The 121,896-nt window shown below is 48.4% G+C and overlaps 1 protein-coding gene and 1 long non-coding RNA gene across 2 annotated transcripts; one reads left to right on the top strand and one right to left on the bottom strand.

Moving 5' to 3' along the window:
• The first annotated feature begins 291 nt into the window (after positions 1 to 291).
• On the top strand, positions 292 to 76,459 carry LOC308529251. Its single transcript, XR_013996755.1, has 5 exons — positions 292 to 498; positions 2,423 to 2,725; positions 75,438 to 75,508; positions 75,670 to 75,864; positions 76,057 to 76,459. It is a non-coding gene; the product is annotated as an uncharacterized lncRNA (long non-coding RNA).
• A 32,510-nt stretch (positions 76,460 to 108,969) lies between these two features.
• On the bottom strand, positions 108,970 to 112,864 carry ZNF503 (zinc finger protein 503; the record flags this gene model as incomplete). Its single annotated transcript, XM_081105204.1, has 2 exons — positions 108,970 to 111,822; positions 112,562 to 112,864. The coding sequence occupies 2 exons, from the start codon at positions 112,862 to 112,864 to the stop codon at positions 110,188 to 110,190; spliced, it is 1,938 nt and encodes a 645-aa protein (XP_080961330.1). The 3' UTR covers positions 108,970 to 110,187.
• Between the last annotated feature and the right edge of the window lie 9,032 nt (positions 112,865 to 121,896).

Here is a 121,896-nt window from a genome sequence, read left to right as displayed (position 1 = left end):
CCCGTTCCCATTGGTTCAGATTGAGGTCCTCTCCCTCGAGGCAAAGCTGCTCACGTCCTGACAGGTTCACAATTGCCACCCTGAGGGGAAAATCCAAGTTGAAATGGAGGGAAGCTTTGGGAGAGGTATGGAGACCCAGGTCCTCGAGCCACCAAGACATTGGGACGCCCCCTAAATGTGTGGACATGCGATACTAGCTGCTGCTGCTTACATCACACTTGCTGTGTGCCAGCCGCTTCTTGTAACTTCACAGGAACTCACTTCATTCTCCTATTTATCCCCAGGTTACAGGTGAGGAGTGGAAGCACAGAGAGATGAAGCAACCTGCCTGAAGTCGCACAGTTTATAAAATGGAAGCGTTGGGATTTGAACTCAGATCCTCTGATTCCTGGGCTTACAGTTCTTACCCACTGAAGTATCCTACAGAAAGTGCCTATTGAGACGGCTGCTTTTCCTGTAATGTCGCATTTCATTCTCAGACTTGCTCCACCAAGCCAGGTAGGGTTTGGCGGTGCCAGAAAACTCCAAAAGACCAGACTGAACCCAGAGAGAGGTTAATTCCTATTTGATGTAGATACAACCTGGGGGTGGTAAGGAGGCTCATTCATTGACTAGCACTGGATCACACGGGCACGCTTCAGCCTAGAGGGAGTCTTGATTCCAGAGGGTCATGTGCTCAAGGAAAAACCAGTTCTGTCATGAGACTGCAAGGGCAGAATGGATCCGGGGAGCATTTGGTTCCATGGCTGCACTTTACAGATAAGGACACTGAGGCTCAGGGAGGTGAATGCCCTGCTGGAGGTCACAGCCAGGAGCTGGAGCCTGGGCCTCTGTCCCCGGGCTATTTGGAGCAGGTGGGCTCCCAAACACACTCTACCAATTTCCTGGGGGGCAGGGGGACTTAGGAGGTCTGTGCATATGTACACAAGCCTTCCCCGAGGTCCCAGGTCCTGCCAGCTACACCCTCCTGTGCCTCAAGCCCTGGCAGCCTCTCTGGGCCCAGATCCGTCATCCCGTCATCCTGGCCCCGGCCCTGCCCGGGGCCTGACTCCATCCATCCCACTAATGCCCGCATCGACTGTGCTCGGGCACATTCCTGAGGCGGCCTCCGAGCGCTGAATAATTCAGGCCTGTGTAATGGGATAATGAATTCACTGGCAACCCAGTGTGGTCTCAGGACTTACATTTCAAGAAATACTGACTCCCCGGGCCGCTCAGCAGGCTGGGAACGCACACAAACCAAAACGCGTGCTTCTGCCCACCTGGTGGGGTCCAGGGCTGTTGAGTGGAGATGTGGAGACCCCACTTTGTTCTCCATGGTTCTTCCTTTTTTCCAAGATTTACTTAAATTGTCAATTCTATTGGGGTGACGTTGGTTAAGAACCTTATGTAGGTTTCAGGCGTGCCGTTCTGTAATACTTCACCTGTCTATGACGTTGTGTGTGCACCGGCCCAAGTCCAGTCTCCTGCTCTCAGGGGGTCAGCTGGCCCCCAGCTGGGACGACTTTCTGATGCAGCTCGCACCCCTTTCCTCTCCTGCACCCTCACCTCCCGCGTCCTCAGAGCCTCCCCAGTCCACCATCTGACTAGGAATCCCCGATGCAGGCTCTGATTCTGGGGAACCCACCCGAGACCTGTATTTCCTGGTCCAAGCCTCCCTTTCTGAGGACCCCCCCGGAGCGCTAAGGGGGCTCAGAGCCAGGGCTCCTCAGCCCCGGCTCTGCTGTGTGGACTGTGAGGCAATCACGTCGCTTCCCTGGGCCTCTGTCCCCCCCCCCTCCCCACATGCGGTTGGGTTGGGGGAAGGCCCTCAGGTTCCTTCCAGCTGGAAGGCCTGTGATGGGCCTGAGGTACCAGAAAGCCTTCTCCTGCCTGCCTAGCCCCACGGGTGTGCGTGTGGATCCTACCAGCGGGGCACCACCTGTTCTGTGGAGGCTTTTTTAAATGTAAAGGCATCTGATACAGGCATCTGAGGTGGAAATGAGTTTCCTGTTGGGCAGTCATGCCGCAGGGCAGAATCTGCCCAGGTGGGAGCCTTGAATCCCCTACAGTGGGACCCACCACCTGAAGGGGGTTTATTATGAATATAATCCTCACCTGAGGATATTTTTCCATGATTTTTCCCCCATTGATTTTTAGAGAAAGTGGAAGGGAGAGAGGAAGTGGGTAGAGAAAGGAGGGAGGGGGAAAGAGAGGGAGAGAAACGTTGATGTGAGAGAGACAGAGATTGGTTGCCTCCCACATGCACCCGACACGGGCAGGGGAACAAGCCTGCAGCCCAGGTAGGTGCCCTTGACTGGGAATCGAACCTGAGACCGTTTGGTGCTGGGACCGATGCTCTACCACTGAGCCACACCGACCAGGGCTCCCTTCTTCCTCTTTTGTTAACCCTCACCAAGGATATTTTTCCATTGATTTTTAGGGAGAGTGGAAGACAGAGGGAACGACAGAGAGAAGCATCTATGTGAGAGAAACACATCGATTGCTTGCCTCCTGCAGGAGCCCTGACCAGGGCCTGGCTGGGGAGGAGCCTGCAACCGAGTTACATGCCCTTGACCAGAGTCGAACCTGGAACCCTTTGGTCTGCAGGCCGACGCTGTATCCACTGAGCCAAACCAGCTAGGGCCGTTCTTCTTTTGAACGTGGTACATGACATCTGGAGCTGCAGCAGCTATCTCTCCACCACGAGGAAACAGCAGGAGATGTAAATAACAAACTAAGCATGGTGAGTACACACATAGAAAGAAGCTGGTTTTCAATAGCATTTCTGAATCACTGCACAAAACCTAAAACCTCCTACTCCTACTTAAGTGTCTGTATTGCTCAAGCAAGTCTTGGTTGACTTTTCTGTTATTTGCAGCCCAAAGCATTCGAAACAAATCAACAGTCTTTATCTAATGGAATCATTTTTTTCCTTTCTTTATTGATTAAGGTATTACATATGTGTCCTATTTCCCTTGACAGGAAAGCGGCCTCCACAGACTCAGCATAACTAGAAATGCACATCTCCTTATGAACAGGGTGGGATGGGGTGGGGTGTGGGTGAGGAGAAGATTCTGTCTATCTATCTATCTATCTATCTATCTATCTATCTATCTAAATTAATTAAATTTATTGGGGTGACTGGTTAATAAAATTATGTAGGTTTCAGGGGTACAGTTCTGTAATACATTATCTGTGTGTTGTATTGTGTGTTCACCAAGCCAAGTCTCCTTCCATCACTATTTACCCTCTCCTACCTCGCCACCCCCTTTCCCTGTTGCCCATGCTGTTCCTAAAGACTCATGAGAAGGCAGAGAGTTGGCTAGCTGGGGGAGTGACTGCTGCAGACCCTGGGACTGAGCCCCCACTTCAGGGGGTTATCCTCCGTGTGGAACCTTCTCTGAGGGCCTCTTTTTTGCTCAGGTTAGTGGGGAAGGCAGGGTCGGAAAAGGCCTCAGACAAAGGGGGCAAAGACGGGTCTCTGTCAGGAACGCAAAGCACCTGAGCTTCTCCACCCTTTGGAGGTGATGGGCAGGAGGAGCCCCTAGGGGTGACCGTGGGCAGAGTCTGGGTCTCCAGGGCCTGGCCCAGAGTCTCAGCTGAGGGAGTGAGCCCGGGGCCCCAGCAGCCCTGGGGGGTGAGGCCTGAAGGGGAGGGGGGTTCCAGCCTGGGCTAGGAGGGGCAGGAGGGAGGTGGCTCCACTCCCTGGCACCTGCCCTGTTCACGGGGCTAAAGCCTTGTGCCTCGGGGTTCAGACAGGCAGACATGCTGTCCCCAGGGAGCCTCCGCCATCCCCCAGGCCAGGTGTCCCCCGACCCAGCTAGTGGGTGGTTTTCGCACATGTCCATGAATTCTTAGGCATTCCTCTCATCAGGAGGTGGGGTCCGTGTCTCCTCACCTTGAACCTGGGTGGGCCTCTGGGAACAGAATGGCGTGAAAGGAATAGCCTGTGATTGCTGAGGCTGATTAGAAAAGGCCAAGTCGTTCCTCCCAGATTCTCTCCTGGGACCTCGCTCTGGGAGCTCAGCCGCCCTGTAGGAAGGACATCTCCCCTGAGGCCGCCACGTGCAGAGACCACATGGAGCGAGATGCCCGAAGGGCCCACTCCTCCAGGCGCATCTGTCTGAGTCCTCCCAGCCCCGATGGCAGGCGTGTGGTGAGGAAGCCTTTGAGATGAGCACACCCCCAGCCACCGAATGCCTGCCATGCATGGCCGCCCCCGAGAGAGAACTGCCTGGACTCCTGGCACCCTCTAGGCTCAGGAGCAGAAGAAATGATCATGTATGAGTTCCTAGGGCTGCCTAGTAACAAGTGACCACAAACTGGGCAAAACAACAAACCTAGCCTCTCGCAGCTCTGGAAGCTACAGTGTGAAATCAAGGTGCTGGCTTTTTCTGCGGGCTCCGGGGGCTCCGAGAGCATCTGTCCGGTGCCTCTCTCCTCCCTTCCTGTAGCAACGCTTGGTGATCCTCGGCTTGTAGGTGCATCATCCCAATTGCTGACTCCATTTTTGCATGTGTTCTCCCTGGGTTTCTGTGTTCAAATGTCCTTCTTCTTGTAAGGACACCAGTCATGTTTGATTAGGGGCCCACCCTACTCCAGTATGACCTCATCTTAACGAATTACATCTGCAATGGCCCTATTTCTCAATAGTACTGAAGTATTGAGGGTTCAACATCTCATTTGAGGGGACATAACTTAACCCAAAACGTATCGTTCCCATTTTAGCCACTGTGTTGGAGTGATTTGTTATGCAGCAATAGCTACTCAGAACACTAGAACCAAGGGATGGCTAGGGGAGCAGCTAAGACATGAGTGGAAATGTAAGGAGATAGAAACATTTACCAGAACATCCCTCCAGGAGGCTACTGTATGTGGTTGGAGTAATTGATTTTCTAAGTAGGTTGGGTTTGGGGTAGGGGCTAGGTCCTTCCCTGAAAAGATGTATGTTGCAATCATAACATGTGCTCAAATAACAGAGAGCTTCCCTAATGCTTCTGATGCAGGAAAAGAGCTTGGGTTTTTGCTTAGTAAGGTGTTTCCCCCCTTAAATAAATGTTGGATATTTACCTAACGAGAGAATCAACTTAATTATGGGAGTGGTTTTGGTCTCCACATAGCTCATCATGGACGTGCTGACCAACGCCTGCCCCTTCGGAGCTTACTGATTCACTGTGGGGTTCCTGGCTTCTCCAGAGACCACAAGTAACCCCGAGGGCAGGGCAGGCTCTGATTTGTTCTCACCCAAGTCCCCAGCACAGTTATTGGCATATGGTAGGTGGTCATAGTTATTTTCTGAAAACATGGACGTTGGAAAAGGGATTTGAAATAGATATGACTAAAGGTTTATAAATAAATCAGCTAAAAAAAATCATATAATGATGCTACAAAAATATTTTTTAAGCTCTCTGCAGTTAATGGAAGAGCCTATGGGAACACAAGTGAATTACAGGAGGCCAGGAGCAAATGGGAAAATCTAGTCCAGGGAAGTAAATGATTACTGAAACTACTGCACGTCCTGAGGACCCCCACGTGATTGGGCAGCCTACAGCTCCACAACATGAGCCTCTGTGGCACAAGAAAGAAGCAAGGCATTGTAAAAATGACCAGGCAGATTTGAAAAAAGAACCAAACAGAGATTCTAGAAATGTAAATATATCACATATGAAATGAAAAATTCAATGGAACAGTTAAATAGAGCAGACACAGCTGGAGCGGGAATTTGTAAACTGGAAGATAGATTTGAAAGAATTACACAAAATCCAGCACAGAAAGAAAAATGAAAAATATGAAAAAGAGGTATAGAGAATGGAATGAAAAGGTCTAATATATTTCTAATCAGATTTTTGGAAAATGATTATGGGAATAATGGGAGAGAGACAATATTCAAAGAGATAAGTAGCTGAGAATGTCCCATGATTATTAAAAAACATGAATCTTCAAATTTGAGAATTCCATCATGGGGATGTAAAGTACAGTATAGGAAATATAGTAAATAATACTGTACTAACTATATGGTGCCAGGTGGGTACTAGAATTCAGGGGGGGGGGGGCGGGGGCTGTCACCTTGTAAGTTATATAAATGTCTAACCACTAACACCTAAAACTAATATAATAAAATATTGAATGCCAACTGTAATTAAAAAATTTAAAAAAGAATTCCAATGAATCTCAAACAAGATAAATAAAAAGAAGTCTATACATAGATTCATTATATTCAAACTGAAGAATACCAATGACAAGGAGATGATTTTAAAAGTAACAGAAAGAAAAATTATTGTTTTTGCAACTTCTATAATTATAAGAAATTAGACTAATGACTACAAGAGTAGCAATGAAAAACAGAATAATAATAATTTTAAAGGGATTTTGAAAAGTCACACCAACTAAGGACTATACCCCAGTTCCTAATAAGACTGCAATAATTTCTTAAAAGATAAATATCCATTAACTTATGAATGAATAAAAATGTGGTATATCCATACAATAGCGTATTACTTGCCATAAAAAGGGATAAAATTTTGACATGCTACAACATGGATAAACATTGAAAACATTATGCTAAGCAAAAGAAGCCAGACAAAAGGCCACAAATTATATGATTTCATTTATATGAAACTAGAGGCCCAGTGCATGAAATTCATACACTTGCGGGGGTGGGGGATCCCTCAGCCTGGCTGTGCCCTCTCACAGTCCCGGAGCCTTCAGGGGCTGTCCATCGATTGGACATCCTTTGCGCTGACGCATAGGTGGGAGAGGCTCTGGCTACTACCGCTGCATTTGCCAGCCATAAGCCTGGCTTCTGGCTGAGTGGTGCTCCCCCTGTGGGAGCGCACTGACCACCAGGGGGCAGCTCATGCATTGAACAGGATTGGGCTGAAACCGACTCTCTGACATCCCTCAAGGGGTCCCAGATTGCGAGAGGGTGCAGGCCAGGCTGAGGGACCCCACCGGTGCACGAATGAGGCTGGGGAGGGATGTGGGAGGTTGGCCAGCCAGGGAGGGGCTGTGGGAGGGCTCCAGGGTGTGTCTGGCCCAGCTCGCTCAGTCCCAATTGGCCGGACCCCAGCAGCAAGCTAACCTACCAGTCAGAGTGTCTGCCCCCGGTGGTCAGTGCATGTCATAGTGAGCGGTTGAGCAGCCTTAGCATATAATTAGCATATTATGCTTTAATTGGTTAAAGGACTACTGGATGACCAGACACTTAGCATATTAGGCTTTTATTATATAGGATGTGCAGAATAGGCAAATCCATAGAGACAGAAGGTAGATTCATGGCTGCCAGAGGCTGGGGTGAGGGAGGGGGAATGTAGAATGTGGAGTGACAGCTAATGGGCATGCAGTTTCTTTTTGGGGTGATGAGATGTTCTGGAATTAGATAGCGGTGGTGTTGGTAAAATGTTATGAGTATGCTAAAACCACTGCATTGTACACTTTCAAAGGATGAATTTTATGATATGTGAATTATATTTCAATAAAAATGCAAAAAAAGGAATAAGGGTGAAAATAAAAGATTTTTATTTATGCCAAAATCGAGAGAATTTTATAAACAACTGACCCCTCATTAAAGGAATTTCTGAAGAATGAACTTGAGAAGAAAAATGACCTCAGAAAGAAAGTCTGAGACCCAAGAAGGGTAAACTTATTTATTTATTAACATATATCTTTATTGATTTCAGAGAGGAAGAAGTGCGAGAGATAGGAACATCAATGATGAGAGATAATCATTGATCAGTGTGCAGGTTGATGCTCAACCACTGAGCAATGCTGGCAGGGCATGATGGGTAAATTTAAACAACACACTGTCTAAAACAATGTCTACCCCATGGGGTTAAATAAGAGATGGAGCTAAAAGGCTGGTCCTTAACTAAATGGAATTAAAGCTTTCAAAGTACTTTGCATTGTTCAGGAGAAGGGTAAGATATTGATTAACTTTAGACTATGTTAAGTTAGGTAATCATTTCAAAATGCTGAATCACCAATAAAAGAATAAGAAATAGAATGCCTATCTTCCACACTAATAGATGGAGTAAAAAACTGCAATGAGTAAAACACCTCAATCAATTCAAAACACTGCAACAAAGAGGACAAAAAGAAACCCTTAGGAAGCAGAACAAACTTAAACGCAAAATAAGATCATAGAAATAAAACCAAATATATACTTAAGCTCTATAAATATAAAGAAACTGAACTCTCCAGTTAACAGATTGGATTAAAACAAGAATGGCCAAATGCCATTAACATAAAGCACATCTAAAATATGAAGACAGACAAAAAGTAAAACAGTGAAAGAATACAAGAAAAATGTTAACCAACAGAAAATTGGCACAATTATATTAATAGCAGACAAAATAGACTTTAAGAAAAATAGGTTAATATATGAAATTTAAATTCCTCAGGAGAAAATAGTTCTAAATTTATGGATACTTTGTAATATAAGTCCCTTATCAGATACATGATTTGCAAATACTTTCTCACATTCTGTAGGTTGTCTTTTTACTTTATTGATAGTGTCCTTAGAAGACAAAAGTTTTCAATTTTGATGAAGTTCATTTTATCTATTTTTTCTTTTACTGATCATGCTTTTGGAGTCATATCTAAGAATACTTTGCCAAATTCAAGATCATGAAGGTTTACCCCTATATTTTCCTCTGAGAGTTTTATAGTTTTAGCTCTTAAATTTGGGTCTTTGATCCACTTTGAGTTAATTTTTGTGTATGGTGTGAGGTAAGAGTTCAATTTTATTTTTTGCATGTAGATAACCAGTTGTCCTCATATCACTTGTTGAAAAGACTATTCTTTCTCCATTGTATGGTCTTGACACCCTTATTTAAAATTAGTTGACCATAAATATATAGGTATTTCTGGACTCTCAATTCTGGTGCATTGATCTATATATCTATTTTTTTGTGTGTGCTAGTACCACACTATTCTGATTACTGTTGCTTTGTAACAGGGTTTTAAATTATTATTTATTTTTAGAGAGAGGGGAAGGGAGAAGGAGAGAGAGAGAGAGAGAGAGAGAGAGAGAGAGAGAGAGAGAGAGAGACATCGATGTGAAAGTAAAAGATTGATAGGATGCTTCCTGCATGCCCCCTACTGGGGATCAAGCCACCAAACTAAGCATGGAGCCTGAAACATGGGCTTTGGTTTGACCCAGAATTGAACCAGAAACCTTTCGGTGCATGGGATGATGCCCAAGAAACTGAACCACACCACCCAATTTCAGATTGAACAGCAGGTGTTGAAATCAGGAAGTGTGAGTCTTCCTACTCTCTTCTTTTTCAAGATTGTTTTGGGTATTCCTGGTCTCTTGTCAATTTCTACGAAGAAATCAACTGGGATTCTGACAGTGGTTGCATTGAATCTTGCATCACTTTTCTGGGTTAGAACAGCTCCAATCAGCCTGTCCACCAGAGTAGAACCAAAGGACAACCTTCCTGCCTAAGCTGGTCTGGTGTGGCCTCCTGTGTGTGTCCTCAAGAGGCCACATCAGCTTGGGTATCCCTGGGACTGACTGTGGGTGGTAAGAATGCCGATGGCTAAAACAGGAACCCAAGGCTTTGAGACCCTTCCAAGGTTGTCGCCATGACTGTAGTAATGGATGATCTTAGGTTGGGTGCCCCATGAAGCAGACCTTGAGATAAGGATTTTTTTTAAATTAAATCTTTATTCAGATTATTACAGTTGTTCCTCTTTTTTCCCCCCATAGCTCCCCTTCACCCAGTCCCCCCCCCTCTGCCCTCACCCCCCACCCACTGTCCTCATCCATAGGTGCATGATTTTTGTCCAGTCTCTTCCCGCATCCCCAACACCCCTTTCCCCCCAAAGAATAGTCAGTCCAATCCCTTTCTATGCCCCTGATTCTATTATAATCACCAGTTTATTCTGTTCACCAGATTATTTATTCACTTGATTTTCAGATTCACTTGTTGATAGATGTGTATTTATTGTTCATAATTTGTATCTTTACCTTTTTCTTCTTCTTCCTCTTCTTAAAGGATACCTTTCAGCATTTCATATAATACTGGTTTGGTGGTGATGAACTCCTTTAGCTTTTCCTTATCTGTGAAGCTCTTTATCTGACCTTCAATTCTGAATGATAGCTTTGCTGGATAAAGTAATCTTGGTTGTAGGTTCTTGGTATTCATCACTTTGAATATTTCTTGCCATTCCCTTCTGGCCTGCATGGTTTCTGTTGAGAAATCAGCTGACAGTTGTATGGGTACTCCCTTGTAGGTAACTGAGTTTCTTTCTCTTGCTGCTTTTAAGATTCTCTCTTTGTCTTTTGCTCTTGGCATTTTAATTATGATGTGTCTTGGTGTGGTCCTCTTTGGATTCCTTTTGTTTGGGGTTCTCTGCACTTCCTGGACTTGTAAGTCTATTTCTTTCACCAGGTATGGGAAGTTTTCTGTCATTATTTCTTCAAATAGGTTTTCAATATCTTGCTCTCTCTCTTCTTCTGGCACCCCTATAATTCTGATGTTGGTACGCTTGAAGCTGTCCCAGAGGCTCCTTACACTATCTTCATATTTTTGGATTCTTTTTTCATTTTGCTTTTCCGGTTGGGTGTTTTTTGCTTCTTTGTATTTCAAATCTTTGACTTGATTCTTGCGCTCCTCTAGTCTGCTGTTGGAACTCTGCATAATATCCTTTATTTCAGTCAGTGTATGCTTAGTTTCTAGTTGGTCCTTTTTCATAACCTCGAGGGTCTCACTAGTTTTCTTGAGGGTCTCACTACATTTATCGGCGGTTTCTAGAAAGTTCTTGAAGACCTTAAAAGTGTGGTTTTGAACTCTATATCCAGTTGTTTGCTTTCCTCCATTTCTGTCATTTGTGACCTGTTTCTTTGTCTCCGCATTTTTTATGCTTCCCTGTGTTGGTAGAGTGGCTTTGTGTGCTAGGTGTCCAATAGGGCCCAGTGGCTCAGCCTCCCCAGTTATCTGAGGTGGACACTCTTGGTGCACCCCTTTGTGGGCTTTGTGCACAGTCTTGTTGTAGTTAAGCCTTGATTGTTGTAGGATCACTGGGAGGAATTGACCTCCAGGCCAATTGGCTGTGAGATTCAGCTGTGTCTATGGTGGGAGAACTTCTGTGCTGAAGACACCCTTATGAGGCAAGACTTGCTTCAGTGGGGCTTTGGTGCTCACTGAGTCTGCCCCCTGAGTGTGTCCCTTATGGATCTGAGGAGTTGTAATTGGATGGTCCCACTCTGACCACTGGGTACACTGGCTCTTAGATCTAAGGAGGTACTAATTTAGCCTCTGCCTGAGGCTACCCAGCAGGAGCTACGAAGAGATCTGCAGATTCCCCTTCCTTGTTTAGGGTTTGGAGGTGCCCAACTGAGGCCCAGCTGTGAAGCAATGCAAGCTGCTGTGGGGCCTTGGGCCTTCTCTTGGAAGTTCTGGGTCTGTCTGGCCCAGCTGTAATTTGTTAGGTAATTTTCAGATTGCAAAGGGCCAGGGCATTCAAATACAAAAGCCTCTGCAGCAGCTTGGGTGGGGCGGGGTCTCAGGGGATCAACAGGGCGGAGCAAGCAGCTATGGCTGATCCTCAGCCCTGCCCTAAGAGTCCCCGAGTCTCAGTGTCCCGGTAATCTCTGCAAGCACCTTTGAGAGAAAGCCACCCTCAAGTTCCGAGTTCTGCCTGCTGCCAGACAGTCCAGTTTCTCCCTGTATGAGTCTGGGTCCCCAGAGACTCACCCGGAACTGGAGTTCAGAGGAGTCGAGGGCTTGTGACTCCCTCCCGATTCAAAAAGACAGCCGTGTCCTCAGTTGCCAGCCTTTGCCACTTGCACCTCCGTACCTCTGCACTTCTGCACCTCCTCTGAGTCTCAGTGTGCTTTTCTCTTTCCTTCTAGTTGTAGAATTTCCACTCAGCCAGCCTTCCTGTGGTTCTGGATGATGTCCGTTTTGTCTTTTAGTTGTATTTTTGAATTTGTTGTGGGAGGCAGCAATTTCCTGTGTTTACCTATGCCGCCATCTTGATTTCTCCGAGATAAGGATTTGAATAAAGTAGTTATGTGGGGGGTGATTTTAGGAGGTACTGGAAGGAGAGTGGGGAAATGGACCAGGTTGGGGAGAGACGCCAGGAGAGTGAGCCTAAATGAGCAGGTTATTGCTGTGGGCATCTGGAGCTCAGTCCCATTGGGGACCTCTGGGAGAGGGAATAGAACCTTGGCACTACTGAGATTTTTTATTAGATAATTATTGGTTGGGGGGTGTCTGTCCTGAGCATTGTAGGATGTTTAGCACCATCCTAGCCTCTACCCACCAGATGCCAGTAGCAACCATCCAACCAAAATGTCTGGACATTGCCAAATATCTCATTAAGGGCAAGAATGTACCCAGTTGAGAACAGCTAGGTAGAACGGGTCTCAGAATTGTCCTGTCCAAGAGGGGAAGGAGCTGGGGTATTTACACACCAACCCCCACTCATCTGGATTTCAGGGATGCTCTGGGGGACATCAGTCCCTGGTACCCCTGGCCTGTGCTGAGGGTCCACCATGATTCCAGGCCACAAAAAGCTCCCAGGCAGTGTTGCAGGTGCTCATAGTAAGAAACCACCAGCATGGGTGGAAATAATGAGAGGATGTGGGCACACACAGTGCAGCTCCGTGGATCATGCTGTGTGCGGCTTTGGGGACCCTAATCCCTCCCAGATCTGTAGCTCAGCTTGGAGTCCCTGTTCCTGGGGCTTTGCAGCTTCCAGTGTGTATACAGTGTTGAAACTAACCCACTCTGGAGCAGGGTTTTGGCCCCTCAGCCTGATTCCCGGTTCTTAGCTCAGTCACAGGTCTGGCTCAGCTCCTGAAAGATGAGGAAAGATGGCCTGTGAAGAATTTTAAATTGAACAGCCCTGAAGTGATCTTGTTTTCAGAGGTAGAAGGCATTGGGCAGGGGTTGGGGGCGGGGGGCGGAGATGGACTGACAGAATCCACCTCCTCTCCCCATCTCAGCTCCACAAAATGAGTCTCAGCTCCTTGCAGGGTCTACTGAACATGAGGATCTGCAGCCTCTAAGGATGCTCTCCTTATATTTTTATAAAATGTTTTTATTTATTTTGGAGAGAGAGAGGGAGGGAGAGAGAGGGGGGGGGGAGAGAGAGAGAGGAAGAGAGATCGATCCACGTGCCTCCTGCATGTCCCCTACTGGGGATTGAGTCAGCAACCTAACCGGGAATCAAACCTGTGACCTTAACGTGTGTGGAGGATGCTCAACCAACCGAGCCACACCGGCCGGGGCTGGGGGCTCTCCTTTCTGAGTGTGCTGTGTGGCTGTGGGCAAGCGTGCCTCTTCCCTGGGCCTCAGTCTCCTTTCTGTGAAAAGTGGGGTGCGGTGGGGTGGACCAGGTGACCTTGAAATGTCCTTCCATCTTGAGTGACTGCCGAGAGCTCAGAGAGGCCGTGAGGAGTCACCAGGCAGCCTGGGCCTGGGGGCAGACGGAAAATGTGACTTCGTGACAGCTCAGCCCCCAGTGGCGCTGCTGGCCTCTGATCTCTGAGCATTTCCACTGCGCGCCTGACACCGGCCGGTCACAGCCCAGCGCGGCCCCTCGCTCACTCAGGAACATCTGCTACAGCATTTACCACGTTAATAGATTAGCTTTGAGAATCGGGCAGGTGCTTTCCACCCAAGCCAGAAAACATCAAAATCAGATTGCTCTCCAAGCCTTTCCGCACAGGCAATCGAGTTAGAATGACTCATACGGTCTAACAGATAATAAAACACACATAACATTTGCTTTAAGGTACAGGCGGGGGTATTTTGTCCCGCGCTTAGGAGAAACAAAAACTCACTCTATTTGGGAATAGGGTAATTGAATACAGATGGGAGGAGGTAAATGAAAGAATTTAGCAAATATCTCAGTGGAATAGCTAATGGGAATGAGACAGAATAGGAAATTAAAAATTATTCGAAGCAGATGGACCATTCTTTGAGTTTTTAAAAATTTATTAGGGCCGCAAAAAAATGTGTCTGTTTATTTTCTATGGCCATGAAATTAATGACTTGGTGAGTTTTGCTTGTGCAATTTTATGACTGCCATGTCATCTGTCATAATTTGGGGGCTGTTTGATATGGATTTATGAATCTCCCCTACCTCCACCCCTCCCTGATTTATTGGTGTGGGTCACATGTGAATTAGGCTGTCCCGCATCGAGGCTGCAACACCAATGGCAGCCTAACCCTGCAGGCCCTGGGCGGGGTGGGGTGGGGGCTTCAGGGATTCTTGGCCCAGAGGTGAGTGGACAAGCTGTGGAGGGTCACCCCAGGGCTGTGGGAAAGAGCAGGCTTGACCTGGCTGAACTTCCCCTGTGAGGATGACCCCAGCCAGCACGGGGGAGGAGGAGGTATTGGGGAAGGTTCTGGAAACCTGCTGGAGGCAGGAAGCCAGCCCAGGCTGCTTGAGCTTGGCTGGGAGTGGGGTGAGGGCTGTTGCTGCAGCCTCAACCCGCCTAAGGGCCACCTGGCTCCCTGTCCCTGCAGCCCCCATAGCTGGGCTCACCTGCCCACAGACCTGAAGCTCAGGGGAGGAGAAAAATATTCGCTTTGTTGGGAATCTGTTGGTGCCTGGCCAGGTGCTGGGGGCTTAGATGCACTCTCTAGATCAGCCGTGGGCAAACTACGATCCACGGGCCGGATCCGGCCCGTTTGAAATGAATAAAACTAAAAAAAAAAAAAAAAGACCATACCCTTTTATGTAATGATGTTTACTTTGAATTTATATTAGTTCACACAAACACTCCATCCATGCTTTTGTTCCGGCCCTCCGGTCCAGTTTAAGAACCCATTGTAGCCCTCGAGTCAAAAAGTTTGCCCACCCCTGCTCTAGATGGTGGTTAAAATGGGACTTTATAACCACAGACCTGAGTCTGAGTTTTGCTCTGATTCTAACCAGCTGTGTGGCTTTGGGCTGGTCACTGCTCTCTCTGAACCTGTTTTTTCCTCTGTAAAGTAGGAATAGAAATATCTAATGTTAGGAAAGTTTTGAGGGTCCAAGGAGATCCCCTCACCCATGGCAAAGTGCTAGCTAGTAAAGGGTAACATTATTATTCTTAATTAGAGGCCTGGTGCATGAAATTTGTGTACAGGTAGGGTTCCTATGCCAGGCCAGTGATTAAGGCTGATCTGTAGGGCAACCAGTGGGGCAATCGGGAGGCCCCCGCTGGCACCTGCCTTGGTCGGCCTGGGACCTGCAGGCTGCAGGCAGCTCCTGCATTAAGCATCTGTCCCCTGGTGGTCAGTGTGCATCATAGCGACTGGTTGTTCCACCGTTTGGTCGATTTGCATATTAGGCTTTTATTATATAGGATAATCGTCCTGTCAGCATCTTGAGGTAGATATTATTAGCCATCTGACAGAGGGGACACTGAGGCTCAGAGAAGTTAAGTGAGTTGCCTAAGGGCAGACAGGTAAAGGGATGGAGCTGGGTTTTCCACAAAGACTTGCTCTTTCCTTCATAACTCAGGCCCAGTGTATTCTGGATTGGGAAAGGCCCGGCCCCTGGAGGCACAGTTCAGGCTACACTCATGAGCCTGTTCTCTGGTTCTTTGGCCTGGGGGTCCCCCACGAACTCAGTCCTGGTGACCAGTCTCTTTCGATGCTCTGGCTCCCTAGAGGGACAGAGAGCCTCTTATGAACCCCACTATTGGGGCTAGCTGGGTACCCATCTAGGACCAGGCCTGTCTCAATCCCCTTCCCACCCTGACCCACTCCCAGAGGACTCTGGAGGCAGGGCTGGCAATGCTGCTCAAGGCCCCCTCAGGCCGGGAGTTCTCTGATGGATAATCCCTGCCTTGGCCAAATGCCGTGGTCTATGAGGTTTGGCCTCAGAACAGGCTATGGGTGGTTCTGAGTCCCATCTGAGCGCTTCTCCTTAGCCACATCTGTTCCCAGGAGTCCAGGCCCCTCATGCCTCTCTCAGCACTTCCAAATTAGTCACAGTAATAACTCACATTGCCCTAACCAGTTTGGCTCAATGGATAGAGCATTGGCTCGCAGACTGAAGGGTCCTGGGTTCGATTCTGGTCAAGGGCACCAAAAAAAAAACAAAAAAAAAAACCACACACACACACACACAAATAACTGACTTACTGAGCACCTGTGAAGGGCCAGGTCCTGTGCAAGGTGACTTGTTCATGCAATCAGCCATCGATTCTTCCACTAGTTAAATATTTGTTGAGTGCCTTCTGTGTGCCTGGCACTGTCCCAACACTGGGGGGTAGAACAGGGAACAAAACACACATGGTTGCCCTAGCAGCTAGGGCCTAGCTGGTTTGGCTCAGTGGATAGAGTGTCGGCCCGAGGACTGAAGGGTCCCGGGTTTAATTCTGGTGAAGGGCACGTATCTTGGTTACAGGTTCCCTGGCCCTGGTTGGGGTGCATGCGGGAGGCAACCAATCGATGTGTCTCTCTCACATCGATGTTTCTCTCTGTCCCTCCCTCTCCCTCTCCCTTCCACTCTCTCTAAAACTCAATGGAAAAATATCCTCAAGTGAAGATTAACAAAAAAACCGAACCAAACCAAACCAAACCAAACCAAACCAAACCAAACCAAACCAAACCAACAAAAACTCACACCTGGTCCCTGCCCTCAGGGAACCTACAGGCCAGTGGGAGGACAGGCAGTCATAAACACATTGCTCTCTACCCTGCTAGGTGGTGTTAAGGGCTCTGAAGAAAATGAAGGCGCGCAAAGGCTAGAGAGGCAGGGAGGTGGTGGTGGTGGGTCTGTTTTACGCAGACGGACAGAGGAAGGCCTCTCTGAGCGAGACCCACCCGAGGGAAGCAGCCATCTGTCTGGGTATCCAGGAAAGGGTTTCCAGGGACAGTGCAGGGCTCCCAGGTGGGAGGGTGGTCGGAGAGGTCAAGGAGCAGCAAGAAGGCTGGGCAGAGTCAATGAGGAGCGGGTTTTAAGTACTTTATCTGGTTTAACCCGCCCACCGTGCCCCCAGGTGGGTTGTTAATCGCCCTTTTACTGACGAGGATATGGAGGCGCAGCGGGAGGCTCAGCGGTCAGGCCAGTTGACCAAGTCACACAGCAGAGGAAGGTTCCCCGCCTGCATCTATGGGGTCCCTCTCTGCCACTCTACTTCTGCAGGTAGTACAACTGGGTGACCAGCCGAGGGGGCCCAGGGTCCCGGAGTGGCGCGAGGGCCGGCGGTGTCTGGAGTGTGCAGCCTGCATGCAGGCCGGGCTTGCTCCTGTGGTTGGGGGGCCAGTGGCAGCCCCAGTCCCCCAGGATTCTTTAAGGCTGGAGTGCTGGGCACCGACAGGGCAAGATGAACGAAAGCTCTGGGCTTAGTACCCGTCCGAGTTTCCTGAATGGTTTTCGTCCAGATGGTCTCTGGGAGGATAAGGTTTAAGAAGGCTGATTCCCTGGGAAGGGAGGACGGGAAGGCAAAGGGCTCCTGGTGGGCCTCCCACAGTGGAAACATCTCTTGTTTTTGCATAAAGGAAACTACTGCTTTGCAAGGTGTGACTGCCCAGGCTTAGCGACCTGTGTGATTTGCAGGCCTCAGGAGTGGGGTGGAGGGACCGGAAAGGGGTGGTGTCCTGGGAGGAGGACAGAGGGAGCAGCTCCCATCCCTCGGGGCAGGGAGCCTGCAGCCCCTACAGTGTCATCCAGCCTCCTCAGTCCCCTGGATTTCTCCATCCCCAGCTTCCTCACCTCTGACTGACTTAAGGATTCCTGCTGATCCCATGCACTCACAGCCTCGTGCCTCGGGGCCTCTGCTCATGCTGGGCCTGGGCTTGGAAGGCTGCCATTCATTATTCTGTGGCAGGGTGGCCAGCGAGGGGGCACTGTGTGTGCGTGTGTGTGTGTGTGTGTGTGTGAGTGTGTGTAGAGTAAATGATACATTAACTCCTATCATTGAGGAAAGCTGCTATAAAAGTTGCAGAGGCCTGGGAAAGGATCGAGACTCCAACTCGTTTTGTGTACGATTTGAAGGTATTAATTTTTAGAATGTGTCTGTGATAAAGGCCCAGTGGCAATGTTCTGAATTTGGTTGTGGTGGTGGCTGTACATATCAGTGATTATACCAAAACCCACTGAATTGCACATTTTAAATGCGTGAATTGTGTGATTTGTGAATTATCTATAATAATAAAAGCATAATATGCTAATTAGACCAGACAACTGAACAACCTTCCAGATATCATTCCAGACGAAGCCGAGGTGGTGGGGGCTGAGGCAGAAGCGGTTAGGGGTGATCAGGTAGGCAGGCGAGAAGTTAGGGGCAATCAGGCAGGCAGGCAGGCAAGTGGTTAGGGGTAATCAAGCAGGCAGGCAGAGGTGGTTAGGGGTGATCAGGCAGGTGAGCGGTTAGGAGCCAGCAGTCCTCGATTGTGAGAGGGATGTCCGATTGGGCCTAAACTGGCAGTCGGACATCCCCTGAGGGATCCCAGATTGTGAGAGGGTGCAGGCCGGGCTGAGGGACCCCCTCCACTCCCCCTTCCCCCTGTGTATGAATTTCATGCACCAGGCCTCTAGTATCACAATAAAGTAGTTATGAAAACAACTACAAAAAGACTCAGTAGCAGGGATGGCTATTGAGGTCCCTGAGATAAAACCACCATGGACAGGCAGGGGACAAGTGTGTTGGCTGGTAGAAAGGGGGTGGCTCTGGGTAGGGGGGGAAGGGAGCAGAAACCAAAACCTGCCTTGGACTAGTCACCTTGGTTTGTGTCCTAGGATTTGTGTGTTGTGAACTTGTTTTTAGAGAGAGAGGAAAGCAGAGAGAGGAACCTCAACCATTTGCCTCCTGTATGTACCCCAACCAGGGATTGAACCCACAATCTAAGTATGTGCCCTGACTGAGACTTGAACCCATAATCTTTTGGAGTACAGGAAGATGCTCAGCCACCCTGCCAGGACATTAAAAAATATTTTTAGAAAATTTCAAACAGATAAGGATACTAAAGGACTCTTTAAGAAAATGTTGAACAGGAATTTTCAAATATCCAAATGGAAAGAGAATAGTACAATGAGCCCTTGTGTACTACCCATTATCTAACTTCAACAATGACCAACTCGCCCTGACCGGGTTGGCTCAGTGGATAGAGTGTCGGCCTGCAGACTGAAAGGTCCCAGGTTCGATTCCGGCCAAGGGCATGTCTCTTGGTTGCAGGCACATCCCCAATAGGAGGTGTGTAAGAGGCAGCTGATCGATGTTTCTCTCTCATTGATGTTTCTAACTCTCTATCCCTCTCTCTTCCTCTCTGTGAAAAATCAATAAAATATATTTTTTTAAAAAAACAACAATGACCAACTCATGGGCATTATTTTTCATTGACATTCCCATTCCCTTCAGCCTTTTCTGAAGCAAATCCATATCTCATCATTTCATCTGAAAACATCACTACACCTAAAAGAATTAATAAGAATTCCTTAAGATCATGAAATATCTAGTCATTATCCACATTTCCAAATGTTTCATTAATGTCATATTTTTAAAAAATGTATTGTCTGTGTCAGGATCTAAATAAGGCCCATGCATTGTGATTAGTTGCTATATCTCTAAGTCTTTATCTATTCATAAGTTCCTTCCCTATTTTTTTTTCTTGAAGTTAATTTTTTTTCTTTTTCTTTCTTTTTTAAATTTTATTTTATTTTCTTGTTTAAAGTATTACAAATAGTAGTACATATGTCTCCATTTTTTCCCCCATTGACCTTCCCCCAGCATCCCCTATCCCCTACCCCCGCAGTGTCTTGTGGCCATTGGTTGTGCTTATATGCATGCATACAAGTCCTTCAATTGATCTCTTACCCCTCTCCAACATTCCCCAGCCTTCCCGCTGTAATTTGATAGTCTGTTCGATGCTTTTTTGCCTCTGTATCTATCTTTTGGTTCATTAGGTTATAATGGTCTTTATTATCCATAAATGAGTGAGATCATGTGGTGTTTTTCTTTCACTGCCTGGCTTATTTCACTTAGCATATGCTCTCTAGTTCCAACCATGCTGTCAAATGGTAAGAATTCCTTCTTTTTTATAGGAGTATAGTATTCCATTGTGTAGATGTACCATAGTTTTCTAATCCACTCATCTGCTGATGGGCATTCAGGCTGTTTCCAAATCTTAGCTATGGTGAATTGTGCCACTATGAACATATGAAGTTAATTTTTTAAAAAACCTGGATTATTGTTAAGAAGATTTTCCCACAGCCTAAATTTTCTAATTGTATGTTTAGCAAGCTTCTGGACTCTGAATTTCCTATAATTTGGAAGTGGTATTTAGAGGTTTGATTAGTTTCAGGTTTTTTTGTTTATTTGTTTGTTTTTTGGGAGGGGTTTGTTTGTTTCTGTTTTTGGCAAGGCTGCCTTAGTGATAGGGGCGTATCTTCCATCAGGAGACACATAATGTCTGGTTGTTTCTATTTTTGTGATATTAGGGACCATCAATATCTAATGCCCAGATCCACGAATTCATATGGGGCTGTAAAAAACTATCATTTGTTTTTCTTGCTTGCATAGAGAAACTTCTGGACTATTTGGTTACCCAGTGGTACAGTTCATATAGGAAAAGGCAGGAGAAGGCTGGATTCATCTTTTTATTTACCCGTCTTCAAAAGAACACGTTAGTTTACTATAACCCTCCTGGGTTTGTCGTTTTGTTTGCTTTTAGTATCATATGAGATTATAGATTTAAACACATTTGATAGATTTCAATCCATTGCAGTTAGTTTTTGTATTGATGCCCAGCTTGTCCTCTCTTTGACCAGTGGGAGCACTTGCTGGCACTACCCTAGTGGTCTTTGCAAGGTCCTTGCTAGATGTTATGACAAGGCTCACATTGTACTCTTCCTGCCTTAGACCCGGGATCGGCCACTTCCTGTGGGTGAATAAATCTAGGTCCATTTGAGGGAGGGACGTCCTCTCTCACATCGTTATACCACTTTGTCCTGGCACTGCATGACCCGAAGAGGTCAACCCTGTCCCATTGCTGTGGACAGAGCAAGTGGCAAAGGTCTCAGCATAAATGATACTTCCTCAAGAAAACCCTCCCTGCTCAGCAGACCATATCAGCAGCTCCTTGTTACTTTTCCTGCTTTACTAGTTTTTCTTTAAACAGTCAGCAGTCTTAATTGCAAGCAACAGAAACTGCTCTAAATGAAAAAGGGGTTGATTTTAAAAAAGTATTTATTAGAAGATTGGTTTGACTACATTGACAGATAGCTAAAGATAGAGAGTTTATTTTTCTCTTACCAGAATATAAGGTAATAGGCAGTCAAGGCAGAGGAGGCTGTCAGATGACTCGGCTTCTTAAAGTTGTCCAAGGGCCCAGGTTCCTTCTGTGTTGTTGCTCTGCATCCTCCAGGACAGTGCTGTCCAATATAACTGCTGGTGATGATGGTAATGTTCCCTATGTGTGATGTTCAATACAGTGGCCACTAGGCACGTGTGTCTATTGAGCACTTGGAATGCTGTTAGAGTGACTGAGGAACTGAATTTTTTACTTTATTTTATTTTGATTAATTTAAGTGGGCACACATGGCTAATAGCTTTGATGTTGGATGGCATATCTCTAGAGTGTTGCCCTTATCTGCTTGGTTAAAATAGACTCCACAAATCCACCTTGTATATTTTGGAAAGGGGAGCAGAAAGGGGAGGGCAAGCAGCTTCCTTCTGAGGACACACATCACTTCCTCTCACACTCCATTGGTTGCAATTTAGAAGGCGATGCCTAGCTGCAAGAGAGTCTGGGAACGAAGTCTCTAGTTGAAGAGCAGTATGTCCAGCTGACACTCAGCAGTTGCTGCAGCTAATGCTGCTGCTGATCCTGTATCTTGTTTATCATGTGTCCCAGTATTGAGTGCTCTGGGACACAACTGAGGCGTTCATATTGCCACTCCATATCTTAAAGCAAAATCTCGAGTTCCACAACTAACTGTACACTCATTTCGTTATTTAATCCTTAAAAAAATCTAGGAGGAAAGAAGGAACTGTCACTATTCCCCCTCCAATCTTGGCTTCCATCTTCACATCACCTTCTCCTTTGTGTGTATGTGTCTTCTCCTCTTCTTGTCTGTCTCAAATCTCCCTCTGCCTCTCTCTTATAAGGACAGCTGTCATTGGCCTTAGGGTCTATCCGGATAATACAGGATAAGCTACTCCACTCAAGAACCTTTACTTACATCTTTGGCCATACAAGGAAATACTCCCATGTTCTGGGATTAGGACACAGACATATCCTTTGGAGTCTCCATTCATCCCACTACAACTCAATTCACACACCTGGTAAGTGGGCTCCAGGGTTGCACAATTTCAGGGACACAGTGTTTAACGCAGCAGCCCAGCTGGTGACAGCAGAGCCAGAACTTGAATCCAGGCCAGCCTGATTCGAGAGCCCAGTTTCCATCTAGAATTTAAGCTGTAAAGGTCTGACCGTTAGAGCAGTTCAAGGTTGGAGAGCCATGGTCAGCCTGTATCAACACTGAAGGCTGGGTTGAAGCTTACATCGCCCATGAAACTGCTCGGCTCCACCATCACAGGCTTTCTTCGGGGTCTCTTTCCCCCCTGACTAGGTCCTCCCACGCCCTGGTGGGGTGTGCTATGCCTATAAAGGAGAATGCTTCCTCACATCTGAGAAGTGCCTTGATGAAACAATTTCACAGAATATGAAATTGAGGACATTTTTTAAATTATTATTTTTAGAATTGGCGCCACTGTTCTTGATTTAAAAAGCAGAGGAGTTGAGTTCCTTTGTTACTTGTCAAGGAAAATAGTACTCAGATTAAGTTGATTTCTGTATCTGACCCTTGCTTGGTTTCTTTTTGGGGTCAATGGCCTTTGATAGGAAAAAATAACCATGCTCCTTCAGCCTGAGGAAGTGGAGAGACAACAGGAGGCTTGAGCAGCCCAAGGCAGGAAGAAGCCAGCCAGGGCAGAGGGCTGCGGAGAAGGCAGCTACCCAAAGGCCTTGCTTGCCTTCATGGGGAGGCTGGGCCTGGGCTCTCAGAGGCTAGGTGCCAGGCCGGGAAGGTTCACCTCACTGATGAAGGCTGCTCTTCCCCAAATCCAGGCACTCATGCCCTCAAGAACACTCATGTTCATGCACTGCAAAGCTGCTTGCATTTTCTTACTCAAAACCTACATAGACACACACTTGTGTTCACATGCATGTGTATGTGCGTGCACTCACATAAACTCATACATAATTGATAGCACTTATTAGGCACTTGCTATGTACTGGTCCCATTTGATCAAGTGCTTTTTATGAATTAATTCCATTCAATCCTTACCACAATACTATTTCCCCATTTAATAGGTGTAGAAACTGAGGCACAGAGAGCCTAACTTGCCCAAGTTGGATTTGAACCCTGTCCATCTGGGTTAGTCTACTGCTTTGCCCAGGCCCATGTCTACTCTGATGTGACACATGCACACTCACACACATGCTGACACGCACAAGCTTGCACATGTATACGGAGACCCTGAGTGCACATGTGGACAAACACCTGAGTGCACATGTGGACAAACACACCTGTGCACCCACAGGTTCTGCCCCTCACAGTACTGCAGTCCGGTGTGTGTGCAAATGTATTCGGACACACACACTCGCCCACTGACCTTCACGTGCACTCCAGTTGCCCCTCCCGCCTCCCTGCCCCTCCCAGGGATAGGTTTTCTGCTGAAGCCAATGACTGAGGCCAAGCCTGGCCGGGTGCCAGGGTCAGGATGGGGGCAGGGTGGCCACTGACAGGGTGATGGAAAGCAGGAAAGTCACAAATAAGCAAACAGCCCCGCCTGGACACAGCCTCGCCGAGCATTTCCTGAATGTCCAGGGACATGTTTATTTTTTGACGACTGTCCAGAGCCAACCCCAAGTCTTTTTCTTCCCGAATGGCCGTCTTGATGGAGCCGTGGCGCTGTGGGTCTGGCTCACTCAGGGCTGATGTTTACAAATGTCCCTCTTCTCTAACTGAGGCTGGGAGGCCCCTGCAGGGTGGGCCCAGTTTACTTCTCAGCCCAATACCTCCAACCCTGGGTGCCTTGCTGCGGCTTTCTGACCTCTGACCCCACACTCTCCAGCCCACTCCAGCCTCCCTGCCTGCCTTTGCGGAGCTGTCCTCTGTCTGAGATGCCCAATTCTGTTCTCCTGGTAAATCCTACTCTCCTTGGACCTCACCAATGACACCTCCTCCAGGAAGAAGCCTAAGATCTTTCAAAGTGCAAGGAATCGCTTCCTTTTGGCACTTAATTTTTTTTTTTAATTTTAATTGCAAAATACACATAAAATTTACATATATATATATATATATATATATATATATATATATATATATAATCGACTTCAGAGAGGAAAGGAGGGGGAGAGAGAGATAGAAACATCAACGATGAGAGAGAATCACCGATCAGCTGCCTCCCGCGTGTCTCCTAATTCAGGGGATTGAGCCTGAAACTGAGACATGTGACCTGACCCAGAATTGAACCCTGACCTTCTGGTTAATAGGTCAACGCTCAACCACTGAGCCACATCAGCCGGGCTAAAATTTACCATCTTAATCTTAACCATTTTAAAGTATACAGTATAGTAGTATTAGGTACATTCACATTTTTGTGCAACTACCATAGAAATCTTTTCATCTTGCAAAACTGAAATTCTGTACCCATTAAACAATACTTTCCTATTCCCCCTTCCACCAGCTCCTGGCAATCACCTTTTTACCTTCTGTTTCTATGAATTTGAGTCTGCTAGGTACTGCATGTAAGTGGAATCATACAGTATTTGCCTTTTTGTGAATGGCTTATTTCACTTAGCACAATGTCTTCAATGTTCATCTGTGTTGTAACATGTGTCAGATTCTTTCCCCCTTTTTTCAGTTGGTCAGTATTTTTTTTCTTTTTTAAGGCTGAATAATATTCCATTGCATGTATAGACCACATTTATTTATTCATTCATCCATCAGTGGACACTTGGGTTGTTTCCACCTTTTGGTTATTAACTATTGGATAATGATGCTATGAACATGAGTATACAAATATCTCTTTGGCACTTTGTTTTTTTTACTTTTTCTATTTTATTGATTTGAGAGAGAGGAAGGAGGAGAGAGGGAGAGAGAGAGAGAGAGAGAGAGAGAGAGAGAGAGAAACATTGATTTGTTGTTCCACTTATTTATTCATTCATTGGTTGATTCTTGTATGTGCCCTGACTGGGGATAAAACCCTTAATCTTGGCGTATCAGGACCATGCTCTAACCAACTGAGCTATCTGGCCAGGGCAGCACTTTATTTTTTTAAACAAACTTGTTTATCTATTCATTTGTTGATGGGCATTTGGGTTGTTTCCAGTTCTGGCTATTACAAATAAAGCTGCTACCAACATTTGTCTACAAGTCTTCATATGGACCTATGCTTTCATTCCTCTTTCGCAAATATCTGGGAGTGGGTTGGATCGTATGTTAGGTATATGTTTACCTTTCTAAAGAGACTGTCAAACTGTTGTCCAAAGTAATTGCACCATTTTATATTCTTAGCAGCAGTGTGTCTAGTTCATCTATATTCTCAGTAATACTTGGTATGGTCAGAGTTTTTACTTTGAACTATTTACTCTAATAAGTGTGTAATGGCATCTCATTGTGGTTTTAATTTGTATATCCGTATTGACTGTTATTTGCCTTTGTATATCTACTTTGGGAAAATGTCTGTTTACATCTTTTGCCCTTAAGTTCCATCCATGTTGGTGTAAATGGCAGGATTTTCTTCTTTATCATGGCTAAATAATATTCCATTGTGTGTGTGTAGATATTATATTATATTACATTATATTATATATTAGACTGCTTGTGTTGTTCTACAGTTCACTAAAATTATAAGATATTTTAATTGGATTTTTGTTTTATTATTGATTTTTTAGAGTTCTTTATATATTCTTGATACAAGTCCTCTCTCAAATACGTGATTTGCACATGTTTCTCCCAATGTATGACTTGTCTTTTCATTTTCTTCACAATATTTTCTGAAGAGTATAAAAATTTAATTTGGTAAAGTCCAATTTGTACTTTTTCCTTTATCTATCATGCTTTTGATGTCATATCTAAGAAAATTTTGCCTAATTCAAGGTCAAAAAGATTTCTAGAAATATTATAGCTTTAGGTTTTACATGTAAAGTCTATAACTCATTTTGATTTAAAATTTTTGCATATGGTATGAGATATGGGTTGAACTTCCTCTTTTACTATACACATCCAATTGTTTCAGCATCATTTTGTTGAAAAAACTATCCTTTCTCCACTGAATTGTTTTTGCATTTTTGTGAAAATTAATTGTCCATACATGTGTGTTTCCTTCTGTTGTATTGGTCTATTTATCTATCTGGATGCTGGTACCACACCATCTTATTAACTGTATGTAGCTTTATAATAGGCCTTGAAGTCTGGTAGTGCTGGACCGCCAGCTTTGCTGTTTTTATGCTAAGTCTTTTGTATTTCCATCTGAATCTTAGAATCAGCTTGTCAATTTCTACAAAAAAGGCTACTAGGATTTTACTAGGATTGCTTTAATGCTGTGCTTCAATTTGAGGAACCTTCTAGCCATCTTCTGACCCATGAACATTGTATATCTCTCCATTTATTTAGGTCTTCTTTACTTTTTCTCAGTAATGGTGCAGAGTTTTCAGGGTACTAGTGTTACACATCTTTTGTCAGATTTATCCCTAAATAAGTTCATATTTTTTATGGTATTGTGAAGGATTTTTAATCTAATTTTTAAAATTGATTTTAGAAAGAGAGGAAGGGAGATAGATAGATAGATAGATAGATAGATAGATAGATAGATAATTGCAATGAACTTAGGGGTGGGGGGTGCATTTGGGAGCAACAGTGTATATTCATTCATTCATTCATTCATTCATTCATTCATAAAATACTTAGTGGGCAATGGCCTCTGCTAGGTTCTAGAGATGCAGGGGGATCTCTGCTTAAAATCTAGAGGGGGAAACAGATACTAAGCAAATAAATAGATTATCAAATTGATGGTTCTGGCAATAAAGAAAAAAACAGCATTTGTGTGATATAATTAAGGTTCATGAGGCGAGATAAAGGGAGACCCCTCTGAAAAGGAAACACTGAAATGAGACCTAGGAGCAGAGTAGAATGTTCCAGGTGGGGTAAGGCAGGCACAAGGGTCAGGGAGCAGGCAGTAGCCTGGCCTCTTCAAGGAGCCGCTGTGGCTGGAGCGAGGCGTGTGAGCTGGAGTGAGCAGGGAAGAGGAGCCTGGGACAGAGGCAGGGCTGGGAACATGCAGAGCCAATGGCCTGGTAAGATGCCCACAGAATGTATCGCCCGGACTAGGACACCTTTGGGACTGAAAGGGATGCTCCCAATAATAATGTTGGGATAACAGGTCACCCTGCTCGGAGGTCAAGGTAAAGAGTTCAAGTCTCATTCTCAAGGACCTGAGAAGCCATTAGGGTCTTGAGGAAAGGGAGATGGGACCGGATTTGCACCTGGAGGCCTGAGAGGGCCATAGCACGCAGAAACCTCCCAGCATCCTGCCCATCCTCATGGGGGCTACTCTTTGAGGAAGTTTTGGGAAATATTAGAAACCGAAGCGAGAGAAGCAACCAGGAGCCCATAGGTGGCGAGCAGAGCCCCGCAGGGTGGGTGGTGAGCGGGACACTGTTGCTGCGCGGCAGCCACCCGGTGGGCTTGTCTGACTATGACACCTGTCTCATGCCTGCTTCCCACAAATGCCCTTCCCAGCAAGTGAACAGGAAGGAGACCGTGATGAGAACTGTCCCATGCATGCCAGGGACTGATCTGGGGGGATGGCCCATCCTAGATCCATAGCCTAGTCCGTGGCCGGCAAACTGCGGCTCTCGAGCCACATGCGGCTCTTTGGCCCCTTGAGTGTGGCTCTTCCTAAGCCTTAGGAGTACCCTAATTAATAACAATGTACCTACCTATATAAGTTTAAAAAATTTGGCTCTCAAAAGAAATTTCAATCGTTGTACTGTTGACATTTGGCTCTGTTGACTGATGAGTTTGCCGACCACTGGTCTAGATCCATCTGACTGTCAAAGATTTTACAAAGCAGGAGTGTGAGATGTGTGAAAAGGGGAGAAGGCTCCTATTTTGGTGTTACTGGTCTCCACCTTCCTGTGGGCGTTACCCCCTCATTTCACTCGCTCAGTACGTTGTCCCAAGCAGAGGCCACAGCTGGCTCTGGAGCTCACACGTAGGGGAGTGACCATGGTGTCAGCCCTCCCAACTCACACTTAGATCCACAGAATACAAACTCCCGCCACCAGGGAGCTTGGGGTGGACAAAACCCAGAGAAGATAGCAGCTTAGGAAGGAACCAAATTTCCAAACTCCCCACAGCTGCCTGCGCACAGATCCAGGAAGCCCGTCTTCCTCCAGGAGGGACCGTCTCCTGCATGAGAATAAGAGATGGTTAAGGGGATGGACTGGGGTGGCCAGCACTGTCCATTATGTAGCCAAGAGCCATCCTCTCTCCTTCCCTGTTAATAATGTGATCTGTGCAATCAGCACCTGGAGAATCCGAATCTTTGGGAAGCTGAGACCTTGGGCCATCTTCCAGGCCCAGGAGATAAATCATGTTTGGCTTAAATGAGTCATGGAAACTCATTCCCTTGGTCAGTGATTGGCTTAGCTAGGGAAGAAGGTGGGAGATAAGAGGTCCGGTTCTGGCTGATGAGATGCAAACGGAAGTCTGCTGGGGAGGGCTCTTTGTTCCAAATTAAAACACACACAGGCACACACACACACATACATACACATACACACATACACACATACACACACATACACACATACACACACACATAACACACACACACACACACACGACTGGAGAATTCCTTTTCTCTCTTCTCTCTAATCCCTTTTCCCCTCCCTGGACTAACAGCGTGATGCTTAGTGGTACAGCAGCCACTTTGTCACCAGAATGCAAGGAGCTCGAATTTAAGGATGACGGTGTGGGAAGATGGAAAGAGCCTGGGCTCATGAAGTCGTTCTTGAGTTGCACTGCCTCTGGCCTTTTCGTTATGTGCGTCAAATGACCTGTACTTGTTTCAGCTGCTGCAGCCAGGCATTCTATGATGTGCTGCCAAAGTCTGGCCTTGGCTCCCACCCCCACGATGCAGCTGAGGCTTCCAGATTGGGGAACCCCCGCCCCCATCCTTAGAGGAGGAATTAAATGGCACAAAGAAATGAGGAGCTCCCAAGACCCTAAAGCCCAGCTCTGCCCCTTTCACCTCGCTGGGTCTTGGTTTCCATCTGCACAATGGGGGCATTGAAGAGGCCTTGGCTCACAGAGTTGTTGGGAAGGTAATGAGATAATAAATGGGATACTGAGCAATAAACCAATCAATCCAGGAAATCACTGGACGTAAAGTAGCTGTTCAATACAAGTGAGCCCCTTCCTTCTCTGGGAGTTACCCCTCCAACCCTGGCTGTCAAGTCACACACATCCATCCTGCATGTCACCCTATGGCCAGGAGAAGATTTTGCATTATGGAACCTTGAGTTTTAAATGAAGTGTCAAATGTAATTTGGCAACACTAAGAATTAAGTATGTGGTTGCCCTTAGAAAAGCCAGGGAGCTGGGTTTTCATTGTGAAATTGTTGTCGGCCCACAGGGGAGGTGAAGAAGAGGCAGATACCTTGCCTGGTCAGCACATTTCTCACCCCAGACCTCAGAAGTGGGGCTCCTTGAAGAGCGACCAAGGGGTGGCGCTGAGGGGCAGAGAAGAAACTATTTCTAGGAGTGTCCCCCCATCACTGCGGCCCCTTCCTGGCCACCTCCGCCCTCCATGGCTGTGCACTCCATCTGTCAGCTGCAGACACACATGTGGCTGCTGTCAGTCCTTCCCCTTTAAGGGAAGGGAAGCATTTCCTGAAAGGGTGATGGGGGAAGAGGGAGACGGGCAGCCAGAAGGGAGGCCACATTTGTCTCGATGACAAACCAAGGACAAAAGCTCAGCCTGGAGCATTTCAGGAGGGAGCCGCCAGCCCCCTCCTGAGGTTGGGGAGAACTATCCTCCCCTGGCCTCAGGGGCCTGGGGCATGTTTTGAGTGGGGGGGGGGTGTCAGGGGGGTATCAGTGTGTAGGGAGTGAGCAGCTGTGCGTGGACATCCAGGACCCACCCAAGTCAACAGCCTCCATCCCACACCAGGCCTCCCCTCTCCAAGGAGTCTGGGTTTAATTTTCTGGTCAGTGAGAAAAGGAGGAGGAAGAGGACGAGGAGGAGGAGAAGAAAGGAGCCAGTTGAAGTTCTAATGCAGTCGGCTGGGATCTGTCACTCAGCACACAGCCCGCTGACGACTCGGGCAGCCCCAGCTGTAAGCAGCCCATGATTTATGGACACCGAGTGAACTCCTGCGGCAGAAACCAGCCTTGAGATCAGAGCAGCAATAGGGCCCTTTTTTTGGCAGGAGACAGGGCCTGCATTTTTCTCATTCATGCCAAACTGCTTTGCACGGCAATTAGCTCTGTCCTCATTTAGTCTCCAGTCCCAAAGGGTAATGAAAGTCATATATCATCTTCAAGACTGCTAATTACTGAGCTCGCTTTCAGGTAGGCTTTGTAACTGTGAGAAGGGCCTGTCGGCCCAATATTTATTACTCTTCCAATAAGTAAGCAAGGGGGGGCGGGGGCGAGGGGGGAAGAAGGGAGGGGAGGAAAGAAGGGGGAAAAACAACTTTCTGGAGAGACCGCCCAACCCCAGCCCCAGCCCCGGGATCTCTGACATACCTTCTGCAAATGTGCTCATCAGAGGGAAACATCTTTATTCCACGGAGCCATTTTTCATGCCCCGGCAGAGCGGCCTGGGAAAGTGGAGAGTGGTGAGGAGAGGCCTGTGAGGGGGGCGGGCTGGGATCTGCTCTGGAGGGGGGCAGGGGACTGAGGGGGACAGAGGGGAGGAGAGCACAGGAGGAGAGCAGAACAGGAAAGGAAGGCAGAATCCCCCAGCCCCACCCGGGTCCAGAACATCCCACCCCTCATTCTTGGGCTGCTGGTGGCTGGTGAAGGGATGGTCAGGCGGGCCCAGGGTTGGCTGTGTCTGTCACTTCAGGGCATGGGGTGTGTCAGGATAGAGCTAGAAAAGTTTCATCTGAGCGTTTTGCTCTCTTTGGTCGTCCTGCCTCTAAGTGGACCTACTGTCAGGATTATAATCGACACCAGCAGGTTTCCATGGGTGTGGTTGACGAAGGGGGAGGTAGGCCCTTATTTCCATTCAAATGAACTTTAAAAATGTAACAACTTTTTAGAAGAACTGGGCATAAACATTAGCCAGGGTCACACATGGTTATTTTTATTTATTTTTTAACTTCCACCCCTTTATTTTATTTTATTATTTTTTTCCATCACCATTTATCCCCCATATACCCTCTTCCACCTCCTCTCTCCCCATGCAGTCACCCCACTGTCCAACTTACGGTTATTTTAAATAGAGATTACAATTAAAGCAAGAGCTAAAAATTACAAATATTTAATTGCTGTTAGATATCATACTCAGCGTGTGACCAATTATTTATTGAGGGCAAATGTTACAAGTCAGGTTTTTTGCTGGTTCGTTTGTTTCCTAAAGAGCTGCTTATTGAACATTCACCAGCACCCGCTGGGGCAGTCCCATGGCAAGAGGGTTGCTCACAGTCACCTCCTGGTGACTTCTTTCCACCCGAGGGAGGTGTGGAGAGCACTGGGAAGGGAGTTTGGAGACCTGAGTTCTAGACTTGGCTTTGCTGCCGAGGGATCCGGACTTGAACTCTGTCCTCATTTGCATCAGGTGGCCATTTGCATCAGGTGGCCCACAATTAGGTACAAAATTATTTTCGTAAAGAGTCGAGAGCCACAAAATGAAGCTTCATTGAAATGAATTAAGTTTTTGCTCACAAACATAAGGCAGCTCCACCATCTGTGTATAGAATGGGCTAGGGTTGTGGGTATCTGTGCAAAACACATGTGGCTACAGGCACTGCACAGGGCGCGGAGGACACTCCTGCTGGCCCTGGAATTCCCCACCGTTTTTGCAGCTGGACAGACAGGGCTGGAAGGCCCCCTCTCCCCACCTCTGTGCCCTTCGGCGAGTGGCTTAGCTTCTCTGTGCCTCAGTTTCCTCCTCTGTGTCTGTTCTTAGGGTGCTGTGAGGATTGAATGAGCGTGCACATTGGATGCTGGGCACTGACTTGTTACGTAGGAAGTGCCCGATACGCCCTCGGAGTTGCTGCCATGTTTTCCCTGCATCGTTTCTTTCCTCTGGGAGAAAGGTGCCCCGCGCCTAACTCCCAGCTGCCAGGACCCCAGCACAGGGGCGGGGCTGAGACAGACGGGCTGTCCTCTCCTCCTCCTCCTCCTCCCCCTCCTCCTCCTCCTCTTCCTCCTCCTCCTCCTCCTCCTCCTCCTGGGGTGGAGCCTCCCAACCCCAACAGCTGTGCAAAGCTTTTCGTGTTCCTTAAGCTCCCATCACTGGGGAGGAGGAGGGACCCTGGAATGTCGTGCTCCCAGGTGAGGAGGCTCAGCTGCCGGGGTGTGCTCTGGACTCTGTGGGCGGGTCAGCTGGGAGGACACCAAACAGGCTCTGGGACTCTCCAGTCCACTAACCCTGAGCCGGTCTGCCTTCCGCCCACGTGGTTCAGAAGCCCTTCTGCACGGCCTGCTCCTGTTTCTTACACGAGGGGGCCTGATCCTCGGCTTGGGCACCTGGTGGTGACAGTCTGTGGGGTGGATGCCACCTGCCTGCTTCCTCCCACGCCCCTGCGCCCTGGCCCCGGCCCTGGCTCTGGGAGGTTCTGCTTCTCTCCTGTCACGCCTCTCCCTGCTCTGGGTGACTCCCCCCACAGTCTCTGAACACATGCACAGGATGTTCTTCCCCACATCTTTCGGCTGTCCCTGTCCCCTGATCCTGAGGGGTGGATCCACCCGCTTGGATGCAAGCCCCCCCCCCCCCATTCTCTCTCCTGACCCTCTGTCTGACCTCTCCAGCCCACCCTGCAACCACCTTCCATTCCTCTCCATTCTGGGCTTGTTTCTGCTTACTTTTTCAACTTCCTACCATCCCATCCCCACTTACCAGGGCCTGGCCTGGTGACCACTTTCTGGACCTTGGACTTAAGGCTTCCTGAGAGTAGGCTGAACACACTGAGGTTAAGCAGGGCAACAATGAGTGGAGCCAGGGCCTCTATCAAAGTCAGGACTCAGGGCTCTGAGACTCATTGTGGTGATGGCATCCTCCCCACCCAGCTTCTCCTCACAGCAGAATCATGGTTGCCAGAGCTGTGGCCTCACATCCGAGCCCATGGAGGACGACGGATATCTGTCCCGGGTCTAGTTTTAAAATCCTGGGAAGGACTTGATTGTCCAAGGTTAGGACACATGCTAAACTCTGGACACCTCACTGTGCTGAGCAGATGGGGTCCAGGGAGGGGTCAGACCTGGTGTTGCAGAAAAAGGGAGATGCCATGCTGAGCAAGGACGTGTCACTGCACTGCAGGTGGAGACCGTCTCCTGACAGTCTAGCACCTGCAACCGGTGCAAGCAAGGCCGCGGGGGCACTTGGTTCAAATGCACACGCTGCTGCCCCCTTGGAGACTTATCTCAAGAGAGCCACAGCCATGCTTGGAGCGAGAGGGTCATCTTTTTATTTTTTATTTCTTCCCATGAACCAGGAGTGATTATTGCAGCGATTTGGCCAAGGTTCCAATGGGTGGCTCCAGCTGCGGTTGGGCTCCCAGCCCAGGAATGGGCAGGTGAGAAGAGGAGAGAGGAGAGAGAGTGTGCCTTCACCGGGGCCTCAGTTGCAAGATGCTGTTGGGAGCAAGGCTGCAGGAGAGGCCTGTGCCATTGGGCCCCACATTCAGGGGCTTTATCATAGAAAACCTCTGGACCTGCCAGTTGCCAAACAGTGGCATCGACGAATCTGTCTCCTTCCCAAAGGCCCAGGGGGCAGGGGCAGCCAAAAGCTGAACCGTGCCTTCCATGTATGGGCCCTCCCTGCCTCGCCAGTCACTGACCATGGGCACTCAGACACGCCAGTCCCTGGACCCCCTTGGCCTGCAGAGCCCCGGCCTGCTCCATGCACCCTGCAGGTGAGCCTCGGTACAGCTTAGGTACAGGAGTGACTTAAGGCCTACGATAATGTGGAACACTTGCCCACAAGAAACTGGGTCAGAATAAAGAGGGGGAAATTCACTTACATTTTGAATTCATGGGTGGAGGTCTAAGTGAGAGTCACAGAGCAAAAAGTATTTTCCCCTAAACTCTGCTGCTCTAGGGCCCTCAAAAGAGGGCCTGGGCGGAGGGCCCTGTGGGCTGGGTCTTCCCTGCGGACGCGGCTTCCAGACCCTTCACACTTATTGCTATCTGGGGGGACAGAGTGGATTTCTGAGGCCAGGAGAGGGGGACAAGGACTGTTTAAACGAGGGTGAAGGTGTGGGTTTCAAGTTTGGATAAAAACTGACTGGAGAGAGGGCCACGTTGGGGAGAGAGGTCACTGCACAACAGGGAGAAATAACGGAGCCACCAGTGGGTCCCGGCCCTACGCTTGTCCCACACCCACAGGCCTCTTGCCCTTACTGTTCAGGCTGCACAGCAAACCATCCCAAACCACTTCCCTGTGCCACAGATCCTGAGGGTCAGGATGTGGACAGGGCTCAGTGAGAATGGTGTGTCTGATCTCAGCTGCGTCACTCAGAGGCTGGGGATCATCCGGAAAAGTCTTCATTCACATGTTTGGTGGTCGTTGCTGGCTGTCAGCTGGAGCTTGGTTGGGCGGTGGGTCAGAAACCTCCGTGGCCCCTCCACGTGAACTCTCTGCGTGGCAATACTGGGCTTTCTCACAGCGCGCCGCTGGAGTCTAAGGACAGGCATCCCCAGAGCTGACAGAGCGGTGTGGCCTTGTCTTTCTTTCTTAACATATATTTTTGTTGATTTTTAGAGAGAGGGAGAGAGAGATAGAAACATCGTTGATAGAGAAACAATGATCAGCTGCCCACTGGGGATCAGCTGCCAACCCTGGCATGTGCTCTGACCAGGAATGGAACCAGTGACCTCTTGGGACATGGGTCAATACTCAACCACTGAACCACACTGGCCAGGCTGTGTGGCCTCTTCTAACCTAGCCTTGGAAGTCAGGGAGTGTCACTGCCTCCTTCCCTTCATGGGAGCAGTCACAGGCCAGCTCAGATTGAAGGGGGAATGAATTAGCTTCTTCTTCTTCATGAGGAGAGGGAAGGCTATATTGTAAGGAGTGTGTGGGATGTGAGATGTTGCTGTCGCCATCATTGAAAGTACAGTTGGCCCTTGAAAGACATGGGGGTTAAGGGTGCCAACCCCTTGCGCAGTTGAAAATCTATGTATAACTTTAGACTTCCCTAAAATTTAACTACTAATAGCCTACTGTTGACTAGAAGCCTTATCAATAGCATAAAGTCTATGAACACATATTTTGTATGTTATATGTATTATATACATATTCTTACAATAAAGTAAGTTAGAGAAAAGAAAATCTTATTAAGAAAATCATAAAGCTCTAGCTGGTTTGGCTCAGTGGATAGAGCGTTGGCCTGCGAACTAAAGGGCCCCAGGTTCGATTCTGGTCAAGGGCACATGCCTGGGTTGCCAGCTCAATCCTCATTAGGGGGCATGCAGGAGGCAGCTGATCAATGATTCTCTCTCATCATTGATGTTTCTATTTCTCTCTCCCTCTACTTTCCTCTCTGAAATCAATAAAAATATATTTTAAAAAAGAAAATCATAAGGAAGAGAAAATACATAGACAGTACTGCATGTATTTATTGAGAATAATCTGTGTATAAGTGCAAACCCATGCTGTTCAAGGGCCAGCTATACCCTTGAACCAGTCACATCTCTGGAAAATCTACCTGCCACACTCCTAAATTTAGGAAGATGAGGTCCAGTAGCAAACAGGGAGCTTCACACCCACTTCACAGAGGGAACAACTGAGGCTATAAAAGTCATTTAATTTAAAAAGCGCCCTAGTCCCCGGATGGGTAGATCAGTTGGTTAGAACAGTCACCCCCAGTATGCCAAGTTGGGGGTTCAATCCGCAGTCAGGGCACATACAAGAATCAACCAATGAATGCATAAATAAGTGGGACAACAAACCCCTCTCTCTCTCTCAAAAGAATAAATGAAAAATTTAAAAAGGGTCCTAAAAGCCCAGTGTCCACTCAATTTAGGGATTTTTCCCTGTAGTATCCCATGGGGCTAATTATCTGCCTCTGCTTGAATACCTGCAGTCATGTAGAGATCATTCCCTCACAAAGGGGCCCATCCCAGTTGCTGCACAGTTGGAATTGTCAGAAAGTTCTAAGATTGTGATGAAAGCTGCTTCTCTCTCCTCCTCACTGGCTGTGGTTCTGCCCCTGGTGAACGAGAACTGGACCAGGAACACTAACTGCGAGTCTGGCCTGTGTCTGGGGCTTTCACAGCTCTTTTACTGAGAACAAGCAAGTGCCAACCTGCTCAGTACGGATGGAGATGTCACTTCTCTACCCTGAGGTCTTTCCCCTGCTCCTCAATGACCAGGTTGCCCTACTGCTCATCACCTTTGCCTGGTACAATTCCTCAGAATTCTTAAAACATCATTTGAACTTGATACTCTAGCCTAACAATGCAACATGGCTCTTTTTTTCCTTTAAAGCAGCCACCTCATACGTGGTTGGCTCATCTTAAGCTTGCAGTCAACTAAGCACCTGCAATCATTTTTCACTTTAACTGCTACTGTGCCTGGTCTCTCCCATGCCGTTCTTGTCCAGAAACCCTCTCATCAGACCAGGATTAAAATAAGAATGAATATCCAGAGGCCACTGTTGGCCACGAAGGACTTCTAAGATCAAGGGTTATCTGAAGAATGGACCGGTGGCCTTGTCCCTGGTGGACCAGGGTCAGCTTGAGCTCTGGCTTTCTGGCTGGCAGGAGGGAAGACCAAACGGGTTCATTCAAAGGCTGAGAGAACTGCCACTCAATGTGTGCCTGTACCCTTCTTGCTTGGGGGTGGGGAAAAACCATAGGGATAGGAAAGTGCCATGTCTGACATACTCAGGAATGCAAGTCACTTGGGCCTGGTCTGGGAATGGACTGCCTGGCCTGAGGGGTGAGGTCACAGGGAGTGCTGTCAGGCAGAAGAGGATCAGCAAAGGCTCGCTGCAGCCCTCCTTGTTATGGGTCTCAGTGGATTCTTACTTATGTACATACATGTAAAAAAAGAAAAAACATTTATTGATCTTAGGTACACCCCCCTAAATTGACATGTCCCCTTAGCACCAGGATGAGGTCTCTCTGGGTTGCAAGTGACATAAACAAAGCTAAAACTAGTTTAAGCAAGAAAAAGAATGAATTGGTTTACCTGTTGCTAAGGCCAAGGATAGAATGGGCTTCAGGTTTGACCAGTTCCGGGAACCTGAAGAAGTCGTCAGACTTGTCATCCATTGCTCTGGTTGGCCTCATTTGCTCCTGGAAGTTGTTTTCTTTCAGGCAGTGGCAGCCATGTCACTAGAAGCCCTGGGGTCCTAGCCTTACAGTTCTCAATCTAAAAGAAATGGAGAGTGTCTCTTGTTCAGAATCAACATATAAAATCCCAGGGAAGGACTCTGATTGGTCTGATATGGGTCACATGCCTATCCCTGGACTAATCTTTATAGGCAGAAAGATGGGATAGAATGATTAACCAGGCCTGGGTCATGTGTCTTTTCCAGTGGCCAGCTACCTCACAGGCGTCCAAGGGCATGGAGTGCGACCAGGCCTCAGGGAACAGGAATGGACAAGTCAGGAATTGAACTGTCCTCCCCAGTCCCAAACATAACATTACTTTCAGGAGCCCAAGGCCACCTATGGCTGAGTTTAAGGAAGAGGGAATTCCATCGGTGGCAGGGATAGGTATTCATTACTGGACCAATCAATCAGCTGTGGCAAAGGGCAGGTTTCTGTATTACAAACATGGCCTCTGAGCAGGCCTGGAGCAGGCCCGGTAGCAGCAGTTTCTTAGAGAAGGGGGCGTGGGTGGGGCAGGCATCTCAGAACAAGATGACGTGCTAATTCTAGGGGACCCAGAGGAGAGCAAAGCATGGTACTGTCCCTGTCCTCAAGTAGCTTCGAGTCTAGCTGGGCAGGCGAGCTGCTCATCTGGGCCAGGGGTTACAGGATCTCGGAGGAGGGCAAGGTCATTGTGGGCCAGGACAAGCAGAGCAAACCTCCTGGAGGGAGTGGGCATGGAGCTGGCCTTTCCAGGTGGGCAGGAAGGAAAGGAAAAGATACTCGAGAGCATGGGGCAGATATTGCCCCAGCAGATGCTCTCTTCTTGCACCTGATCGCCTCACCTGAAACAAGATGCAAATGCCTTTAAAGTCTCATGTCCACGATGGGGCCTTTTCTCAGAGCATGAGCCCTACACAGTAGGTTTCTACATGGCTCCCTCTCTCCTCCCTCCGGTTTCTGCCAGATCCTCATACCCTTGGTCCTCGGATGCCCAGGGAAGTGATCCCTCCCGCTCGGCTGCTCACCATCTCTGGACATGTATGTGGAGGTTGTAGGGAATTTTTCACGACTTTTTGGAAAGTCAATGAATGTCTTCTCCCTCCACAAGCCAAGAAAGAAAAAAACAAAACCAATAGAAACTCCAAGAATAAAAAGAGGGGAAAAAACCCTTTGTATCTGGAGACAGTAAAAAGACCTGTAAGCTCTGAGGTAAGGGCTGCTGCTCAGAAGAAATAGAGGTCCAGGAAAACCCTGGACTTGCCCAAGTTCTCCTGGCAGAACTAGAACCTGGCTTCTCACCGCAGGCCCAGTGCTCTTTCATTACCCTTGCGGGTCAGGGGGAGTGGGCCTGGCAGGGGTGCGTGTGGGGGGTGGGGCATGGCCCAGCTTCCCCAGGCCGAGGAGAGGCTCACCCCAGCAGGGCCAAACCAAGTTCTCTGGGAGCCCTGGAGGACCCAGAGGGTGGCCAGAGGTCACCGCACCTCCTGGGGTCTGGGGGATGGTCCATCCCAGGCGGTTTATCTGGGCAGAGTCCATTTCCTGTTGGAGGAAAAGATCTTTGTGTTTCTCTGCTGTTTTTTCCCTTTCACACAGATCAGAAATCAGATCCCGTCAGATAAGCCCAGTTGAAAAGAAAGAGGCAGAGGCTGGCCCAGAGAGAAGGTCCCTCCCCAAAGTCACACAGGAAGAGAGGCCTTACCCAGAGAGGAAGGAGAAAGGGGTTCGCCTGGGCCTCCCTCCAACTGTTACTATTTCCAAACGAGGTCACACAGGCCGGGACTGCATTATTTTTTGCATCTGGTTAAAAGCGACCCCTTTTAAAATATAAACGTAAAGACTTCCCGGGCCTCCCTTTGGTGCAGCATCCTCGCTGCTTCTGGGAGCGGCGACCTGAGCAGAATGGAAGTGGCCCCCACCTCGCCTGACCTCAGAGCTGCACGGGGCAGGGGAGGGAGGGCCGGGCCGGGAGGAGGGGGACGGGAGAGGGAGGGGAGGAGGGGACAGGGAAGGAGAGAAGCGGGGCGAGAGTGGAGAGGAGGGGTGGCCAAGCCGGGGGAGAAAGAAAGAGGAAAACCCCCGGAGGGCGCCCAGTGCGAGCGGGAGGGGCGGGGGCGGGCGCGGGCGCGGCGAGGGGGCCAGGGCAAGGTGACCGCGGGTGTCAGCGAGGGGCCGATTGTCAAGGCTCTATCTGCGCGATGATGGATGCGGGCCCGGGCTTCTCTGTCAGCCTGTCACGGCGCAGGAATGTTTAATGTTCTCATTATTGGTTACGCTGTTGTGTATATTTCTCTGTCAGCACCGCGGACCCAGCTGAACTGGCAGAGCACTTCAAAGGCCTGCGGGTCATTCATCATCCCCGTGACGCTCCGGCAAATGCTCAGCTTCAGCTCCGCGCCAGGGATTTGTTATGACTTGCGAGCCGGCTGACAGACAGGCCGGCCGGGAGGGGACGGGGCGAGGCGCGCAGCCCGTTTGGGTGTTTTGTCACCGGGGCGAGCGGCAGCGCCCAGCACCCTGCGCCGCGGCTCCCGGGGCGGGCGGGGCGGGCGGGCCAGGGAGCCCCAGGGGCCGGGCCGGGCTCCGGGGGAGGCAGCGGCGCGCCCCGGTTGGGGTCCCAGGGCACCCCCCCCCCCCCAACTCTCCCGCGAGCCCCGCCGGCGCCCTCTCCCTCCTCTGGGCTGGCGGTGGTCGCTTGCAAAGTTGTGCTGAAAACCTAGAGGTTGGGGGGGGGGGGGGGGTTGGCGGGGGGGGGGAGCGAAACTTGCAGCCGTCCAGGGCCCGGGAGGGGCGGCCGCCCGGTGGAGGGGAGAGCGGAGAATATCGGAGCTTTGTTTCCTTTCCCAGGCCGTGACATGATTAATCGTTTTCTTCTGATCTAATTTTGGAACATGAAAAACAGCACATTTGTCTTGAAGAAAAATGATGTGCCGAACTGCGCAGATGGAAATTTCGAGCAATGAGAAAGATTAAAGTGAAACCCCACTCCTTAGACCTAATCATGAGTTGTAGATTATTCTGTCGGCCCAGCCAGATGGTAGCTCTGATTCCACAGCCCCTTCTTATATTAATGAATACTAGACTGTTATATTTGACTTAGGTAAGTGAAATGTCTATCAGAGCTAATGGACTGCCAGCCAGCATAACACATGTTGTACCGCTAAGGGTCCTTGCTGCATTTTTCATGTTTTATACTAATGTAGAACATTTTGTTTCCTACTGTTTTTCATCATTGTCACTGTTTGCTAAATATTTTCACATGGAAGGGGGGAGGGAGACGAAGTCAGGAGGAAAAGGAGCCCCCCTCCAAACTTGTGTCCAAAGCTAATTTCCTCCCGTTGGACTTGGCTATAACTCCACAAGTAAAACAGTCACCCCGAGCAATGCGTACAGGAACTCAATAGTAACGTGATTAAGTTCCTAGTCAACAAGACTACACTCGACTGTATGTTAACAAACCTAATTATAGCCCCGTGGTGATAAATGGGGCCGGAGCCCTTGTTGCACATCTCTGAGGTCATGTCTAGAAGAGCAGCTTGACCTTCTCGTCCCAGGGGACAGTTCTGTCCTGGAGTGGGGTCCCAGGCTCAGCTCAGCCGAGGGGCTGTTCCGCCCTGACCCAGTTGTTCAGCCCCTGGGGAGGATGGGCAGGTGCCAGGAAACATTTCAGAGCAGATGGTCCGAGGTAGGAGCAACTGGACATTAGGCTTTTCTGGGTGAGGTTGGGAGGGCGGTGGACCTATCCGTGTCGTGAGAGGAGAGTGTTCGGTTCCTAGCTCATTGGTTCCACGCAGACCTCAGAACCTGGGGGTTCATCTTCTCTGGGCCCAGTAGCTTTGTTTCCTGTCTCCCCTTTCTTCCAAAGGTCTTGTCTGTGCACTGGTGAGACCCCAAAAGAGCTTGCTGTTCAAGAGGAAATCCTGAGTTACTTGCTTGTGAAGGACACAAACCGGGCTGGGGATGGCGCCCTGGAGACAGAGAGTCAGTTGTGGAGGTGGAACCTGAATCCTGTTTGGGGACGGACATGATAGAAGCAGTTGAAGGACATCTTCAAAGGAAAGAGAAAAAAGGAGATAAATACATAAAGAGGGGGGATCTAGACATGAAAACACATGGAGAAAGAGAGAAAGAGAGGGGAGACACACAGAGACAAGGAAATGTAGATACCAGCCGAGTAGAGGGCCCGGGAACTCAGAGGAACTCTTCTTGCTCCAGCCAAAGTGAGCTTCCTCAAAAGCAAATTCGATCCCTGCTTAAGATTCTGTCTTGACTGTGATTCCTGAAGGAGTCAAGTCAGTTCAGTGTCTTGGCTGGGAATAGATGAATGACCCTTTTCCATCTACCCCCAGCTTTCCTCTCTGGCCTCATCTCTCACCTGTCCTCAACTACAGTAACATCTAGGCTCGCAGAGAGCTGTATGTATCCTTCCAGCCCTCCTGGGTGGAGAGATATAGGCACTTCCCTACCCATCACAGTACCTGTTGATACCTGGTGCGCAGTGGAACAGAATATAGTGTGATTTCCCCCCAAGACAATAGGAAATTTACAGCCACCTTAAGAAAGGTGGTAGATGGTGCTTGTCAACTCATCATAAATAAAAACTAAAGAACATGGCCAGTGGTCACAATTCATGCTCAGTCACTGAGAAACCAACACAACTAGATTGCATGTTTGAGATTTATATGGTAGAAATGCCACTCGCAATACCTGGAGGGAAATCCCCAACCCGATGCTATCCTGCCACTCTACCTCCAGCAAACAAAATGACAAGAGATTTTAAAAAAGGTCACAGACCCTGGCTGGGGTGGCTCAGTTGGTTGAACATCATCCTGTGCACTGAAAGGTCACCAGTTCGATTCCCAGTCATGGCATATGCCCGGGTTGTGGGTTCAATCCCCGGTTGGGGTGCATATGGGAGGTAGCTAATCAATGTTTCTCTTTCACATTGATGTTTCTCTCTCTCACCCTCTCTCTTTAAAATCAATGTAAAAACACATTTTTAAAAAGGCACAGGAAAAATTTACATCTATAAATTCCAAATAGGACCAAAAACAAAGGAGGCAACCCACTGGAGAAAGGGGGGAAAGGAGCAAGTACTGCCATGATCCTGACTCCCCTCCACAGCCACATGCACAGCTCACTTCCCAGTGAGCAAATCTTGATGTCTGCGTTTATAAAAGAAGCTCAAATATTCTTGCAAGACTTAAATACTGTTAAGTTGTGGTAAAGGATGTAATAGGTGAAATGGCAAAGGTTTTCAAAGATTTTGTGTGGTGTCTGGGAAAATAAATCCTTAAGAAAAAAGTAGCCCTAGCCAGTTTGGCTCAATGGATAGATCGCTGGCCTGCGTACTGAAGGGTCCCAGGCTTGATTCTGGTCAAGGGCACATGCTTGGGTTGTGGGTTCGACCCCCAGTAGGGGGCCTGCAGGAGGCAGCCGATCAATGATTCTCTCTCATCATTGATGTTCTCTCTCTCTCTCTCTCTCTCTCTCTCTCTCTCTCTCTCTCTCTCTCTCTCCCTCTCTCCCTCTCTCCCTCTCTCCCTCTCTCTCTTTCTCTCCTTTCCTCTCTGAAATCAATAAAAATATATATTTTTTAAAAAGTAGAATTTGTGGCCAAAACCGGTTTGGCTCAGTGGATAGAGCGTCGGCCTGCGGACTGAAAGGTCCCAGGTTCGATTCCGGTCAAGGGCATGTACCTGGGTTGCGGGCACATCCCCAGTAGGAGATGTGCAGGAGGCGGCTGATCGATGTTTCTCTCTCATCGATGTTTCTAACTCTCTATCTCTCTCCCTTCCTCTCTGTAAAAAGTCAATAAAATATATTTTTTAAAAAAAAAAGTAGAATTTGTGGTGGGAGGTAGAGAATCAAGCCTTATTTAATTCATTTACTTTAAGATGCACAAATACACCTCAAACTTCATGAAGCAGAAGAGAAAAAAGGTGCAAGACCCACGTAACATCTTGTAAAGCCATGGTGAAACCAATATAGCATTATTCCAAAATTAGATTTGGCCAACAAAGGCACAATAAATATATTCAATTTAACTAGCCTCTTATTCTGTGTGTGGATGTATGTCCACGCACACACACATCTCCTTTCATGTATCAGAACTAAGAGGTTTGGGTTTGTTGTTTGTTTGTTTTTCAGCTCTTATTTTTGTTTATTTTAGAATTCATCCAGGTCATTTTTAAGAATTTGAATTTGGTCCCTCCTAAGTAGTTCAGTCTAACTGTTCCAGGAGACTACACTGAATCTCAGTTAACTTGAATTTCCTAAGAGGTTTTCTTATGGATAAAACTTATTGAACAAAAATCATAGTAAAATAGTAAACTCTTGGTCTTACTAACATTAATATTAAGGTACCAATTAAGGCAAGTTTTTAGTCAGAAGGGGGTGGCTTTTTAGCTTCTAAATATCCTGAGACCTAGAATTAAAGGATATTGAACAAGGGAAGTAAGTGTTAAGGGAAATAGCTGAACATTTTTGGTGAAAACAGATCTATAAAATAAAGGTCCTTTTATTCAAAGAAATCAGATGCTTTCCCCATTCAGTATTGTGATCAAACATATTATCATGTAGGTCATTCTCCTACTATAGTTCTAGTCCTGATAATATGCCTGGCCGACCCTCCAACTCTTCACCACAGCTGGCATGTGGCCCAAGTTTTCATTTCTTAGCAGCACCAAATTGTTTCACAATCCATAAGCCTTTTATTTCCTTTTCTTGCCTTATTTCACTGGATAGAACTTCCAGGACTGTGTTGAACAAGAGTGGTGAGAGCAGACATTCTTGTCTTGTCAACTTAAGGGGGAAAGGATTATATTTTTCTACCATTAACTATAATGTTAGTTATAGATTTTTTTTGGACAGTGTAGCTTATTAAATAGAGACAGTTATCCTCTGCTATTTTTCTAAGACATTTTATCATGAATGGGTGTGGAAGGTGTTGAATTTTGTCATAGCTTTTTCTGCATCAATTGATGTGATCATGTGAGATATAAGATAAAAAGATGATACTTTATAGTGACTAAAGGCTCAATCAACCAAGAGGATTGAATGATTTTAAATTCATATGCATGTGATAACATAGCCTCAAAATATACAAAGCAAAAGTTGACAGATCTAAAAGGAGAAATAGATGCTTCCCAATCATAAGGAATTATGTGTTTAAAAATAGCTCCCTTGTCCTGGCTGGTGTGGCTCAGTTGGTTGGAGCTTCATCCAGTGCACCAGAAGGTCACTGGTTTAATTCCTGGTCAGAGCACATACCTAGGCTGTGGCTGGGGTATATGGGAGGCAACTGATCAATGTATCTGTCTCACAGAGATCTCTCTCTCTCTCTCTCTCCCCTTCCCTTCCTCTTGTTGCCTTAGTTATCTATACACATCTTTTATTTTCTTTTAGTCTCATATGAAATAGTACTTTTACCACTACTCATATCATGCAAAAACTTTAGACTATTTTAAATTTCATTTACTACCTCCAATTTTTATTCTATTATTTTCATATGTTTTAATTCTACCTATATTTTAAATATATATTTTATTGATTTTTTACAGAGAGGAAGAGAGAGGGATAGAGAGTTAGAAACATCGATGAGAGAGACGCATCGATCAGCTGCTTCCTGCACACCTCCTACTGGGGATGTGCCCACAACCAAGGTATATGCACTTGACCGGAATCGAACGGGACCTTTCAGTCTGCAGGCCGACACTCTATCCATTGAGCCAAACTGGTTAGGGCAAATTCTACCTATATTTTAAACATCACATGATATTATAACATTTTGTAGAAACAACATTCGTTTTTCATTTGTCACAGTTTATTTCATTTTGGGTTTTCCCCATATCCTGGTTGATTAAAAAATTTACATGTAGTAAACTTCATTCTTTGTTGTGCACCATTTGATGGATTTTGCCAAATGCAAAGAGTCATATATCCACCACCAAAGTCTTGATATAGAACAGTCTATCACCCCAAAAATTCCTTTGTGATGTCCTCCAACTACAACCCCTAGAAATCTATGTAACCTTCTGGGTCTGACTACTTTAACATACAATGTGCATTTAAGTTTTTCACATGTTGTTGTTCGAATTAACAGTTTGTTCCTTTTGATTGCTGAGTACTCAGTTTCATGATTGTGCTATACTTTGTTTACCCGTTTGGTAGCTGAAAAACATCTGGGTTACTTTCAGTTTCGAGTGATTATAAATAAAGCTCCTATACACATTCATTTATAATAAGCATAAGTTTTTGTTTCTCTTGGGTAAACATCTAGGAGAAGGATTGCTAGGTCATATGGTATATGTGTATTTAGTTTTTTAAGAGACTGATCAATTGTTTTCCAAAGTGGGTCAACCATTTTGCAACTCCGCCAGCAATATTTGAGGCTTTCCACTACTTCACATCCTCATCAGCACTCGGTATTGTCAGTCAGGCTTTTAAATTCTAGTCCTTTTAACTGCTATGTAGTAGCATCTCATGGTGGTTGCAATGTGCTTGTCCATGACCGAGTATGCTGAGCATCATTTCATGTGCCTATTAACCATTCACATATCTTCTTCGGTGAAGCATGTGTTCAGAACTTTGGGCATTTTGAAAATTGAGTTGCTTGCTTTTCTATTGCTGAATTTTGAGAGTTATTTATATATTCTGTGTACAAGTCTTTGTCAGAAATATGATTTGCAAATATTTTCTTTCAGTCCATGGTTTGATTTTGAATTCTTTTAATAGTGCCTCTTATAAAGCAAGATTTACAAATTCTAATAAAGTTCAATTATTATTCTTTTTTCCTTTTCTGGATCATACTTTTGTGGACTGTGCTTTTAGTATCTAGAAACTTTTTTGCCTAACATACAGTCATGTGGATTTTCTCTTGCGTTTCTACTGGAAGTTTTGCAGTTCACCTTATACATTTAGGTTTATGATCCATTTTGAGTTAATTTTTTAAAAACATTTTGTTTTATTGACCTATAATTCACATACCATAAAATTCATCCTTTAATATGAAGATCATGTATCATCAAAATATACACTTGAAACCTATATAATCTTATAAACCAATGTCACCCCAATAAATTTAATTAAAAATAAAGTAAATGAATAAAATGACCCCCAAAAGTGTAGAATTCAGTGATTTTTAGTATATTCACAAGGTTGTGAAACCATCACCAGTATGTAATTTCAGAGTATTTCATCATCTGAAAAATAAACCCTGGACCCATTAGCAGTCACTAATGGTTTTCTCTTTCCCCATCCCTAGGCAACCACTAATCTGCTTTTTGTATCTGTAGATTCTTTCACTTGGCATAATGCTTCAAGGTTTATCCATTTTGTAGCATGTATTAGTACTTCATTCCTTCTTATGAATGAATAATATTCCATTGTAGGGATATATACATTTTATTTTTCTATTCATCATTTGATGGGTTTGGGGGTTTGTTTTCACTTTTTGGCTATTATGAATATTTACATGCAAGTGTTTGTGTGGACTTACACTTTTCAATTATCTTGGGTATATACCTAGGAGTATTTGAGTTAATTTTTGTATACCGGTGAGCTATACGTGAGACTCTTTCTTTTTTTTTAACATATGGACATCTAATTTTTCCAGCACCATTAATTGAAATAACTATATTATATGGTCAATGTAATTCCTATTAAAATACCAATGGCATATTTCACAGATCTGGAATAAATATTTTTGGGAACCAAAAAAGACCCCAAATAGCTTCAAAAATCTTGGGAAAGAAGAACAAAGTTGGAGGTATCACAATATCTGATATCAAACTATACTAACAGGCCACTGTAATCCAAACAGCCTGGTACTGGCATAGGAACCGGCATATAGATCAATGGAACAGAACAGAGAGCCCAGAAATCAACCCATGCCTATATGGTTAATTAATATTTGACAAAGGAGGCAGGTTCATACAATGGGGTAAAGACAGTCTCTTCAATAAATGATGTTGGGAAAATTAGACAAGTACATGCAAAAAAATGAAACTAGACCACCAACTTACACCATAAACAAGAATAAACTCAAAATGGACAAAAGACTTAAATGTAAGTTGCTAAACCATAAAAATCCTAGAAGAAAACATAGGCAACAAAATCTCAGACATCTCTTGTAGCAATATTTTTGCCAATGTGTCTCATAGGGCCAGGGAAACAAAGGAAAAATAAACAAATGGGACTACATTAAACGAAAAAGCTTCTGCACAGCAAAAGAAACCATCAACAAAATGAAAAGGCAACTCATTGTACGGGAGAACATATTTGTCAGTGATACATCTGATAAGGGGTTAATTTCTAAAACATATAAGGAACTTATACAACTCAACACCAGAAGGACAAACAATCCAATTTAAAAAATTGACAAAGGCCCTAATCTGTTTGGCTCAGTGGATAGAGCGTCGGCCTGCGGACTGAAGGGTCTCAGGTTTGATTCCGGTCAAGGGCATGTACCTTGGTTGTGGGCACATCCCCAGTAGGGGGTGTGCAGGAGGCAGCTGATGGATGTTTCTCTCTCATCGATGTTTCTAGCTCTCTATCCCTTTCCCTTCCTCTGTGTAAAGAAATCAATAAAATATTACAAAAAAATTGACAAAGGACCTAAATAGACTCTTCTCCAGAGAGGACATACAGATGGGCAGTAGACATATTAAAATGCTTATGGTCACTAATCATAAATTAAAACCATAATGAGGTATCACATCATACCTGCCAGAATGGCTACCATCAATAAATCAACAAACAAGTGCTGGCGAGGATGTGGAGAAAAGGGAACCCTAGTACATAGCTGGTGAGAATGCAGACTGGAGCAGCCACTGTGGAAAACAGTATGGAGTTTCCTAAAAAAATTAAATTTGGCCCTAACTGGTTTGACTTAGTGGATAGAGTGTCAGCCTGCGGACTGAGGGGTCCCAGGTTCAATTCCGGTCAAGGGCATGTACCTTGGTTGCGGGCACATACCCAGTAGGGAGTGTGCAAGAGGCAGCTGATGGATGTTTCTCTCTCATCGATGTTTCTAACTCTCTATCCCTCTCCCTTTCTCTCTGTAAAAAATAAATAAAATATATATTTTTAAAAAATTTATATAAAAAAAATTAAATTTGCCCAGCCACCCGTGGCTCAGTGTTGAGCGTTGACCTATGAACCTGGAGGTCACAGTTAGATTCCCAGTTGGTTGCGGGCTCGATCCCCAGTTTCTAACTCTCTCTCCTTCTCCCTTCCTCTTTGGAATCAATAAAAATATATTTTTAAAAATTAATTTTTATCCAGTGATCCCACTTCTGGGAATATATCCTAAGAATCTCAAAACACCAATTCAAAAGAATATATGTACCCCTATGTTCATAGTAGCATTATTTACAATAGCCAAGATCTGGAAATAGCCCAAGTGCCCATCAGTAGATGAGTGGGTAAAAAAGCTGTGGTACATTTACACCAGGGGTCCTCAAACTATGGCTCGCGGGCCACATGCAAATACAAATATTGTATTTGTTCCCGTTATGTTTTTTTACTTCAAAATAAGATAGGTGCAGTGTGCGTAGGAATTTGTTCATAGTTTTTTTTTTAAAACTGTAGTCCAGCCCTCCAACAGTCTGAGGGACAGTGAACTGGCCCCCTGTTTAAAAAGTTTGAGGACCCCTGATTTACACAATGAAATACTATGTGGCCATAAAAAGGAAGGAAATCTGCCCTAGCTGGTTTGGCGCAGTGGTTGGAGCATCGGCCCCAGGTTCGATTCTGGTCAAAGGCAAATCATATCTTGGTTGCAGGTTCAATCCCTGGCCCTGGTCAGGGCATGTGCAGGAGGCAACCAACTGATGTATCTCTCTCACATCAATGTTTCTCTCTCTCTATCTCCCCCCCTCCCTTCCACTCTCTCTATCTCTAAAAATCAATGGAAAAAATATATCTTCAGGTGAGAAATGACAAAAAAAAAAAAAAAGAAGAAAATTTTACCTTTTGTGACAGCGTGGATGGACCTAGAGAGCATTATGCTAAGTAAAATAAGCCAGCCAGAGAAAAACAAATACCATATGACTTCACATATATGTGGATTCTAATGAACAAAATAAACTCATGGACAAAATAGAAACAGAGGTATGGACACATGAAACAGACTGACAGCTGTCAGAAGGGCGGAGGATCTGGATGAAAGACGGTGAAGGGATTCGCCAAAGAACGTAAATGCGTAGCCATAGACACAGACATTGTGGTGAAGGCCATAGGGAAGCTGGATGGGGACTGGGTGAAGGTGGGCAAGGGGGGGAAATGAGGACATCCGTAATATTGTTGACAATAAAAAAAAAGAGGAGAAAAGAAATAGCTCTCCCATTGAATTGCCTTTGATCTTTGTTAAAAATTCGTTTAGTCCATTTTTAGATTCTGCTTTATTTAATTGATGTATGTATCTATCTTTCTGTTAATATCAACATTTTTGTTTACTGTAACTTTATAGTGAGTCTTGAAATTACGTAGTTTAAGTCCTACCACATTGTTTTTCCTTTTTAAATTGCTTTGGTTATTCTGGGTCCTTTGCCTTTCTCATAATCACTTTAGAATCAGCTTGTCAGTAGTGATTTCTAAAAGTATACTGAGATTTTGACTGGAATTGCATTGAATCTATAGATCAATGGATGTGTCAGGGGAGTGGGGGAGATTGTCATCTTATCAATTTGATTCTTTCAATCCATAAACATGGATTATCTTTCCATTCATTTGGGTTTTCTTTGATTTTTTTTCGTCCGTATTATGTAGTTTTCAACACACAGATCCTGCACATATGTGTTAGATTTATAACTAAGTCTTTAATTTTGGGGATGCTATTATAAATGTTATTCTTTTTAAAACTTTGAATGTAATGTTCATTGCTGATATACAGAAACACAATAAATTTGTGTATATTAACTTTATATACTGTGGCCTTGTTAAATTCACTTATTAGTTCTAGGAGCTTTTATTTATTTTTTGGTAGCTTCTATATAGACAACATATTAATTTCATTTTTACACACATTTTGGTACTTCCTATTGCTCTTCATTCCTTCCTGAATATCTCTGATTTCATCTGGAATAATTTTCCTTCTGCCTGCAGGACTTTCTCCAATTTTTTTAAGATGTGGGCCTATTGGTTAAATATTTTAATTTTTCTTTGTCTGAAAATAACTGTTTCTATTTGTTTTTAAATAATATTTTTGTAAGATATATCATTCTAAGTTGGCAATTATTGTCTTTCAAAACTTGAAAGATATCCTCCATTGTTCTGGTATCCCTCATTTCTATAGAGAGGTCAGTCATTGTTGTTGTTACTATTTTGAAGGTAATATTTCTTTTTCTCTGTTTTTTAAGGTTTCTCTTTGCCTTTGTCTTTCAGCAGTTCTGCCAAAGATGTGGATGTGATTTTCTTTGTATTTATCCTGTCTAGGCATCTCAGCAATTCTTGAACATGTGGCTTGGTGTTTTTCGTTTATTTTGGAAAAGTCTTAGTCAATCATCTTTTCAGATATTGCTTTTGTTCTATTTTCTCCTCCTCTTCTGGTACTCCAATTATACGTCTTTTATGCCTTTTCACTGTGTTCCATGTCTTTACTGTATTTCCCATTTTTTTCTCTCTTTGCTCCAGTCTGTATGTTTCCTACTGACCTATGAGTAGATAGGTGTCTAGTCTTCTTTTCAACTGTGTCTGCTTTTCTGTCAAACCCACCTATACAGTTATTAATTGAACATGTTATATGTTTTCAGTTTCAAAATTTCTATTTGATATTTTTTTTAAATTAAATCTTTATTGTTCCGATTATTACATTTGTTCCTCTTTTTTCCCCCCCATAACTCCTCTCCTCCCAGTTCCCGCCCCACCCTCCGCCCTCACTCCCCACCCACTGTCCTCATCCATAGGTGCACGATTTTTGTCCAGTCTCTTCCTGCATCTCCCACACCCCTTTCCCCCCCAAGAATAGTCAGTCCATTCCCTTTCTATGTCCCTGATTCTATTATAATCACCAGTTCATTCTGTTCATAGGATTATTTATTCACTTGATTCTTAGATTCACTTGTTGATAGATGCATATTTGTTGTTCATAATTTGTATCTTTACCTTTTTCTTCCTCTTCCTCTTCTTAAAGGATACCTTTCAGCATTTCATATAATCCTGGTTTGGTGGTGATGAACTCCTTTAGCTTTTCCTTATCTGTGAAGCTCTTTATCTGACCTTCAATTCTGAATGATAGCTTTGCTGGATAAAGTAATCTTGGTTGTAGGTTCTTGGTATTCATCACTTTGAATATTTCTTGCCACTCCCTTCTGGCCTGCAAAGTTTCTGTTGAGAAATCAGCTGACAGTCGTATGGGTATTCCCTTGTAGGTAACTGAGTTTCTTTCTCTTGCTGCTTTTAAGATTCTCTCTTTGTCTTTTGCTCTTGGCATTTTAATTATGATGTGTCTTGGTGTGGTCCTCTTTGGATTCCTTTTGTTTGGGATTCTCCGCGCTTCTTGGACCTGTAAGTCCATTTCTTTCACCAGGTGAGGGAAGTTTTCTGTCATTATTTCTTCAAATAGGTTTTCAATATCTTGCTCTCTCTCATCTTCTGGCACCCCTAAAATTCTGATGTTGGTACACTTGAAGCTGTCCCAGAGGCTCCTTACACTATCCTCGCATTTTTGGATTCTTTTTTCATTTTGCTTTTCCAGTTGGGTGTTTTTTGCTTCCTCGCATTTCAAATCATTGACTTGATTCTTGCGCTCCTCTGGTCTGCTGTCGGGAGTCTGTATAATATTCGTTATTTCAGTCCGTGCATGCTTAATTTCTAGTTGGTTCCCCAATATAAGATCGAGGGTCTCATTAGTTTTCTTGTAGATCTCATTAAGTTTATCGGCGGCTTCTAAACAGTTCTTGAGAGACCTTAAAAGTGTGGTTCTGAACTCTATATCTTCCATTGACAATTTTGTCCTGTTTCTTTGTCTCCGCATTTTGTTATGCTTCCTTGGTGCACCCCCTAGTGGTCTTTGTGCGCAATCTTATAGCTAAACCTTGATTGTTGTAGCTAATACCAGGGAGGGTTTGACCTCCAGGCCAAGTGGCTATGAGAATCAGCTGTGTCTGCAGTGAGAGAACTTCTGTCCTCTAGGGAGGTGCTAATCTAGCCTTTGCCTGAGGCTATCCGGCAAATGCCTCTGTGCAGGGCTTGGGCGGGGCGGGTCGCACAGGATCAATAGGGTGGGCCGGAGAGAGCAGTTATGGCGGCTCTCAGTCCTGTCCCCAGGGGCTCTGCCTCTCTGAGTCCCAGCACCCGCTGCAAACCTCGGAGAGAAAGCTGCACTCGCTCTGACCGAAGTCAGACAGTCCCGCTTCTCCCGTTTGAGTCTGGGTCCCTAAAGACTCTCCCATATCTGGAGCTCAGAGTCTGCGACTCCCTCCCGATTGAAAACGCCAACCGCGCCCTCCGCCGCCAGCCCGCTCTGCGCACTTCGCACCTCAGAATTTGACTTCAGTACTGTGCCTCCTCTGAGTGTCCGTATGCGTTTCTCTTTCCTCCTAGTTGTAGGACTTCCACTCAGCCAGCGTTCCTGTGGTTCTGGGTGATGTCCCTTCCGTTTTTTGGTTTCACTTTTGAAGTAGTTGTTCAAAGCAGCAAACTCCGGCGTTAACCTATGCCGCCATCTTGGTTCTCTCCTCTATTTGATATTTTTGATAGATTCTAGTTCTCCACGAAAATTCTCTACTTGTCATTTATTTTCTTAAATTATTGATGACAGTTATTTTTAAATTATATATGGTAATTCTCATATATGACTCACCTGTCAGTCTGTTTTTATAATTTGGTCTTTCTTTGGTTTTGGTCACTTGTCTTGTCTCTTGGTAAGTCTGGTAACTTTTGATTAAATGATGGCCATTGTGGATAAAAACATTATAGTAGAAATTTGCTTGAATGTTATCTTCCTTCAGAGAGGGGTCAAGGTCAGATCATTTTAATCTAATCTTGGATTGAGCTGGTTTAAATCTGGGCTTCAGCTTTTTAGATGGCTCATTTATTTACATGTTCTAGAAATAAAGTTAGCCCTTACTTTTAAGCTTTAAATTGTCAGTGTCCCAACTGAAAGCTGGGTATTTTCCCTATGTTTCCTCTGCTTATGACAGCCCAGAATTCTTTTGTTTGTTTTTGTTTAAATCCTTAGTCCCAGGAGACTGCTGAGTATCTACTCAGCTTCTGGCCCCTCAACTGTTTTCCTACAAATCTGAAAATGCTTGTAGGAGAAAAATGTGGCCTCACATGAATGTACTTCTTTTCTCTTGCTGATCTTGGCCTCTCAAGTCTTCAGTGCTCTGGTAACTTTGTGCTCAAACTTGCTTTCCTAGTTGTTTTTGGTGAAGTTGGTCTAATACAAATTAACCCACTTATCCAGAAGCAAAATGAAGAGAGTGGACTTTGGAGCCAAACTTCCAGGATTCAAATCTCAACTCCATCATTTACTTGCTCTGTGATCATGAACAAGGTATTAACTTTTTTGAGCTTCACTTTTCTTTTCTTTTTTAAAAATATTTTTATTGATTTCAGAGAGGAAGAGAGATGGAGAGAGAGAGAAACATCAACGATGAGAGAGAATCATTGAGCAACTGCCTCCAGCATACCCTCTACTGGGGATCAAGCCCACAACCCGGGCATGGGCCCTGACCGGGAATTGAACTGTGACTTCCTGGTTCATAGGTCAACACTCAAACACTGAGCCATGCTGGCCAGGTGAGCCTCACTTTCCAAATCTTTAAAATGGTGATAATAATAATAGCGACCTTAGAAGTTTATTGTGATGATTTTACAAGTACATATAAAATATACTTTAAACTATATATACTTTTAAAGTATACTTTTATATTTTTATATTTTAAAAGTATATATATAAAATATATATACTTTTAAAATATATATACTTTTAAAATATATATACTGGCCAATGTGGCTCAGTTGATTGGGTGTTGTCGTTGTCCCATGCACCAAAAAGTTGCTCATTCGATTCCCAGTCAGGGCACATGCCGAGGTACCCTGGTAGGGGCCGTGCAGGAGGCAGCCAATTGATGTTTCATTCTTACATTGATGTTTCTCTCTCTCCCTTTCCCTTCTTTTCTCTCCAAAAATAAAATAAAATGAAATAAAAAACAAAGTGCAGGGCCCTGCCACCAGAGTTTCTGATTCAGTTATTCTGATGCAGGGCCCAAGATTATATGTTATCTTTAAAAGTATATTACATGTACTTTTATATATATATATATCACCTTAGAAAAGTGCCTGGAATCCAAAATATGCTATATTGCTATTTTTCTATAATTACTTTTACTTGACTTGGCCTTCTTTTCAATTAGTATTGTTTTTCATTGTGTATGTCATTCACATATCCTTAATAGACTCCACTGGCTAATAGATGAAGCCCAAACTCTATATCTGTAGTTCTCAGCCTTGGTGGAATATTAGAATAATGTATGATATTTAAAAAACATTGAGGCCCAAGTTGAACCAGGCCAATTGACATCAGGATTTTTGAGGTAGGATACAGATATCAATCAGTATTTTTGATCAGTATTTAGATTGAAAAGTCCTGCTTTACTTCCTAGTTTTCAAGGTCTAGCCCCAACCAATCTTTCTAACACCATTTCCCTGCTTCCCAACATAAGCACCCCCTTGTAGCAAGCCAATCTACTCAAGGCCCAGACATCTACCTGGATAATGTCCTATGTGAGGCACAAGGCTTAGAGGCTGACGGTTTCTCTCCTCCCCTCCCTTCCGTGGTGGTGGGGTGGTGTACCTTTGTTCTTGTGTTTTCCCTCATGGCCTCCCTTCTTTTACTTAACTTGGATCTGTTTCATGGCGAATTTTGCCATTGTTTTGGTGTTCTTTATACTCCTCCTTTCCAAACCCTCCTTTCATCTTTGTCCAAGACTAAGGCAGCCCCTATTCTTGCCTAAAAGCACATTATTTATCTAGTTTCCTGGCCTTGTCAACTGGTAGCATGGCACAGTAGCTAGATCCCAACGACAGGGCTCGAGAAACATGTCCTGTCCTCAGGAACCAACGTTGACCAACATCATGCTCATTTCTGCCTCCACTCCTTTCCTTGTGCTCTCCTCTACCTAGAATATCTACTCCTTCCCCTTTCTCTGCCAATTTTAAATCTATCCAGTCTCCAAGTTTCGCTTGTTCCATGAAGCCTACTCAACATCTCCAGTGTACACTGTTTTTCTTCTTCCTTCACAGTCTTCCTGCTTATCTTGTCTATTCCATACAATTTTACCTCCAATAGAAGACCTGGGAACATAGTAGGAATTTAATACTTAGTACTTGCTTATTAGACTCCCATGAAATTGGCAGAAAGAAGCCTTAGTTCAAAATTCCCAAAACTGATTCCTTCCTGACGCTATCAACCCATGCTCAAAATAATAAGAACATGGGTTGATAAGGATAAGGTCAAGAATTGCATTTGTTTTTTACTGCAACATAACAAATGGCCACAACCATAGCAGCTTAAAACAACACCCACTGATTATCTCACAGTTCTGGACGTCATTAAGTCCAGGTGAGTTGGCCCATTTCTCTGCTCAGGATTGCACAAGCTCAACATGAAAATGTTGGCCAGGCTGAGATCTTATTGGAGCTTATGGGGAAGAATTCACTTTCAAGTTCATCAGGTTGTTGGCCATTTCAGTTCCTGGTAGCTGTAGGAGTAAATTCTCTTTTTCTTGCTGGCTTTTGGCTGGGAGCCACTCTTTGGTCTTCATCCATCTCAGAAACAAAGACCCTCCCTTATGTTGAATTCCCCTTATACTTTGAATCTCTCTGGCTTGTTCTGCCACCAGCTGGAGAATACTTACCGCTTTCGAAAGGCTCACCAAGATGATCTCTGTTTCTTAAGGTCAACTAATTTGATGGCATCTACAAAAGCCCTTCACAGCGGTACCTGGATTAGTGTTTGACTACATAACCAGGGGATGGGCATCTTGGAAGGTTGTTTTTAGAGTTCTGCTTACCACAGGGGTGATGGAGCAGAAAGCCAGACAACCAGTAAGAAAGGGACCACTTCTTAGATCCAATGAATCAATGTTTTGCAGAGTGACACGTACTTAGGGATCAGCTAGTCCAGCCCTCTTTTCTTTCCCCCTCATGGAGACACTAAGTCCCAGAGAGAGAAAGGAAATTCATAATTCAACTTCCACAAATCCACCCTAGGCCACTGCAGTAAATGCTTATGGAGAATATAGAGATAAATAAATCTGGGCCAGCGTCTGCTATAAGGATTTTATTACCCCCATGACCAAGACCCAGGAAATCTAGTTTTCCTTCAAAAAATAGCCAACGTAACCCGTGAGGACTCTAGAATTCTGTGCTAGAAAGGGACCTCAGAGATCAAATATCCCAGTGTGTCCCAAGGGTAGAGCCAATGACTTTAGGTGGCATGTAGACCAACATTTTTTATTGTGATCATAATGCATTTATTTTATTTAAAAAAATTTAATCCTTATCTGAGGATATGTTTTATTTATGTTAGAGAGAGGAAGGGAGAGAGAGAGAGAGAGAGAGAGAGAGAGAGAGAGAGGGAGGAGAGAGAGAGAGAGAGAGAGAGAGAGAGAGAGAGAGAGGAGAGAGAGAGAGAGAGAGAGAGAGAGAGAGAGAGAGAGAGAGAGAGAAACATTGAGGTGAGAGAGAAACATCGATTGATTGGTTGCCTCCCGTACATGTCTCAACTGGGGACTGAACCAGCAGCCTAGGTATGTGCCCTGACCTGGAATCGAACCCACAACCTTTCTGTGTAAGGGATGATGCTCCAACCAACTGAGCCACCCAGCCAGGGCTTAATGTGTTTATTTTAACATTACCTCCTACTTATGGCAAATGACACTATTTCCCCTGCATTATAATGATGAGGAGTTTCCTCCCTCTTTCCCTCTCTCCCTTCCTCTCTTCACCTCGCTCTTATGGATCACTTACCATGTGGAAACAATAGAATATGACACTTAAGGGTTTTGGGCTCTGGAAATAGAGAAACTTGGCTTCGCCCACGTACTAGTACCTCACTTAAACTCTATGAGTCTCACTTTCTCATTAGTTAGGTAAAGATAAATGTATTATTTAAGTGAGATAATGTGTGTAAAATGCTTAGCACAGGGCCTGTCACATTGTAAGGATTTAATAGATGTTAGCTTTCATTAAAAATGAGCTCTATTCTGGTTCACAGGGAAGAGGGATTTCTGCTAAAGGGAACCAGGCCTGGTTTTCCTTGATCTCTCTGTGGAGTAGGGAGTGATTCTGCGGCCCTCTCCTCCTCCCCTCTTTTGAGTGAGTTTTGAGAGCCTAGAGAGGTGCTTGAGGTGTGATACTTTCTAGGGAGAGAGAGAAAATGGATACAGAGAATAAAGGAGAATAAATAACACAGGGTGGCACCACAGGAATGTTTCTGTGGGAATTATCCATTCTTTGGAGAAACAACAAACATGGATTGAGCACCAGCTCTGTGCTCTGCTTGGTGGGTCTCTTTAGGGCAGCGGTTCTCAACCTGTGGTCGCGACCCCTTTGGGGGTCGAATGACCCTTTCACAGGGGTCGCCTAAGACCATCCTGCATATCAGATATTTACATTATGATTCATAACCATAGCAACATTACAGTTATGAAGTAGCAACGAAAATAATTTTATGGTTGGGTTACAACACGAGGAACTGTATTTAAAGGGCCAGAAGGTTGAGAACTACTGCTTTAGGGGGAACTTAATTTTAAAAAAATTTTTTTGTGGGGGGCACTTTAGTGCCCCTGCTTCTGTCCCTACACCAAGCCTTTCCCCAAGTCACTGTCATCCTTCCCTCCCATGAATTTGCCTCCCTCTCTTTATTCAAAAAGTTGGCAAAATATCTCCTTCCTCTAAGAAAGCTTTTTGGTCTGTTTGGGGGAGGATGCCTCTCACATGTACTAAACAATTATTTAAGGTGGCCCTGTCAGAGGAGAGGATGTGGCTAAAGACAGGGACTTTGAAGGCCAAAGTCACCAGGTGATTTGGCAGTAGGTGAGAAAGGAGTAAATCACTCTGCATGGTATCTGACCCATAGTAGGTGCATAGAGGTAGGAACAATAAATATTACTTTCAGAAAGTCTCTTAAACTGATAAAGAGAATATCTCTATACAATTTATTTGGCATTTTAATGGAATAGAAAGTATGATACACAAATTGGCAGTTTGGTTGCTGGAAAGCATGTAGATGGTATCTCAATTTTGAAAAAATACGACATGTACCCATAAGAAAAATCTGTAAAGATATAGTCAAAAACATTAACAGTGTTTGAGTAATGTTGGATTATGAGTGATTTTATGTCTTTTTTGTTTTAATATATCCAACCCTGTGATAGAACAGACTGTCTTTATTACTGCCTTTCTCTTCACCCAAAGTTTTTTTTTTTTTAAAAAGGCTTTAATTACTGATATAAAGTAAAACAATTACTTGTTGGTTGGCTGAGAATTGCTAGAAATTAAAATAGTTTGGAAATTATTTAGTAAATTCTAATTACTTAGCAAAAGTAATTAAAATATTTATAAGCGAACACCCATAAAACACCACCAAGCAAATACATTACTCAATAAATGGTTTAATTAGTGTTTCATTACTAGAAATTAATCTCAGTAACCAAACATTACTACAAATTACATGTAGGATGGACAACTTATTTTACTGCTATTAATGATTTCAATTATGAAGTTTGTGCAAGTCTAATTCCTTCCCGCCTCTCCCGCACCCACCCAGGCGCGTTCCCACACACTGGGCCTGAGTTAGAATATTTGGGGGCTAGGCTGACGCCTTCCACATTGATGTAAATCCAAGATTAACACTTTCCCTCGGCTTATTTCTCAGTTGTCTTGCTGAAATACTGGCCCTGGGTGCCTCTTCATCAGCTAGAATCAGACTCCAGGGGCCGGTGGGCTTCTTACCACAGATATACTCTCCTCTGGAGTCTCCTCAATCACTTGGCTGCAAGGTTCTCTTCCTTCCCCAGGCCTGTGCCAGGGCCTTCCAGGCACTGGCTTCCAGAACTGGCTCAGCTCTCTCACTAGGTGGGCAGGGGCTGGGCCAGACTACAGCTAAGTCCTAAAAGGGCATCTTCCTGCGAGACAGACTAACGAGTCCTTCCTCCAGGTGCAGCCACACGCCAGGGCGGCCGCCTGCTCCCACCGTGTTCCCTGCTCAGCTTCACTGAGGAACAGACTCTGAGACTGAAGATTTGCTCCCAGGAGCGTCACTGAGGAGTATTCCCAGGAATGCCCCTGAAAGGGAGTGAGGGGAGCAGGATTGCACAGGGGGAGAAGTTGACCAGCCCCGTGGGAAGATCTGAAGCTGGGGTGATCCTCCAAAAGTTTCCTGGATTGAAGCAAGGAGTGAGGTAGGCCTTTGTCATTTCAAATGACCAGGCCGTTAGTGCAGGCATCACTTTGAGGAATGACGTGCTTCTCTTTGGCTGAGGACAATGCCTGGAGAGGGACTCAGCTGCCAGCCATTAGCAGCCAGCACCCCCAGCAGCTGGAGGAATGAGGGCTTGGCTCTGAAGGAGAAATATGGGCAGCGACACCAGCATCCACCACAGCTCCCCTGCGCCATGTACAACTTGGGGGTGGCCTAAGGCCCTGAGTTGAATGGGTGAGTTGTCCCATTGTTTCTACTGGGGCTGGAAGGAGTCTTAACTTCGGGAGTTAGGGTGAACCCCCTGCTAAGGGTCTGATTGGGGACTGATGCCTAGCCAGGGGTGGGCAAACTTTTTGACTCGAGGGCCACAATGGGTTCTTAAACTGGACCGGAGGGCCGGAACAAAAGTATGGATGGAGTGTTCGTGTGAACTAATATAAATTCAAAGTAAACATCATTACATAAAAGGGTACGGTCTTTTTTTTTTCAATAGTTTTATTCATTTCAAACGGGCCGGATCCGGCCCGCGGGCCGTAGTTTGCCCACGGTTGGCCCTAGACTGTAAGCTCGATGAGGGCAAGTCCATGTCTTATGGTATCTCCAGAACGTAGCACAGTTCATGGCTCAATAAATATTTGCTGATTAAATCTGGAGTGCTAAAGATAGTTGTCCACATGCATTAATGTAACCTGAGAGATGAAGCAAAATACAGATTGCCCATGGGGCATCATACACATGGATGCCACATACTACAGAGAAACTGAGGCTGTAAACAGCTGTCTGCACCACGTCCAAACTCCTGTTTCCTGTTTGACCTTGTCTCCGTCCTGCCCAGCCTTTGCCCCCATCCAGGCCTGTTTCCAGACTCCTCACTTCCCAGGACTGTGCTCTGCTTATTTCCCCTCCATCCTGGGCATGTGTCCTTCCCCCTCTCCAGGACCACTGCTGCATCCACAAAACCCACCCAAAGGCCCTCCACGGAGCCCTGGCCAGAGACTCCGGTCATACTGGACTAACCTCTTTCTAGGTTTCTACTATAGATTCTTCAGGGCAGAGACTATTTTAGAAATCCCAGGCCCGGTTCCATGCCTGATAAAGAACAAGGGGGTTGGGAAAAGGCTGGAAGAGCAGCCAAGCCCTGGAAGAAAACCCAGGATGCCCGCCCAGCCCTGCCACACTGCCCCAGTTGGTGCTGGGCAGTATGTGCAGTGGCCTGGATGGTGTCTGCTGGCCTTTCAGGCAGGTACACTGTGAGGGGTGCCACAGGCTGGCTTCTGCTGGTGGTGGCAGGACAGAGAGGGAGGGAGGAAGATGGAAAGTTCACATTTATCACATCTGGGATTTTGCCTGATTTGTCCTTAATCAGTCTACAGCTAATTAGCTGCCTTCCCCCAGCTCGGCAGAATACAATTAATCACTGCTGGAGAAAGCCAGTGTCAGCTGGGTTTTCCACTTAGGAAAAATCCTGGCTTCTTGGGTGGGTCCTTCTTGCCTGGCACACTAAGAGGGTCAGGGATGCATGAGGATCCTCTGGGGTAGCTGGGAAGGGGTCCTGGGGTCCTGTGCCACCTGGAGAGATTATAGCAGGAAGAGTGTGGCATCTTCCTCTTTGCTTTAACATTCTAATTTTGTTCCCGGTGATATCTTGCCTGGGGCTAAGATATCCCCAGACAAGATATCACCAGACTCCCTTGCAGCTAGAGAGACATATGACACAGCAAAGACCAATGGGGCATAGCTGAAACCTTCTGGGGGCTATTAGGAAGGTTTTTCCTTTCCTGATAAAAGGCATTGCTGCTCCTTGTCCCCCCCCTGCCCCTTTTCCTGCCTTGAATGAAGACTTGAAGGTTAAAGCTGCAGTGGCCATCAGTCTGCATGAAGAAAAGACCAGGAAAAAATTGTAGTGACTCCAGCCAGGAGCTGGTAAACCAGTGCTAATAACTATAATATCTGCAGATTTCTGTCAGGTGAAAATAATAAGTCTCTATTTGTTTAGTCCATTTGTTGGTTGGTATTCTGTTAACTGCAGCTAAATACATTTCTAATACAGAGATGCCAGCCTGACTGCAGAGATGCCCATGATACCCAGAGTAATCCAGACATTCCTGGTCTCAGTGGGCATGAGTGAGGTTTTAGTCCCCAAATGCCACTAGCTTTCACCCCTCCAATCCTTCATTCTTTAAAGTCTCATTCTCCATCCCTTTTTAGTTATGTCATTAAGAATGTACCTGAGTGTGACATCTATATCTACACTAATAAAAGAGAAAAATGGTAATTGGCGTATGGCGATACCGTTTTCATTGGCTAATCAGGGCTATATGCAAATTAACTGCCAACTAAGATTGGCAGTTAACTGCCAACAAGATGGCGGCTAATTTGCATATGTAGGCACAATGCAGGGAGGCGAAAGGGAAAGCAGGAAGAAGCCCCCTGCCACTGACAGTGATCTGAAACCCAGGGGGGAGCTAAGAGCTTGGGGGCAGGGCAAAGGCGGCCCTGGGGCCGCCTTTGCCCTGCCCCCCAGCCATGATCGGAGAATCAGGCGCCTTTGCCGCCCTGGCCAGTGATAGCAGGAAGTAGGGGTGGAGCCAGCGATGGGAGCTGGGCACGGTCAAAGCTGGCAGTCCCAGGAGCTAGGGGTCCCTTGCCTGGGCCTAAAGCGAAGCCCACGATCGCGGGGCCACTGCCACTGCGGGTCCCCGCTGCCTGGGCCGGACGCCCAGGCCAGAGGCGTCCTGCAGGGGCAGGGGCGGAGCCTGCAACCGTGGGGAGCTGGGGGTCCCCTGCCCATGCCTGACACCTCTGCCGGAGGCCTCAGGCCTGGTCAAGGGGCCGATCCGGTGATTGGTGATCGGAGGGTGATGAGGGTCAACTCCTCTGGCCGAGGCATCAGGCCTGGGTGGGGGGCGGAGCCGGGGATTGGGGGGATATGATGGTCCCCTTGCCCAGGCCTGAAGCCTGGGTCAGAGGCGTCTGGCTTGGGCGGGGGGGTGGAGCAAGCGATCAGGGGGAGATGGGGGTCCCCTCCCCAGGCATGATTCTTAGGCCAGAGGCCTCAGGCCTGGGCGGGGGCCAGAGCCAGTGATCGGGGGGAGATGGGGGTCCCCTGTCCAAGCCTGACACCTCTGGCGGAGGCGTCAGGCCTGGGCAAGGGGCCGATCAGGCGATTGGAGGGTGATGGGGGTCAACGCCTGAGGGCTCCCAGTATGTGAGAGGGGGCAGGCTGGGCTGAGGGACACTCTCCCCCACCCCCCCACACCCAGTGCACGAATTTTGTGCACCGGGCCCCTAGTACGTATATAAAAGCCTAAGTGACCATTACAACTGGTCAATTGAATGACCGGTTGCTCAGTCACTATGATGCACACTGACCACCAGGGGCAGACGTTCAATGCAGGAGCTGTCCTGTGGTGGTCAGTGCACTCCCACAGCCAACCTCCCGCGGTCCCTCCCGCTGGCCAGCTGGCCCCAGTCGGTCTCAATCAGGACTGGGTGAGAAGGCCCCCATCAGCCCCGATTGCCAGCTAGGCCGAGGGACCCCACCCATGCATAGATTTGTGCACCAGACCTCTAGTTAATAAGTATAAGTCATGTTAGGTTCTGTGTAAAGGAATGCCTAGAAGGCAAAACTAGATTTTCTGGCAAATAAATAATGCCTCTTCTCTTAGTTATGCAACTGTGAGGTAAGTAGGCAAACACATTGCTTTGGAAATAGGGATTGTTGTGATTATAAGGAGGTTTTGTTATGCAGAGCTGGTCACAGAAGTGGGGATATTTGCATATGGACCAGGAATCCACCAGGAAAGACTGGGGTCATGACTCTTACTGACCATTCCCTTTTGGGGTTTAAGATTCCTAGAGCCTCTCTAATGAACTGGGTTGGGCCCCTCTGAGCTCCCTTGTCAGGAAAAGATAGGAAGGTCCCAGAGGGGAAACTCACCACCAGGAAGTGAGGAGTCTGAACAGGTGAACAAATCTATCAGGCTTAGTTGCTTATTGGGGAGGTCTATGCCCACCTTGCCCCTCAAATGCACGATGTTCTGTGTGTGAGTGTCCAGGGGTGGACCAGCAAGGGCAGCACTGAGCTATGGATATGGCGGTATTGACTGTGCGGACCAGTGTCCTGCAGTGTTAGAGAGATGGTTAGGAGAATGGACTCGAGTCAGACTGCTCACATGCATGTTTCTGTCCTATGACTTACTGGTTAACCTTGTGTACAGGCCTGGCTTCATGGACTGCAGGCCTGTGCAGTCTTTTGTCGGCTTTAAATAAGCCCTGTGCTTGGCTTAGTGTCTTGAAAGTCCTAATGATTTTTGAACAAGAGCCCCCGTTTTCATTTTGCACTGGGCCCTGCAAATTATGAAGCCAGTCTTGCTTGGGCAAATCACTTTACTGCCCCATGCTTCAGTTCCCCTATCTGCAAAATGGGTAAAAAAAAAAAAAAAATGTGTGTCTATATATATATATATATATATATATATATATATATATATATCACCAAAGAGTTGTGAATGTTCAACATCATTTCATTATAACATTGATGAGATGCTGTAGGAACTTAACCATTGCTTATATTCATTAGCCTATGGTAAACCTGGTTTTGTTATAAGTTGTTTTGCCACCGTTCCAGGAACCTATAACCTATTCACGACATTAAGTGAGCACTTACTGTATACATGAAGTACTTAGAACAGGGTCTGGCATGTAGTAAGCTCTGCATGTTAGCCGTTGTTGTCACTCCTGTTAATTTAGGCTGATGAAGACTCTGGCAATTAATCTGTAAAACACAGAGACGTGACCACATTTGTGTCTCCAGCTAGTGAAGCAGATCAGATCAAGCACATGGGAGAACAATGCAAGGAGAGGAAAGCGCGACCCCTGGACTTACCCCTCACACAGGATGAGATGCCTCATTAAGCCCACATCTATCTGGGCCCACAGGGCTGACAAGAGAGGAGAACGCCGAGGCTTGAGAAGTATGGAGTCAAGGCCAACCTCCTGCCGCAGGGCTGGCAGCAGAAGTCAGTACAACTCGGCTCAGAGGGGCGGGCGAGGCACCTCCTAGAAGCAGCCTGCCTCCTGTCCAAGGGGTCAGGCTGTCATCGACTCAGCCCACTGCCCTCCTCGTGGGTGTGACACCCTGGCAAGGAAGGATGGCCCAGCCTCAGCCTTCTCTCCAGCCTGGGCTCATCTTGCATTTATAGACCCAGACCAGGGGATAGGATGTTGTGGAGGGTGCTTTATGATGGTGATTATTCTAAGTAAACTTACCTATTGACATGTAACATACACACAAAAAGAGAAATCATAGTGCCTAGCTCAACGAATCCTCTCAGAGTGAACACACTCAGTCCAAGAACTAGGATGACCCAGAAGTCAGGAGCTCCCAGCCAAGCTCCCCTCCTAGTCACTCCCTCCTTCCCTAAGCAATCACTATTCTGCATATTATTTTTTAAAGCCATTTGATTTCACCTTTCCAAATTTTTTATTTTGAAAAATTTCAACTCTACAAAATAAATAGGAAAAATAGAATAGGAACACCCATATACTCACCTAGATAAATCAACTGTTAACATTTTGCCTCATTTTCTCTGTCTCCCTTTGTCTCTCTTTTTTTCTCCCCACACACAATTTTCTGAACCATTTGAGTTATTTGCAGACATCATGACACTTTATCCCCAAATATTTCAGCACATCTCTTAAAAACGAGGACACTTATACAGTGCAATTATTGCACTCAAGAAATTTAGCATTGGTACATCACATAAACAAATTGAAAGAAAAAAACCACATGGTCATATCAATTGATGCAGAAAAAGCGTTTGACAAAATTCAACACCCATTTTTGATAAAAACTCTCAGCAAGGTGGGAATTGAAGGATCATACCTCAACATAATAAAAGCCATATATGACAAACCCACAGCCAACATCATACTCAATGGACAAAACTAACACCATTTTTTCTAAGAACAGGAACAAGACAGGGATGCCCACTCTCACCACTCCTGTTCGACATAGTACTGGAAGTATTAGCCATTGCAATTAGACAAGAAGAAGAAATAAAAGGCATCCAAATTGGAAAAGAAGAAGTAAAACTGTCCTTATTTGCAGATGACATGATATTATACTTAAAAAACCCTAAAGACTCCATCAATAAACTATTAGACTTAATAAAAGAATTCGGCAATGTAGCAGGATACAAAATTAATGCCAAGAAATCTATGGCATTTCTATCCACCAATAGTGAATGTGCAGAAAGAGAGACTAAAAAAGCAATCCCATTTACCATCGCACCAAAAAAATTAAGCTACCTAGGAATAAACTTAACTAAAGAGGTAAAAGACCTCTACTCAGAAAACTACAGAACATTGAAAAAAGAGATAGAGGAAGACATAAAGAGATGGAAGAACATACCATGTTCTTGGATTGGTAGAATCAACATCATTAAAATGTCCATACTGCCCAAAGCAATCTATAAATTCAACGCACTGCCCATTAAAATACCAATGGCATATTTCACAGACCTAGAACGTACTCTCCAAAAATTCACCTGGAATAAAAAACGACCCCGAATAGCTGCAGCGATCCTGAGAAAGAACAAAGTAGGTGGGATTTCAATACCAGATATCAAGTTGTATTACAAAGCCACTGTTCTCAAAACAGCCTGGTACTGGCACAAGAACAGACATATAGATCAATGGAATAGAATAGAGAGCCCAGAAATCAGCCCCAACCAATATGCTCAATTAATATTTGTCAAAGAAAGCAAGAACATACAATGGAGTCACGATAGTCTCTTCAATAAATGGTGTTGGGAAAATTGGACAGATACATGCAAGAAAATGAAACTAGACCACCAACTTACACCATACACAAAAATAAACTCAAAATGGATAAAGGACTTAAATATACGATGGGAAACCATACAAATACTAGAAGAATCCAAAGGCAACAAAATCTCAGACATATGCCGAAGCAATTTCTTCACCGATACAGCTCCTAGGGCAATGGAAACTAAAGAGAAAATAAACAAATGGGACTACATCAAAATAAAAAGCTTCTGCACAGCAAAAGAAACCATCAACAAAACAACAAGAAAACCCACTGCGTGGGAAAACATATTTGCCAATGTCATATCTGATAAGGGCCTAATCTCCAAAATTTATAGGGAACTCATACAACTTAACAAAAGGAAGATAAACAATCCAATCAAAAAATGGGCAAAGGATCTAAATAGACACCTTTCAACAGAGGACATTCAGAAAGCCAAGAGACATATGAAAACATGCTCAAAGTCACTAATCATCCAAGAGATGCAAATCAAAACAACAATGAGGTACCATCTCACACCTGTCAGACTGGCTATCATCAACAAATCAACAAATGACAAGTGCTGGAGAGGATGTGGAGAAAAAGGAACACTTGTGCACTGCTGGTGGGAATGCAGACTGGTGCAGCCACTATGGAAGACAGTATGGATTTTCCTCAAAAAACTACAAATGGAACTCCCATTTGACCCAGTGATCCCACTTCTAGGAATATATCCCAAGAAACCAGAAACGCCAATTAGAAAGGATATATGCACCCCTATGTTCATAGCAGCACAATTCACCATAGCTAAGATCTGGAAACAGCCTAAGTGCCCATCTGTAGATGAATGGATTAGAAAACTGTGGTACATCTACACGATGGAATACTATGGTGCTGTAAAAAAGAAGGAACTCTTACCATTTGCAACAGCATGGATGGAACTGGAGAGCATTATGCTAAGTGAAATAAGCCAGTCAATGAAGGAAAAATACCACATGATCTCACTCATTTCTGGATAATAAAGACCATTATAAACTTATGAACAAAAATAGATACAGAGGCAGAGCTGCCTCAAACAGACTGTCAAACTACAGCAGGAAGGCCGGGGAGGGTGGGAGGGCAGGAGGGGGGTGGGTAAGAGATCAACCAAAGGACTTGTATGCATGCATATAAGCATAATCAATGGACATAAGACACTGGGGGGTAGGGGAGGCCAGGGGATTGTCAAGGACTGGGGGAAACAAAGGAGACATATGTAATACTCTTTGTGATACTTTAAGCAATAAAAAGAAAAGAAAAAAAAAAGAAATTTAGCATTGTTCCCATATTATTATATAATATACAATTGATATTCATATCTCCCCAGTTACCCCAATAATGTTCTCTCTATATATACATATACCTGATACATATGTATTTGTATATTTTAAAATCTATAATCCAAACCTGGAATACACTTTGCATTTAGTCTTATGTCTTTTTAGTCTTCTTTAATCTAGAACAGTTCCTTTTTTTTTGTTGTTTTTTGTTTGACATTGACATTTTTGAAGAGCAAGGTAAGTTTTCTAGAATGTCTCTGAGTTTGGATTTGTCTGTTTCCTCATGATTGAACTTAGTTTAAACATTCTTGGCAGGAATGCCACATGAGTTTTATTGTTAATAATAGTGGGTGCAATTTATTGAGTGCTCATCCTGTGATGTGGGTATTATTGTGTCCATTTTACAGACCAGGCAACTGAGAAAGAGTCATGAAGTACTTTTCCCAAAGTCACATAGTCAGAAAGAGGGAGTGACAGGATTAGGTCTATCTGATCCCATTGGCTCATAGCCAGTTCCACCCACTGTCCATGATGACTGGAACCACTGGAAGGAGACCTGAGGCTGTGCGCTAGAGGGCAGGGACAGTATTTTGTACTCTGCTGAATTCCAGGCTTAGTTGGGGCCAAACCCAAAGCAAGTCTCCATACTGTTTATTGAATAAATGAGTGAATGACTGTTCTATGGACAAAGGTTAGCATGGAACCCATGGATCTCTGTCAACCCATGGAACCTGCATCTCTGTGGGTGGAATCTGAGGATCTATATCATAGTTAGGTTTTCCTGATGATCCTGATATAGACAACATTAAGTGAAAAAGTTAAGTTTCAGCACAGTGTATGCTGCATAATTCTGTATGTCTTTCTCTGTGTTTTAACGTTATGTGGTTATATATAGATTTACAGTTTCAGGAAGGACGCAAGAACTGTGAACAATAGATACCTCTGAGGTGTGGGGCTAGTGGCCTGCAGGGGGAGGAGGACTTTACCTTCTACCTGATGTGCCCTTAGAAGTGACACAAGTGATCAATTGATATTCTTTTTGTAAAAAATTAAGCCCTACAGATGAATAGGGTAATTATGTAATTTATCACCCCAACTGAACACTTTTGAGAGTGAAAGGCAGTGCTGTTATTAGTTACAACGACGAACATGCAGAGCTTACTACATGACAGACCCTGTACTAAGTATTTTATGTCTACAGTAAGTCCTCACTTAATAACTAAAGGCAGCAACAGAGAAGACAGAGCCGTTCTGTGCAAACCTCGGCAGGTGGTCGCCCTGTCAAGGCCAAAGTCTCCTTTGATCACCTGCCATCTCAGTTATGGCTGCTCCCAATTGAAGGTGACCATTGTTATCAGTTTGATGCAAATTTTACAGATCCTTCTAAGTACAATATGTTGCCATTGAAAGCACTTTGTTTGGGCGTTTCTCTTTTTATATAAGTGATATCACACTCAACAATGTCTTAGAGATTTAGCCATGTCAAGGCCATGTGAGTCTACTTCACTTCTTTTAACTGCTGTAGAGCATTCCACACACAAACAGACCACATCTTACTTTTCCATTCTCTTGTGTATGGATATTCAGGTTGTTTCCAATTCTATGAAATTACTAACCATGCTAACGCTTATGATCTTGAGGATAATGTCCTAATAGTGGAACAACCCAGCACCCATCAGAAGTCATTCTAAAGTTAAAGTATTATGAGGGGATGGCAGTTTTGAGGAATAACTGAGTGTATGAGAAGGTCCCTCGCCAGGCCTGAGGATTCTCTGCTCTCCCCGCCCAGCCAGGTACAGGTGGGAGTCAGCAGTGGGGCTGTCAGCTTCACCATCAGATGACTCACAGTGCCCTTGGCCTCTTGAGATCCTCTTACAGCGGGGTCCTGCCAAAGCTTCTCTCCCCAGGCCTGACTCCTCCGGTCTCACTGCTCTTCCCCTTCTCCTCTCGCCTCTACTGCTCACAGGGCTTTTTCACTCACCGGAGGTAACAGTTAGCTGTGGTGGAAAGAGCCTGTTCTTCATGGTAGAGCCAGGCAGACTGATGAATTCCCAGTTCCACTACTGACTGGCTGTGTGACCTTGAGTGGCTTGCTTCCCCTCTCTGAGTCTCCAGTTCTCCATCCGTGGAGTGGGGAAATATTAGCTACCTCTGTGCTTGTGAGCTCTTACGAGGGATAACTGAACAGGTAATGCAAATGCCTGTCACCTCAAAGTGGGTGCTCGCTCAGTAGTGCTCATTCCAGCCCTCCTTTCCTTTTCTCACTGTTGCTTTGTATGGATCAGTTCACTGCAAAACGGACAAGCCCATGGGGGCTCCCGAGGACAGGCATTGTGTTGTCTCTCCCTTTGGCACCATCCCCACCCCTCTCGGGTCCTTGCATAGGTTTGGGGTACACTTTGAGCTCCAAGAGGGAGGGATGCAAGGAAGCTCTTCTTATCCAGGGTCCTGGGAGGCTACCCAGAGAAAGACAGGAAGGCAAGGTCCTGCCCTGGAACTGATTTTTCAGTCTGATAGGAGCAATAATTCCTAAACCTGGGCATCTGCTATATGATGGAAGAGACCTGGTCTTGCCTCCAGGGGATCTCCTAGTCTGATGGGAGGGACCTGGTCAGTATCTCCTGAAGCACCTTGCCTGATGGGGGAGACATTATGTCAATTCCCAGGGAAGTTTCCAGACTGATGGAGGAGACATACATGTGGGGAGCCTTCCTGAGTTTCACTGAAGACTTCCACTTTGCACAAAACTCACCTGCGGCACCTCTTCCTTCTGGTGCTGCTCTCCCCACTGGGTGTAAGTTTCCAGAGGGCAGATTGATGACCCCGCTTTGGGATTTCCAATCCCAGCTTGCTGCTGGGCATTCTAGGGGATGCATGCCATTGGCCACATTCTCTAAGGGATGCATGCCATTGGCTCCCAAGGGTCAGGGTTCTCAAGCTACTCAAGGGCACAGACAAAGCAATGTGAAGGAGGAGAGTGAGTCACCAGAGGAGGGCCTGGGGCCTGCCCTCACACCCTCTACCCATTCCCTTGGGGAAGGGAAGCTGCTGCAGCTCCTCTGTGGCATCTTAGAGGAGCACCCCCTCCCCCGCCTCTCTCCCCATGGGAGCTATGTGCTGAGATGGGCAGCGCTGTCTGTGTAGGAGAGAAGACACGTCAGACCGTCAGACCGGGAGCTGACGGGCAAGTCAAAACTGCTGGTTCAATGGCTTGAAAGTAGTGGCCGTTTATAAGTTAATGAAAGAGAAAATAGGCACATTATACATACAGATTTGTCCTTAACGAGGGGACAAGGCATTGTTTACTGATGTTCAGCTCTAATTATCCAAGCACCAGGCTAGCTTTTTTTGCAGCAGTGCCCAAGCCCCCGTTCTCTCATCTTTCCCCTGTCCCTTTAACCCCTTCCGTGCCCAGCTGGGCACCCATGTCTCTCTCAAAGTGTCAGGTTCCAGTGTTGGCTGAGAAGCCAATGCCTGCCTGAGTCTGCAGGGATTTTGACCCCGAGACAGGCCCAGCAGCTGCTTGTGTCCTCTGCTGCCTCAGCTGGGTGACCAGATGGAGGACAACGCTGCCAGGCCCTCGGGGCAGCCACCCTTGGAGGACGGCAGAGTTCAGGGACAGCTGCTTTTCTGGGGAGGGGCCTGCAAGGTAGCAGGAAGGACCAACTGAGGAGGCAGATGGAGAGGGGGCTGCAAGCCAGGGCCTCCCCAGGAGACAAGGGCTCCGGAGCACCAGCCACCAATCCTATCCTTTATATTTTCTCTGAAACCATCAAGAAGGAAGGGGGCTTTGTGGGGAAAGACGGACAGTGGGATACATCCCGAATGGGCACCTCACTGAAGCCATTGCTGAGGTAACCCATCCATTCTCACTTCAGCATGAGAACACAGGTCAGCCTGAGATCAAGTCCTCCTCACTGCCCCATCAGCTTCCCTGTCATCTCCAGGTCCCAGCCCTTAGCCCAGGCTGCCAGAAGCTGCTTGTCCGGGGCAGGGTGGGGGTGGGGGGTGGGGAGGGGAATAAACTAGCCACAGAGGTGAGAGTGGAACATGCACGACTACTGCCAGGTGAGGTCACAGAGCCTGCTTGGCTTGGGCAACCAGCGAGGAAAGGAGAAGGTGCAGGAGTTACACCCTGGAGGGTGGAGGGGATGGCTCTGTCAGCCCCAGACTGTTACCACCCGAGGGCACATTTGAGCTGTCTGTGGGAGCCCAGGCTGGGGAGGATTCTGGCCTTCCCTGGACCTTTCTGGGTGAGTTTCAGGCAGCAGTTCTAACTTGCTAACGTCCGGTGCCTTTGCCACTCCACCCCGGGAGGTCCAGGAAAGTGTGCCTGGGGGCTGTTCAGGTTGTTGCACTAGTGGTGGCAAAAACACCACATCCGTGACCACTGGACACGAGGACATGGAGTGACTGGCTGCATAGTTTTGAGGGTTTGATAGAAAGAGGGACTCCACGATTGAATAAAACAGGCAGTTGAACAATTTCATAAATTTGAAAATTGAGATAAAATGGACAAGGCCCTAGAAAAACACAAATTACCAAACTGATAAAAGAATAGAAAGCCTAGCTCAGCTGGTATAGCTCAGTGGTTGAGCGTCGACCCATGAACCAGGAGGTCACGGTTCAATTCCCAATCAGAGCACATGCCTAAGGTTGCGGGGTCGATCCCCAGGAGGGGTGTGGAGGAGGCAGCCGATCATGATCCTCTCTCGTTATTGATGTTTCTATCTCTCCCTCCCTTCCACTCTCTAAAATCAATAAGAACATATTTTAAAGAAAGAATAAAAAGCCTAAATAAGACTCTGAATCCTCAATTAACCATCTCCTCACAGAAAAAAAATGCCAGGCTCCAACTGCAGCCCTCCCTCTAGCAGTTATTAGGCATCTGCTACTATTAATAAAGCCGAGACTTCGATCCACATGTACCTCCTTAAATCTATTTCCAACACATTAAAGCCCTGAGACAAGGAGAGTTACACTTTAATTCTCCTCCCGCCCTTAACCCAGAAGAGATACCCTGCAGCATGGTTTTCATAAACACCTCCTAGTTATTTGCAGATTCGAATGGGTAACCTAAAGACCTTCTCTGAAAATATGTAGCAAGGGTCTACGTGCCACGCAAGTCATCTATCTCTACTGACATTATTTAATCTATATAAGCCTGCAAGAGAGTCGTTATTATCCCCATCTGAGACTCAGGGAAGTGGACTGACTTCTCCGAGTCAGCGTTAGTGAGAGGAGAGGAAGGAAAGACCAAGCCCAGGACCATTTGACGCCAAAGCCTGTTTCTTTCCTGCTCCCCACACGGCTGCCCAGAACCAGCCCGCAGCTTCCTCGGGGAAGGGAGCTCTGGAGGGAGCTCTCCACTCTGGCCGCCATCTCTGGCTTTCCACTTCTAGGTCCCTCCCGCCCTGATTACAATGCTTGGAGGTCTTTCAGTTGGTCACTGTCCCTCTAACTTAGGAGCCCCCAGAGCTGAGCCGAGCAGGCAGAGGTTCTATTCTGGTTCTCTCTGGCTACGTTAAAAATTATCCCAAACGTTGTGATGCAAAACAACCAGATATGATGCTTTCAGACTCTGTGGGTCAGGGATTCAGATCAGCTCCAGCAGGGATGCCTTGACTTTGCTCTACGCTGTCTGGGCCTCATCTGAACGATTTGAAGGCTCACAATGACCCAATCCCTGGGGGCTGGAATCATCTGAAGGCACATTCTGGTGGTTGGGGGCTGGTGCTGGCTGTTGGCTGGGACCTTAGCTGGGACTCTGGGTCGGCATAGCTGTATGTGGCCTCTCCGTACAGCTTTGGCTTCCTCACAACATGGTGGCTAGATTCCTGTGCACAGAGAGCCCGGTGAAGGCCAGATTGCCTTTTATGACATAGCTTTCTGGGTTGTGTAGCATCATATCTGTGACATTTTACTTGTTGAGATTAGCCACCAGATCCTCCCTAATTCCAAGGGGAGGAAAAATAGACGCCACTTCTTGATGGGGAGCGTCAAGGTCCTAGAGGAGCAGGTGGGACTGGAAATCTTGCTGTGCTCGTTTTCGGAAAACACAGTGTGCCTCAGGGGCCCAGCTCAGAGGAAGCTCTTCCTCCACACAGGAGGACCTCCGAGGTGCCCAGGTGTGACCCATAATGCCATTCATCTGGTCAACATAGTGATCAGAGTGTCTACCTGGTGCCAGGCGCTGCCTCTGGAGCATGGCCCCGGCTGCACAGCCTTCCAGCCCCACCCCCACGCAGGTCCTCCCCCGAAACCCCGAGAGATTTGCTCAAGATGAGGGAACTTTGGGCTTAATTCTTTCCAGCCTTCTGGGAAACATTGTTCTGGGTCATTGTGGCTACAGCCCAGAGAATAATTTCTCCCATCGGGGCCTGCTGTTGAATTGAAGTGTTATATTCCCATTTCTGAAAGAGCAGGCATACTGAGCAGTTTCTATTTACTGGGAAAAAAACTCTTTTTTTACTTATATATAGCTCTTATGTTTGTGGCAGCCATGGGAATAAACAGGATTCCTCAGTAGGAAAGATGTTCTTGCCCTTTGGAGATTCTCAGAAGTGGGAGAATCTATTTGTGAATTAGGTCACTGAGGTATAGAGGACAGAGTTGGGAGAGCGCCTCTAACCTTTTTCTTTAGCATGTGAGCAAGACTAGTTCATACTCACGTGCTAAAGTATAACTGGTTCACTAGATACCACCCTGGAAAGTGTAATGAGCTGGTCATGACACGTTGATAGTGTAATAATCACAATAATCACCTGTAAGTATCATACCCTGGGCTTTGGGCTATTTTATACACTGTCCTATTTCATCCTCTTAACAGTGCTGTGAGGAAGGTCCTAAAATTGTTTTCACAGATGAGGAGACTACTTACTAAGGCTCAGAGAGGTTAAGTAATTTTCCCAAGGGCATACAGCTAGGTAGTGGTGGGACTGGAATTTGAATCCCGACCATGGACTCCAGAGACACTGCTATGCAGATAATAGGCCTGGTAGCTTAAAGGGAGGGGCAGGAATCAGAGTCTAGCAGGTTCTGGGTGTTGGGTGCCTTTCGTTGGATACCAAACACTCATTCTGCTGCCTCAGTCTCCTGATCTGGAAATGGGTTGTGTAAAGCCCCAGCATAGGACTCCAAACCCAGCGGGCATTCAATTCCTGTTTGGGGAGTCCCCTTTCTTTTCTCCTTCCTCCATAATTTGCTGTGAGCTTCCCCGTGGAGGGCGCCTCCCTGCCCAGCAGTAGGGGGGTGGCCAACATGATTTTCTTACCCGTGGCTGCTCTAAAGTCCCTGGTTCCCTAAGCTCCTGCTGGATTTCAGGATTCCAATCCCTCTCCACTGTGATTTTCATTGGGAGAACTTTAAATGATTTTATAAAAACTGCAAATGTACAAGGTAATTGAGTCTTCTGTTTTATTACCCTGAGCTGCCTGGACCTGGCCTGGCCTCCTCCTCACTCATGGAGCCACCGGAATAAAGTTGGAAGTGTTTGCGCTGGTAATATATAGGACTTAATTAACCTGGCCTTTTATAGCATTTCCAATGGAGGGTTGGATCAAACTTCGAGGCAGTTTGAGAAAAGAGAAGGGGGGTCTGGGGTGGGAGTGTGTGTGTATGTACAACACTCAATGTGTTTTTTCTCCTGTTCTTTTCTCTAGTACTTTAATCAGCATTTAATGACCCAGTTGAAAATCCATCATTCAGACCCAAGCACTGGTAGGAGGGCCGGAGGGGAAGCCCGCTTTCTTCCTCCCTTCCCAAGCCTACAGCAGACCATGGATCGGTCAGTGAGTCCGGCCACACCAGCCACATTCCCAGAAATTTCTAGCAGAGGCTAATCCTGTTCCTCTCAGGTAAGAGACAATGAATGGACATTAGCAAATAGACTCTCCGTGTTGCTAATACCAATCCCTACTCAAATGCAAACCAACTTAAGAAGTCTCCAATGGGTCATGTCCCATTCCTGGTACCCAAGGCTGAGTTAATCTCCTGTCCTGTCTACCCTTCCCCATCTACTTCCGGACATTTCCACTCTTCCTTTCTAGCGTGAAGCCACGCCTGAACTGAGCAGCCTTCTACACCAGCCTAGGAAAAAGTGACTCCACTCAGATCCACCGTCGGTGCAGGGGGACAGGTTTATAACTGCCATGGTACCTTCATGCCTTATAACCGTTATTTTAGGGAGACTTCCAAGCAAGGGCAGGCAGGGTAAGTGCCTCTCACCAGCTGCCTCCTCAAACCATCGCTCCACATACCATGGCTCATAAATCCTACCCCGACGCTACTGCCGAGTGGTTACATCATCCCTAAACCTCATGCAACAATTCGATTTGGAAATAAAAAGGCAGGTGTTAATTGACTCACTCCCTCTGCCCCTTTGTGGTGCTCCTGACCCTCGATAGCTTTTAACCTCACAGTTAATAAAAGTTTGGGGCCCAGCCCCAGCACAGTTCCTCATTCATTCTTTCATAACGTCAGCAAATTCTTACTGAGTGACTGTAATGCACAAGTCATTGGCCAGTTCCTTAGGGGATAGGGTTAGCTGGCCAAAGAGAGCAAGAAGCATGAGAAAAGCTCCCAGAAGATGCTCATAAATTATGCAGATTTGGGTAGCAGGTGCTGTGGGCGCCCAGAGAAGGTCTGGTGCGGCCGGGGTTTCAGAGGGGTCTCCAACTCTTGATTGACCGACCACTCTTTAGTTTGTTTGCTCAGCACCCATCTCTCCTCCAAGAGCACTCAGATTCTCCTTGGGGGAACCCACGCTGTTTCATTAAGTCTGTGTGGTTTCAAATGGGGTTGAATGTCTGGGGTCCACAGGGATCAGCCCAGGACTAGAACTAGCCAATCAGAGCAGGTCAGCGCCCGGCCATGGTGATTAGTTCAGTGATGAGCATGGGACCAGAGCTGGGAGAATGGAAGCTGGTGCTGCCACTCTTACTGGGAACAGGCTCCTGACCCTCTACTGGGAACAAGCTCTTTTCCCCCCACCCTGGGGTTCACCAGAAGTAGGCCTGGAGCGGCTAGCCACCATCTTGCCCGCTCAGGAGATGCTTCCTGAGCCTTACAGTGAAGCCATCCCTTCCTGCAGCCTTAGAATGACTTCATTCCTGCCTGCAGGAGAGCCTTTGGCTTGGCTTCAGGCCACGCTGTCTCAGGCACCACAATACGCACCTGCTGGTTTTTATGTGCGCATGTTACCCCAGGCCCAAGTGACCCTCTGTCTCCTTCCGCTAGTCTGTGCCCAGGAAGAATTTGAAGGAAAGCAGAGCTGAGAGATGGAAAGAAAAAAACTGGATGCAGCCCAGCCTGAGGCTTGAAAACCCCTGAACTTTCACTTAGCAAACAGCTCATGCTTTTCTTCTGTATAAATCGGTTTCCTTAGAATTTCTGTTGCTAATCCAGGCCCTGAGTCCCAAGCGTTTTAGGTACAGGGACCAGTTGAAAGCCATCCTTTCTCTCCCTCAACTCAATGATGGGCCAAGCAGACAGGGGCCTCTTTCCACTTTCCCGCTTGGGATAGAGTCAGGGCAATTAAGGGTCAGGTCCTGGCAAAAGAGGTGCCTAGAGCACATAATTTTAGGGCACTCCTATTAAGGCCTGCACTGGTGTGACTCTGAGAGTGAATGTCTCCTTAAATCTTGCACTTGAGGTTCCTCTCATCTCATCCTAGACCTGTTCAGGTTGCTGAGTGTTCACATCCATGTCTCCAGATCTAGCATGAAGGATTCAGAGGTGACTGCTACTGTCTTTCCTCCCCCAGAGGTGAGCTCGGCTGATTGTCTGGGCCTTAAAGGATAATGTTCCATAAAGGCCTGTTCTGGGGCTTTACCAGGTCAAACCAGAGCAGAATCCAGTGCAACTCATTCCAGCCCAAGTATTCTTCAAAAGGGTAATCAACCGACAACATCCACGTTTGAATACTCAGGCACAGATAGATCAATGGAGAATCTTCAAATTAGGGGGGACTCAGAATCATTTGGGACACCCGATCGATTTACGGTTATTACTTTATTTGTGTTCATCCAGGATTTGACTTACCTTAGGGTGAGATGATATTCTTCCTGAGCACAGACTGGTGGAAGGTAGACTGAGAGCCAGGTACTCAGAGTTGGGGGGACTCCTACCAGGACAATAAACACAAGTGAAAACCAAGAGCTGCTCACTGTGGCTCAGGAGACAGCAGTGACCTGGAGCCGGAGGCTCCCCCTTGACCACAGCAACTGGTTGTGTGTCCCTCCATACAGCTCTTTACTTCTCTGACCTCTGTTACCTCTATTTGGAGGGACAGACTGTGTAGGATGAGCTGTGGAGACAGAAAGATCCGGTTACAATCCCAGCTCTTACTCACTTGGGCGAGACCCACTCAGAGATTTGTTTCCTCATTATTATTCCTCAGTGGGAACCATAAAGGTGCTTTCCTCTCAGGGTCGTTTTAAGATTCAATGAGATAATGAAGTGTTTAGCACAGGGCCTGATATAATGTCGCAATTAATTATTATTGGTGTTAATGTTATTCTATAAAACAAGAGGGCATGTTAGAAGATCAAAAGCACTGCCAAGAATTGAAGTGCCAATTCTAGATCTAGTCCCAGCTCTGTGAGAACAAGCATTGTTTCAGGACATTTAGAAGCCATTGTGAATTCAGCACCTACTATGAGCTCTCTGGGGGAAGAACCCAGTCCTGCCTTTTCAATTTTAAGGGGTCTTTAACACCTCCAGCTCTTAGCAACATCTCCACCAGGATTCTTCTCACACATTGGTTTTCACTTCCCTTCCCTTTTTCTCAATGGCTCCCCCTCCTCCCCCCTGCCCCGCCCCCCCCCCCAACCTGGAAATCTTACAAAAACTGTGAACCCCTCAGATATACCACTCAGGTGATCCTTAAACCATGTACTACCTGACATTGATAATTTCCTTTCAGATGCTTGTCATTTTCCCCAGTTAGATTATCAGTACCTTGAAAGCAGGGACAGGTCTTGAACTTCCTGGTGTCCCTATAAGTCTAGGTACAGAACAGATCCTTAGACATCAGTATCAGGACATTGGGTGACTGGATCCAGCCCTGCCTCAGGCTTGAAAACCTCGGAACTTTCACTTCCGTGAGTTAGTGAACAGTTCATGCTTTTCTTCTGTATAAATCGGTTTCCTTAGAATTTCTGTTGCTTACCCAGGCCCTGAGTCCCAAGCTTTCTGGGTACAGGAACCAGTTGGAAGCCACCCTTTCTCTCCCCCAACTCACTGGTGGGCCAAGGAGACATGGGCCTCTTTCCACTTCTCCCTTTGGGATAGAGGCAGGGCAAGTAAGGGTTAGGCGGGGTACTATGCCTCGGCCTGGGGAGGGCAAAAGAGGGCACTGGGGAATGAAGAAGCCCATACTCATTTTGGGCAACTGGAATAGCTGCCAGAAAGATCTGGGACGCTCCGCTGCCCAAGGCCCATCTCAAGGCTGCCGCCACCCTGGGTAGCCAACGGGCCTCCCCACCAGCCCAGGGCTGCAACTGAACAGTGTTGTTTTTTTAATGAAAACAGCACCACTGCCAAGTCCTAACTCGGCTGGAGAAATAGCCCTGTGCCCCTCGATCCCATTAACATCTCACACCTTAATGCGGCCATATTTTTGGAAAGCCAATATGAGCGGAGTAGCTTATTGGTATGCAGCTCCGGGTGGGGTTGGGGCTTGCGGGAGGAGGGGCACTCTGCAAAGGGGGTGTAATTAAGGCTCGGAATGTTCAATTTATGCCCCCAAAGGAGGGAATTTGGGGGCGTGAGGACAAGAGTGATGGGCTTGTCTGGAAGGTACTGAGCAGGGAAGCTTGACCGTCACTGAGAAGTCCCAACATGGCTCCCACCCGTTGCTACCCCAGCCCCCACCAAGGAGGGCCACCCACTCACCCTTTGGGTCCCTAACTTCGCATTTCCCAAGCAGACCCTATCAGTAGCTCCTCTCAGATAAAATACATCATCATTTGCTCCATTAGAAAATAAATGTATGGCTATATTATGGGATTTGCATTCCATTACCTTGGTTTGCATGCCATAAAACATTTATTACACCCTTGGGCTAAAGTCTTAATAATGACTGGGTGCGAGGCACTAATGTGGTGCTGGCCTGCTCGGGAGCCAGAGATTAATGCCTTTTGATGTCGCCCAGCTAATAGTCGTGCTCACCAATCTGTCCCATCAGAAGACATTAGAGTCAGGCCCTGTGTGGGGGTGGGAGGCCGCTGCTCAGCTTCAGCTGGGAGTCGGGGCTCCCCCTTCCTGTCCCCCTACCTGGTCTCATTCAAAATGGCCAGAAGGAAATCTTAGAGCCCTCCCTCTTCAAATTCCCCATTCCACTTCCAGTGCCATACCCCCTCCTAGCCTTGGGCAGGTCCCCCTTCCTGGGCACAATGAAGCTACACTGAGGGGTTTAAACAGCTGCTTTCCTGCCAGACCACAGCAGCAGCAGCAGTAACATCTGCCAGAGTGCACGAACACACACACACACACACACACACACACACACACCCCTCCCTGCTGCCAGGCCTGCCCCATTCAGTTTCCCATGGCGCCCCCGTAATCTGGCAGAGGAGGGTCTGAGGGTACAGGAGAGGTGGGAGCCCTGAGAATAAGGTGGGACCTAGGACCCAGTGCGAGGTGAATATGGAGGCACCTTTCTAAAGAGGATGGGCAGAGTTCTCTGCAGCCCTTTCACGGACTCTACTGGCCTCATCCCCTCTCCATTCCCAGCACCTGCTGAGATGACAATGGAGACAGAAGTGAAGGGGGAAGCTCTGCACAGGATAAGAGTAAGCACAGAACATAAGTTAGCCTGGCATAGGATAGGGAAACATACTGAGCAAAGGGCATCTTTCTTTGGATAATAATATGGGATACTATTCTACAATTATTAAATATCACATGATCTCATTCATTTGTGGAATATAATGAACAACATAAACTGATAAACAAAAATAGAGCCAGAGGAAAAAAATATCCTATATAATAAAAGCCAAATATGCTAAGTGTCTGGTCAACCAGTCAGCCATTCAACCAATCAAAGCATAATATGCTAATGATATGCTAAGGCTACTCAAATGCTCGCTATGATGTGCACTGTCCACCAGGGGGCAGAGAGTTGACCAGTCACTATGATGTGCACTAACCACCAGGGGGCAGACTCTCTGACCGGTAGGTTAGCTTGCTGCTGGGTTCTGGCCTATCGGGTCTAAGCAAGACGGGCTGGACACGACCTGGAGCCCTACTACAAGTCCCTCCCCAGCTGGCCAACCTCCTTGCCCCGATCGTGCATTGGTGGGGTCCCTTGGCCTGGCCTGTGTCCTCTCGCAATCTGGGACCTATCAGGGGATGTTGGAGAGCCAGTTTCAGACCGATCCCACAGTCCAGGCAGAGGGACCACACTGGTGCACGAATTTGTGCACTGGGCCTCTAGTTTTAGAATATAATAGAAGTAATCCTGTTATTTGCAGATTTTTAATATTTCCTACAACTTTTGTGATATTATACTGTTTTGGTAATATTATATTTAAAATCTTTTAAAAAATATTGATGTTTATTGTATGTAATATTATTATATTTAAAATCATTTTTCTTGAAATATTAATGCTTATTAAATGTAAATGGATAATTATTTTATATCTACAATCTGGTAATAGATTTTTTTATATATATTGTAAAAAAATAAGATAAAATAGTTTAAAAAATAAGTAAAAATGAGGCCAAATAGTAATAGTGTGAATTTAATTAAACCAGAGACAAATTAGTGAAATTCCTTCTCGCTGGAACCTCCTGGCAAGGCGGGCCGCCCAGCACCATGTGCTTCTATAGGAATGGCAGCAAGGCTGGTCACTCGAACACAGGCCTTTGGACTCCCAGGCCAGTGCTCTCTCCAAAGCTCGTGACCGCTCTTCTCCCTCTCTGGTGGGAAGTGGTGGCACCAACCACCTCCCGACAGAGTGGATTCAGGGCTTCTTTCATTTCTGCTCTCACCTGGGAAACCACATTGCCATCCTTCCTGGCCCCAGGATAGCACCAGCTTTCACTCTTTGCCCCAATACTGTGTGCCCCACCTCACAGAAGCAACCTGATGAGCCACCACTGCTTCAAGTCAGTCTCCTTTCCCAAAGCCACGTGGTTCCCAGCAGCCCACTGGGAATCCGTGCCCCTCCTAGGTTAGCCATACCCGCAACCTAACCTCAAGCTGCTTGGATCTCCAATGTGGGACTCTGTGCACTGTAACGTGCGCTGTAACGTGTATCCAGGGCCCTACGGGCAGTAAGTCCTGGTCCTTGCCCTGCGGAGATTCTGATGCAGAGGGAGAAAACCACGCTACAGTGGTGTTATGGGTCTACAAGAAGTTTCAGGTAAGACAGAGCCCACGGCTTCTGCCCACGCACATCCGGAAAGGCTGGTAAATAAGGTGGCACCTACGGACAGAGATGGGGGCAGGGGTGGGATGCGTGATGGGGTTTGGCCAAGAAGGGGAATGGTGAGCGCAGAAGGAGGTGAGGCTAGGAGAATGGGAAGGGGGTGGGGGAGCGATTACCAAGGAAAACTGGGATCAGGCTGAGAAGCACTGTTGTGGGGGCTGAATGAGCGCAGTGGCAGAGAGAGACAGGGCTTTGCACTGCAGTGCTGGGAGGGCTCCCTGGCTGAGGCCAGAAGCAGGGAGCCCAGGTGGACGCCTCTGCTGGACCAGGAATGAGGCCATAGGACTGGGCTGGGGCAGGAGTGGGAAGGGAGAGATGAAGGAGGAAGCAATAAAGAGAAGACAAAAAGAGGCCGAGCACTGCACACTGGAAGGAGAGGCTGGAGCCACCTTAGCCGTGGGGAGAGGTTCTCGGCAGGGCTGTGCGGCCAAGGGCGCCTTTGGACATGTGTGGGGGCATTTTGCCGTCACAGTGCTGGCATTCCGTGTATGTGCGTGTGTGGGGAGGACCTAGGCGTGCTCTCTGGGCACTGTAATGTGTCTGCAGGCCAGTCCCAGGCCATGAAGAATTCTCCCACTCTCAACATTCTCAGCAAGTTGCTGTGTTCTCCACAACCCTAGGGGGCACCATTCACTTACACGATGAACTAACCGGGGGCACAGTCACAGCCTGCACAGCCATCAGAGAGGCCCCAGGCTTGACAGTGGTCCCGGTGGACAAGCCTGTTGACAATGAGCCGGTCTAAACTAGCTCAGTCTTACATATTACCACAGAGTGTTTTTGCATGGCTTTAATGGACACGGAATTTTCTAGGGATGCACCTCCTGTGATGACGGAGGGGGGACTTTGCTGTGCTTGGTACAGAACCTTGCCAAGAATTGTTCACCATTTCAGGAACTGCTGTCCGTGTGGGCACGTCACTCCTGGCCCCGTAAGTCACCAGCACCCCCCCCCCGCCCCCGCCCCCCCCTTCCCCCCCCACACACACTGAGGCAGGAGGCACCGACGGCTGTCCCAACCTGTGGTTTTATATTTAGGTGTAAGTATTCAATGTGTTCATTGCTGCTGAGTATTTACGTATGGAAATACGTATTATTTTATGGTAACTTACTTTCCTTTGATTTCTCCTTTATATTACAGTTTGGTCAATATATTGATTTTTTAAAAATTATGTGGCTAGGTTGGTTACATTATCTCTGCTTTCCATCCTGGGATAGCAAATGGGGTGTGACAAACCTGGTAATAAAAGGAGGCTGGGGTCTGATGGGCCGAGGGCTACGCTCCAGAGAATTCCAGCTTCAACAACTTCGCTGGGAAGCCTCGTCTGGCCACTCCGTGCCACAGCCCCACCTGAAGCCGGCTGTTCTTCCCCGTTAAATGAAGCCCTTTGGGGTCACAGTGTCCCAATAAATATGCAAGCTCCCCAAAGGCAGACTTGAAGTGGTCGCCGTGTATGGCCCTGACCAGGCCCTGTGGGGACACATGAGAGAAGGGCATCCACAGAAAAGCAATGCAAAGTCTGGAGTCCCGCCCCCCCCCCCCCCCCCATCACACAGCTAGAGAGCTGGGCGAATGAAGAGAACCCAGACTCTAGAATAGAATGTTCCAAACAGTCTCATCTAAGTGAAAATTGATTAGGAAAAAACAACGGGAAATCACTAAAAAAAACAACAACAAGGCCCCCACATTCTGGGACTGTTGGAAAACAAGCTATTGGACGTCCAAAGCCAGGCATGTTGAGGACTGGAGCAAAAACCTGATGTGGTGAGATGGTTGTTTCCAAGTGACGTCTGCAGGGGAAGAGGCATCCTTCGTAAGTGGAAAGGCTGGCCACCCAGAGGCAGGGTTTCATAAGTTAGTGGGTGACAGCGCCAGGCAGGGTGAGCAAGGGGGACATAGCTCCTCCGGAGGTGGGTGCTGCACTAGTGACGACTGGAGGAGGACCCCACCTTCCGGATGAGGGTCCCTGTGTCTTAACCCGAGGCGGACAATGGGCTTGGGCCCTGGAAGGAAACCAGAAATGCTGGGGTCTCCAGTTATTTCTAGGGGTCCCCCAGATGGATGCAATAATCCAATTATGCTTTTTCAGGACAGAAAAAAGAGAAGTGGTTAGGTCAGACACATGCTGCATTTGGGAAAGAGGGATTTTTAGTGTGTGTGTGTGTGTGTGTGTGTGTGTGTGTGTGTTTCAGTTTAGGGGAAGCACGAAACAAAACTCAGTGTGGATAGAGTGGGTGTCAGAATTCCTAAGGTAGGTGACTTTATCACTGGGGTCCAGACTCAGGAGACCAAGTTCCTATTCTAGCCCCACCACTGAGTAGCTGGTGGTTTTAGGCAAGTTACTTAACCTCTCTGTGCTTCAGCTCCCCGCAAATGGGGATAATAATATGGCTTCACTGGGTTGTAAAAATGAAAAGAATTATAGTATATGAAAAGGCTTACAATAGGGTATGGCACATGGCAAGTGCTCAATCCCTGTGTGCTGGAGCTGTTATTACTCCTCAGAAAGGGCCAAGCTTACCAGCTCCCACTCCCTCCCGACTGGTTAACCAAGGAAGGATGGATTGGGAACAGGAGGGAGGATGGGGTGGCCATGGTGGTGGTGGTGGTGGTGGTGGCATATATGCCCCCTAACCTCCCCAGAGAAGCCAAGGTGTGGAGGTCAAGTGCCCTGATCCCGGTTCTAAGTCACTGTTTAGAGTCGTAAGGGCACAGGAAGTGGAGATTAGCTCTTTGGCCCCAAGGAATGAGCTGGGTGGGGGACAAGGTGTGACGGTGTCGCTGTGCAATCTGTCCTCCCTGAGACATGTTGGTTAGAGAACCTGGTGCTCAGGAGGGATACTCTCTGGTTTTCTCTCTTGTGCATCTGCCATTGCTCGATAGCAATCCTACTGACAAGACTTCTGAATCCAAACCGGGATGCAGGAGAAAAGACGCCAAGATCAAAGTGAGAGAGGTTTGCACAGGCAAGTGTCCACACCGGCTGGAGGGAAAGGAACTCAGCTCACAGTGACCTGGTCTGAGAGCGCCGGGGTTCTTGGGTGAGGCCAGGTGGGGGAGCCTGCTGCCGAGAGGCGGGCCACCTGACTTCCCAGCTCTCCTCTACCAGGCTCACCCCTGGACGCATCACCCCACTTACCCTCCCTGCCTGTTTCTCCCCCTGTACACGCCTTAGAGCAGTGGTTCTCAACCTTGGCTGCACATTAGAATCACCTGGGAATCTTTTTAAAATCCTGATTTCTGGGCCTCATCTTCCAGAAATTCTGTTTCTTTGTTACTAATGTTGTGGCCCCACCCCATAACAAAGAAACAGAATTTCCAGAGGATGAGGCCCAGAAATCAGGATTTTAAAAAGATTCCCAGGGGATTCTAATGTGCAGCCAAGGTTGAGAACCACTGCCTTAGCGGGACACCCAAGGGGAATCGTGGGCATTGTAAGACGTTAGGACAGGCAGGGGTCCTTGAGGTTACAGCGACACTGTCAGTGCCCACCCCACCCCCTTGCCCTTATCACGTCATGGCTCGAAGCCTTTTCCAGCTGCCAGGATTTGCAGCTTTTTTTTTTGCCTGAGAGCTTTCTCCAACCACTGGTGCATCTCAGAAGCAGTCCTCCAACAGGGACCTATAGGGTCATGGTATAGCTATCCTTGCTGCTTCATCCCGTGATCCCGTGCATGGGACGGCTCTGAGATGTACATTCTAGGTTGTCTCCCAGAGTTCCCCCAATGGGAGTGAGCTCCAGGTACCCACAGGGCTAATGCGTTTAATAACATACCCTTATCCGTTTCCTGATTCACTTCCCCACTCCTGGGGTCACCTCCCTAATAAACCACCTGCCCCAACCCTCCTCTCAGGGTCTGCGTCTCCCACACTAACACAGGTTGTCTGGCTGAGCCACTTTGTACGGCTGAAGCGAGATAATGGCTGGAACACGCTTGTCCACAGGTACGGGGTGTAAGAAGTGCTCACCTAGCAGAGCCTCTACACAGCCCAGCAGGAATCGGAACATTTGCATCATTAGGAAGAAGTCCCCTCCGCCCACTCCGGGGAAATCTTGTTGTAGGTGGAAGCCGGGTGATGAGACCTCCCTCTGGCTTCTCTCTCACCAGCCGTCTGTTCCTAATAACCCCGCCCAAGCACCCGAGCCTCTCTGACTTGATATTGCAGGGCGCTGTCACTTGAAATTAATTGCAACTAATTAAAAATGATCCGGTTGGGACAATTGCACAATGGCGCCCCGGAGACCGCTTCATTCCCTGAGGTTTGGTGGCGTTTGCGGCTGCTGCAGCCCTGGTCGGCTGGACGGGGCCATACATCATCGTGTCATTTTACATTGTTATTTCTCTGAAAGCAGCAATTTAAAAGAGTCTCAGATGAACCTTGAGCAACTTTGCACTAAAAAGAAAAATGTTACTGTCCAAGATCTGTAAAATATAACACATAGGCTCAAAGAAGCCACTTGACATGAAAAGCGGCCTTAAGTTTGCGCCGCGATTTGCATATAATACAGGATGCTGTAGCGAAAGGACCCACAAAGCTCGCGCAGCGGCTGCCGAGCATCGATCCTCAGCCCCTTTGTTCAAACTGGGGCACCTACGGCTCCTGGTTATTATTTTATCACAGCCATTCCTCATGTAGGTGACAGGACAGCATCTAAGGGGTGGGCAAACTTTTTGACTCGAGGGCCACAACGGGTTCTTAAACTGGACCGGAGGGCCGGAACAAAAGCATGGACGGAGTGTTTGTGTGAACTAATATAAATTCAAAGTAAACATCATTACATAAAAGGGTACGGTCATTTTTTTCAATAGTTTTATTCATTTCAAACGGGCCGTAGTTTGCCCACCCCTCAGATTCTAGGGCTGCCACCCCTGCCTCTTAGTGGAAGATCCAGGGTCCTGCCTGACTCGGAGGCTGAAAGCATTGCCAGGTCCCCAGTTGGCCTTGCCAGTTTCCAAGCTAATCCCAGGAGTGGCGTCCTATTAGGACAAGAGGCCCTTTACAGACTTAGCAAAGGCCCAATAAGCCTAGAGTTGAGGCAGTGAACCCTGCTGAGCAGCCTAGCAGCCCCCACACCTCATTTCAAGGGAGCCAGACATTTCTAATGAATTTTGGTTCTATGTCCTTGGGCTACAGATCTCTCCAATCAGGCCACCTGCTGCCCCATCTTGCTGCTGTGGTCTCCACAGCACCCTCTGACCCTCTCCACATCAACAGAGCAGGGGAGCAGCAGGCATTAGACCAGAAAGGGGTATGTCAGAAAAGCGTCTTCCAAAAATAGTTTTCTAGTGTTCAGGCTCATGCAGCAATTAAAAAAAAAAAAAGAGAGAGAGAGAGAGAGAGGTAACCTTCAAGGGTAGCAACAAAAATAAGAAACCTCAGCAAAACAGAAAAAGGAAAAGTTCAAAAATTAAAAATCAAGATCTTCAAAAAGAAAGGTCCAGGAGTTATATAAAAGACTATACAGATAAGACGAAAGGAAAAAAAATAGCAAGCAGATATGCACACAAAGGTTTATGAGATTACTGAAATTTGGCTCTGGGCTTCCAGGCAGTTGAAGCAAAAAGGAAAATAAAAAATATGGTTACGTACACATTGTCCTTAAAGGAAAAGCAGGTCAACTCTTCAGAAGAAACAAGACTTTCTTTGCACGGACCTCCTGTGGGCCATGCAGTGGTTGACATCCTCATGGTTAGGGGTGAGGCTTGTGAAGACACCTGTTGGGAGACCTAGGAAAGGTGGGTTAAATACTATGCAGTTCATGGATGGGATAAGACCTAGATACTAGAAGGATGAAGGGACTGAGCCCAACCTCATTTCCAAATGATTCTCTCTGCAAAGTGTTTCTCTCAGCTCTGCTTTTATGTTAGAGAATGGGCAGCAGACAGTTTGAGGCTCTTGTTTCTGACAAAGACCTGAAATGCAGGTGTTGTGTGTGGCTGAGAACTGGATTGAGACACATAGGTTACAGGACATCTGTACAGTGGAATACCATGCAGTCATCAACAGGAACAAGGGAGATGGAACATGCTCTGAGGAAAAGTTGTGTAAGACATTAATAGGTGAAGAAAGCAAGCTGCAGACCAGTAGGTATTGTAATGTCCTGCTTGGATAAAAAATGAAATAATAAAACAAAACATGGTTATAGAAATTTTCTGGAGGGATACATAAGAAATTGGTGAGCCCTGGCCAGGTAGCTCAGTTGGTTAGAGCACTGTCGGATAGGCCAGGGTTGTGGGTTCGATCCCTGATTGGGGCATGTACAGAAGGCAACCCATCGATGTTTCTCTCTTTTTCTCTCTCTTAAAAAAATCAGTAAAAACATATTCTCGATGAGGATTAAAAAAAAAATCAACCAATGAATGCTTAAATGAGTGGAACAACAAATTTATGTTTCTCTTTTAAAAAAGAAAGACATTGGTGACAATGTTGAACATTGGGAGACAGAATTTTATAGTTTACATAAGCCCTCCTTGCAATAATTTGGTATTATTTTTAGATTTTAAAAATCACTTATTCAAAAAAATAATCAAGAAAACAATGCTGTTTTGTTACAAAGAATGAAGCTGATCAGTATTACTGAAGAAGTATGATGTGAAGAGAAAATCTGTATAAATATAGATCTAGTGTCTAAGGTGGTTATCTTGGGGTATGTGTGTAAGATTATAGCAGAGTAACTTTCTATATTAATCATTTTTTATAACATTTTTGCAATAAGTAGATATTACTTTCATAATAATAATAATTTTTACAACAACATGTTAAGTCAATCTGGGGACTGTCAGGTTGACTGCCTTTTATGAAAATTAAGAAGCCTAATCAAGACTTAATCCAAACGAATGGCCTCCTCCCTCTGCAGGGCAGCGGGCCAGAAGAGAATCTGCAAGCAAGACAAGAATTGTTCTTAAGGAACAATCCGGCTGTCTATTCTGGCTCATGAATGAATGAATGATCTTGGCATTAACATCCTGGCCTCACAGAGCACCGATGCTCATCAGGGGACGTCTTGTAGCACAATCCAGAGGCCTGTGTGCTTTAGAAGAGAGCATATTTTAAAATTGCTGTTGTTTTACAGTAACATATTTGAAGTGTTTATTAATTTTTAACAATTCTGGATATTTCCTTCTCTTTTTCTCACCCCAAGCCCCTACCCTTTCAAGCGAGCTGTTCTGTGCTGCATGCTTTGGGGAAGAGATGGGACGGCAGAAAGAGAAACAGTGGGCTCGTCCTGGCTTTTACTTTCAAAAGCCCAGGGAAGAGGACCTAGGGAAAGAAAAACCAGCGATCAGAGAGAACATGTCACTCCCAAGACAAGAAAATGGGGGTGCGGGAGGATCAGAGGTGGTGCTGAGAAGGTCGGGGCGGCCCTGGTGGAGCAGAGGCGCCCAGGGAACTCAGAGCTTCCACTTCAAGGACCTGAATCGCTCTGTGTATTTTTATTAAGTGAATGAATGGACATATTTATATGCTTTATAGGCAGGGGAGACTGAACAGAGCAAATTTATTAGTGACACCAATGGCAAAAGGATGACAGCCCATGGGAAAGGAGGGACAAAAGGCCCCAAGCGTGGCCAGAATCCGTAACATTCCCTGCGAGGCCAAGGAAGTCCCTAGGCTGTCCCCTGCCACCCAGCCAGGGAGCTCCTTGAGGGCAGGAGCTGTCTGCCTAGGGTTAGCTGAGTGCCCAGCTTAGTCCCCGCATGTGGCTGGTACTCAGTTGGTGTTTTCTGAATGTGCAGTGCACCAAGGTGCAGAGAGAAGAGGGGAAGTGGCTACACCTTCGGGCACAGGCATCTGACATATTCATCGGCCTCTTGTCTCAGCCCTTGGCATTGGTCAGTGTTTCCTAAAGTGTGTCCCGTAGAACCCCAGCACTAACAGCTATTAAGTGGAAAACAATTTCTGTGGTTCTGTGGTCAAATGAGTTTGGGAAATGCTGGGTTAAATAAAGTTAAACAAGTTTCCCGAATTCAGAACTCTTAAGAGCCTTTCATTTGTGAATATAAATTATAACTCCAAGAGAGGTCATCTGTTTTGAAAACGTTTCCAGACGTTTTCATGAAGCCCATTTTTCAAGGAGAACAAGGGTTGCACAGAGTACTCTTTGGGAAACACGGGCATAACCCCGCACCTATCAGAAATGGAAGGGCTTTTGGAGAAAATCTAGGGCCATACTCCCTCTTCGTGGAGGAGGCATGAGAGGGGAAGACCAGAGAGGGAAAGGGATGGACTGCAGAAAACACAGCATATCAGTGTTGGGGCTTGAGCTAGAATCCAGCCATATCTGGCTTCTGGACACTTGCTGCTTTCAGTCTTGACCTGTGGGGGTCTGAACCCTGGTTTGTCAGGCCTACTTTGCTCACTGGCACTCTCAGAGTCGTAGAAACTTAGAACAGGAAAATCCTTCCCTGGGGGGGTGGCCCGAGGGACAGGCTGGCCACTTGACATGCGCAGCCGGGTTGCTATGTTGAACTTGAGAAAGGCTAGGGCGTCCTCAAGAGTAGACATGTATCCAAATGGAATCCTCACAGGTCCTGTAGGCTGCCACCTCTGAAGTCCACATCATCTCCACAGACATGACCCGCCTGGAAGAAAAGGGAACTAAGTCAGCCACTCCACACAGATAAATTGGAACAATTTTGTAAAAAAAAATTTAAAAATTTCTTAATTTTGTAAAATAAAGTTGACCCAAAAAACAGAAAAGAACAACAACAACAAAAAGAACAGGAAAGCCCTCAGAAGTGTGGATCCCACTCCTGACCTTACTTCCTGTTTCTGGCCCCAGCTTCCTGCCATGACCCAACTCTGGGCTTGTAACCTCTCACCTGCACCTCTGCCCTGCCCCCTCTGCCCTTCCCTGGCATAGGTGTTCCTGTCCCCAAACCCTGGTTTTCAAAGTGTGGTGTGGGGACCAACAATAGCAGTGCCACCTGAGTATTCGCTAGATTTGCAAATTGTCTGGCCTCACCTCAGACCTCCTGAATAAGAAACTCGGGCGAGGGGAGAGGGGGGTCAGGATTCATGATTTAACAGCCACCAGGAGCTTTTGGCTCCCGCTATTTATGAACCACTGCCTGAAACCTTACCAACTCTGACAAGCCCCCCCCCCCTCCCCCAGGGAAAGGCCTTTCCTTGGCCTTCCAGGTCCCCAGGGAGCAGAGCAGGCAACCTCAGTCAAAATCCTGGAAAAGCCCTGACACAAAACCTTTAGAGACTCTTATCGCTCAGTGGGTTCCAACCACTTGAACTTGGTGCCACCTAAACCCTGAAGTTAATTTCCCCTGCACCGTTTCATTAGGCGGTCTAATCGATGGATGCAATTTTACAAAACAGACCTGGGCTGGGCAGTTTCTCAGGCTCCTGTTGTACCTGTCGAACCCCACTTCTGAAATAAATCACTGCCAGAGGAGGGCTCGACGAGCACACTTTGGGGAATCTGCAAGTGTCTGAGTCTTGCCTTAGTCCACTTAAACTGAGGTGGGGGCTCTTCAGGACATCAAGAGAAATGCTTCGAGTTGAATAGCTTGATTCTGGTACTTTTTCCTCCAAAATCCATCTGCTTTGTGGGTTCTATCCAGATTGACATGGGCACGATTTAGTGGTAACCTCATGGGTGCTGCACTGAATAATTGCTGGGACCTATGCAATGCAAGGTCTGCCTGGCCCGAAGCGGTGGTCCTTGGAGCCCCATGCACTTCATTCATAAGAAGGGTAACACCACTCCCTTTTCCAGCCCTCCACCACTGCCGGCTCTGATCGATAGATGCAAGTGTGCCCCTCCAGTGTGCCCAGTGAAAGGCTGGCTGGGGTAAGGGGGGTTGCTGTCTCTTGTCACTGAGCAAGGCAGCCCTGAGAGTCTCCATGTGATATCTGCTGTCATAGTCCTGGCTCCCACTGCTTATTTTTATTTTTATTTTTAAAGGTATTTTTATTGATTTCAGAAAGGAAGGGAGAGGGAGAGAGAGAGAGAGAGAGAGAGAGCGAGAGAGAGAAACATCAATGATGAGACAGAATTATGGATCGGCTGCCTCCTGCACACCCCACACTGGGGATCGAGCCCGCAACCCAGGCATGTGCCCTGACCGGGAATCAAACTGTGACCTCCTGGTTCATAGGCCGATGCTCAACCACTGAGCCACGCTGTCTGGGCTCCCACTGCTTCTGTGTTCCTGGGTGAGGGTGTAGATAATTTGGGCACCCACCTACTCACTCTCTCACCCACCTACTCACTCACTCACTCACCCACCTACTCACTCACTCACTCACCCACCTACTCATTCACTCACCCACCTACTCACTCATTCACCCACACACTCACTCAGCAAGGGTGGCAGTGCCGGCTGCTATGGCAGCTCTCCATCCATCCTCGTCATTCAGAGGCCTCAGAAAGTATGCCTGTCAATATAATGCACGGCCTGTTGAGGGGAAGTGACAGTTTGAATAGTGGACACTTTTCCAGGAGCATTCATCCTAGGTCAGCCTCATGATAAATAAATACATTTGGCGTTTGAAGTCAGCAGGCAGGATACAATGACCAAAATGCAAGCACAGATGCACATACCATAAGGCTGAGTTGATGGGGTGGAGGTGGGTGCGAGGGAGAGGGGGAGAGGAAAGGCTCAGTTAGCAGATTTGGGGGAGAATTTATTCCCCTTCTCCCTGGCACCTCTAGGGAAAACAGAAAGCAAAAGATGCTGCAATTTCCTTTCATCCCTGAACCACAAGAAGGTTCCTTCTTCCTGTCACCCCCTGTGCTCCTCACCTGCCCCCCCCCCCCCGCAAATACCCCAGTCCCAATCTTAATTACCCCTAACAGTGTCCTAAACAAAGTATTTATAAGGCTTGCTGCGTTTGTCTTCCCATTCCTATTAATAAAGTCTGGGAATGTAGGGAAGAAATATGGGTGGGTGACAGGATTTTTAATGGTGCCTCACCTTAAATGCATTTTAAAATATGTAAATCAATAAAAAAATTATTTGTAATAGCAGCCTAAGAGTGCTGGTTAGCCTGGCACGGAGTGAAATGCATGCTACAAGCCCTATTACCATACATCCTGGGAGCTGTAGTTAGGATTAATCTGTCAAAGGGGATGGTTTAGTGTTGATGAATATGACATGTGACCATTAACGATGTTGATTTTATCTCCCGAGATTAGCATGATTTACTTCGGATGGATAATAATGTCATTTGCTTGATGCAGTAGATCTGTTTACGAGCTGATTAAATTGTAAGGCCTTGCCTCATTTCATGCTATTTGGTTTACAGCTTCATTACCACAATCACAAAAGCTGGGGAAATGTCCCACATTCCACGTCACAATAAATCACTGCTTCACGTTGCTGGGATGGATTTTAGCAGCTCTGCCCAGCAAGGACCAGTCTTGGCTCCCCACTAATCTGTGATCCAGAATACATTAGGGGGATCTTCGGGAACACTGCAACGAGAGGGGGCAGGAATCCTCTCGGATCTATTAATTGAGATTAAGGAAGTCCTTGCGTAATTAGCTGTAACAAATTACCTTATTATTTAGACAGTGAAGTCACTGTTTTTGTTGCAGGGACGATTACCATAAATACACAGGAAAGTGACACTCAAGGAGCCAGAGGGAAGCTTGGAAGCAAATTTTATTTTCGCCCCATTATCTTGTGCTCTGGGACGGGGGCAATCTGAACGCAGTGCAGGTAGGAGGCTGTGCAGTAAGGTCCTCAATCCTGCCATGATCCTTCAAAGGGGAGTGGCAGGGAGTGGGCACCACACACCACGACACAGCACTGGCCACGCAGTGCCTCTAGGTGGGGTGTGGCTGAAGTGAAGGGAAGAGAGAAGAGCTCCTGGGTCAGAAGAGAGGTATGTAAACCACAGACCTGTGCCAACTCTATGCCCAGGCTGAGCTGGCAGTGTGATTCTCTTCTCTGTGCATGGGGGAGAGGGGCACAGATGAGGTGGAAAAGACAGGCCTCCCTACCCCTCAAAAATCAGGGGAGACAGAAAACACAGGCCCGAAATGACTATGTTTCTAAGAACACCTAAGAGGGTTTGAATTTTTGCCACCTGCCAGGTCCTGTTCTCACCACTGACACAACCCTGTGAGGTTGGCATCGTTATCCTCATCCCCTGTTGGAGATGAGGAAACGGAGACTCAGGGGGAGGTTCAGTGATGTGCCCAGGTCACAGAACCGGCCAGTGACAGCGCTGAGATTTGAAGCCAGGCAATGGGCCCCAGATCTTAGCACAGCACCTATATGCTGAGCTTTCCATTTGGCTCAAAGGTAAAGCCATGTCAGTAAAGGCACAAGGAGGGAGAATTTCCAAGACCTTTGGTTCTTACTCCTGAATGGAAGCCTGTGACCCTGCCTGGGCCTTGTCTGCAAAGAACTTAGGGTCAACAGTCATCAGGAGCTTCGGAGGCCAGGTTTTGAATGGGAACTTTAGTAAGATTTTGCGATGAGCTGAACAAGGGAAGATACAAGACTCTGTTTCCTCAAGGCCAGGCCTGTGGAAATAGAAAGCAATGATTTTAAAGGATAAAGGTGGCCTTTCTCTGCTTCTCAGCTCAGCGTCTCCCTAGGACATCAATGGGGACAGGGGAGAAATTGTTGCCCTCTGAGAGTTCTGCAGGTGAGGCAACTCCAAAATTCCAAGGCTCAGTGCAACTTCACCTTTGAACTTGAGATGTGGCCTGTAAGTCTCTGCATCCCTTACTCAGAGCTCATCACTGTGTCCTTATAGCAGGGACCACTAGTGGCCCCCAATCTCCATTTCCTGTTTCTCCTGGACTGGAACCCTGATTTGTAACTGATTTTAATAAAATGAAGACTGCCGAAACCGGTTTGGCTCAGTGGATAGAGCGTCGGCCTGCAGACTGAAAGGTCCCAGGTTCGATTCCGGTCAAGGGCATGTACCTGGGTTGCGGGCACATCCCCATAGATGTGCAGGAGGCAGCTGATCGATGTTTCTCTCTCATCGATGTTTCTAACTCTCTATCTCTCTCCCTTCCTCTCTGTAAAAAATCAATAAAATATATTAAAAAAATAAAATAAAAAATAAAATGAAGACTACATTTCCCAGCCTCTCTTGATGCTATGTGGGTCATGTAATTAATACGGTAGCCATTTATTGAGCGCCTGCTCTGAGCCAGGTGCTGTGCTCAGCCTTGGTTGGGAATAAAGATATTTAAGGTGCAAACCCTGTCCTTAGCCAGCCAGGCTGTTGGTCTGTCCATCAATCTTTGATTTGGAAATTTGTTTGGTACTTAATTGATCTATCTGTCAATAAGTATGCCAGCTATATGATCAACGGCCAGACCCTTGCATTGGCAGGCATTGGTAATAGTATTGAAATCTCAGGGTGGTAGGTGGGGGTCCCTTGCCCATAGTCCCAGCATTTGTAGAATTTGATGTCAGGGGGAGCGCTGTTTAGCCAGAAGCCAGGCTCATGGCTGGCAAGCACAGCGGTGGTGGAGGGAGCCTCTCCTGCCTCCACAGCAGTCGGACATCCCCCGAGGGCTCCTGGACTGCAAGAGGGCCCCCTCCCCACCCAAGTGCATGAATTTCATGCACCGGGCCTCTAGTGGTATTATAAAAAACATGAGATAACAAGTGTTAGCGAGGATGTAGAAAAAAGAGAATCCTTATACACTCTTTCTGGGAATGTAAATTGGTGTAGTCATTATGGAAATCAGCATGGAAGTTCCTAAAAAAATTAAAAATAGACCTACCATATGATTCAGCAATCCTACTTCTGGCTATATTTCCAAAGGAAATAAAATCAGTATCTCTAAAAGATATCTGCACTCCCATGTTTATTGCAGCATTATTCACAATGGCCAAAATATGGAATCAACCCACATGTTCATGGATGGATGAATGGCTAAAGAAAATGTGACACACACACACACGAAAATTCTGTCATTTGCAGCAACATGGATGAAACTGGAAGATATTATTCTAGTGAAATAAGCCAAACACAGAAGGACAAATACTACATGATACCCCCTTATAATAAATCTAAAATAGTTAACCCATAGAAACAAAAAACAGAATGGTGGTTGCCTGGAGGTAGGGAGTGGGGGGAATGGGGACATGTTGGTCAAAGGGTACAAATGAAATATGTAAGATGAATAAGCCTGGGGATCTAACGTGCAGCGTGGTGATTTTAGTCAACAATACTGTAGTGTATACTTGAAATTTGCGAAGAGAGTAGACCTTAAGTGTTTTCAAAACACACACACACAGTAACTATGTGAGGTGATGGGCATGTTAATTAATTAATTAACTTGACTGTGGTAACTATTTCACAATGTGCCCCAATAATGCTCTGGCTGTGCAGCTGTGTCAGCTCCCTCCCAATGCCCCCCTCCCCACTCACTGCCTTGTTGGGGGCTCTTGGCTGTTGTCCTCCCAGGTTGTGGTGACTCCAATCACCTCCCCATCCCCTATTCCTGGTTCTGCCTCTTGGTCGCACAGGCTTCCTCTACGACCCTCATCTTTCCAAGTCTGACATGTGCTCCTTATGCAGACAGTCAAGGGAAATGGCTATATTAAAGGGAACACAGAGACCTTTCTATGCCTTGCATTCAGAGACCCTGTGCTCTCCTTCCAACTCTGCCACCAACTACCCCTTTGACCCTCTGGGATGGAGGGAAAGAAGGGATGCAGCCTGGGAATGTCTTTTGTGTGGACTGTGGAGCCAGGCTGAGGGGGATCAGAGAGGCAGCCATCCTGGAAGTCCAGAGGCTGGTCAAAGAAGAAAGTTGGGGGCTAGGTACACAGAAAAAGGGATGTGTCTCAGCTGGAGAAGGGGCAAGCAGGAGACAGATAAGAAGAGAAGTAGGGGCATAGGTAAAGCCAATCCAGAGTCACCCCTATTCTATGTGGTTTGGAGCATTCTCCTAGGATGGGAAAAGGGATTCTGACCCAGTTGGTCACCTATTGTTACATGAAAAAGACTCCAAAATTTAGTGGCTTGAGACAATAACAACATTTATTCTGTTTACGAATTGGCAGTTTGAGTGGGGCTTTGCGGGAGGGCTTCCCTCTGCTCCACTCAGGGTCAGGGAGGCAGCTCAGAGGTTGGGGGCTGGATCTTCTGAGGCTCATCACTCCATGCTGGCAGTTGATGCCCTGTTGGCTGACTTTAGCTGTAGCTGCCGCCGGCACACCTAAACATGGCCTGTCCATGTGACCACTTGGCTTCTTCACAGGATGGGGTTCCGAGAGTGAGCATCTCTAGAGGAGGAGGTGTCACCTGTCCTGACAACCTTGGAGGTCACACGGGATTACTTCCGCTCTGACCACAGGCCTGCCCAATTCACCTGCCAACGGAGGCGTGGCAACTTCAAAGTGTAAGAAAGGTACATGGGATGGATGTACTGGCGCCACCATCTTTGGCAAATAAAATTGGCAACGTATTTCTCCTATGCCTCCTTCCCTAAGAGTTTCAGGCTAATTTCTTTGTCCAATTTCTTCTATTTTCCCCTCCCTGGACACATTATCACTCACATTCCAGGTTTCAGCTCTTTCGTCTCTGCTTACAACTCACAAATTTACGTCTCCAGCCATGACATGCTGCAGGCCTCAGAAACTCAACTCATTAAAAACCCTCACTTTGCATCTCCCTGCCAAAGCCTGTCCTCCCTTGGAGTATCTGCCAGGTACCCAGATGTGGCCGACTCCATCCCCAAATCTATTCTGCCCAACCTTCTTGCACATGGCAGAAACTACATTTCACAGCCAGGTGACTATAAGCAACTCCTCCCTCAATTGTTCAGAAGGACATCTCTTGCCCCAGCCTTCCTCTCTCTCCTCTTGCCAGGGGTGGGAATAGTGTCCATATTTGATCACAACAAGGAATACAATACGTTGGGGAATGAAGGAACACAAAGATGGAAGGAACTTGGGCCCCCGAATGACATCATGGAGGAGAGCAGCCTCTCCAGCATAGATCACAGAGACTTAAGAGAAACTCCTATCTGATTTAAGGCACTGTTGAATACACTGCTGGGTCTCTGTTCCAGCAGTGTATTCAACATCAAAGGCTAGAGACCTCAGGACCCTATTTTCCTTCTTGCTCTCCTTTCTAGTCCCTGTCCTTCACTGAGTCCAGTCCATTCTATCTCCTCGGTGTCCCTTGGAACTGTCCTTGCTTTGCCTTCTTGTAGCCTCTCCCTTGCTTCCAGCTCTCACCACCTGACCTCTGAATTGGTCTCTTTATCTCCAGTCTCTCATTGCTCCATCCCTCATGGCACTCTTTCTTTTTTCTATTTTAAAAGTATTTTAAATTGAATTTTAGGGAGACAGGAGGTAGAGGGGGAGAGAGAAACATCAATGTAAAACTGAAACATCAATCAGCTGCCTCCTGCATACCCACTACGGGGATCGCGCTCACAACCCGGGCATGCGCCCTGACCAGGAATTGAACTGGCAACCTTTCAGTGCATCAGATGATGCACTACCAGCTGAGTCACACTGGCCATGGGTTGTTGTTTTTTGAAAAAATAAATCTTCACCTGAGGATATGTTTTAATTGATTTTAGAGAGAGAAGAAAGAAGACAGAGAGAGAGAGAAAGAGAGAGAGACATTGACATGAGAGAGAAATATCTATCGATTGCCTCTCCTACACATCCTGACCAGTGATTGAACCCCAAAAGTATGTGCCCTGACCAGGAACTGAACCTGCAACTTTTTGGTGTACAGGATGATGCTCCAACCAATTGAGCCACCCAGCCAGGGCCCTAATGGTACTCTTTTACCCAAAGATCTCTGATGGCTCACCATTGCATCTCAACGAATAGGACACCATCTGTTCCCACTGCATTCCCACCTACTCCCTCTACGACAGCCACATCTTACCAAACATCCTCATGGCCTGCTGGTCCTTCCTCTTGGCTTCCCAAAATCCCTGTTCTCCACCCTTCAAACGTCTATTCATTGTCCAAACCCAGATCAAGTGCTGCCTCCTCCCTGATGCCAGTCCAGGAGGACTTCCACAGCCTCCTCTGGGAATTAATCCTGTGCCTCCACTGATTACAGCCCTATCACAGCCCACCTTAATGCAACACTTATTTCTGTGACCCACTAGTCTGGACAGTAAGCTTTTGGGGACAGATATCATGACCTGGCCATCTTTTCACTACCTCCACACCCAAGAGAATGCGATGTATGCAGTAGGTGCTCATTACATGCCTGCCAGTTGAACACTCACTTTCCATGGCTGGAGGCTCATAACTCTGGGCAGTGGTCTTGCCACAGGTGACCAAGGTTGTCTTCCTTCTCACCTTGGGGACTTTCCAAGGTGACCCCAAGGGAATCAAGAGGTGCTACTCTTCCCATGCTTCCCTGGGGGCTGGTGAAGGAGCAGCCATGGGCATTCTGTCAGCTCTTGGCGCAGTCCCTGTGAGTTGTAATACAGGTTTTGTAGGTGTGGGCTTTGGAACGGGATAGCTCTGGCCTTGAATTTCAGCCCACACTTGTTAGCTGTATGACTTCAGGCATGTTCCTTAACCTCTTTGAGTCTCAGTACTTATCTTCTAGAGCTCTTGTAGGGATTAAAAACTATATAAAAAATATAAAACTCTTGGCACAAGGAAAATGTCCACTAAATGGTAATAATATTCATCCAATTTCTTTCCTGTGGCCTGCAATTCTGCCTGGCGAGAGGGCACCAGGGCAGGTTCCACCTGAAGGCTGGCCCACTGGAATTTGTGCTGTGGGGTGGGGTTTCTCTCTGGACAAAAGTCAGGGAATGTGTATTGTCACAACTGTCCTGGCCCCAGCCGGGTAGTTTCCTGGGTGCTCCCAGAAGGTGGAGGATAAGGAGCAGGCCTGGTACCTGGTGGTACAGGAGGGAGGAGCCAGCTGCCTGTAGCTAACCCCAAAGGAACAGGGATAAACTAGATCTGGCTGGCATCAACCGCCAAGGGTCCAATGTTGGGAGTACAGAGCTGGGCAGGGTGCAGAGCCAAAATGAACAGTCTGTTGTGGTGTAAAGTATCTGGATATGTGTGGGAGAAGGGGTCCAGGCCCAGGAGAGGGAAGTGCTGAGGGCATCTGGAAGATGGCCTGCAGATGATGGGGTCAAAGAAGGAAGCTACAATCTCCCTAAATACCCCCCACACTAAGCCTGGGGGCAGCAGATCATACCCAAATCGCCCTTACTGGCAGGGAGGAAGATTCCTACTTCACACTGATTCAGGGGTTCGATGGCTGGATCTGTAGGTTGCAACCGTTTGAGTGGAACTAGCATTAGTGGGTCCAGTGGTATGCTGGTAAATTCTTTATAAACAGCTCTCTGGTAGGGGTGGGGAGGGGAGGGAATCACTTATAGTGTTTGCCAATGGCTGTGGTGTAAATACTCTCATTGTGGCTGATTTCAACCTATCAGTAAAATGCCACAGAATGGCATTTTTGGAAAGGGCTATGCACAACTGGTTCTTGGGAGCCTGTATGAGCTGATTATAGCACACTACTGGGGGGAGGGGGGGCTGACCCCTGCATTAGGGGAGAAAGGCAGCTGTGTGTGATTTTAGTGCACAGAGAGGTAAAGGCCACTGTGCAGTGGTGAGAAGCACAGAAAAGAATGGCCTTGGAGTCTAACAGCATATGATAGAATCCCACCTCTGCCACTTCCTGGTTGTGTGACCTTGGGCAAATCACTTCACCTCTCTGTGCCTCAGTTTCTTCATCTATAAAGTGGGGCTAATGACAGCGCCCTACTCATAAAGGTATTGTGAAGGTTGCACAGGTTCATACTGGCTTGTGGTAGGTTGCTATTTACTAGAGTTAATGGCACAGAAGAGTTGGAGTGCTGCCTTGGTCAGCATAATTTTAGAAAGGAAACCCCAGCGTCCCTCAGGGCATTTCCCAAGGGCATGCTCTTTTTATAGTTGAAGCTTGGATTTCCTTTAAGATCAAAGATTTAAAACCTGCAGATCCATGCACTGCTTGAAATTATTTTTCCAACGTTGAGTAGTGTACTTATTTTATAAAGAGGGTCCATCACTTTTATCAAATTCTCAAAGAAACACACAAAAAGACTGTGGTTTCTGCATTTGTCCCTCAACCCACAAAAGGCTTAAGATCTAGTTACGTGGAGTGTGTAGAATTCCCACCCCACAGGAATTGCCTCTGGATGATGTGAGGGAGAGATGCTTGTAAAGTGGATGAAAGAAAAATGGCAGATACAGAGAGACGAGCAAAGGTATGCACAGAACTCTGAAATGTCTCTCCCTTGTTGAGACCTGAAGATGAGGAAGCTTCTAGCAACAGGGCAACTGAAGCATTCGCATTCGCAAGTCCCTGTTCCTGCTTTCTTTTTACCCCTTCCAGTCCTAGAACTCTCCTCTTCCTTTCTCCAGATTCCTCAATCCCTGCCCGCACCTTCTAGACCCAACATAGGAGTGTCCAGAGGCCCACCCCTGTGTGGGTGTATGGATTCACGATTGAAACTCACTCAGGTGTTGCTAAGATTCAGTGATTCTGTTTGTGTTCTTTTTGGTCATGGCTTGTTTCTTGTAGGTTTCTGTAGTCACCCTATAATTATGTCAGGTAGAGTTAGTGCAAAGTTGGTTTAGCATCAGTCTGCCTCTGTTTTGAGTTGGAGGCTGTATTCAGTTTTTTATCAATAACGTGGAAGGGGATGGGAGGTAGGTTTACTGCCTTCCACCCAGTTTTTTGTTTGTTTGTCTGTTTTCATAAAAGATGATCCTTTCTTCCTGGCTTGGTGTTATGTGCAGAGCCAAAATGAACAGTTGTCTGATCAAAGTTCTTTATTTTTTATACGGGTAAAAATTACATCTTTAAATTATTGCACCATACAACTCCAGTCACCTAAAAGGAACAAAACCCACCAACCTGAAATGACAGCTTCTGTGGGCTTATCAAATACCACCCTACCCAGTTTATCTGCAACAAGCATGTCAAACTCAAAGGCTAACAGAGGCCAAATAAACAAGGTTTAAGTCTATGTGAGCCGCAAAAAAACAAAAGCTTCAATTTTCATTGAAACGTAGGTTTATTGCGATAGAGACATGCTGAATACAAAGGGCTGAAATAAATGAGTAATCGTTAACATAAAATAATAGAACATTTTAATAAAAATTAATATTTTTCTTGAACATTAACTTACCAGACACTGAATAACTGCACAAGTTAATAATGCAAATAAACCTATCTTTCTTGTTCTCCTAAAACAAAATATTTCCTGTTGCGCACACCAAACAAGTCAGTACAAGCAAGGCTAATGACATGGCAATCGGCTGCTAAAATATTCACTGCTAGTATTAGTGGAGAGAGGTGGTGGGCCTGCAAGTAAGGCAAGAAAGGGAAATGAATACAACTTGATTATAATAGCCAGTTATTAGCGAACATAGGTCATTATTGATAATTATGTATAACAGGATTTTGGAAAAATTAAGTTACGAAATTCTTATTAAAACGATTCTTATATACCATTATATTGGCTGGGTCGCAAAAAATATTCATTGTGAGCCACATGTGGCCCGTGGGCTGGGAGTTTGACATGCTTGATATACAAGAATCTGTGGTTAAAGATAGAAATTACCATCCAGTGGCCCCTGGAAGGCCATCAACAAGACAGCTCTCTTCTGACTCCAGGTCTGGGTGACTCCATCTGTATATTGCAGGGGAATCTGCTAATATGCTGTTCCATCTCCCACCCACCTCACTCCCCTGAGTAACAGAACCCTGAATTTATTTAGGGCAGCAGTGTGCCCAGTTAAACATTACACTTCCCAGCCTCCCTTGCAGCTAAGTATGGTCATGTGACTTAGCTCTATCCAATAAAGTAATAAGCTGAAGAATGTGTGTGGATTTCAGGAAGACTCATCAAAAGGGAGGGGACCCTTTTACCTCTTTTCACTCTTCCCTCCTGTTGTGTGAAATGAGGTAATGGTTGCTGAGCTCAAGCAGCAATCTTGCACTTGGAGATGATGTGAGGATGAAGGCTACCTGGTTGGGCTGGGACAGCTGGAAACAGAAGGAACCTAGGTTTCTGATAATCAAGGGCAATTCTTAGCCTGAACTGATCACCTTGAGACTGAGAGAAAAGAAGATTTCTCTTAAGTCACTAAGGGTCATTGTTATTGTCAGCAAATGCAATTTCTAACTGATGTATGGAAGCTCACCCAGCCCCAAGTTTTATACCATGGGCAAAGAAATTTAAAGTTACGCTAGGGCCACTGCTGCTTTTCCTCCTACTCTCTTTGGAAGAATCATCTTGTCCAAGAGGGCCCAATTCTTTCCCATCTCTCCTCTCTTCTTTTGTTTTTTCATTTTCTATGTCCCCCCCCCCCTTCTTTCCTTCCCTCTAACATTTATTGAGCATCTACTATGTAGAAATAGGTATAGAACAGTGGTCGGCAAACTGCAGCCCCTTGAGTGTGGCTCTTCCACAAAATACCAGGTGCAGGCATGCACGTACAGTGCGATTGAAACTTTGTGGCCACACTCAAGGGGCCAAAGAGCCACATGTGGCTCGCAAGCCCCCGTTTGCCGACCACTGGTATAGGAGATAGTCCCTCTTCCCCAGTGTCTCAGAGTTCAGGCTATCAGGAAAATGTAGAGAGTATAATGGTGGGATGGACAGGTGCTACGGGAGCAAAGAGAAGGGTACTGGAAGAATGACTGGCTCAAGGGAGGGGGCTACAGTAGGAGGTGACATAGGCCTGAGATTTGAAGCAGAAGTTTTGCGTTGCTGGTAATTAAGAAAAGGAGGCAGAGGACAAAGATTCCAGGCATAGGCACTAGCACAGAGTAGTATAGCAATTACAGACTTGAGCTCTGGAGCTATAGATATGTTATTTCTCTCTAGTCCTCCATTTCCTCACCTGTCAAATGATGATAGTAATAGTAATAGGAGTCCATGAGTGCCTGGAAAGTAAGTGTGTGTATACATGCTACTTATTAACACTATTATTGTCAGTAAATGCTGCCTACCTATGGTATACTCAGTCCTATATCAGTTTTGAAGACAAGTTTCATAGAGACCTTAATTGGGTTTTCCATGGTCATACAACTGTGAAGAGGAACTACTCAAACCCAAGTATCCTCATCCCTAGTCCAGTGGTTTTTATATCTCTACCGTCTGCCTTTGCATTAAGTGATGAGGGAATGCAAAGTGAGGGAAAGATCAGTGTGTGGTGGGGGAAAGCCTGGAGGGCTTCCTGGAAGAGATGTTTGAGGGAAGGGTTGGGAGGAAGGCATTCTAGGGAAGGAGCATATGATGAGCACCACTAACCAAGGTATATAGGGGTTAGTTGGCTGGCAGTGTATCTCAACTGTGAAGATTGGTGAGACACAAGGTAAGACAGGCAAAGAGGCGCCAGATTGGAAGATAAACCATAATTATTGGCACTCTGGTGGTCAGGTGGTAGAGTGAGATCTAAGCCTGGGGGGTGGGGGGCATACTTGGTTCTGAAGTAAGAGCGCTGGCCATAATGAAATAAGACTTTGAGGAGGAAAGAAGGAAATAAATCTGTCTTTATTAAGAGCCAGTACAGGCCAGACAGTAGGTGGAGCATTCTCACATTTATGATTTCATTTGAGCCTCTCCACACTATTGGGTTGATATCAATGTCTCCATTTCACAGATGAGACTACTGAGGCCGGAGTTGAGCCAATGGTGGAGCTGAATTTCGATTAGATCAGTCCATCCCTGAATTTGTACTCTTTCCGCTACAACATGTGGCTTTCAGTTGTTCTCTCTCTCAGAATGCCCCCTGTGCTTTGGGTGTCCCCATCAGGCACTGCTGCCTAGCCAGGGGCTCGAGTCTTTTTACCACGCAGAGACCTCTGGGGCAAGCCCTGGGGTCACACTGGGTGGAGAGGGCTCACTATTCCTGGGGTTTGGGGGGATCCCCAGCACAGCATAGGGTGAAGTACTTGTGTTCTGGGTCTGATAGAAATGGATTCCGATCTCAGCTTTGCTGTGCACTCACTGAACTTGAGCAATATCCTCAACCTCACCAAGCCTCAAAGCAGGGCAGAGGGATGAGCCCTGGATTGGTTCAGACCTCAGCTGGAAGTGACAAGCATTTGTGGAAGTGAAATGATGTCTGTATTCACTCCAAAATAATGGGGGGAAGCAAGTTGGAGGGGGTGGAGAGGAAATAAAGTTGGCCATGAGCTGGTAACTGTTGAGGCTAGGTGACAGGCCTATGGGGGGGTGTCTATTATGCCATTTTCTCCATAGCCTATTCTCGGTGACCTCATTTGCGTATGTTTGAAAATCTCTATAATGAAAATTAAAATAACAATAACACTGAAAACTTAAAACAACAACAAAATTATGTCCACTACACACTCTCTCAGCTAACACAGAATCTCTAGTTCCCAGGCATTATTATGTTTTAAAATCTCCTCAATTGAGAGCAGCAAGATGAGGCTCTCTGCCTCAACTCCACCTCAGACTAGGTGTGTGACCTCAAGCTCCCTCCTTCCCTTGCTGGACCCAGTTTCCTCTTCTATGAGGTGGGGGTAACGATTCTAATGGCCTCATGGGCTTGTGACGTTTAAGTGGGATAATATAGGGTAATGTGGGCTGGAGCCATAGCAGAGTGAGCAGGTCTGCCTGAGCTTTGCAGTCACTCTGAGCATGACTAGGCCTCTAGCCACAGTGGTGAGGACCTCCAAGCCAGTATGTTCAGAAGAGGCCATCAGAGGGCCTCCCAGGGACATGCCTCACCTTCTGGGCAACTTTCACCCTTTTTCAAAGCACAGGTCGTTCATCAACCAGAAGGCCTTTTTCCTCTGCCTTTCCTTACAGCTTAGAGGTCACCCGGCACAAAGACGCCAGGGTCACTCGTGTCACCACCAGAGGTACGGATGGGGGCAGGGTCTGAGTGGAGAGGAAGGCTTCGGCTTTGTCTGCCGGCCTTGCTACTGGCTTCCAGAACTTAGTCTCCATGTCTCCATCTGTGCCAGGGGCTGGTCAAGAGAGAGCCCTCGATAAGGGGGAAGCTCTAGGAAACCATCAGTGGATGAGAACGAATGAATGCATGAATGTGTGGGGACCACAGCAGGGTGACAGACAAGGTGACCTGTTGGGACCTCCAGGGTGGCGGTGGGAACTCCCAGGATTAGGGAGGGGTCCGTGACACCTGGGCCAATTCCTCTGGGACAGGGAAAGAAAGCAAGAGAAACACAACGGCAGAAGCTAGAGCAGGTGGAGAAGCACAGAGGACGTCGTTCGCTGCAGGAGAGGAACGCGCAGTTACGAGGAGGAGACTCTCAGACACCGCGAAGGCGGAGGCAGAGGCGCGGGGTCTGAGGATGACCACCCAGGCACCCTGCGCACGGGCCGAAGATCCGCGTCTCCTTCCGCTCCGCAGGGCTCCGCAGCGCCGCCTGGCGGGAACGCCGCGCTCCGCTCGGGGATCAGCGGCGGCAGCAGCAGGCTCATGGGCGGGGGATCCCGCCTCAGTTCTGGAGAAAGCCGGAGAGAGCTCGGGGCGCGCAGGGGGGAGGGTGGGGGCGCGTTTGTTCCCCGAGGGCGCTCGCACCTCGGTTTGGACCCAAAGCAAATATTGCCACCTTCTCGTCTCTAACCCAGCGCCCAGGTGACTCAGCTCCGTCCAGCACGTCGGGGGACGCATTCTCCTCCCAGCGCCCGGGTCCCCAGCTCTGAAATGTTGCCTCTGAATAGTTTCTGCGGGAAGGAGGTCTCATGAAAATTTCAAGGCGTTTTGGTTTTGATTTTTGGTAATAAAATACCAAGAGTTGGCACAAAGGCACAAACGTGCCCAGTTGGTCTCCCTGCCGGTCCTAGACCTGACATTCTAGGGCTAGGTAATTTCTAGGGGGCACTGGCCGGGGGCTTGGGGGTGTGGGGGTGGCCTAGGGGCCCCTGTTTGAAGACGCGAGACGAAGGAGGGCACAGCCTGTGGAGCAGGGTGGCCAGCGGCGCGTGGCTGGTGCTGGTGAGGGTGAGCGGGCCCGGCTTTCCCGTCCCGAGCTGTGGTCGCGATCCGGGCCGCACCACCTCCTCGAACCCCCTCCCCTCTCACTCGGCAGGAGGGGTGGCGTCTGTCTGAGAGCCTGGGGGTGACAAGCCTCTCCAAAGGCCGGGGTTCTCGAGGATTCAGGCCCAGCCAGGCTCGACCCCGCGCCTCTTGGCCGGAGTGGGAGCGGCGCTGGGCGGCCTGGACACCGCGGGCCAGGGTCCCCCTCGGGCGCCAGCGCCTGTGTCTGGAGTCGGGCGCCCGGGCTGCAGGGTCCGAGGCGCCAGGGGCTGCCCTCCTCTGGGGAGCGGCGTCGGAGCCCGAGTCTCCACGAAGTCCTCCCCAGGCGGGGGCCCGGCAGCTCCCCGCCGCGTCAGGTCGCCGCGCCCGCTTTGCGTGCCACCCGGGGAAAGGCCCGCAGCCGTGAGGCTGACGCTGGGAGGAGGATGGAGAATCTCAAAGTCCCCAACCCCCGAGCAAATGGCGGCGGCGCGGCGCGACTGACTGGCCGAGGCCCGAGGCGGCGAGCCTCCCGAGGCTGCAGGAGGAGTTGGGCGCCCAGGAAGGCCGAAGGCTGGGAGAACCCAGAACGGCCTGACCCTAGGGGGGGCGGGGGGAGGGGGTCGGTGCGCGCGCTCAGCGTCGCGGCTCCCTGGTCCCGGGATCCCAGGAAAGGCGGGCCTGGAGGGCGAGCGCCCACACAGCCAGGAGATAAGTCACCCCAGGCCTGGAGTGAGAGCGTGTTTGTGAGCAGGAAAGGGGGGGTGGGGAGCGCATGTCCCGAACCGCCCCCCACCCCCCCGCAAAAAAAAAATTAGGGCTCTTCTCTGCGTGGATCCACTCGCAGCTCAGTCCCGCCGCTCACACTGGGGAGGAGGGAGCGGCGCGCGCCGCGGGGACCCGAGCCGGGACGGAGGGTCCCACCGCGGCTTTGCGGAGCGCAGCTCGCAGCCCAGGATGGCTCTCGGCGCCCACCGGGCCGCCCCCGCGAGGCCGGGAATGGTTGCCAGGACCCTCCAGGGGTCGAGTTGGAAGGGGCTTCCGGGTCCCCTGCCCCGGCGCACTCTCCTGCGGCACAGACTGGGACAGAGCGCCGGCTGCGGAGGGATCAGGACGCGGAAAAACAGCCGCGGCGCCGGCCAGCCGCGCGTCCGGACTCCGGAGAGGAAGGAGCCGGGGAGGGTGGTGCTGGGTGGAAGGGGGTGTCTGAGTCGGTCGGCTGGCGGCCACCTCTGGCCCCGGGCAGCCAGAAGAGGAAAAGGACAGCAAACTCACTTTCCCCTGAGAGAGGGCAGGGTCTGGGCGCGCTCCCCCGAGCCCCGGGAAACAGGTTCCCGAGCGTCCTCGGTCCCCCAGCCTGTCCCGCTGCGGCCCGGGACCGGGACCGGGACCGGGACCGGGACCGGGGATGCTAGGGAGGCAAAGGGAGGAGCGGCGGGCCGCGCGCGGCACCTCCCCGGGGCCGAGGCCGGCGGGCGAGTCGTGGCCTGCGCTGCTCTCTGTTCAAATCGAAACCCAAACTCCTAAAAAGCTCAAGAGGAAATTGTTAAAAATCATTTTCTTTCACTTTTAATAAACAGGCTGCTGGGAGGAAAAGAGAGAAACGAAATGAGCGACAGCTAAGGACAAGATATTTTCCAATTGTGAAATCCCCGCTTGAAAAATATTTCTCCTAAGACCAACCCCACTGCTGGGCAGCCCTTCCGAAGCCGTGGCCTCTTCCGGAAAATCACAGCAGAACAATCGAAATGCGGCCGCAGTCCTGGGCCAGAGTGGGCACGAGGCCCAGGGTGCCCACTGCGGCCGCCTTGCTCTTCTTTCTCTTTAACCAAAAAATAAAAGATAGTAATAAGAAGTAAAACCTTTTAATACATCAAATATACGGAATTTTAATCTTTAAAGCGATACATTGTCTATTATTTTAGTACATGACGTAAACCTTACTTGCCCCCTTTTCAGCGGGTGTACTTAAAAATTAAAAATAGTTAAGTGTTCCTTTTAAAGAACAAAATAAGGCAAATGAGGTTTTGGAATAGAATTGTTTTTCCCTTTTTTTTTTGTTTTCTTCCAGAATACATACAAAAAAATACCCATTCTCTTCCAATGGTATACACCTTAAAAATAATTGCAATTTGAAATCAGAGCTGACAAATTGTGACTTGTTTTTTGTTTTTCATTTTTGTAACAAACATGCATGTAAATTGTGTTTCAATCAGACATTAAATAAGAACGTACAATACAATCATAGCAATTTTAAAGTAACATTAAAGAGAAGACCTCTAGTTCTGTGGTGGTTTTGTATTTATTTATAATCTACAAGGGACGGGAGGGTTCGTTTTTTCCTTTTTTAAATCCCCCCTCTTCCTTTTTAATTTCCCTCCCTCTTCCTTTTTATCTACGGAGCTCAAACTAAATAATGCACTTTAGAACCATGGGTCCGCTTGGAGCTAACATAAATAAATACCAGTGTCCACCGATGCAGTCCTCAGATGAACACTTTCTCGATTATTTTTTTTCCTTCTTTTTCTATAAAAAGTCAAATGATATTTTTTTTCAACTTTTATAAAGTTTGGGTGGGCAGGGGAGGCGGGGGGAAGGGGAGTTTCCCGCCGGGTCTCGGCCGCTGTTTCGGGTAGAGAGATACGGTATATATATATTTTTTCCTTTGCTGGCCCGGGTCGTCCCCACTCACGGGTGACAGTAGCTTCTCCCCCCGTTCCCGCCCCTCCCTGGGCCCCTCCCCTCCCCCCAGCTCCTTTCTTTCCCCGGCTCGCCCTCGCGACGCCCCTCACTGATAGCCCAGCGCCGAAGCCGTGGTCAGTCTCTGTCCGTAGAGGGCATAGGGGGAGTAGTAGGGTCCGGTGGCCGCGGGCACCGGCACGGGAGCACCGGGGGTGGGGAGCGGGCTCTTGGAGTAGGGGTGGTAGCGGCTGCTGAGTCCCAGCGCGTGGTGGGGGCTGCGCAGCGCCAGGGTCCCCGGGCTTCCCGGAGCGCCCGACGTGGGGATGTGCATGTGGCAAGCCATGGCGGCCGCGGCGGCGCTGGCCAGAGAGGACGAGCTGGGGTAGCCCGACAGCAGTTTGTCTGTCCCGGGGAAGGCCGTATGGGTCCGCAAGTGGCTCAGCAGCTCTTCGGACGTGGCGAAGCGCTTGTCGCACGGCCCGTTCGCCGACACCCAGTTGCAGATGTGGGGGAGCGGATCGTTAGGGAGCATGAAGCCGTAAGGGTAGAGGGGGTGGCCGGCCAGAGAGGGCGGTGTGGCCCCGGCAGCGGCCGCGGCCGTTAGCGACGAGTGCACGCCGTGCAGCGGGTGCGTGGGGTACACCAGCGGGTATCCGGACTTGAGCGCCGCCGCTGCCGCCGCCGGGTCGTGGGCGCACGAAGCGCTGGCCGCCGCGGCCCCCGCCAGGTGGCTGGCGCAGTGGTAGCTGAGGCAGTATGGGTCCCGGCACAAGCTGGCTGTCATCACGGAAGGCGGCGACGCCCCGGCCAAGGGGCTCGAGCCAGCCGGCTTACTGCAGCCCAGAGAGCCCGCCGCGGCCGCCGCCAGCTGCGCCCCCACCAGGCTGCCCGGCTTGGTGGGGTCGAGGGCCACGCCGTGCGGCAGGAACTGGGGCGGGTAGCCGGCGTAGGCCCCCGCCAGGCTGCCTGGGTAGGTCATGCCCGCGGGAGGCAGAGGGAACACTGTCTGGCCCGGCTTGTAGGGCGATACTGGCGCCACCAGCCCAGAGCCCAGCACCGAGGAGGAGGTGGGCGCGCTGGGGCCCGTGCCGGAGCTGGAGCCCGATGAACCGCCGCAGTCCGAGCCTAGAGCCTTGCCCCCGGGGCCCCCATCTGGGTGCTGGTTCACGTCCACGTTAATCCCGCCGCCGCAGCTAATCCGGCCGTGCGCCAGCCCGGTGGGCGCCCCTTCGGCCGAGGCACCCCCAGAGCCCTTGCTGCCTCCACCGCCGCCACCGGCGTCGGGGTCCTTCTTGTCGTCCTTGCCCTCCGGGCCGCCCCCGGCCGAAGGCAACATGCCTCCTGGTGAGCAGGCCGAGGCGCTGGAGCTGGGGCTGCCTGTCCTGGGCGTGAATGGCTGGCAGGTGGCGCTCGGTACTCGGAATCCGGACTTCTCCGCCGAAACCCCCCCACCGCCGCCACCCCCGCCGCCGCCGCCTCCGCCGCCGCTGCCTCCCGGCTCCTTCTTATCCGAGCCGGGTTTGGAGTACGGCTTGAAACTCGATTTGTCCTCCACGCCGATGTCACTCAGCTTGAGGGGCCCCGACTTTCCGTCCTTGTCACTCCCGGCGCCGCCGGCACCGCCCGCGCCGCCCCCATTGGAGGCGACCGAGGAGAGTTTGGAGGAGGGCGAGGGGTCGGGCTTCCCGATCTGCGAGCAGGTCTGCGCCAACAGTGCCAGCGGGCTCTTCTTAGCATCCAGCTGCGGGGTCATTCGTGGGTGGTGGTGGGGGCACAAAAAGAAACAAGGGGAGATCCTTTAGAACCCTGGCTTCTAGGATTCCAACGCCCCCACCCCCACCCCGCCGCCGCCGCGAAGATCCTCCCAGCCCGGAGGCGCAATTCTAGGCGGCACCCCTACACACACACACACACACACACACACACACACACACTCTCGTCCTTGAGAAAGGTAGCAGACTCCCCTCTCCCCCAAACTGGATCTTACATGTCCTTGCTAAGCGCTAAACTGGATTTTTAAAAAACTCACAAAATGTTTTGGTTTCTGACTCCTAGACCCAGAACTGTACACCCCCCGCCCCCGCCACCCCATCCCTAATTCTTCAGAGTTAAGGGCTCAGGAGGTTTGCGCCTGAGAAGCTGTGTACCAGCTTCTGGGGAACCCGAGGACTGCGACTTTGGAACCGTATTTCGGGCTCCCGTCCGTCTTCTGGGCAGAAAGTGGGCCTGGGTCGGGCTAGGCGCTTTTATACCAAAGGGAAGAACAAGTTTTGGTTGCCTTGCCCCCTAACATTCACACCCCAGCGTACCTCCTCCCACCTTTCCGCCCTAGTTTTAAGGTGCGGGAGCACTATCCTCTCTTCCCACCGGGAGCTGAATCACTTCGACCCCCACCCCCACCCCCAGATCCCAAGAGAAATTCCGTGAAGCGAAAGCCAGGGTGGCACCATCCCAGCACGATCCAGGGAGAGGGTCCTTACCTCGATGGGGCTGACGGGAGTGGAAGGCAGGGGCTGCAGGTACTCGGGGTGCAAAATGTGGCCAGTCCGTGCGGTCAGCATCTTCAGCACCTTGATGGGCAGTCGGTTAGCCTGGCGGAGAGGGTCAGAAGGGGGCACGGCGTGCACAAAAGGCTTGGTGCTGCCGGCCGGGGACGAGCCTGGGCCGGGGCCGCAGCTATTTCCAGAGAGCGCGCTGGTCCAGGCAGGGTCCGCACCGCCGCCGCCGCCGCCGCCGCTTTGCTTACTGCTTCTTAGGGCAGAAAGCGAGGGCGCTGTGCTCATGACCCACCCGCGCGCATGGGAGCAGCGGGGGGAGGGCTCCCGGAGGCGCGGGGCGGGCTCGGGGCTGCGCGCTCGCCCGGGGAGCAGGAGCAGCAGAAGGAGGAGGAGCTGGAGCCGCGGCCACCAGCGCCCAGCGCGCCTTCTCCGTTGCTGGAGCCAGAAGCGAATAATCCTGGGTGGCTCGCAGCGGGGCCGTGGCCGACCGGGCAGAGCCGGCCCGACTGCAGGGCTGCGGAGTGGCTCGCCGTATCCGCCTCGGGCTGTGCCCCTGCGCTGCGCGCTCGCGGCCCGGCGTTGGCGCTGCTCTCTGCGGTGTGAGCCGCCGCCTGTCCAGCCGGGGCTCTGGCGAGGAAACTCACTTCAAAAGCAGCTGCACCGAGGGGGAGATTAAAGCCTTTGCCGCCTTCCAATCAAATGGGAGCCCGAGGTGATTGGAGGGTCAAGGGGATGTGACGCGTCCCGCGCCGCCGCCGCCGCCGCCGCCGCCGTCGCCGCCGCGGCCCGGACTCTCCGCGCTGGTTTTAATGGGCAGCTCCCAGCTCGCCGCCCCCAGCCCCCCACCTCCGCGGCTAGTCCCCTCCCTCGATTTCGATCCGAAGGGTAGCTGGACTTTTATTCTACGTTTGCTATCTGCCGCCTCCCTCTTTTTTCCCCTCCTGTCGTCCTTCCTTTTCCCAGCTCGAAAATAAACTGAAACCTTTTGCAGGAGGGTGCGTGTGAGGAACAGATGGAGGTGGCGTTCAAACGGAGCACCGGCGGACCCTGGACCACAGCCGGACTGTCAACACCAGGGGTGCACAGGGGCCTCGAACACCCAATATTCTCTCCTCCTCAGTAATTGAAATCTCTCGCGGGGCGGCCGCCAGGGTAAGGAAAGGTGGGGGGTCGGGTGGCTGGAGGAAGTCCGCCCGCCCGATTGGATTTCCCGGGATTTGGCGGCGGAGAAACCAGAAGCTAGGTGGGCAGCGGTGGCGGTTTTGCTCCGAGTTCTGCGCTGGGCTCCCCGCCCTTCCCGGCCACGTGACGCCCGGGGACTCGCAGATTGGGGCAGGATCGAGGGTCACATGCTTCCTCTGTTTCACACTCAGCCCCCACTGCTTACTCTCCCCTGCCGTCCTCGCCTCTCCTACCCGCTCCCCCCACCCCCCGCCAAGTTCTTCGGGCATCTCCACCCCTCCATCAATTGTCAATGTTCCTCGACCGCAATCAATCAGTTATTTGTCAGCTCTTGTCAATCCGCCCGTGATTTATGTCAGCTTTTGTTGCTGATTACAAGGCGGGTGCGACTTGAAGGGAAAAAGAGAGGGAGAGAAAGAGAGAGGAAGGAAGAGATCCAGGGGAAACCGGAGGAGGAGGAGAGGGGAGCCGCCTCACGGGATGGGAGGGAATGGGGGCTCTGAGGGGAAAGAATGGAAGAGGGGAGGGAGGCGCTCAGTGTCAAGAAAATGAATAGTGAGAGTAAAGTGCGCAGGTGCGGCCAGGGTGCTGAGAGGGGAGCGCAGGCCTGCGGTGCGCGCCTCGCCCCTCTCGGTGTCGGAGTCAGAGATGCACCCTTCCACATTGGGGGCTTAGGTCTGTCGGGCCTCGGAGTTCGGAATGGCTTCGGGTACCCGAGACGGGCGGCGGTGATGTCTAACATCGGAGATTTTTTTTTTTCTGCCCTGGAACATTCCCTCGGGGGCACGTAGTGTGCGGACGCCAGGCTGCTAGCCTGCTGCGGACCCCACCCTCCGAAGTGCCCTGACCCCAAACGCGGCGACTTCTTCCTAAACCACGTCACCAATGTAACCTTGAGTCCTGGGGGTCAATGGTGGGGTATCCCTCTCAAGTCCCTGAACCCCGGGGGTGATGGTTAGGGCCGAGAGGCTGCGAAGAAGAGGCCTGACCACGGGTGTATCCGGGAGAGACGTCTCAGACTCACTCTGGCCGCTTCCCCAATCCTTGCGCACGGTGCTCCATCCTCGCGGGCTTGGTAGCCGGGGTTACTCCGGTCTGCTCGCTCGAATTGATGGAACGCGTAGCCGGGACTGACCTGCGCTGGGAGAGCAGAGCGAAGGAGGGCGGGGGAGGCTGCCTGTGGGAACTCGGGCTCTTCCAGGGAAGCGGAGCGGGACTGCCGCGTTCCCCTCGATTTGCACCGTCACTCGGCTGTTTGGAAGGAAGAGGGGAGGCGCTGTGCGTGTTTCCGTGTACCTGATTCTGCGTACACAAGTGTGCATGCATGACTGTGCCGCTGTGTGAGTTGTCAGGGCTTTGATAGCGTCTGGATCGAGTTCGGGGGTCACCTTCAGAAAGTCGCAGAAATTGGAAGGTGGGGGGTGGGGGCGAGAGGAGAACACACATCCCCTTACTCGGAAGGACTTGGAAGACTTTGAATCTCCCCTCCCCCACTTTTCCGCCCCGACTCTTCTTTTGTTGTCAATCCTTTTGATGAATGGTGGGGCAGGGAGCGCTGGGAGCCTTGAGCCAGTCGGTACCCGCGCGGGGGGCGGAGGCCGGGCCGGACACCGGTTTCACCGGCGCTCTCCAGGCGCAGAGCCGCGCAAACGCGGGGGCCGGATTTCGGACCTGCCCTCAGCGGCGCTCGCCCTCTCCGCTTTAACCATCCCATTCCCCTCTCCCCCATTTTTGTCTCTGTCTCCCACTCCTCCGAACAGGTACCGAGAACTTTCCGGGGTGAGTTTTAGAATTTTCTTGTAGGCATTCACTTTCTGCGTTTTAATCTTATCCCTTGATTCTTCAGGTTGGTAAACTTCATGAGATGGCAACTTGACTAAAGATAATTAGAAGCGGCCAGTGAGGCGGTGTGTATTTGGGGCTGCTGTCTGTCGGTGTGTGTATGTGTGCGCGTGTGTAGGTGTAAGAACACACCTGCGTTCAAGGGGGTTTGGAGTCTCTGTGCGACAGCCGAGAAGGACGAGTTTGGGAGGGGGTGGCGAGACCACAAGCAAGGCTGTGAAGGTTGTCTTGATCATCTTCGGGTAGCAAGTCCCAGTGAGTCCTAAACTGTCTCTGAAGAGCAGCGCCTTTGTGAAGTCGCTTGTATCCTGCGGCTATGTTAGTGTCTGTGTCATTGAGTGCGCGGCTGTCGAGGTGTCGGCCTGGATCAGCTGTGGAGCTCCCAGCTCGGCGAGCTCAGCTAGGAGCTGGGTGTCGCCAGGCCTCCCCTCGAGGCCCAGACACTGAATGCTAGGGGAGGTGGCCATAGCTGGAGGTGAACACGGGAGTGTGTCCCCCCACCCCCACCCCCAGACTCAGTTCCTTCCCTCTTCTGGAATTGGGTGCGGCAGCCCCAGCACCCAAAACGTGGGGAAACCAGAGAGTGGCCCCTGTGTCCCTTGGAACGGGCGTGCCGCGGCACGGCACGGGCCCGAAGGGCGCTGCGCGCAGAAGTGTTGTGGTCCGCGCGCACTCGCCCTTTTTCAAACCCAAGTGCCTGGGTTCCCCAAACCCAGGCCCTCGCTCCCGGGCGTTCGGGAGGATCCAGCATCTGAGCAGGCGCGTCTCGCCAGGGAGGCCAAATCCTCGAAGGCCGTGCGGACGGTGGGGGTTTATTAATTACTCGGCGCTAGGCCTCCTGCCTCCCACCCCCAGCGGCGGTTGGCGTGGATCTCCTGTGGATTTTATTTGCACACAATGGAAATGATTTGTCTTCTCTAAAAAAGGAGTGGGCATGGCAGAGACCTGAGGAGGGGGTGGGAGGAGAAAGAAGGGGAGAGAGTTGAGGCAAAAAGTTTGAAAATGCCTTGAACTATTCACTGTCGAGATGGCTAATCAGTATTGAGGCCGGAGGGCAGGCGGGCCGCCTTTCACCGCCGCTTCCCTTTCATCTCGGGCTCGGCGGAGGCGCTCAATTAAAAGCCTATCAGTTTGTAAGTAAATCAACGCCTATCAGAGTTGTCACATCAAACAAAACGATTATTATTGCAGCCCGCCTCCCCTATTAATCTCCCTCGAAGATAATCCGCCTGACAGGTCAGACCCGGCGAGCTGGAAAGCCTGGCCCAGAGCGCCCAAATAGTCCCGGACTGGCGCGCGCCCCTGGGGGCCTCCCCACCCAGTGCGGCCCCGCCTTGTGGTCCCCAAGGAGGGGGGAGAGCAGAGAGCGCGCGGCGGCCGCCCGACTCAGGGCTGGCCCTCCGGACTGGGAGCAGGGCCTAGATTCCGGGGCTGGTAGGGGACGGTTCCGGTGGCCTTCCCTCTTCTTGAGACCTTGAAGGTACCCACCTTGCCTAAGCCAAAGCCTGGCCGGTTCCCGGAGTCTCGCCACGGCCTGCACTCCTCTTGGTTCCTCTCCCCTGGCTCTCTTTCTCTCTCCCCCGCCCCCCCCCCACCTTCTCTTTTTTTTTTTGTTTCCTCTCCGGCTTCTCTCTCGTCTTCCTAATCTTTTTCTTCTCTTCCCCCGCCCCTTCCTTTCCCCCGGCCAAGGAATATTTCCTATTCTCGCCCTCCTCTAGGTGTGCGTACCACTTCGGCGCGGTCCCACTCTCTGAAGAAGGGCATTCTCAGGGCCCGGGTTATTCCTCTGCGCCAGGGCTGCCTCAAGAGTGTGTGCCATTTCCAGGACCCCATGACAAACTCCTTTCTAATTTTTCCCTCAAACAGGGGCTCTCAAAAAGTCTATGTCTGTTTAAGGTTTGGTTGCATTTTGGATGGGTGAGAAAATAAAGAGAGACTTGGGCATGAGATGGATGGACAGTTGCAAGCACCCCGTTGTGGAATTAGTATTTGGTCTTGGAATTTCACTGCTGCAATGTCTCTGGTCTCTGACCTCGCTAACGGCATTGCTTGGGCGTTGCAAATACTCAGAGACCCACCAGGCATCCGGCCTCAGCACCGATCCTGTGAAGGGGTGCCTAACATTTCAGAAGTAAATACACCCAGACAACTGCTTCTGTGGCCTCAAACTGGCCCTCCGAGGGCCAGGTGGTCTTGGTAACCTTCTGGGAGTGAGATCACGGCCTTCTTTCAGGTGTTCTCTGGCTTTGCCCTCTGGGACGCCTGGGAACCAAGTGCGACCCGCCCTTTCCCACAGGCTTGCTCCAAATCCATAGGCCCAAAAGGCTACTTACTGCCCTAGCTCCATGGAACCAGAATTCAGAGGTGGATCAAGTATTTGAGGGGGAAGGGCTGCCCATAGGCCCCCAGGCTCTGCTATCCTGAGCCCCAGGAAGGCTCCCTCACAGCTCATGAATCTGGGAACCCCACTTCGCTGCCCCCCCCCCAGTCAAGGCAGTGTTAGGGGTCTGGGCCCAGCTTCTCCCAGCAGTCATATGGGAGTGGAGTCTGAGCCCCTCTCAGGGGGCTGGGCACCAGAGATACGGACCGTCACTTCCCCACCCTGGGTTTCCGAAAGCCCCTCAATTTGTGTGTATTTTCCACAGCCGACCTGATAGGAATATTTATTTCTATACACACAAATATTGTAGCGGTGTAATGGCTCAGTTACCTGTGCGCCTGTTTTTCTTAAATGTTTTTCACCTCTGCCATGCCACAGATATTTAAAGAGGCACACATACTGCACCCCTCGATGATGTGGAACTCACTCTGGCTATAGGAAATATTGGGCTGGGTGGTTATTTGGACATAAGTACTATCTCGAGCCCAGATTACACCCAGGCAGAGGCTGTAAAAAGACCCTTGCTGTAGAATTCTTCCAACTTCACTATATGTGCACACACTGAGAATTTAATAATATTTTATATCCCTCTAAAGATCTAAATATTCAGATGTTATTTTGCATGCCCTTGAGCCGGAAGCGATCTTCCGTTCACACTGGACGTGAAGCTGTTTGTATAATTTTCATCTCCCTGCACCACACATGAATCTTGATCGTATAAATTCAACCTTGTCATTTTTAGAATCGACGGGATTTCTCTGGCTGCGGTTTGCACTGCCTCTATCCGAATAAATCCAGCTCGCTGCCAACGGGCAGGGAACGCCTCCTGGTTCTCCTGTACGCAGACGCATCGGCCTGGAACGAGACCCACGGTGGCCTCTCGTGCTCGTGAGGCGGCAGGTGGGGCCTTCCAGGGAGATTGGACGATCAGCACCCTTGGGCCGAGGGGCCCCTTGCTGCCCCGCTGTGCCTAGCAGCCCCCACTTCTGGTGGATGCTTCAGGAACCCACCAGGCCGAGCCCGAGCCCGCCCGCGGCGAAAACTGAAAGCAAATTCGGCGGCAGATGAAGCCCGAACTTTCTTCCATGCAAGTTTGCAGCAGAGAATTGGCGGAGGCTTTGGGAGGTCAGCGCGACAGCGTGTGTGCGAGAAGGTGGGGCTGTAGGCGAGGAGGGCCGGGGGCAGCCTGCAGAGCGCGGGCCCAGGTGAAACGCTAGGGAAGGTGCCTCTCCTCCTTGATGTCTCGCCAGCTCCTTGGCCGGTCTGTAAAAACAGTTCCCAGGGTGCCGCGGACGTCTAGGATGTGTTCGCGGGGACTGCACCGGGGAGGCGCTGGCTTTGTGAAAGTTGCAGAAAGAGCTTTCGGAGAAGCGTCCGCCCAGCCGGGCGCGGGAAAGCTTGGGACCAGTTAGCCTTCCCCCGGGAGAAACGGTCAGAAACCCTCTCGGGGAAGGGGGTGGGGGGAGTCCATCGGTGGGGGAAAAAGGAGAAATATGTAAAACTTTAGACAATAAAAAAAATCTACAAAAAAATCCTCTTGGGGAGCCCCCTGTCCAGCCCGCTCCCCTCACCTCGAAACCGCGAGTGAATAACCTCCCGTTGCCTGCACTGCGAACTTCCCGGCGCCGGGCCGAGCCGCGGTCGGCGGGCGGGCGAGGCGGGGACGCACAGCCGGCCCTCCAGGCACCCCGCGGCCGGCGTAGCCCCGGCCCCAAGACAGGCTTGCGCGGGGGTGAAAGGACGACTGTGGTTCCCGCTCCCACGGGCTGCCCAGACCATCACCGCCCACCTCCTAACTCCCTGAAGCGAAACCTTCCCTCCAGGGGAGCGGCTGTCGGGGGTGGGGTGGGGTCGGGGGGCGGGGGGTGCTGGCTAGGGAGCAAAGTGCACGGAGGTGGGGGTGGGGGGTAGTGGCGGCCGCCCATCTCTCCGCAGGGCCTGTCGCCGGGCCGGCCGCGGCGGGTGAGTGATGAGGGCAGAGAAGGGCGCCCATAAATCGCGGGTGTCAGGGCGAAAAACTCTCTTTATTGTCTGCGTGATGGATGGGCCCAGGGACGAGACACCAAATACTTCGTATCGCCTTTAAATGGGAACACATTTTCCGCGGCCATAATTCATGTTTTTTAAATAGAAAGTTTGAAATGTTGCCTATATTTCACCGGCCCTGACATATTTATGAATCGCTCCCTGCATGCAAATATCATTATTTAAAGCGCCGGGGAGAGCTCGGGGGAGGGGAGGAGGCGCGGCCCCCGGGGTGTGGGAGTGGTGAACCGGAGAAATGCGGCTGGAGGGGGGCTGCTCCCTAAAGTGAGCACAATGAGGCGCGAAGGAAAGCCGCGTCCGGAAGCCGAACGCACCCGGGACTCTCCGCCCGCGCCGGACCCAGAGTAGCGGCTCCGGGAAGTTTGCGCGGCTTGGGGTCCGGCACGGACCTTGGGCGGCTGCCGGGAGACCAAGGGACATTCTGCGTCCCTCTCCCAGGCCTTGATCCCAGCCGAAGCCACCTTTTCCAAGAAAGAAGTAAAAAATAAATAAATAAAAATAATTTAACAAACGCAAATAATAGCAATCCAACATGTTTCGTATTCATCGCCATTGCATCGATTTTTATTGATTTTCGTTCTGCAAACCTGAGATGGTGCGCACCCGGGCGGGGCGACTGTCAGACCCCAGTCACCGCAGGGAGTGGGTGGGGGATCACCCTCCGGTGCCGCGGCCCCGACCCGCCCCCACCCAACCAGCTTACCGCCTCTCAGGCGCAACGGAGCCTGCGCAGGACGCGGGGTCTCCATAGACCCGGCCCCCACGGTACTGGGGGCTTCGGTCTCTCCCCCTCCACCTCTCCCGTGCTCGGCGGCGCTCCTGGGGTCTGCGCCTCCCCTCCCCTAGCTCCACTGTCCATACAAGCGCTTTGGAAACGAGCCGGGCACGTGCCCCGGCCTCTCCCCCCCGCCGGTCCCGCCGGGGAGGCACCCACACCTGCGCCCTCCTCACTAGCGGTCTTTACCTGTGCAGTCCCCGTCTCCCACCCCCCACCCCCCGGCGCTGCGGCCGCGCCGATGACAGCGGAATGGAGGCAGGGAGGGAGGGGAAGTGGGCGGGACAGAAAGCACCGCCTGAGACAGTCAGAGACGCAGACCTGCGGCCTCCTCTCCGGATCAGGAGTTGGGGTCTTGGCGGAACTTGGTCTAGAAGCCGATTGCTCTGGGAAGAACTGGCCGATAGCTGGGCCAGGGTACCCCGCCTCGGAGGGCTGGGCGGGCCCGGCGGCACTTCCGCTGGCCCCCGGCGAGGCCCCGCCCTCCGCCGCGCCGGCCCGCCCTCAGCTCGCTAGGCTCCGCCCCCGGTTCACTAGGCTCCGCCCCCGGCGGGGCCGCGGGCTCTAGGGCCACTGCCCGAGGCCTGGCGCACGACCGCGGTGTCGCAGGAGGGCAGTGGGCAGCCCCTTCTGCTCACCTGGGCTTCTGTTTTAAGATTTAAATCACAGGAATAGCATCACACATACACTAGCAACTTCGGCCCAAACTGCACTAACACGTTGTCCAACTCCGGTCTTTTTGGGGGTGCTGAGACCTGCGTGGCCACAGGCTCACAAACCTTCCATGGGGCGCTCGGACAGCAGGGAATACATATCTGTGCCCACAGGTCCCACCTGTCTTTTAGGAAGAATGAAGACAAAAATGAACACTTTCCCAGCGTTCGCTTTGTGCCAGAGACTAAAACTGTGTACGAATTATGTCCTTACAGCAGCTCTTCGAGGTAAGTACCATGAATGCCCTGTTTTACACAGATATTGGAGCGCGGAGAGAGGAAATCGGCCTTGCCTCACGCCCCTCTCGTCCATATTCTTATCCCTTCTTTTCCTCAGATCCCTAGCATCCCAACTCATCACTCTGGGGAAGGCTGCTGG

The sequence above is a fragment of the Myotis nattereri genome, assembly GCF_964212035.1.
Source record: "Myotis nattereri genome assembly, chromosome: 13".
Taxonomy (NCBI): Eukaryota; Metazoa; Chordata; class Mammalia; order Chiroptera; family Vespertilionidae; genus Myotis; species Myotis nattereri.
This window is presented reverse-complemented; position numbering and strand designations above follow the sequence as displayed.